This window comes from Myotis myotis, unplaced genomic scaffold (assembly GCF_014108235.1).
Source record: "Myotis myotis isolate mMyoMyo1 unplaced genomic scaffold, mMyoMyo1.p scaffold_m19_p_12, whole genome shotgun sequence".
Lineage (NCBI taxonomy): Eukaryota > Metazoa > Chordata > Mammalia > Chiroptera > Vespertilionidae > Myotis > Myotis myotis.
The window spans coordinates 27009960-27150768 of record NW_023416316.1 but is presented as its reverse complement, the minus strand read 5'-3'; the positions used below and the strand labels follow the sequence as shown (position 1 = coordinate 27150768).

At 41.1% G+C, this 140809-nt stretch overlaps 1 protein-coding gene and 2 pseudogenes across 9 annotated transcripts; all 3 read right to left on the bottom strand.

Moving 5' to 3' along the window:
• Nucleotides 1-13712: 13712 nt before the first annotated feature.
• On the bottom strand, nt 13713-16450 carry LOC118667316 (annotated as a pseudogene).
• Nucleotides 16451-21939: 5489 nt separating this feature from the next.
• On the bottom strand, nt 21940-131755 carry RNF38 (ring finger protein 38). 9 transcript variants are annotated; one of them, XM_036330373.1, is made up of 13 exons: nt 131436-131749; nt 88328-88398; nt 67061-67210; nt 53179-53372; nt 47084-47297; nt 39985-40152; nt 38334-38504; nt 36157-36318; nt 35754-35860; nt 34230-34314; nt 30495-30616; nt 27475-27574; nt 25204-25409 (listed from the first exon to the last, which is right to left on the bottom strand). In XM_036330373.1, exons 1-13 carry the CDS (start codon nt 131686-131688, stop codon nt 25347-25349), a joined length of 1860 nt encoding a protein of 619 aa, XP_036186266.1. In that variant the 5' UTR covers nt 131689-131749; the 3' UTR covers nt 25204-25346. The 9 variants fall into 9 exon arrangements, 7 of the variants coding, with proteins under 7 accessions (XP_036186267.1, XP_036186265.1, XP_036186268.1 ...); XR_004971227.1 differs by lacking the exon at nt 27475-27574 and adding an exon at nt 33169-33223 and having other exon boundaries at nt 25391-25409; nt 131436-131751; XR_004971228.1 differs by lacking the exon at nt 25204-25409 and adding an exon at nt 33169-33223 and having other exon boundaries at nt 27555-27574; nt 131436-131751.
• On the bottom strand, nt 98886-100854 carry LOC118667315 (annotated as a pseudogene).
• Nucleotides 131756-140809: the final 9054 nt, after the last annotated feature.

Sequence of the window (140809 nt, the reverse complement as noted above, 5' to 3'; positions counted from 1 at the left end):
TCATAGAAGACAACATATGGGGTAAGTTTCTTGACATTGGTCTCAGCAATGATTTTTTGGATTTGACACCAAAAGCAAAAGTAACAAAAGCAAAAATAAACAAGTGGGACTACATCAAGCCAAAAAGCTTCTGCACAGGAAAGGAAACCATCAACAAAATGGAAGGGCAACCTATGGAAAAGGAGGAAATATTTGTAAACCATACAGCTGGTAAGGAGTTAATACCCAAAATACACAAGGAAATACAACTCAGTATAAATTATACAAATAACCCAATTTTAAAAATGGGCAAAGTAGGGGGGTGAGGGAGATATAAGAGGTTAGAAGGGGATAAATGGTGATAGTAGACTTGACTTGGGGTGGTGAACACATAATGCAATATACAGATTATGTATTATACAATTGTACCCTTGAAGCCTATATAATTTTATTAACCAGTGTCACCCCAATAAATTCAATAATAAATAAATATGTATATTTTTTAATGAGCAGAGGACCTAAATAGACATTTGTCCAAAGAAGACATACAGATGGCCAACAAGTACATGAAGAGATGTTCAACATCACTAATCATCAGGGAAATGCAAATCAAATCCACAATGAGATATCGCCTCATACCTGTTATAATGGTTATTCTCAAAAAGACAAGCGATAACACATGCTGGAGAGGATGTGGAGAAAGGGAACCGTTATACACTGTTAGTGGGAATGTAAATTGGCACATCCACTATGGGAAATAGCAGGAGGTTCAAGAAAGTAAAAATAGAACTCCCCTATGATCCAGCAATCTCACTTCTGGGTAGATAACCAAAGGAAATAAAATGACTGTCTCAAAGTGATATCTGTACTCCCTTGTTTATTGCAGCATTATTCACAATAGCCAAGGTATCAGAACAGCCTAAATGTCTGTCAGTGGATGAATGGATAAAGAAAATGTGCCATATACTATTCAGCCTTAAAAGAGAAAAAAATTCTGCCATTTGTGACATCATGAATGAGCCTGGAGGGTATTATGCTAAGTAAAATAAGCCATAGAGAAAAAGTCAAATACTGAATGTTATCACTTATATGTAAAATCTAAAAAAAAAAAAAAAAGGTCAAACTCACAGAAACAGTAGTACAAACTTTCAGTGATAAAATGAATAAGGTCTGAGAATCTAATGGTGACTATATTGAAAACATTATCTATATATATAAAAGGCTAATATGCAAAGTGTTCTCTCGGGAGTTCAATTGCTCACTATGATGTGCACTGACTACCAGGGCACAGCGCAGAACAAAGGAAGGCCCTGGCTGGCATCCAGAAGGCCTTGATCGGCCCTGATCGCTGGCCAAGCCTAGGGACCCTACCTGTGCATGAATTTCATGCACCAGGCCTCTAGTATTATATAATTGAAAGTTGCTAAAAGAGTAGAACTTAAGTGGTCTCACACACAAAAAAGAGGTAGATATATGACAGTGGTTCTCAACCTTCCTAATGCCATGACCCTTTAATACAGTTCCTCATGTTGTGGTGACCTCAACCATAAAATTATTTTCATTGCTACTTCATAACTGTAATTTTGCTACTGTTATGAATTGTCATCTAAATATCTGATATGCAGGATGTATTTTCATTGTTACAAATTGAACATAATTAAAGCATAGTGATTAATCACAAAAACAATATGTAATTATATATGTGTTTTCCGATGGTCTTAGGTGACCCCTGTGAAAGGGTCATTCGACCCCTAAAGGGGTTTCGACCCACAGGTTGGCGACCCACAGGTTGAGAACCGCTGATATATGAGGTGATGAATGTGTTAACTCACTCAACGGCAGAAAGCTTTTTACAATTTGATATAGATTTCAAATCATCCCAATGTACACTTTAAATTAATCATACAATTTTATTTATCAATCATATCTCAACTAGAGGCCCAGTGCACAAAATTCATGCACGGGTAGGGTCCCTAGGCCTGGCCGGCGATCAGGGTTGATCTGTGGGGCGATTGGGGGCTCCCTGCTGGCACCCGCCTTGGCTGGCCTGGGGCCTGCGGGGGCTGGGGGCAGCTCTTGCATTGAGTGTGCGCCTCCTGGTTGTCAGTGTGTGTCATAGTGACTGGTCGTTCCATTGGTTGTTCCACCGTTTGATTTGCATATTAGGCTTTTATTATATAGGATAAAGCTAAAAAAAAGAAAGAAAGAAAGAAAGAAAAGAAAGAAAGAAAGAACAAGGCCTGGCATTAAGTAGGCACTTGACACTATGCACATGGTTCTATCCAGGGATGAAGTAGCGAGGGCTTGGGCCAACTGGAAAAAAGAGTTCAGGTGCAAGAAATATTATGAAGCAGCGTCTTCAGAACTTGGAGAGAAGACCAAGGCAATGTTCAATGTAACAGCGATGTTAAATGCAGACAAGGCGAGGATGCCAGAGATGTAATAAAACTCACATGGCCATAACCAGGTCAGAAGCATAAACAATGGTGTGCCTATAACAGGGGAGAGGGATTCACGTCACTGTGGGCAGGAAACGCACCCACTGGCCTCAAAGGTTGACAAACATTCTCAAGGCTGAAGCAGGGACACACTTCCTGCTGAGGAGTTGGTATGAGAGTAGGCAGACCAGGCTCCTGGAGCCAAGGGTTTCCCTAGGACGGTCCCACCTGCTGAGCAGAGGGCCCCGGCCACCGGGAGAGGAGGGCAGGTTTCCACCCTTCAGTTCTTCAGGCCAGAACTAAAGCTCTGGCTATTTTGTATTTATAACAACCAACCCAAACCCACATCAATAAATTTCTTTCTGATACAAGCTACCTTCTTTTGAGAAGCATTTCTAGAAAAAAACAAAAAGCATCACATGATCATGGCTTTAAGACCATTTAAAAAGAGAACCCGTTTCCTCTTCCTGCAAGCAGCCCGAGGTGAGCTCTGAAAACGGTTCGCTAGATCCAGAAAACCTCACAAAGTCATGCAAATCATGCAAACTGTTTTTTAAAATATATATTTTTTTATTGATTTTTACAGAGGGGAAGAGAGAAGGGTAGAGAGCTAGAAACATCAATGAGAGAGATGCATCAATCTTCTGCCTCCTGCAGGACCCCCACTGGGGATCGAGCCCACAACCCAGGCATACGCCCTCAGCTGGAATTGAACCTGGGACCCTTCAGTCCACAGGCCAACACTCTGCCAAACCGGTTAGGGCCATGCAAACTCTTTGTGTTCACTCTAAGAACACTAATGAAACTGCTCAGGCCATCAAGGGTATGCATGTCCGAAAAGCCATTTAGTATCTAAGGATATCGTTTTATAGACAATGTGTGCCATTCCATTGTTACAACGTGGAGCTGATAAGCGTGCCCAGGCCAAACAGTGGGGCTGGACACAGGGTCAGTGACGTTATTAGTGCTGAATTTTTGCTGCATATGCTTAAAAACGCAGAAAGTAATGCTGAACTTAACCGTTTCTTTTTCCTTTTTTTTTTTTTATATATTTTATTGATTTTTTACAGAGAGGAAGGGAGAGAGATAGAGAGCTAGAAACATCGATGATAGAGAAACATCGATCAGCTGCCTCCTGCACATCTCCCACTGGGGATATGCCCGCAACCAAGGTACATGCCCTTGACCGGAATCGAACCTGGGACCTTTCAGTCTGCAGGCCGACGCTCTATCCACTGAGCCAAACCGGTTTTGGCTCTTTTTCCTTTTTTAACTTAAGGGTTTAGATGCAGATTCTCTGGCCATTGAGCACATCCAAAGATGTGGCAAAGCTCCCAAGGTGTGGCAAAGAACTTCCTGAGCTCATGGGTGCACTAACCCATGCACGAGCTCTCCCCCATACTGAGGTGACCCTTACTGAAAAAGAGCAAATTGTTCCTAAACCAGAGAGGAGGTTACACAGAAGGAAAAAGAAATCCCAGAAGAAACAAAAAACTTACAGCATAAAATAAATACTAACAAAAGTTAAAAAAAAAAAAAAAGGAATACAGTGATTGTGAGCTGAGATTGGTTTCATCCACATACACAGTGTCAGGTCAAACACATACCTATGGATTCAACAAGCATTTGGTGAATGGGCGAAGAATGAATGAGTGAGTGAGTGAATGAATGAAATACCTGAGGCTGCCTTGATTCCTTCAGAGGTCTGGTGCAGGGTGACCAGGATGTGGGCTGGGGGCCAGATGAGCCATCCAGAAAGAGGTCTGTCTTATGGTCAGGTTTTTAAATTCGTTGCAAAAAAGCAGAAGCAGATACCTGCCTTTTGTGGGTCAGCGTTTGCTCCGCCTCGGAGTTCTGTGCACAGGAGATAGCGTGACCTTTATTTCCCCTGTATCTAATCAAAGAGGCTTTCTGGTGAATGTTCAAAGGACACAGGGACAATAAACATATGCCAGCGTCTGGCCTCAGCAGGGAGGGGTTTCGGGTTGGATCCTTTTCTCCAGTGTTAGTAGCGCCTGTGATGGGGAAGGCACCATTACACCTTTGCCAAATGACGTTTGAAGCCCCTCATGTCGGGGTGCACCAGGCAGAGCCCTTGAGCAACAGACAGGAAGGCCAGGGGCGCGCTCCGCTGCCTCCTCCCTCCCCCACACTGGCCGCTTTGGGAAGTTCCCGGGTTACAGGCCCAAGTGGCTGCGCTTTGTGTGCATGAACCCTTTCTAGAGCTGAGGGCGGCAGGGGCAGTCATTACTATTCTGTGAGAGGCCCCGGCCTGGTGGATGCCCATGGGCCTGGGTTTGGAGTCTGACACTGCTTGTCTCCCAGCTGGGTCACGTAGGGGAGAGGGGCAGGAGGGAGTTATGGACAACCCCTGCCTCTTGCCAAGTCAATCTTACTCTGAAAATGTCAGCCCTCAGTGCTGTGGCAATAGCACCTAGGAGAGGACAAAGGGCTGGGGAGAGGGAGGTCGGGAGGGGAGAACGGGGGGGGGGGGGGGGGGGGGGGGGCCTGGCTGTGGGGGCCGGGCCAGCACTACCCGGCAGAGGGCGTGTTGCAGGCAGGAGCCTTGACTTGGGGGCTCACAGATAGAACTGAGAGTGTCTGTAAACGTAGTAAGGAAAAAATTACACCCTGATTTTGACTAACCTCTACCTACCATTTAGATACTCCTTCCATTGAGAACATAGGCCACAAACCATCGTGTACTAGAGAACCTGTCACTGTGTCACAGCTAGAGTCACAGATACTTTCATATTATGTTACAGTTGTTGCAGAGGTCTTGAAATTTCACTTACATTCATCACTTTTTCAACATTACAGCCGTGATGGGCCAGTGTGACTCAGTGATTAAGCATCTACCTATGAACCAGGAGGTCACGGTCCAATTCCAGGTCAGGGCACATGCCTGGGTTCAGGCTCATTCCCCAGGAGGGGGCGTGCAGGAGGCAGCCGATCGATGATTCTCTCTCATCATTGATGTTTCTCTCTCTCCCTCTCCCTTCCTCTCTGAAATAAAAAAATATTTTAAAAAATCACAGCCATTATTAGGCCTACTGCTAGATCTTGGCATTTAATGCATGAATAAAGTAGCATTTATTTCCCATATCATAAACATGTTTATATTTTGATAACTGTATTTCCACGTGACTAGTTCCCTCTAAGGTCTGTGTGCTTGTTTTATGCATTAGAAGCATCATTCTGAGAAGCGTCCACTGTCCGTCGCTTCACCATCCTGCCTGAGGAGTGAGTTTATGGCCCACCGAAAGGCTAAGAACACAGAACCCCAGCCAAACCCAGCCAGCAAAGGGCCGGTTCTGAAAACACCAGATTTGTGGAGTTCCATTTCAACATCCTTTTCAGAAGACACAAAGCCCTTTGTTGCTGTGTGTTGCCCTGGGCCAACTTAGAACAGGATGGAGCCAGGGAGAAGGTTGGGAGGAGGGCCTTGGAGACCTAGAGAAAAGGCCAGGACTGACGCTCCCCACCCCCACCTCCAACACACTGTACACCGATCTCAGCACAGAGATCTCAGCACGTATGTCAGAGCTGAACCAGCAGTGGCCTAGAGACACCAGGCCCTTCCTTAGGTGTCTCTCACTCCGCCATCAGCTGGCTCCTTCCTGCCTGTTCCTCACCCCTAACACCTGCTGGGAGCTGCCCCGCCTATTGACAAACTCCCCCAGGAAGGTCTGTTGCTATTTGATCACTGAGTGTCTGAGCCAAAGCTCAGTTCCAAACATCCACTTGAACTTTGCGGTTTCCCTGTTTCATTAAGAAGACTGGCCATGTGTCAAGGACATGTTGACTCTGGAGCCACCCCATTTCTGTAAGTCGGTTCTGGGGGTTGGAAGGGTGTGGGCAGGAGTGAAGAGGAAGGGGTGTGGGCCAGAGGGGAGAGGCTGTGCTGGCAGCTGTCTGCCCAGGGACCGCCAAGCTGTGGGCCTAGGGCTCCAGCACCGTGTCTGCTGCACCAGGAAGACCTCCCTCGTTCCCCGGCTGACGTGTAGATAAGCAGACGTGGGCTGTGTGGGAAGGTCACTGCCATGTGGCAGAGCCTCCAGGTTCCGAGGGGAGGTTGGCACAGGGCCAGAGGAGGGAAGCGTGCTCTCATTCTTCTTAGGAACCCAGTGCTTTAAACAAAACAGAGCCTAGCCCGGCTGGCGTGGCTCAGCAGTTGAGTGTCGAACTACTAGTATGAGCCAGATCCTGGCTCAATTCCCGGTCAGGGCACATGCCCGGGTTGCAGACTCTATCCCCAGTGTGGGGTATGCAGAGGCAGTGGATCAATGATTCTCTCTCCTCATTGATGTTTCTATCTCTCTCTTCCTCTCCCCTCCTCTCTAAAATCAATAAAATATATATATATATATATATATATATATATATATATATCCCAAAACAAAAAAAAAGCCCTGTTCCTGTGCCCTGCCCCCTTCCTCCCCCCTCCCCCGCCCCCCCATTTACTTGCTGAAGTGCAAGTAGGTGCATTGCTGGTTGGGGGAGGGTGAAGGAAGAAAAGGTCCCCTTGCATGAATCACTCATGGAAAGAACATGGTACCAGCTACTAGGAATCTGGGTCCCAGCCCTGGTTTTGCCTGTAGCCCCTGGTTGACCTTGGGTAAATGCCCTTGTCCTAGTGTGCCTCAGTTTCCCCATTGGAAAGTGAACCAACCACTGAAGATCAGTGGATGGGGGATGAAGGAGGAGGCATAGGAAGCTTGAGGAAGGAAGCAAGTAGGTGAGGGTTTGGGAGCTGCGCTCAGATAGGGAGAACTAGGGAGCAGTGAGGTCTGAGCACGCCTCACCAGGGACAGACAGGACTCTCAAGGTGCCCATGTCCCACTAATGGAGGTCCTAACCACAGTCCTGCTCCCAGTCCTCCTCCCACTCCTGGGCATGGCAGCCAGAGAGAAGAAGCATCTGGTGCTGGCAGTTCTCCTGCAGCAGAGGAATGAATTGCTAGCTGCAGTCCTACCCAACCAGTCAGAGTCCTGTGTTTAAATGAAAGAGAAGAGGGAGGTAAAGCTTGTTTTTTGGTAGCTTCCATTCATTCATTCATTCATTCATTCATTCATTCATTCATTCAGTGCTGTCTTTGATAGTTTTCTGCTTCTAAAAATAAAACATGCTTATTATAAAAAATTAAAACATAATGAAAATCGAAAATACATGAAAATAATGTTTTCCTAAGATGCAAATTAAAACAATGAGGTACCTTCTCAGACCTGTCAGAATGTCTACCATCAACAAATCAATAAACAAGTGCTGGTGAGGATGTGGAGGAAAGGGAACCCTAGTACATTGTTGGTGGGAATGCAGACCGGTGCAGCCACTATGGCAAACTGTAAGGAGTTTCCTCAAAATATTAAGAATGGAACTGCCATTTGATCCAATGATTCCACTTGTAGGAATATATCCTAACACATTGCGTACCGCATAGAAATCTCTAAGACATACGCCAGGGACCGGACGTTTTTGGGCAAACTGCATGTTATTTATTTATTTGTTTATTTTTAAATATATTTTATTGATTTTTTTTACAGAGAGGAAGGGAGAGGGACAGAGAGTTAGAAACATCCATGAGAGAGAAACATCTATCAGCTGCCTCCTGCACACCCCCAAACTGCACGTTATTTAAATCATCATAACTACAGATCATAATGCACTTTAGGTGTTGTTTTTCAATAATTATAACATTTTTATTTACAAAAAAAATTAAACAATTAAAGTTCCTAGTACTTTTTTAACGTATGGTTCTGAGTAAAACATTTTCCTCTATGAAGAGGGACCAAACAAAATTTACATAAGTATCTAGATTCGCTCCTTTTTCCATGGGCGGCACAAACTCTGCAGGCTCTCGTAGGACATTTTTTCTTTCCACTCGCTGGAATACACATAGGTTCATGCTGCTTCATATCACCTGACAACCTTTTGGGTGGATCTTTACAAGGTGCTCTCCTTGCACCCCCAGGGGAAGGGCTGGACAGATTTGTCTCTGGTTCTGGAGAGCCTTCATTATTGTCATCCGTTATCCAGTCTCTCGCCACAGATAGCAGAAACTGTTTATACTTCACTTTTGCTTGTGGATTGAGGACGTTGTACACTCTAAATGAATTGAAAAGTCCACAGTTTATAAGGTACAGCACTACTTTTTTTTGTCCATTTCATCGTTTTCCTTAGAATGGAACAACACGAAAGGAATTGATCTGCACGGTCAATGCCTTTCATGTGGGGATTGTATTCCTTGATGCAGGTAGGTTTTACAATATTCTCTCCCGTTTTTCTATTTTTTTTTTCCTGTTGTCGAGACAGAAGTGTCATGGATCGTTGATATCATTCGGACAACCCGCTTGTCTTTCCATGCTAGGAGAAGAATATCGCCTTTTCTGGAAAATATTATGTCACCTTTCTTCATTCTTGATGTTTTCATTTTCAAATTTGGCGGTAAACCTCTACTCTTCCTAATAGTCCCACAGACTCTAGTTTTGTTCTGTAGCAGCAATTCAGCAGTAGATGTAGCATTGTAATAATTATCCTGGTAAATATGGTGCCATATGCCAAGATAGGGTCCAAGGACTGAAAGAACAGCTTCTTGCAATTTCCTTCCTTCAGCAGTGTATATCTCCATATTGCAGATATAGCCGGTGTCACTCTCGCACACCATCTGAACAAGTAAACCATATTTTGTTATTTTCGCTCGGTTGTACGTGCGAAATTTGAAACGTCCTCTCCATGGAATCATTCCCTCATCCAAAGACAACTGTTGCTTTGGTTTGTATATTATTCGAAATTTATGCAGGAAATAATCCAGCACAGGTTGGATCTTGAAAAGTCTCCCCGAGCAACTGTCCATTTTGGCGTTATCATTGAAATGCCAGAATGTCCATATTTGCTCAAATCTATGGCGACTCATTGTCTGTGGAAATATAGGGGTACATATCAAAGGACTTGTTGACTAATAGTCTTTCAAGCTATCTTTTCTTGTTTGACCCATCAGAATAATTACGCCAAGGAATTTCTTGATGTCCTTCTGTGTAACCGGATACCACTTTAGTGTTCTAGATGGTGTTTTGCGTTTCATTGCGGTTTGATCATGATAGTTGGACAGCTCTTTGCACAACAATTCATCACCAAAAAAAAAGATTGGTCACAGAGGGTACAGAGTCACACTGAGACGGAAATGTAGTGACCCCAGCATGACCTTCAAACATTTGTAAGCGTGGTCGTGTGTCAATTTCAGACCAACAATTATCAGTAGCTTCGTCAGTGTTGGAATCACTTGAAAGCACCGCCACCTTGCGCTTCCTTACAGGTCTAATATTTTCACTGTCAGTAGAATCAGTAGAATCGTCTCCGGAATCGTCAAAACAGCCACCCGCATCTTCAATCTCACTAGGAATATCTGATAAATTATTGTTAAATACTTCCGAAAGTGTGTCAGTTTCATTGGTTTCCTTCCTTTTTCTGAGAGAAGGCATTTCTAAAAGCGCCAGGAACTTGAAGACGAAGACTATTCGAATGACCAAAATACAATGTAACTGCAATGCTTTATGGGTTCATGCAATTATATAGTTTTTCGTAGATTGACCTGCACGGTTTCCACCAATGAGATCGCTTCATTCGATGTGGACTGTGCAGCACCAGCACGGCCACGGGTGTCTCTGAGTCGGGGGGGTGAAAGGATTAAGGAAAGACAGACAAGAGAATAATAGCTGGGTCTCGGTGGGACGCTGCTCCCTGAAGAGGAGACAACGCCAGCGCCCACAAGCCGTGTCTTTATTTTATAGTAGATGCCACGAGGCAAGGTAGGGGCGTGATCACGTTGTTTACAGCATTCTCATGAGTCTCAACCCTACTCAACTACATGCACCTAAACTCTATAACAAGGCATGTGGGGCTACGTGTTCGGACCATAGGTTCAAGCTTACAACCACAGCTGTTGGCTATGATTGTGCTGGGAGGGCCCTGCCCTCCAGCTGGGACTTGCACGTGGCAGTGAGAGGACCCTGTCCTTTCATTAGTCCGAGGCTTGAACCTGGCCAAAACACTGTAACCGCGTCCCACAGTGGACAAGACAGTGTGTTGACATCTAAGGTCCTTAACAGATGGGGCCGGAAACATGAGAAAAGTCGTGAGCGGTCCTTAACAGATGGTGCGCGAAACACGAGAAAACGCGTGAGCGGTACGCAATGTGCTAAGAAACCTGAAACACCAATCAGAAAGAATCTATGCACCCCTATGTTCATAGCAGCACAATTTACAATAGCTAAGATTTGGAAACAGCCCAAGTGCCCATCAGTAGATGAGTGGATAAAAGAACTGGTACATTTACACAATGGAATACTAGCAGCTATAAAAAAGAAGGATCTCTTAACCTTTGAAATAGCGTGGAGGGACCTAGAGACTATTATGCTAAGCAAAATAAGTCAGTCTGAGAAAGACAAGTATCACATGATCTCATTCATATGTGGAATCTAATGAACAAAACAAACTGATGAACAAAATAGATCCAGAGACATAGAAGCACCGAACAGACTGTGAAATCTCAGAGGGAAGGTGGGGTGGGGGGATAGGGAGAGATTAACCAAAGAACATGCATGCATATATGCATAACCCAGGGACACAGACAGGTAAATGCCTGGGGGCGGGGTTGATGGGGGGAAAAAGTGGACATCTGTAATACTTTCAACAATAAAGATATATTTTTTAAAAAACAACTTATCATCAGTGATGGAGAAAATACATAATCTGAGGTAGTAACATTGTTATTATGTAGAAAGTACTATATTAGAGATGGGAATGGAGGGCTTCCTGGGAGGAGAGAACTTGGAGCATGTAGCACCATGGAGTGTGTGTAAGGGAATCATAGTTTCCATTTGTAGGATGTGAAGTGCAAACTTGAGAGTAGTAAGAAATAAGGCTTGAAATGCAGGGAGTCCAAGAGGGTCCTGGGGACCATGCTAAGGACCCTGGACTCTACCGAGGTGATGGGGAGGCATGGGGAGCTCCAGCAAACGAATGACATGTCAAGGTTTGCCGTATGGAGGGGGTTCAAAGGGAAAACTAATTGGATCATCCAGGATTCTCATAGACCAGACGGAGCAATCTAAATGGTCAATAGTAGAGAAATGTTTAAGTGAATTTTGATAACCCACACAATGGATTATTATCCTGTTATTAAAAATCACGTTTGCAAAGACTATTTACCCCTCCTTTTTATCTAACATGCTGGGTATCCAGCAAGACCTCAATTTTCTATTTAAAAAAATTATCAGAAAAAGCAGTAAGTGCCCAGCTTGTGTGGCTCAGTAGTTGAGTGTCAACCTATGAACTAGGAGGTCACGGTTCAATTTCTGATCAGAGCACAAGCCCAGGTTGTGGGCTTGATCCTCAATGGGCGGTGTGCAGGAGGCAGTCGATCAATGATTCTCTCTCATCATTGATGTTTCTCTCTCTCCCGCTCCTTTCCTCTCTAAAATCAATAAAAAATATATATATATTTTAAAAAGAACAAACAATACATATGATTCAATAGATTAGTAATTAAGAGAGAAAGGAAGAGAGCCTAAACCAGGGTAATGAGAAAAAAAATAAATTAATTAAAAAAAGGATTAACAACAAAAACAACAACAGAAACTTGATTTTAAAGCTAAATGAAGTTGCATTTTATTTATTTTTAAATATTTCATTGGTTTTTAGAGAGAGGGAGCGGGAGGGAGAGAAACACTGATCAGTTGCCTCCTGTATGCACCGGGGATTGAACCTACCACCTGGGAAAGTGCCTTGACTGGGAATTGAACCACACATGGAACGATGCTCAACCAGCTGAGCCACACCAGCCAGGGCTTGAAGTTGCATTTTAGAACAGGCATGAAAGAAGGAGAAGCAGGGAGGGAGAAGGGGAGGGAGGGAGGGAGGGAGAAGGGGAGGGAGGGAGGGAGGGAGGAAGGAGAAAACAGTTTAAACATTCAAAAACCACTTAAACTGTTAGAAGTCCTACTCAGTAAGGAATAAGTACAACATTGCGCAGGGAGGAATGAGTCTCTGAGCTGTAGTGATCCTGAACTGTCTGAGAAGCAGGCTTCCTTATGTACGCTTTCTGCAAGTAAAACCATTAAAGCACATTTTGGACGTTTATAAGCCCCATCAATCCGCCTGTAGGCTTTTATTTGAAACTTGGTTTTGTATAACTGTGCCCCCTGGTGCGGATGGCATGCACAAATACTTACCTGTTAGCAGCATGAAGGCAATTTTCGAGAAAAATTATTGCTGCTCTCACTCTAACTTAAAAAACAAGTTTAAAATATTTTTTCGGATGAGGGATGTGTTAGATTTAGGGAGCTTGTTTAGGTTTTATGCAATGCAACGTTGGGGATATCGATGTACCTGGCATGGCTCACTTAAGATGACAAAGATTCGTTTGCCCGTATATTTTGAATAGCTGTAGTTCTTTCAAATGGGTCATGGAGTGTAGTATAGAGCGCAGTACACTTCTCAAACAGAACCACGTGTATAATCAAGCATACAGGTCAACAGAAAACGACTGACAACTGAGATGCCCCCTTGTCCCTCTGCTCCTTTCAGTCACTACAGTTCCTGCCACGGGTAACCACTACCATGCCATCACATAACATAGACCCATTTTACTTTTTGACCTTTCTGTAATTGGAATAATCAGTATGTACTATTTTGTGTCTTATTCAATATCTTTGTTGAGATTTGCCCATGTTGCTCTGGGAGTTTAGTTCCTTCTCTTTGCTGTATAAAATATCACTGTAAAATGTAACTGTAATTTATCAATTTAATAGTTGATAAAACTTTGGGTTGGTTCCAGTTGGGGCTATAATAGTGTGCTATGATCCTTCTTGTACATGCCTCTAGGTGCATATGCTTCCGTTGGGTATGAACTTAGGAATTACTGGGTTACAGGGATGCTTAGCTTTAGTAGATAATGTCTAGCTGGTTTTTAAGTTGGTGGCTCCAAATCATATTTCCATGAAGGGTCTGAGAACTCCAGTTGCTTCATATCTTCACCAACACATGGTATTATTAATCATTTTTTTAAATCTATTTTGTATTGATTTCAGAGAGGAAGGGAGGAGAGAAACGTCAATGAGAGAGAATCATTGATTGGCTGCCTCCTGCACGCCCCCCACTGGGGATTCAGCCCGAAACCCCGGGCATGTGCCCTGACTAGAATCAAACCATGATCTCCTGGTTCAGAGGTCAATGCTCAACTACTAAGCCATGCCCATTGGGCCATTTTTTTATTTTAAAGAAACTTTATTTTTCGACAATCTTATTTCCATTCTGTTTAAGAGTTTGTGGAAGAACAGCTTAGGACCACTCAGTGGTTGTTCCCACCCATGCAGTGGCCTGAGCAGTGGGGGCTGCAGACCAGTCTTCCATGGCAGCTGAGCACTCCAGGCTTCAGCAGGAACCTGGACAGCCAGAGGGCACCTACGCCTCCCGACCAGCCAAGACCTCGGCTGAGCAGCAGTGAGCTCGGGAGCAGTCCATTCACCGAGATGCCTCCTTGGTCACAGCCTTCTCAGCAGCGGCCTGCTCTCCCTTTTCAATCTCTTCCAGGTCCCTGTCAAAGCAGACATCAGGCATGACCTCCCATGGCTGCTCAGGGGAGATGGTGCCACACGTGCACAGAACTTCCCGAGCCCCCTTATTGCTGCAAGGGATGGCGATGTCCACAGAGTGCAGAGGAGAGTCTGTGATACACCGAGCAGGGGTAGGTGGGTTAGTCGAGCACCAGGAGTCTCGGCTCCCGGAGGGCTGCCTGGATCTGGCTGATGAAGGTCTGGGAGTGAAGTGTCCAGCAATAGCAGTGGCTCCAGTAAACTTCAGCACAGCTAGCTGGACAGTATGGCATGGGCATCAGCTGGGTTTTCAGTGGCAACAATGGCAGAAGCTGCCAGCAGAAGCTTCTCCCAGATTCTCTTCTTCCTTTTGTAGATGGACTGTTCCATTTGGAAGTCAAGGTTTGCTGCCACCTGAGTGGGTTCCTGCTGCAAGGAATTTGAGGACATCCTCATCCTTCCTTTGCAGGACGTCAGGGACTCCAGACATTGTGGAAGTTTCCCTTTAAGTCATGTGGGAACCAAGAACAAGGCTGCCTGGGTCCCGCTCAGGGTAGCATGGAAAGGTGTTAATCTTTTTAATTATGACATTCTGGTGGGTATATGCCGTGGTTATTTTTTTTTTTTAAATAGCTTTAAAAGGTAATTCACATGCCATACAACTCACCCACTATATTCAAAGCCAGTATATTCAAAGCTCTCAGTAAGCTCACAGAATTGTGCTTCTATCACCACCATCTCAGAATGTTATCATTGTCCTCCAAAGAAACCCCCCACTCCTGAGCTGTCACCCCAAACCTCCTATCTCTCAGCCCCAGTCAACCACTAATTTACTTTGTGTTTATGGATTTGCTTTTGACATTTTACATAAATAGAAGCATACAGTATGCGGCCTTTTGCCTGGTTTCTTTCACTATCCATGTTTTTCTCAAGACTCATCACATTTGATTCAACAAAGGAACCATCATGAATCAGATTGTACATCTGAAACACAGGTTGCAGGTTTGTTCCCATTTACTCATCCCCCTGTAAAAAAGAACAGTGCTAATTGCTTCCTTATCTGATGGCACATTTTCTAGTTATCTTTCACAGTTATTTTCAAAAGTGTATTAGGAAGCTGTGCTACTCTGCATCAATTTGCGAGAACACAGCTAAGGTTTGTCTTTGGCTGAAGAATGAGCCGAAGATAAAGCAATGAGTCCCTTTAACATTTTTCAGGTCAAAATTATTTTGGCCATGCTTTATGGTAAGAAATTCTGGAGTGTTAAGTTCATTTGTTGGAACAGATTCAAATGATTTGCTGATAGGACAATTCTGGTTTTTCTCTAAGGTAACCCTACAGCTGACCTCTATGTAGGTCACTCAGTTGAAGACGACAGGCACAGAGGAAATGTGAAGGCCCACGTGTAGACAGAAGAAGAGATCGGAGTTATGTGTCTACAAGCTAATCATCTTCCATGAGAGACATGGGAGAGATCCTCAGAGCCTCCAGAGAAAACCAACCCCTTGGTTTTGCACTTACTTTGTGGGGAACCGAAATGGACTTTGAACTCATTTTGGTTAATTATACTTTTACTAGAGGCCCAGCGCACTTATGTGGGTAGGGTCCCTAGGCCTAGCCTGTGATCAGGGCCGTTCGCCAGACCCAAGGCCTAACACCGCCTCTGCCGTGGGGCTGGTTAGGTTTCGGGCGCGCCCCACAGCTTCTGTCAGCGCCGCAAGCCCCCGCAGCAGTGGCAGCAGCAGCGGCGCCCCGCGTGAGCAGCCCCAAGTGGGCAGCGCGTTCCATCAGCAGCCAGACCAGCGTATGCGCATGGAGGTGAAGTCACTGGTGGCCGCTTTCCCGCCAGCCTGAGCCCAGAGCAGCTGGGGATGAGCAGGGGATCCCAACGGCCTAACGGCCTGACAGCCAGCCTGGTCCTCCCGCCACCCACTCCAGTTCCTCTTCCCCATTGCTGATCTATTGGAGCCTACAGGCGCGGGGGCAGGGGTGGGAGTGGGGGAGGGACCAAGAGGTCAGCTGTCTGCCCTGCCGCCACCGCTTCCCCGTTTGCCTGCAGGCAGGAGCAGGGGGAGGTGGGGGAGGGGAGGGACCAAGAGGTGGTCAATGCACCTCATGGTGACTGGCCTTTTATTATATAGGATGGGGCAGCATCGTCTATAAAGTTCATTAGTCTGAAGTACAAGAGATCTGAAACACTTGGTAGTGAGCTGACCACAAACATTTACAAGAATTTTATTCTCTGATGCAAATCAGATCTTGTGAGCTATTAAGAAATAATTGTAGCCAGCGATGTTGGCACATTTGGTATGTTTAAGGTTTAGTACAATCAAACCACAGTAAGGTGGAAAACTTATAAAAGGGGCCAATAAATTGGCAAAGCTAAGTCCTAAGAGCTCATCTTTCACATCTTTTTTTTTTTTTTTTTAAATCTTTTTTTTTTTTTTAAATATATTTTATTGATTTTTTACAGAGAGGAAGGGAGAGAGATAGAGTTAGAAACACCGATGAGAGAGAGACATCGATCAGCTGCCTCCTGCACATCTCCCACTGGGGATGTGCCCGCAACCCAGGTACATGCCCTTGACCGGAATCGAACCTGGGACCTTTCAGTCCGCAGGCCGACGCTCTATCCACTGAGCCAAACCGGTTTCGGCTCACCTTTCACATCTTAAATAAGGACCTCTATCAAAGAAAACCCCCTCAGAGTCCAGTGCCTTTCTAGAACAGCTCCTTTCCAGGTAAGTGACTTGGGACCCAGGGCTGCCATCACCACGGCAAGGAAAAGAGCGCGGCTTTTCCATGCTCCCACATGGTCTGTGCTTCCGGGCCTGTTGTCAGAGCCAGCTACATGGGCTCCCTGCCTTACTGTGGGTAGGGGATGTGGCAGCGTGCGTGGGTATTTAACTGAGCAGTAAATACCACTGCCATAAGACAGCACAAGTTTTGGGTTTCTTGACATTCTCGGTCCAACACAAACACTCTCAAATATGCTGGAAAAATGAGGGAAACAGTCAGGACTTTTCTGAATGCTTCTGTCAACTGAGTACTGGGACCAATCAGAGGGGGCATCCTTTCCTTTATGCCAAAGAATGACCGTTTCCTGAAAGACAAAATTATGTTGGAATCTATTATTTGGCCTCAATTTTTTTTGTATTTTGTTTCTAATTTCTTTTTTATTGTTTTATTGCTTAAAGTATTACAAAGAGTATTACATTTGTCTCCTTTTTCTCCCCGCCCTTGACAATTCCCTGGCCTCCTCTAACCCCTGTGTCTTATGTCCATTGGTTATGCTTATATGCATGCATACAAGTCCTTCGGTTGATCTTTTACCCTCCCCGCTCCTGCCCCCCAACCCTCCCCGGCCTTCCCACTGTAGTTTGACAGTCTGTTTGAGGCTGTTCTGCCTCTGTATCTATTTTTGTTCATAAGTTTATAATGGTCTTTATTATCCATAAATGAGTGAGATCATGTGGTATTTTTCCTTCATTGACTGGCTTATTTCACTTAGCATAATGCTCTCCAGTTCCATCCATGCTGTTGCAAATGGTAAGAATTCCTTCTTTTTTACAGCAGCATAGTATTCCATCATGTAGATGTACCAGAGTTTCCTAACCCATTCATCTACTGATGGGCACTTAGGCTGTTTCCAGATCTTAGCTATGGTGAATTGTGCTGCTATGAACATATGGGTGCATATATCCTTTCTGATTGGTGTTTCTGTTTTCTTGGGATATATTCCTAGAAGTGGGATCATGGGGTCAAATGGGAGTTCTACTTTTAGTTTTTTGAGGAAACTCCATACTGTCTTCCAGTGTGGCTGCACCAGTCTGCATTCCCACCAGCAGTGCACGAGTGTTCCTTTTTCTCCACATCCACTCCAGCACTTGTTGTTTGTTGATGATAGCCATTCTGACAGGTGTGAGATGGTACCTCATTGTTGTTTTGATTTGCATTTCTCGGATGATTAGTGACTTTGAGCATGTTTTCATGTCTCTTGGCTTTCTGAATGTCCTCTTTTGAAAAGTGTCTATTTAGGTCAGGGGTGGGCAAACTTTTTGACTCGAGGGCCACAATGGGTTCTTAAACTGGACTCAGAAGGAGCTGTGGCCGTGTTTCCCCACGTTGCCATGTTAACACTGCTGCTGGTGAAGGAGTGGAGGGGAGAGCAAGAGAACCCTCCGCGCTCTTTCAGCTCCGTGGGCTGGATAGAACAGCCGAATGGGCCGGATCCGGCCTGCGGGCCATAGTTTGTCCACGGCTGATTTAGGTCCTTTGCCCATTTTTTGATTGGATTATTTATCTTCCTTTTGTTAAGTTGTATGAGCTCCCTATAAATGTTGGAGATTAAACCCTTATCGGTGATAACATTGGCAAATATGTTCTCCCATGCAGTGGGCTTTCTTGTTGTCTTGTTGATGGTTTCTTTTGTTGTGCAGAAGTTTTTTATTTTGATGTAGTCCCATTTATTTTCTCTTTAGTTTCAAGTGCCCTAGGAGCTGTATCAGTGAAGAAGTTGCTTCGGCATATGTCTGAGATTTTGTTGCCTTTGGATTCTTCTAGAATTTTTATGGTTTCCCGTCGTACATTTAAGTCCTTTATCCATTTTGAGTTTATTTTTGTGTATGGTGTAAGTTGGTGGTCTTATAGTCTAGTTTCATTTTTTTGCATGTATCTGTCCAATTTTCCCAACACCATTTATTGAAGAGACTATCTTGACTCCATTGTATGTTCTTGCCTCCTTTGTCAAATATTAATTGAGCATATTGGTTCGGGCCGATTTCTGGGCTCTCTATTCTATTCCATTGATCTCTATGTCTGTTCTTGTGCCAGTACCAGGCAGTTTTGAGAACAGTGGCTTTGTAATACAGCTTGATATCTGGTATTGAGATCCCACCTACTTTGTTCTTTCTCAGGATCACTGCAGCTATTCGGGGTCTTTCTTTATTCCAGATGAATTTTTGGAGAGTTCGTTCTAGGTCTGTGAAATAAGCCATTGGTATTTTAATGGGAAGTGTGTTGAATTTATAGATTGCTTTGGGTAGTAAAGACATTTTAATGATGTTGATTCTACCAATCCAAGAACATGGTATGTTCTTCCATCTGTTTATATCTTCCTCTCTTTTTTCAATATCCTGTAGTTTTCTGAGTAGAGGTCTTTTACCTCTTTAGTTAAGTTTATTCCTAGGTATCTTAACTTTTTTGGTGTGATGGTAAATGGGATTGTTTCTTCAGTCTCTTTCTGTAAGTTCACTATTGGTGTATAGAAATGCCATATATTTCTTGGCATTAATTTTGTATCCTGCTACATTACCAAATTCATTTATTAAGTCTAATAGTTTTTTTATGGAGTCTTTAGGGTTTTTTATGTATAATATCATGTCATCTGCAAATAAGGACAGTTTTACTTCTTCTTTTCCAATTTCTTCTTCTTGTCTATTTCTTCTTCTTGTCTAATTGCAATGGCTAATACTTCCAGTACTATGTCAAACAGGAGTGGTGAGAGTGGGCATCCCTGTCTTGTTCCTGTTCTTAGGGGAAATGGTGTTAGTTTTTGTCTATTGAGTATGATGTTGGCTGTGGACCTGTCATATATGGCTTTTATTATGTTGAGGTATGATCCTTCTATTCCCATCTTGCTGAGAGTTTTTATCAAAAATGGGTGTTGGATTTTGTCAAATGCTTTTTCTGCATCAATTGATATGACTATGTGGTTTTTTTCTTTCAATTTATGTGATGTATCACGTTTATTGATTTGCAGACATTGTACCATCCTTGCATCCCTGGGATAAATCCTACTTGGTCATGGTGTATAATCTTTCTGATGTACTGCTGGATCCGATTTGCTAAAACTTTTGTTGAGGATTTTGGCATCTATGTTCACGAGGGATATTGGCCTGTAATTCTCTTTCATTGTGTTGTCTTTACCTGGTTTTGGTATTAGGGTGATGCTGGCTTCATAGAATGAGCTTAGAAGTGTTCCTTCCTCTTGAATTTTTTGTAGTAGTCTGAGGAGGACTGGTTTTAGTTCTCCCTTGAATGTTTGGTAAAACTCCCCTGTGAAACCGTCTGGTCCTGGGCTTTTGTTTGCTGGAAGCTTTTTGATGACTGCTTCAATTTCTTCCATAGTTATTGGCCTATTGAGAGTTTGAGAGTCTTCGTGATTTGAGTTTTGGAATGTTGTATTTTTCTAGGAATATGTCCATTTCCTCCAGGTTGTCTAGTTTGTTGGAGTAGAGTTGTCCATAGTATTTTTTAACAATCATTTGTATTTTTGTGGGGTCTGTTATTTCGCCTCTATCATTTCTGATTTTGTTTATTTGGGTCCTCTCTCTTTGCTTCTTGGTGAGCTTGGCTAGAGGTTCCTCAATCTTGTTTATCCTTTCAAAGAACCAGCTCTTGGTTTCATTGATTTTATGTAGTTTTTTTGGTAGTCTCTATGTCATTTATTTCTGCTCTAATCTCTATTATCTCCTTCCTTCTGCTCACTCTGGGCTTTACTTGTTGCTCTTTTTAATTCTTTGAGATGTAGAGTTAGATGACTTACTACCATTTTTTCTTGTTTTTTTTGAGATAGGCCTGTAGAGCTATAAACTTCCCTCTCAGGACTGCTTTCATTTTGTCCCATAAGTTTTGGATTGTTGTGTTTTCATTGTCATTAGTTTCCAGGATGTTTTTAATTTCTTCTTTGATCTCATTGGTAACCCAATCAATATTTAATAACATGCTATTCAGCTTCGAAGTGTTTGAGTATTTTGGGTTGTTTTTATTGTAGTTTATTTCTAATATTATGCCACTGTGGTCTGAGAAGATGCTTGGTATGATTTCAATCTTGAATTTGGGGAGACTTTGTTTGTGACCTAATATGTGGTCTATTTTTGAAAATGTCCCATGAGCACTTGAGAAGAACGCATATTCCATGGCTTTGGGGTGAAATGCTCTGAAGATGTCAATTAAGTCCATCTGATCTAGTGAGTCATTTAGGATTGCTGTTACTTTGCCGATTTTTTGTCTAGAGGATTTATCCAGTGATGTCAGTGGTGTATTAAAGTCCCCTACTATGATTGTATTGTTGTCGATCTGTCCCTAATAGCAGAACGACTGGGAATGACTGGTCCCTATGACACACACTGACCACCAGGGGGCAGACGCTCAATGCAGCAGCTGCCCCCTGGTGGTCAGTGCACTCCCACAGGGGGGCTCTGCTCAGCCACAAGCCAGGCTGATGGCTGCCAGTACAGCGGTGGTGGTGGGAGCCTCTCCCGTCTCCTCAGCAGCGCTAAGGATGTCCAACTGCAGCTTAGGCCTGCTCTCCGCTGGCAAGTGGACATCCCCCGAGGGCTCCCAGGCTGCCAGAGGGATGCCCGATTGCCAGCTTAGGCCCAATCCCCCGGGGAGCGGGACCTCCCCCCCCCCCCAAGTGCACAAATTTTTGTGCACCGGACCTCTAGTAAAGGAAGAAATCATTACCGACTTAGACTTCTCTACTGTTCAATAAGCTTATGCCACAAATGTGGCTAACTTGGCTATCTTTTAGGCCTTTTTACATAATCACTAGAGGCCCGGTGCACAAATTCATGGTGTCCGGCCAGCACACCCCAATGGGGACCAATCGGGCCCGGCCGGCCAGGAGGAGGGGCCAGCCGACCCTGCCCCTGGTCGAAATCCTGGTTGAACTTCCAGTCAAGGGGGAAATTTGCATATTAGGCTTTTATTATATAGGATGTACCACATGTTAAAATACTAGTTGCTTTGTGTTTCAAAGATGTTTACACAAATGCAGAAACAAAACTGGAATTATAGTCTAAAAATTAAATCTAGCTGCTAGTAGCTCAACAGCTCTATCTTCTTGCTAGAATCTCCAACCCTCTCCCTCAAGCACACACAACCCCTACCCTTCCCACACAGTAACATAACACAACAAAATATGTTAAGTGTACATCATACATTTATTACCAACAACCCTCTCAACTCCAAAATTGGGCACAGGGATTAAAAATAAAAATCCATTGCACTACTTAGTAAAGCATTACTAGTAACTTTCATAAAAAATGTACAAACTTTGTTAAAAATTTATCAAGCCTTCAAATGATTTGGTTACAGATATTTATAATACATACATTTAAAACTATGTTAACTGATACAATGGAATATGATTTGAGGAAATGACTCAGCAAATGATTCCAAAAAACACCCCTGTAAGCTTTCATAATCTGAAACAAACAGCAAAATGAGGTAACCCAATGTACAACAGGGGGAAAATAGGTTCCTAATGAAGGCCTAAAGACATACATGAAAAATATATCCGCACAAGTGAATTATAGATCTCATTCAAAATATTTAAGAGGCCCAAATTTAAGAATCTTAACAAATCACATTTGAGAGTGTATAAAATCTAAATATGCTTCCACATTTTTAAAATTTTGCTTAAAAAAGAAGAAGAAAAATCAGGACAGAAAATCCTAATGAGATCTCGATACCTGGAGGCCTTGACTTACTTTTTGTTTTGTTCTGTTTTGGGGGATAGGTTGGGGGTGGCTGGCGGGGAAAAAAAATAATCAAAGATGATAATTCATGTCAAAAACAAAAAACCCCAAAACAAAATCCCATAGCAGAGTTAAGATGGTAAAGCCAATATTATTTTAGGAGGAAAGAGGAAGAAGGCAACAAACCAACATCTGCCTGCTATCTGGTGCATCACCCAAGGTGACAACAGCTGGAACAAATCAACTGCTCTTTCTCTTTTGCTAGCCACAAAGTTGCTCATTTTGGTGAGTCTGAGCTGGTTCAGAGCACATGCATGTATACTCCTAATATGTACTAACCACTTAATAAGCAAGTCTGCACACATCTCTAAGAGGCCATGCAAAGAAAAGACATTCCCAAAGAGATCAGTCACAAGAGCCAACAATTCAGAATTTTACCAATAGACCCTGCTGCCTCCTAAATTGCCAACTGCCTCTCAAAAATTTACTGGGAAAGGGATATAATGACAAGAATTCATCGTCAGAGGGAAGGAAGGAAGAGCTACTTTTCCTAGTCATTAGTACAATGTGCCTTGTTAATTAGGTATCTATATAAATTAGAAAAAGTGCTTTACTTGCATGCTTCAATAAAATGAATACTGAGTGTAGTAGTGTTATGTTAGATCTGTACAGATAAAAAATTTTTTTTGCCGCTATATAAAAGAGTATGTATAAGATGGGCTTTTGCCATTTTAAACATGATTTTTTTAATTAAAAAAAATAAAGAGTAAACTCTACGTGATTTGTAATGTAGCTGATTATTATGCCAATAATTTTGGTCTTGAACAAACTTTTTATTCATCAGGAATAGGTGGGGGATATCCTAATGATTTAAAAGTAACATGTGCGTTTTATCACTGTTTAGATGTATTTATGATGCATTGACAAATTTAAGGGCAAACAGAAAGTATGCAAAATTCTATTTGTATGACTAGAGGCAACAGTGTCTGGAAAAGGGCAAAATTGTGCTTCCATGTCAATTGACTTTACTGAACTCTAAGCTGTAATGAGCTTATAGAGATTTCAAGGGAAGGCAAGTAGCATGGCAGTAATAAGTAGTTAACACTGTCTGAGTAGAAGACCAACACAGAGCCAACTGAAAACTGAGTGAGGCTGGCAGCAAATCATCACAATCCTGACTGGAACTACACAGCTTGTGCTACTGCAAAGCAATGACATCAACTGCAGGGAAGAGGCAGGCAATGCTGAGCACACAAAGAATGAGAGAGGAATCTAAACACTGCTGGAAAACTGAATTTAAACAATCTGCATTATGCTCAATAAATCTATTAAAAAACCCCACACAACTATGTATTGAAATATTTCAGATCAACTAAATGAAGGTCAATTCCTGTTTTACAGCATTATTTTTTATACAAAAATCATATCTTCATTTATACTGCAAGTATTTTGGACACCTGTTATATAATATTTTTCTCATTCAAACAAAACAAAAAGGAAAACAATAAAACATCAAAGCACATCAGGTCTAAGGAACTAGAGCTGTCATAGCACTTGATCCATCCTGGAATCGAGGGTTTTGATGAGAAGCACATTTACTGAGAGAACTAGACAACTTTCAGAATTGGAGCTTGGCAGGTGAATTAACACAAACAGAAGTACAGTTTTCTTAAAACAACTTAGTTGCCCATGGGAGCTTGAACAAAGAACATATACCAGAAATCAAGCTGAGTTAGCTAACAGATTTTGTTCTGTTGGAAGTCAAGGAAGTGAGACTTCATGGGACCAGTGGTATTCTTAGAAATATATTACTCAAATATCTTCAGAATAGACTACAAATCTAAACATTAAAAAAAAAAAAAATCACAAGTACTTCCTGTAAGAAGCTTACTGGAAATGTAAAGGAAAAAACAAGTATCAACATTCAAATCATTGATTGAAATGCTAATATTGCTAACTGACGATGTATGATATTGCACCTTCTTTTTGGAAACAGCAAGTTGGAGATTTAAAAAGTTTTCAGAACAGAATAAAAAGATCAGTTTCATGGAGTGAGATTTGTTACACCTTTTTTTCTTAAGTGACCCACTTGGACCACCAATGAAGAAAAGGTGGCAGCTGCCTGAAGCAGAGGAAGGCGGCTTTTCTCATTCCATTCATTGGGAGGGAAGGGGATGGCGTATTCAATGCTTGTAATTGATGCACCCTTAGCAATCAGTGTGCAACAGCAAACACAAGGGGGGAAAAAAACCAGTGTACAGTACTAGTGCTGTTTAAATAACACACCAGATTATACATTGCAGCATAATTAAAACTACACACACATTCTTGGTACATGCTGGTATATAGGATCTCATACACACATTAGCTACCATGCCTGCACACAAGTAGTTACACATTCTCTCTCACACACAGAGATACATTTATCACCAACAGTCATACGTTGCATTCATTTCCACTCACAGTTTCTGAAGGCTCTATATAAGGTAGATTGCTATTCATCTGGAGCTACCACTTCTTATAAAAGCACATGCTAAAAGATCACGTCCACTGTAATCTTGCAGCAACACTCGGAATGATCACACAAAAACCAGGGAATGTTAGTGCACACACAAAATTAAGCTAAAGAAAAAGTCTTTGGAGTTCCAATCACACGGTTAGTATAACAATCCCATAATTATGAAGACTAATTGTAAGCTTTTATAGTTGATTAAGTCACACAGTGCAAAGAAAGGTCCATTGACCCTTTTGGTAAAGGGAGGGCTGGAAGCCACACAGATTAAGTTCAATGGATAGTCCGTATATACATGTGATGAGGAACACCCAAACTAAATTTGTGCTCTTAGGTTGGTCATTCTGAATCCCGATGCACTTCTGAAGCATCAGCTCGACAAATTGGGCAAGTACGATTTGCCTACAACACAAAAGAGAAAACTTGTTTGAATTGTGACTTACACAATGAAACATATTAAAAGCAACGGAACTTTTTTTACTTCCCATATAGTTTCTACATTCTTAGTTCTTTGAAGAGGGTACAAAGCAATCATTTAATCTGTCTTTTTAAAAATACCCCATTAAATCTCAAAAAACTAATAACCTATGATTGACTTTTTTGGTTTTATTTTCGATTAATTTTTTTAAAGGGTCTACCTTCACCATATAGACATTATCCATAACCAGTTCAGACAAATTTAATTAACTGGTTTAAAAAACTCCATCTCAACAAATGACACCACATTTGCTGAGTTGCTAAAGCCAGCAACATAGGCATCCACCTGCTCTCTTTCTACAATCCATATTCATCAAATAATCTAATTTCTTTATTATAACAGCTTTCAAATCAGTCCTTTTCTTTTAATTGCCACTATTTGTTCTGTGTATGGCTCAGAACATCCTTATTCCATCTTCCTTTCAGAAATTATTCCCTGTAGTCCATTCTCTAAACAACGGCCAGTGATCTTTCTAACACACAATCTCACTCATCTCTCTTCCACATCACTTTCAAGATATCTCACACTTTACAGTGACTTCACAATAAGCTGGTCACTGGCTACATTTCTGAACGTCTGTCTCTTCTCTTGCCACTAGCATACACTAGTTATCAGCCACATGGAACCTGTGGTTTTCTGATTATTCTCTCTTCTCACATGTCAGGGCTGAGTGTATTTAATATTTTATTTTTCTAAAAAGTTCAGACTCTTCACCTTCAGGATTCAGTTTGGGCTAAACTGGGTACCCTTAATCTGTGCTCATCTGTCTTCCTCGACAAACTGGGAAGTTATCTAACCCAATATTATTATCTCCTAATGAGAATATTCTAAAAAATTACCACACAACATAAAGTTAACTAATTTGTGTCCTTTGGAATTAAAAAAAATTTTAATATCTACAAAAGAAAAAAGGATCAGAATTAAAAGCACTAGAGGTTTGTTCCCATGTAAATCTCTGACAAAGGAGCTCCAGTGAGGTCCCCTTCTAAACTCAGGGGAAAACTGGCATAATGAACCCAGGCCTTACTCCTATATACCATGAGAAAGTTAGGACATCCTTATATAATAAAACCTTAATATGCAAATCGACCAAACGGCAGAACGATCGGTCACTATGATGCGCACTGACCACTAGGGGGCAGGTGCTCAACACAGGAGCACCACTCAGCCAGAAGCCAGGCTCAAGGCTGGCGAGTGAGAGCAGCTGAGAGCAGCGGTGGCGAGAGCCTCTCCCGCCTCCGCTGCAGGCGGGCGGTAAGGAGTGAGGGGTCCCGGACTGTGAGAGCCCCAGACTGCAAGGGGGGATTGGGCCTGGGCTGGCAGACATCCCCCGAGGGGTCTCTTTGTAGAAAGAGAGCAAGTGGATGCCTATGTTGCTGGCTTTAGCAACTCAGCAAATGGTGTCATTTGTTGAGATGGAGTTTTTTAAAATTCCATATTCCCATTACCCAGACTCAACAATCCATGGCTAATTTTATTTCATCTATTACTGTCTACTTCTAAATACCAGATTATTTTCAAACAAAACTAAAAGCTCTAGTACTCATTATGAAAGACAGATAACCACTTTTCAGGTTTTACAAAATCACTCCCATGATGATTAGAGTTCTTTTTTTAAAAAAATATATTTTATTGGTTTTTTACAGAGGAAGGGAGAGGGATAGAGTTAGAAACATCGATGAGAGAGAAACACTGATCAGCTGCCTCCTGCACACCTGCCACTGGGGATATGCCCGCAACCAAGGTACATGCCCTTGACCGGAATCGAACCTGGGACCCCCTTCAGTCTGCAGGCCGACGCTCTATCCACTCAGCCAAACCGGTTAGGGCTTATAGTTCATTTTTACTGGCCTTTTCCCTTCATTTTTAGAAATCATATTGAAAGCTGTGTTCGTATTTTACCTCCTTTCCCACCCCCCACCAATGATGGACTTACTCTACATGAAACTATGCTCAATGTTATTCTCTTCTCAGGTGCCATCACATTACCTTAAGCCATTTGTCGACACACTTGGCATGGAACTCGTGGTTACAGGGTAAAACTCTAAGTAGCTGCCTTGACTCAAAATCACACATGCATACTACACACCTAAAAAAAGCAAAAAGGTCATTTAACCATAAAACCTATTGGTTCTCTGTTTTGTTATGACTACTGAAGCCCCCCCCAAAAAACCACTTACCATCTCACTTATCAAAATGTCATTTAAATTTTAAGACACACACAAAAATCATGATATTAAGACATGCAGTAAAAGTGCTTTTCTTTACTGAGAAATCATCAGGAAAAATCTCTGGTTTAACATCCAAGCTAGTCTTTTTTTTTTTAATTTTTATTCATTTCAGAAAGGAAAGAAGAGGGAGAGAGAGATAGAAACATCAATGATGAGAGAGCATCATTGATCAGCTGCCTCCTGCATGCCCCACACTGGGGATTGAGTCCACAACCTGGGCATGTGCCCTTTACTGGAATCGAACCAGGATCCTCCAGTATACAGGCCAATGCTCTATCCACTGAGCCAAACCGGCTAGGGCCAAAGCTAGTCTTAACACATTGCGGACCAGTGGTTTCATTGCTAGCTTTACTCAGTGGCCATCTAAGTTTCTATTGAACGAGTACAAAAAATGTTTTCCATAAATGTTAAAGGCACGCTTTAAAATTAAATACCCATTGCATTTTGAAGTTATTTATTACATGTCCTTACAAGCTAATATCTTTTTAAAGTATTCTCGTAATTGGCCACAAGCCTTAGAATAGAAAACATGGGAATTCTCATGATCCATCTGCAATGTGTAAATACTAAAAGTACTATGATAGTCAATAAAGGGGTGCTAGAACTGGATAGTTTTATGCAAGTTGGACTATTACCTCACATAATACATAAAAATTAACTAAAACATGGAGTAAAGGCCTAAATGTAAAAGCTAAAAATGATCAAATGTTAGAAGAAAACACAGGAGTAAATCTTCGTGACTTCCAAGTACGCAATGGTTTGAGATACTGAAAGCACAAGAAACAAAAATAGATAGGTAAATGGCACAGGGGTGTAGATGGTGGTGACCTGCCTCCCATGATGAAGTCAGACAACAATTACATGTTAACAGATGATCTTCTTCCTTTCCTGTACCTCCTATCTCCCCTCCCTCTGATGACTCAGACAACACACCGTCACTACCACCTCTCAGCCAGTTCCAATGTGCTCTCAGTTTTCCCAATGCTGATAAGTTAAACTACACTGTACATACATTATTTATACTTTGTATAGACCGTGTACTTATCATATCATTCTTGTTCTTACTGTATGTTAGTGTTACTTTATGTTTTATGTTTTTTGTTATAATTTGGTAGGTTAATTTTTGGAGCTATAAATGCTAAAAAAATTTTCCATATAGATCAATGGTAACTGCTTCTTCACTTCATGTCATTTGGTTTATGAAACGCTCTACTTTTGGAGCAAGGAAAATCTGTACATAAATGTTCACAGCAGTATTATTAATACTAGACAAAATGTGGAAACAACCCAAATGTTCAATTGAGGAAAGGACAAACAAGATCTGGTGTGTCCATACAATCAAATATTACTTGGCCATAAACAGGAATGAAATACTGATACAAGCTATGACATGATGAACCTTGAACACAAGCTAAGTAAAAGAAGCCAGATTATAAAGACCATCCTATCTAATAAAGAGGGAATATGCAAATTGACCATCACAAAGATGGTGGCGCCCATATCCACAAGATGGAGTGTCCAGTCCCCTCAGCTCCGCCAGAGTCCCCCAGTCCTTTCAGCACCGCCAGAGGGGTGGCAGGCGCGTGGTGTGGCTGGACCTGCCCTCAGCCCCTCAGGACCAGCCTGAGGCGCAGGTAAGCCTCGGATGTCAGCTGCCCCGCCGCCCAGGGTAGGCCTGAGGCACAGGCAAGCATTGGATGGGTGGCTGTCCAGCCACGCAGGGCCGCCCGAGGCTCAGGTAACCAGGTCCGACAAAGGTTTGCGCTGCTGGTAGTGGCAGCAGCAGAGGTGTGATGGGGGCATCGCCTCCCGCCCCTAAAGGCTCCTGGACTGAGAGAGGGCACAGGCTGGGCTGAGGAACCTTCCCCTCCAGTGCATGAATTTTCATGCACCGGGCCTCTAGTATATTATATGACCCCATTTATGTGAAATGTCCAGAATAGGTACCTCTATAGAGATTAAAAAAAAATTAGTTGGGGTTTGTGCCAGGATGAAGAGGATTGGAAAGAAATGGGGAATGGCTGCTAATGAGTAACGAGTTTATTTTTGGGGTGATGAAAATGGTATAAATTTGCTTGTGAAGATTTTTGCAAAACACTGAATATACTAAGAATCACTATAAACGTGAATTATATCTCAGTAGAGTTGCTATAAAGAAGATACTATAAAAAGCAGAATCCTTAGGTAAAAACTTTGAACTTTAATTGTATGAGACTTTAATCATATATAAAATATTGCAGTTTGAATCAGAGATCATAAAATTTACAGGCAACCTAGAAGTCCAGAACAGCACTGTCCAATAAAGTTTTCTGAAGTGACGGAAATGTTTTACATCTTTCAATACAGCATCACTAGCTGGTGTTGCTAAGAAACTTAACACATTGTATGCTGGAAACGTATTTATACGTTCTACCAGTGTAGTAGAGTGTGGGACACGTATTAATACGTTTTTTATAGACTAGAGGTAGAAAGCGGGTAACGTATAAATACCTAAACTAAAGTTATCATAATTTTACTGAACGTTGCCATTTGCGCAAAAAATTAGCAAAAATGGCCTGGGCCACCTGTTAGTGCGCAATAAAAACTACCCGCAAACAATGTGTTAACTTTCAATTTTATTTAAGCACCCCCATGTGACTAGCTGCTACCTAACTAGACAACATAGGCTAAGATTATGAAATAGAGGTTACTTTATCAAGTTATCTATGGCTTTCACGCTTTTATTTCATAAAGGCAGAAAAGAAAATTAACAGAGCGATATCAGAAAAATGTACTTACAAAGTCTGTTCTGACTGGTGGTTGTTAGGATTGAACCGGTATGAAGGAAGTTGTTCAATATCTGCTTTAGTCAGTCCTCGTGGCTTAGCTTCTCCTAGTCGCTCTGCCAGGTTTAAAAGGGCCTGTTGTGGAACAGGAAATATACTTTAACTTTCTTTAAATTTTTCCATAGCAGTAATTTTTAAAAAAACTACTTTTATTGTGCAAAAATTTAAATACATACTAAAGAAGAGATACAGTATAATGAAATTCCATATTCCCATTACCCAGGCTCAACAATCCATGGCTAATTTTATTTCACCTATTACTGTCTATTTCTAAATGCCAGATTATTTTCAAACAAAACTAAAACATGGTATTTCATTAATAAAATAGTTCCGTATGTATTTTTAAAACAGTCTGTCAACTTCAGCACTTTTGACATTTTGGGCTAGATAACTTTTATTGTGGGGGGCTCTTCTGTGCACTGTAGGATGTTTAGCAGCATCTCTGCTAAAGGCCAGTAACACCCTCCCACCCAGTTGTAACAATCAAAAATGTCTTCATATGTTGCTAAATATCCTCCTGGGGATAAAACTATCCCCAAGTTGAACACCACCACTCTAAAAAAGGAAAGATTTTTTAAAAGGGAATAAATCACATCATCATCATCATACCTTATAATTCTTTGTCAAATGTCTGTTTCTATTACTTTCAAAACACTTTTAAAAATAGTTTATTCAAATCACAATCCAAATAAATCCATCTGTTCCCATTGCTTGATACTGTCTCAAGTATCTTTTTTAAATTTTGTATTTATTAAAGAAAACAGGTCAATGGCCTGTAGAAATTCTCAGTCTGAATTTTGTTGACTGAACCACCCCACCCTGACTTGAGTTTTCTTGTCCCCTGTATTTCCTATAAATTGGTGGATTTGAGTATTTCAATCATAGCTTACCACACCTAATTGTTATGTTAGCAGCCACTGATGGAACACTGCCTAGGTTCATTTATTCAGTAAAGATGGTAAAATGGTAATATTCTAATTCTATCATTCTTTCTTCATTTATTAGATGAAATACTTCTATACTGAGCAACTGCCCCATACCAAATTGCATTCAGTAGTATTAATTATATATAAAGTGCAGGATGAATAAGACCACTGAGTGTGTTTTCTTAAGCATCACTATGAATTCATGAATATTAGCATAGTTGATGTTTCAATATATCGCAGCCATTATGCTTACTGGTTTATACAAGTACCTCCTTTCTCCCAGTTTTCAATGGCTCTAATTATTCATTTGCTTTATCCTAAAATCAGGCAGCCCTTTGTGTGCTGCTTTCCCCCTTTAAAGGCTGCCACAGGGTTAAGAGAATGGGTAACAAGGAAATGATGACAGATGAGAGAACAAATAATTTCTCAAAAAAAACTCAATAACTAATGGTATGTGTTTTAGTATCATGACACTGCTTTTGGTACAGCTTCATTTGGAGAACTGGGTCACCTAAAATTGCTTCCCGTTTGTGAACATGAATGCCCCTAAGTTCTTCTAAATGCTAGACAAGTTGTTAAATTGGTGCTGATTACAATTAGCATATAAAATTTATGATATAGCTTATCTATACTTATACCTCTACTATATAATAAGACACTTAGGTCAACTAACACAAATATGACAATTATATTCAATAAAATGTTCATTAAGCCCTTATTGAAAGGAGAATGTAATGATAACCAAGCTCTCAACAAGATAACTGAAGGCACAACATGATCATTACATATGGTTTTATAAGAACAAAAAGGAGGGAGAGAGACATTTAGATCTGATAATGGACTAGAAATGGCTTTCATAGAAGTAGTTTCAAAATGTAGAGGAAGGGGTGAAAATAATTAGGCAGAAGGATCAAGTGGAGTAAAAGCACACAGGCAAGAATGTATAGGGTAGACTAAAAAAATGGTGAAAACTCTGGATTAGGGAGTGTTGTAGGTGTGCACACTATTGAAATAAAAGAAAAGCAAGCACGATTTTCTTGGTTGAATTAAAGTGTGACTTTGCAGAAGATCAAACATATTCAATCCAAAATACAGTCTAGAAAAGATTCCAATGCTAAGTACAAAATTTTCCCATTGGTATATGTATACAATTTGATCAATGAAAAGCTGTCCTTTCAGTAGCATGAAAGAAGACTCAATTTCAGTACCTAAAAGAATACCTAAAAGAGAACCAACTCCTTTCCTTACCGCTCTGTACAAAACTAACATAGTGTTCTAGAAACAAAATCAGGAAATTACTACAGCCTCTTTCTCAAGAATCTGAGAATGGAAGCCAAAGGACACTGCAGTGTGATTATATATGTAGAAAGAAAGTGATATAATGGCATTCTGAAAACTACAGAAGAATATAGCATTTGGCCTGATCTCTTCCACATGCATTTAAAAAACAAATCAAAGATGCTTTAAGATTGTTTGTGTGTGAGATCTCTCCTCCCTCTCCCCAGGTTCAGTTCACCTAAAAAAAAAAAAAAAAAAAAAAAAGTGTTCCAGCACAGATGTCCCAATTAACGATGGTTTGGCTTACGATTTTTCCACTTCACAATGGTGCAAAAGCGACATGCATTCATTAGAAACCAGGAAGGCTAAGCTATGATGTTCAGTAGGTTAAATGCATTTCAATTCATGATATTTTCAACTTACAATGAATTTATCAGGACGTAACCCCATCATAAGCCAAGGAGCATCTGTATTCATACTGTATAAATAGAAACTACGTGAGGCTGGGGTGAGAAAAATAGCTGGCAGTATCAAAACCAAGTCATACAGTCACTCACATTCAACATGCCCAAATCTGAATTTGCCTTCCAACCCCTAAACTGCACCTCCTATTCCTATCTTCAAATACTGTAACATCAACATCATCTAAATTAGATGATGTCATCTACCTGACCTACTGTCATCTTCTGCCTTCTTTGTGGGCTACTACAGTTTTTGTAGAGCATCTTCTTTTGCAACCCTCCCACTCACACCCTTAACTCTACTCCTGTTGATTCAAATGTTAAAAATGTCTCTGAAGATGTACTTTTTTCTATTTGCAGTTCCTATAGTTCGAAGCTTGCATGGTTTTATAATTTATTGCCTGACCTATTAAATAAGTTTCCCCACCACCAACTTCTTAACCTCTCCCACCTATTCCTTAATACTACTAGCAGAGTTCTGACTCATACAAATAGAGATCCATTAGCACCAAAAAATGTAGCGGCTCCTTCATCCCATAATATTCAAAATTCTGTCATTCTCTAGCAGGACACTCAAGGACAACCAGTTAAGCTCTCCAATCAAATCTCACGTTAGCCACAGACTATATGCAATTCCTCAAGAATATCCAGCACTTTCCTGCTTCAACCTTATGCACGAAAAAGTTTCCCCATTCTTCAAGAATCAGCTCAAACACTTCTGGCTTCCACAAAATCTTTGAGAACATCAATTTATAATTCACTGTTTTCTCATTTACATTCTCTGATAGGAGTTGAGTTGTATGTAACTCTAATAGAGTATCAAAAGTCTCTCTCTTTATCAGAGCTGTGTGGTACATGACAAAATATCCTTAAGGATGCTGAACACTTCTTTCAAACATATTTGTATCTTGAAATGTACAAAGGATTCACTTAATAATGTTTAATTAGATGAATGAGTTGAGTATTACAGTGCTTTTTATGCACACAATATTCCCCAACTTAATTCAAAGTTCACCTACTCACCTCGTAATTTTCTACTTCTCCATCTTCCACATCCAATTCAAAGCTGAAAGTTGGGCCTACTGCAGGTGGCACTGGAAGCATTGATCTGCAGTGAAAATAACCAACACTAGCATTGATACATTACTACATTACTTCAGTGAACAGGAAAAACAAAGTCCAGTGGTATAGGGACAAATGGCTGGGGTCAATCAGTGGCAACCCTTTAAAAAAAACTGACTTCACTAACAATAAACAAAAACTGACACTTAAAAAAAATATCATTTACAATAGCATAAAATCACATAAAATATTTGGAATGAATTCAACAAAACATATGTAAGACCTACACAATAAAAACTGCAAAAATACTGTAAGGATAAACTTAAAAAGAATAGAGAAATATGCTGTGTAAGTTAACTGACAAGACGACTCAATATTAAGATGTCAACTTTCTCCCCAACTGATCTACAGATTTCATGCAATCCTACCAAAATCCTCAGCAAGCCCTTTATAAAGTAGAAACTAATTTGATTTAAAAATTTATATGGCTCACACAAAAGACTTTAGATCATTTTAGAACTAAGTTGGGAGACTTATCCTATCTGATTTAAGACTTACAATAGAGCTACAATGATCAAAATAGTGTAAAATAGGCACATGACCTTAAAGACAACGTTTCCTAGTTTTCCTAGCAGTTAATTATAGACATAAGACTACATTCTGGCCCATGGGATTTGGCAGGAGTAATACATTGAACTTCTAGGAAGTATTCCTGAGAGGAGGCAGGTAAGCAAAAGATCCACTTTTATTTTTACTGGCTGGAATGCTGACTTAATAGCTGGAACCTGAGGAGCCATTTTAGATCGAGGAAGCCATAGGATGGCAGAACCGTTCCTCAGAGTCATGGGACTAAACAAATCGTATCTGAATTGCCTACTTCTGGACTTCATTACATGAGAGAGAAATAAAGATATATTTAACCCATGAGTGCTTCTGCTACAAACTTAATTCTAACAGAGTATTTATTTTCCTTTTTTTTAAATTAAAAAAACATCGAATTGTTGATCCAGTCACTTATGCATTTATTGGTTGCTTCTTTCACATGCCCTGACTGGGGATCTAACCTGCAACCTTGGGGTATTGGGACAACGCTCTAACCAGCCAGGACCTCTAACAGAGTATTTATAAGACATAGAAATAACTTCTCTTTCTCTCTTCCATTGAGAGAAACAGCAGTATCAAAAGCTGGATAATCAAAGAAGATGGCAAGTGATGCCAGTTGTAAAAGTAGCAAAAATTTTAAACTTTCCTACCTTTAGATTTGGTAAACCTATTTTATGGCTCAAAATTTCTTTTCCCCCCCATTTCTCTCTTGTCATTGACTCTTCTCTTTCACCCTTAAATAGCCCCATACCCAACCACTAACATTAAATACAAACAAATATTTAACACTCTAAATTATACACCACATAGAAGATCCTCATAAAAGAAAGAGAATCTCAAGAATGCCAAATTTAGAACTCATTAAAATAAGAAAGAACTTACAACACATATGGTAGTAAGCTGGGATGATAAGGGGGAGGTGGTATTGGCTGCTGGGATCGGTATCTACTTCGTCCTGTGAGCCTCCGGGGCATAAATGGAGGATAAGGCTGTAGGAGAAAAAAATGTTTAGACAATTTAAGATCATTTTACTTTTATAAATATTTAATGTCAAAGTCTCTTTCTAGGTTGTCAACCAACAACCTAGAAAGTTCTTTACTATTCAAGTGGTATTTAATATTTCTTAAATGTTCACATGGATGCAATGACTAGTTTAAAACATCTGTATATTTCTAAATACACTTTTCCAACACCAATACATTCAAAATTCTAAACATGTAGAGTTACACTGAAATAACTCAAAGCAAGTTACCAAAGCAAATAATAACATTGAATGAAAACTTACTACTCCAAAGGACACCTCTTGATGCAGAGGATCATGTGCTAAGAACTGCAAAGGAGCAGATGGGGGTAATGTTGGGGGATGGGCTGAAGAAGGGTAAGTGAAACCTCCTACTGGAAGATGTTCTCCTAAGAGTTCCACTTCGTTTTCTATCCTTTGCAGAGGCTGAGGGGGGGAAAAAAAACTAATGTACTTCCAGTGTTTAAATACTGCGGTATAATAATAAAAATCACACACACACCCAATATTTTTAAAGTCATACATTTCTTGATGTTCACATGAACCTACATTCATACATGTGGACGGACATAGTAAAATCTTCCTGCCTTTAATTGAATTTCAATTAAGAAAGTTTTTGAAATATGTCATTAAACATTTCCATTTAATTGACTAGACATATCAATTAAAAGATACATTTATTTTACTATTTCAACTTTCTCTTAAGAGAAGGAAAGGCAAAAAGTCATGTAGTAAGCCAACTGCATGGCTAAAATTACAACACATAGGATACACTGACCTACTACTCACAGGATTTTCAGACACTTAACTCTTAACATGAAATCGAACACAGTGTATATCTATTTATAAATCAAAACCAGAGCTAAATGAGATAAGAGACAGTAGGCATTACGCTACAGTAGAAAGTTTATGGGCTTTGGCATTAGATTCTTGGCATTGTCACTATCATTGTGACTTATGTAAATTACTTAATTGGAACTTCAATATTGTCATCTATAGAACTGACACGTCCATAGCCCATTTCAAAAGTGTGTTGTAATCACTGAGACAATGCACAAGTAACACATAGAACACATAGTGTATGTAAGCAATAGCATGTGGGATTAAAAAAAAATAGCTTACTGAATATAATTCACATACTGTAAAATTCACCATAAGGAGGAGTACAAGTCATTTTTGTATATTCACCACTAATTCCAGAACATTCCTACCCACTCCCCCTTCCCCCAAAAAACAAACAAACCCCATGCCCATTAGTCAGGTCTCCTCAATCCTCTCCAAGGTTCTGGACAACCATTAATCTACCTTCATTTCTATAGATTTGCCTATTTTGGACATTTCCCATATACAGAATCATGTAATATTGTGGCCCTGGTATCTGGCTTCTTTCATTTAGCATTATGTTTTCAAGGTTTATCCATCTTATAGTTTGCGTATCATACCTCACTCCTTTTTGTGGTTGAATAATCTACTGTATAGATACACCATACTCTGCTTATTCATTATCACTTGATAGACATTTGCACTATTTCTATTTGTTGGCTATTAGGAATAATGCTGCAGTTCTTTTCACAGGACTAAAATCTTCCACTCTAATCATTTCCATATGTTCTCTTTCCTATTCTCTTAATGCATGATTCAGATGTTGAACTTGGCTGTCCAAAACACAAGTGGACCTTCTTCCTGTGCTCTTCCTTCCACTTATACAGTACTTACCTCCTCCAGACCCCTAAAATAATATGCCTCTCAGTTATATTCCAGTCCCAGGGCAGAATTAACTATGTTAACAGACTATCTCATCTACCTTTTTGTAAGAACACAATAGAAAACAAGCCTCCAATAAAACCAATTGAGGCTCAGAGGGTTACTTTACTTGCAGAAATGATTATTATCCTAACAAGTATAAACAATTTTATAATATTTTCACTTTCCATTTTAGAAATACATTAAAGGAAAAAAACAAGAAAACTGGCTTTTTCTTCACATTTACTTCATGAAAGATTACAGATACGAAGGAACAAATTTAAATCAAACAAGTGACATAAAATAACTAGAAAAATTTAAACCAAGGTAATTCTCGGCTCATTTATCTATATGAATTTGTATGTCTTTGAAGTCCTTAATTCGTTTAAGAACCAGAAGAATGTAAGGGGGAGAGATCAACCAAAGGACTTGTATGCATGCATATAAGCATAACCAATGGATACAGACACCAGGGGTTGAGGGCATGAGTGAGGAGGTGGGGAGGTAATGGGGAGGGGTAATTGGGGGGGGGGGGTAAGGACACATATGTAATACTTTAATCAATAAAGAAAAAAAGAACCAGAAGAATGCCCAAGTTATAATTTTTAAATGGTAACAATTTACATCTACTAAATCAATCTACCTTTTAGGTCTAAACATCCTGTGAATATTAAAGACATAAAAGTAGAAATACCTACCGATCGTGATTGCTGTGTTTGGAAAGGGACAAACTGGCCTGGTGGTGGCAAATGAGGATGATGATGAGGAGAAAGGTGAGGAGGATGTAAAAGAAATGGATCACTAGAAATAAGGGGTGGGAATGCAGCATATGGTACTGGTAAGTGCTGAACTGAACAGGCTTGCAGCATCTGTAAGAGAAATTATTTTCTTGTTAAAGGTATCAGAATACATAATTAAAAACAAAACAAAACTCTATACAGTGAGATAAAAAGGTTATTGCCACGTCCCCCAAAATGTTTTAATAACCTATATCAGTGGTCGGCTAACTGTGGCTCGCGAGCCACATGCGGCTGTTTGGCCCCTTGAGTGTGGCTCTTCCACAAAATACTGACTTCTGCGCATGGGCCACGAAGTTTCAATCACACTGTACATGCGCGCCTGCACGTGGTATTTTGTGGAAGAGCCACACTCAAGGGGCCAAAGAGCTGCATGTGGCTCGCAAGCCACAGTTTGCCGACCACTGACCTATAGTAATAAAATACTAGTGTATGTTTATCTCTATTAGTAAAATACTGGTAACTAGTAATTATTCTGTATTTTATACAGTGCTTAGAAATCAGTCAAAACACCCAACTTTTACTTTAGTCTTATTAACAAGTATGAAATGGGAGAAAAACAGAGGAGTCTCTCTCTACTTTAAGATGCAGCAGATACTGCTTTCCAAGAAGCTCTCTTTGGAAATTTTTTATTTCTAAGATTTTTTTTATTTATAGGAGCCAAATTCACAACTAAGAGATTTAAGGTGCCCAATTCACAACTAAGTGATTTAAGGTCTCTCAATATTTTAAGTCTGCTGACTTAGCACACTAGTTCCATAATCTTGATTGAGAAACCAAGCTTGGGTAAATTAATGTTAAAATGGGTTGGTATTTGTATATAGGTGTTCCTTTTAATCTCACATTCAAACAAAGGTTTAGGGTTGTATTAATATATTTAGTGAAGTACTTTACTTTGAAAACATAATTGACCCTTTGGGTCATTTAAATCCCTTGGATTTCAGCAATCTCATTTGTGAAATATGGAGGCTGGACTAGGGGTGGGGGTGGGGTTGGTAGATTAAAAGATAAAGTTTAAGTTTAAGAGGCAGAAAGAAGTGGGTGGAAATCTCTGTTCTTTCATACTAACTGTCTCTATTAAGCAAGTCATTTTCATTTCATCATCTAGAAAATGGGATACCATTTTTATCACAGACTTCCTATAGTGAGGAATAAAAAGACCAAGCATTCAATGTACCTGTCAAAACCCAGTAAGTGCTGAGACTATTACTGCTGATCACTAACTAGACTTTATTACTAACTAGTTTGATATCCTATGTTAATAATCCAAGGCTAACCTAAATTAAGATTTAATTATAAACTGTGCTGATATATGAAGGAACATGCTTTGACCTTCAGGATATCCAAATATGTACAATTTAATTAATGTAAAAACATACCAAGTTTTAAAGCTAATTTATTAAACTGTTACTATAACAAAGCTATTGAGATAGCCATTGCAATAAAATAGCCTTTTTCAGTTGGGAGTGAAAAGCTACAGAAGCCAGTCTCTTAAGTTTTGTTTACTTACATAACACACGTAGCCATTCTACAGAGGAGTGCACAGACTTACCGGAGGAGGCACACTACAGACAGGGAGGTGTTGTCCACTGAAAACCACAGAGCATCCTGGGACCTGTTGTGTACTGCATGCAGGGATGTGCTGGCCTGTGCAGAGCGGAATCCCATGTGGTGCCACTGTTGTTACTGTATAAGAAACAGGGACGGTGCCCTGATGGAGCTATTAGGAAAGAAAAGCAAACTGTTAGAATTTTAACTGTCTGAATAAAACATCAACTATTAAAAGTCAAAACCTGGTCATTTATTGATTCTTCTCAGGGGCACAGTTTTCATAATGTACTTATTCAACAGTTTCAACTAAACTATTATTTGTCATTGGATAGAAAAGTTGTCTGTTTCAAAAGCAGTTTATGATGCCCACAGAACTGGGACTAAACTCTTCTCCCAAGAAGCTATCCTGAAAAGTCCAGGAAAAGAAATGAAATACTGTATTAACTCTTCTACACTGCTGAAACTTTTCTAAAGAGAAAATCTGGGGAAATGACTGCTTGCACCTTCTAATACCTGGCCACAAACAACAGGAAAAAATGTTTTGTTTAATTGCAACTAGTGAAACAACAAAGAATAGTATTTTTTTAAATATATATTTTTTTTTATTGATTTTTTTACAGAGAGGAAGGGAGATAGAGAGTTAGAAACATTGATGAGAGAGAAACATCGATCAGCTGCCTCCTGCACACCCCTTACTGGGGATGTGCCTGCAACCAAGGTACATGCCCTTGACCGGAATCGAACCTGGGACCCTTCCGTCCGCAGGCTAACGTTCTATCCTCTGAGCCAAACCGGTTAGGGCTGAAGAATAGTATTTTTAAAAAGTTAAATCATTTCCTTCTCTTTTGGTCTTATTCTCATACTATCTGTCCTACAACAATGTTAATAACATATACTCTGCATCTTTCTCCATAAGCATACAAACATATACAACCACGATTACCCACAAATTATTGTCATGTTTGCTTTTGTTTTCTTAATAGAAATGAGACATTACCTTGCAACTTATTTTTCAATTAATATTCTATATATCTCTTCAGATATGCAATCATTCTATTTGATACTAGCCAGATATTTCAAGTAAACTCACTTAACACAATCCAATTTTTCCTATACTAACGGTCATTCTACTTTTCACTCTTTTGCCAATACAAATATAATCCTATCCTATATAATGAAGCATAGTATGCAAACTGTCCCCTCGACCAGAGTTCTTCTGGGAGTTCGACCAGGGGGCGGGCCGGCCAGGGGAAGGGAGGCAGGCCCCAGCCAGCGGCAGTACCTGGCCAGCAGCCAGCAGCTGCTAGGGACCCTACCAGTGCACGACTGAACCTCTTAGTTGTAAAAAATGTCATTGAATACGGTATATAAATCCTTACATATTAGTAGCTTTTATTTGTTTCAGAGGTATTACTGGGTAAAAGGATAAATGTATTGCCCTGGGTGGTAGGCACACAATGCAGTGTGCAGATGATGTTTTATTGAGTTGTACACGTGAAACCTGTATGGTTTTGCGAATCAATGTCACCCCAATAAGTTCAATAAAAAATAAAATTTAATTTTTTAAAAAAGAGAAAGAAATAAGCACCTATTGCTTGTCATGTGTAAAAAAACCCGTCTATGTTTTATCTTTTGCTAAATGCTTTAAAAAAACAAAACCAGGGAAGTTATATGCATACTAGATGCCCAATGCACAAAATTCACGCATGGGGCTAGGCCCTCGCAGCCGTGGCTTCGTCCGGAAGGTCGTTCGGCTATCTGGTCTAATTAGCATATTATGCTTTTATTATTATAGATTATTATAGATATGAACACAGACAATAGAGTGGTGAAGGCCTGGGAAGGGCGGGTACAGGATGTCAATGGGAAACTAAGAAACAAACAGGGACATCTGTAATACTTTCAACAATAAAGAAAAAAATGTTCCAACTTTTTAAAAACAAAAATTTTTCTATCATGATGTTCTATTTAATATTGAATGCCGTTTAAGTGTAGTTTTTGTAGTTTCCATAAAAAGTAAGTTTACAGTTGTAAGCAAAATAGTTTATTATTTATTAATTATTGTATTACTAGAGGCCCGGTGCACAAATTCATGCACCAGTGGGGTCCCACGGCCTGGCCTGTGGGATTGGACCCAAACCGACTGACATCCCCCAAGGGGTCCTGAATTGCAAGAGGGCACAGGCCAGGCCGAGGGACCCCACCAGTGCACAATCAGGGCCAGGGAGAGATGCGGGAGATTGGCCAGCCAGGGGGGACCATGGTAGGGCTCCAGGGCATGTCCGGCCTGTCTCAGTCCCGATCAGCAGGACCCCAGCAGCAAGCTAACCTACTGGTCGAAGCGTCTGCCCCCTGGTGGTTAGTGCATTTCATAGCCAACGGTTGAGCAGCCTTAGAACGTCATTAGCATGTTACGCTTTGATAGGCTGAACGGATGACCGGGCACTTAGCATATTAGGCTTTTATTATATAGGATGATAGCTACATTTTATATTTTTTGCATTTAACAAAATATTTTTCTGTTATATTGGAATTAATCTCTTTGAAAGACTTCCTAATGTTGAACTTATCCTGCATTTCCAGAATAAACGCTAACATTAATTCTTTCAAGAATTCTAATAGATTTTTATATCACTAGCTATGATTTATTATTTAAAACATCTGCAGCTGTATTCAAAAGGGAAACTAGTTTGATAGTTTTGTTGTATTGTCTACGAGATTTCATTATTAAGGTTATACAAGTTTCATTAAATATACTTGGAAGCCTTCTTTTACTATGATCTGGAATATTTTAAATTGGAATGTAATAAATTACAGACAGTCCTCAGGTTGACGTACATCATTTCGTGGTTACGTCACCATCTCCCATATATTTATATTAAAAAAAAGTTCCATCATTTCGACGTATGTACATATGTGCTTTATGTTTTTTATTTATTTACCACAAGTAAAGGTCAGGAATTGTTATCTTTTAAATTTTTTTTTACTGTTTCACTTCATTATTGCTGTGTATGTGCTCCATGTGAGTGACGTAGGTGCTTATGTAGGTGGGTTCCGACTTACGGCAAAAATCACATTACACTGCGTCTTAGGGAATGGATCTGTGACATATCCTGAGGACCTACTGTATTGGCTGGCTCTTTAGAGATTAGACAATTCAGATGTAATTTCTAAAGACAGGAGTTTTATTATTTCTTTAGAGACCTGGTGCATGAATTTGTGCACCGCTGGGGTCCCTCGGCCTGGCCTGCATCCTCTTGCAATCTGGGGCCCCTTGGGGGATGTCGGAGGCTTTCATGCATGGATTTAGCCCAATCCCTACAGGCCCCGATCCTCTTTCCCCCGAGATTTATGTCTGTTCCATGTTTCCATACCTGTGTGTTGAGTGTCTGGCCCCTGATGGTCTGTGTGTGTCATAGCATATTGGACTTTTATTTTTATATATATACATATACATATACATATATATATATTCCTGCCACAGCTATTGGTCTGTTTAGATTTTTGACATCTTAGGTTGTTTTAATATTTACATATATATTTCATTTCTCAATATATATACCCAACACATAATTTGTCTTAAATGAGATCTCATCTTTTCTGAAATGTGGTCTTCTCCTTTTCTTTGATTTCATACTTAACCACCTTCTCATTCCCTTCACTTTAGTACATACAACCTAAGTATATACTTCATATTTTTCTTTGTGTTCATATGTAGTCCAACATAAGCATATTTGTCATGCTTTACAAAGTGAGACATAATACTGTCCTCAATTTTGCTTCTCTTGCTCCATATCTTGCAGATATTGCTCACATTCCTGGCAGAATTCTGATTAATTCCTTGTAATATTATATTCCATTGTATGAAGAAATTATTTATTGTACTTTTCTACTAATAATAAGCAATCACTGTTTATTCCTGCTTTCCATTTCTATGAATATGCCTATTCCAGACATTTCATATAAATGGACTCTACAATCTGTGGCCTTTCACGACTGGCTTCTTTTACTTAGCTGGTTTTCAACATTAACCTATGGTGTAGCATGAATTAGTACTATATTATTTTTTGAGTAATAGTCATTGTATGGATATAACATGTTTTATCTACTCATCAGTTGATCAATATAAGTTCCTGCTTTCTGTACATTTAATTTGTATTTAGGCACTATATCAAAATCTTTTAAAGTAGAATCTGTTTTCTTCTACAATTATATGAGGGTGAGAAAGATACAATTATTTCTTTCAATTTTTCATATCCATTAATTACTACATTATCTTATTGCATTTGGTAGAACTTCTACTATAACATTAAATAAAAATGGACAAAGTAAGCATCTCTGTAGTTTCCAATTTATCTCTCACCAATAAGGATACTTGCTGTTAGTTTTACTTAATTTCCTTATTTTATTTTATTCTAGTTTTTATTAAATTTTTGTTGTTGTTTTAATCCTCACCTGAGGTTATTTTTTTCCACTGATTTTTAGAGAGTGGAGGGAGGGAGACAGAGAGAGAGAAAAACACTGATGTGAGAGACACACATCAGGGCCGAGGATTGAGCCTGCAACAGAGGTACAAGGTAAGAGGTACATGCCCTTGACCAGAATCGAACCTGTGACCTTCAGTCAATGAGCCAACTATCAGTTTTTATTACTATTTAACTGACTTTTCAACATCTTTTGATATAATCATGTATGGTTTTCCTTCTCTTATTTGTTGATGTAATATACTTTCATATTAAACGATCCTCTCTTACTTGGGAATAAATCTTATTTGGTCATAGGTTATTTTTCTTTTGATACATTGGTAGATGGTGTTTTCTAAAGGTCTGTTGAGAAAGTCATATATTTGAGAGTTTTTTGAGGGGATTCCCATTTTTATTTGCTTTTAGTATTAGAATTATACTGGCTTCATAAAATCATTACAAAAATTACCTTAAAAAAAAAAAAAAAAAAGCCTGGAATCATTTAAATATTATTAAAATAAGTGTTTCTTGAAGATTTGAGAAATAGCTGTGAAGCCATCTGGTCACTGTGCCTTTTTAATGGTAATCTCTAATTAGCCTTCACACTACTGTGGTAATTCCAATTTTCCTATTATTCTTGAGTCAATTTTCAAACTTCCTTTAAGTTTTTTTTTTGTGCCCCCCCCCCCCAGGGTTATATATAGAATTTCATTATCATAGTTAGTAATGAAGTAATATACTTGAGCACTTACACCTGAGTACAATATACTTGTACAAGTTGAAGTGCTCAAAATAAATTAACTCATAATTCTCCCAACATCCCTTATGAAATAAGTGCTATTTTCATTTTACAACTGAACAAAATTCTTTGAATGTTTCCCACGTGTGGATATATGTCTTTTAATTATTCCTACTCTTCTTTACACTTGTCCTTTGTTCCTTAACCAAGCTCACAAGAGGTGAGGCATCCTTATCAATTTTTCAAAGCATTTTGATCCTAATTTTTAAAAGTACAACTTTCTTCCAAGGGAAGCTATGTAGAATTTACATTTCAATCCTTATATAAAAAACTAGAGGCCCGGTGCACAGATTTGGGAACTGGTGGGGTCCTTTGGAGTGGCCTGTGGGGATTAGACCGTGGCTTGTGGCTGGGGAGGAGTCTGAGCCCGAGCCCGGGCCAGGCACTGCTGCTAGGTAGGCTCGCTAGCCAAGAGCCCTGCGTCTGGTGCCCGTTGGTTAGCTGATGGTCAGTGTGCATTATAGTTACTGGTTGACCTATCAAATGGTCAACTGGTTGCTTTGGCTTTTATATATATAAACTAGAGGCCTAATGCACAAATTCATGCAAGAGTAGGCTTTCCTTCCCCCTGGCTGCCGGCACTGGCTTCCCTCAGGCACCTGGAACCCAGGCTTCCCTCCAGCCACCAGCAGGTGCCTGGGACCTGGGTTTCCCTTGCAGCCCCAGCTTCATCCAGAAGGTCCTCCAGAAGGACGTCCAATCTAATTAGCATATTATACTTTTATTATCCTATCTAATAACAGAGAAACATGGTAATTAACCGTAACTTCGCTACCCTTCCCATTGGCTAATCAGCGAGATATGCAAATTAACTGCCAGCCAAAATGGCGGCCGGCAGCCAGGCAGCTGAAGCAAACATGAGGCTTGCTTGCTCCAGTGATGGAGGAAGCCAAGGTTCCCCGCCTGCCATAGCCCAGCTCTGAGCTCCAGATGCAACAATGTTGCAGTCATAGAACCTAAACAAACCCCAGGTACCTGCTTTCAGCCAGCTCGGCCTCAGAGCTTAGAGCAGCCAGTGATGGCAACAGAGTTTCAATTGTAGAATCTAAACAAACCCAGCCGGCAACGGCCTCAGAGCTGGAGCCGGCTCTCAGCTCCAGTGACAGCTATAGAAGGTAAATAAATCCCAGAATAAAAAAGAAAAAGAAAAAAGGAGAGGCTGGGAGCTTCAGTCGCCCACCAGCCTGAAAACAGCCCTCAGCCCCTCACCCAGACTGGCCAGGCACCCCAGTGGGGACCCCCACCCTGATCCGGGACACCCTTCAGGGCAAACCAGCCGGCCCCCACCCATGCACCAGGCCTCTATCCTATATAGTAAATGGGTAATATGCAAACTGACCCCAACAGCAGGAGGACTGGGAATGACTGATCACTACGATACACACTGACCACCAGGGGGCAGACGCTCAATGCAGAAGCTGCCCTCTCGTGGTCAGGGCGCTCTCACATGGGAGGAGCTCTGCTCAGCCACAAGCCAGGCTGATGGCTGCCAGTACAGCGGTGGTGGTGGGAGCCTCTCCTGCCTCCTCAGCAGCGCTAAGGATGTCCAACTGCAGTTTAGGCCTGGAGCGGGCATAAGCCAGCAGGCAGTCATCCCCTGAGGGGTCCCAGACTGCGAGAGGGCACAGGCTGGGCTGAGGGACCCCTCCCTCCCCCCGAGTGCACAAATTTTTGTGCACCGGGCCTCTAGTTATATATAATAAACTTGTCTAAAATTGCTTATTAGGTAAAACTGTTTTAGATAAAATTAAAATAAAATTACAATAAAATACAAGTAAGTTCAATAAACTGCCACCAACTTTTAGCATCTGTATTTCTTGGACATTATGTCATTATACCTGATCATGTATGTCAACCATTACTGCATTCTGCTGGGGTGGATGAGCAGCAGGGTGTAACAGACGGGGGGATACATTCGGAGGGTGGAAGGCTCGAGGTTCCTCTATTGCTTGCTGCTGTGCATAAGGGAGATGGTGATAATTTTCATCTTGACTAATGGAATTATGTCGAGACAGTCGATCCCTTCTTCCTCTCTGGCGTCTGACAGGAGGACTGTTAACAACAAATATAAAAAAGGTCATTATAATGTTGAACGATGCAATATATCAGGATTCTGTATTGCCTCTTTTAAAAATCCATCAGTAATTTATGCTAAGGTAAGCTTGAGTATTAAATAATTCCTATAGTTCCCCATCACCTATAAAAACTTACAATGTAAATAAAATGTTTTTAAATTAAAATATATTAATATACAATGTTATCTTATTTCAGGTGCACAACAGTTATTCAACATTTAAATACTTAAAGAAATTATTACTATAAGTTTATAGTAACCATTTGATAACATACAAGGTTATCACAATACTCTTGATTATATTCCCGGTTGCCATACATTACATTCCCGTGATCTGACTTTAAAACTGGAAATTTGTATTTCTTATTCTCCTTTACCTTTTTTTTGCCCTCTATTTTATTCCCTTTCCTTCTAGCATCCATCAGCTTATTACATTATATTACATATACATTGCAATGTATATATTTTTAAAATAATGAAAATAAAATTGGTATTCAACTCTGAAAGTATTTAGAAATCAATAGCTAACTACTGTCACTTTTTTAATTGCATGAAACTGCTCATTTATAGACAAAAATTATCAAATATCAGCAATTTCATATGGTTTTAACCTATTATTTTTCTCCCTTTATTTTATAAGCATTATATAATAAAATTTAATCTGCATATACCTTTGTCAGTATTCATTTCACATATGCCTAATGGGAACTTTTACATTTGTCTAAAACATACAGAATGATATATTTCCTATATGCCCAAAATTATAATTTTTAAAATAAGTAGAAAATTCATGAAATAACTAAAGAACATTTATTGACAACTACAAATATAACAAAATTGAGTAAATGCTGAGAATGGAAATGATTGGGAGATAGTGTCAGATAAATAGTCCATTAATACATAGGATTTTCAGTTAGAATCTGATTATTGAAGGAAATCACTTTTACTCTCCATGCACTAGTCATCTACATAGTTTAACACAAATTTAACAAGTATTTTGACTAGACTTTCATTTTCTATTTTCCTGTAATTCCACAATTTATTTCAACTGCTTTTTACAATGGCTCAGCACCAATGCAACTTGAAAAAGCAGCAGGTCTCATTATAATGTACTCAGCATCGGTAACAAAGGCTAAACAACCCCCTCATAGACACAGCTGCACAGCCATCTCAGCAATCTTTATTGATGTCAGGTCACCTCTCTCTCAATTGTCCCACTTTGCACCTCTAAATTTGTTTTCTCTCACTCCCAACTGCTCAGTCTTAGAGTAAACAAAGAACACTGCTTTGTGGCATTAACTCAATAGTGCTCTTGATACCATCCCCCAGGCTATTGCTACATGAATTGCTTCTTTCATTTTTATTAGCATATCTTTTTGCATTTTCCCTTCAAAACCTATATATTGTACTTCATTGAATTTAAGATGCCATCCACCTTAAACTCACTTTTAAAATGTTTTTTCTGAGATAATTTTAATATAGTTTCGCAAAACCCTCAACCAGCATTCCTTCATGCTAGTATCTTCCATTAGCTTAGAAAAATCATCAAAAGAAAGAAACCTCAGCATCACACCATCAATTAATGAACAAGATGTATTGAGATTTTATCAGTTTATCCACCAATGGCCCTGATCACTGTTTTGAAATCCAAGGCAGGATCTTATTATTGCATATAGTTTTCATGTTTCCTAACTTAATTTCTCCAATCTGTCACATTTTCTCAGTCTTTCTTTATCTTTCATGACCTTGAAACCTCTGAAGACACAGACATTTACTCTTTAGAATGTACCTCAACTTGGGTTTGTCTGATGTTTTCTCATGATCTGCTTGAGGTTATGCATTACTGGACAGGATACAGAGGTGACATGCTCTTTCAATACATCATAGTAAGGAGCATAGTACATCAGTATGTATCATTGGTATATATTTATCATTATATATTTATCATTATATATATATCATTGGTATATATTTATCATTTATATATATCATGATATATATATCATTGACCACTTGGCTAACTTGGTGTCTGCCAACACCCCCTACAAAACCATTCTTCCTTCGTAACTACTAATCTGCTTCTACTGAAAGTTTGTCAATAATTTTACATGTATGAATGAATGGTCAACAATCATTATGGTATTCTAATAGTGATTTTCTAGTCCCCTTATTTCTTCTACATGTATTAATTGGAATTCTTTAAGGAACAGCTGCCACATCTTTCCCATATATTTGTTTACTGTTATTTATAATCATGTGCTCATGGATATTTATTTTATTATCTACACTAATAAAAGAGAAAGATGCAAATTGACTGCAGCTTTTCAATGCCCACCAGCCAATCAGGAGCGAGTATGCAAATTAACCCAACAAAGATGGTAGGTTAATTTGCACACACAGGCACTGAGCAGCCAGAGGCGGGTTCCGCACTGCCCCAGCCACTCCGGGCCTCTGGGCAGCGTGGGAAGGCGGAAAGGCAGCTCTAGGCTGGAGCGAAGGCAGTGCTGGCAGCCAGGGGAAGGAAGGCCCATTCTTGCACGAATCTTCATGCATCGGGCCTCTAGTTTTGGTTATAATATACACTACTGTTTTATTTTGTTGTTCAAATTTTTTCAACTTATCCAATGGGAGCACTTTCAAGTTCAGTTCCTGTGACCTTTCACTATGTCCTTATCCTTTTGAGCACTTCCTTAATATCTGACACCACAATATGCTGTGGTTTATCTTATATTTTCCCTACACCAGTTCTGGAATTAACCAGGTCTCCAAAGAGCCTTGGAATCTTTAATTGCAGAGTGGCTGATATTTTGAAGCCAGGTGTGCTCACTGCTACATGGGAGTCATACCAACTGTTTCTAGTCTCTAAGAGAACATAACAAGAAATTTTGCCCATGCATACTAATTCATGTATTTTGCACATATCTTTATATCTGTACCAGTATTTTATTTTAATTACTTACTAGAGGCCCGGTGCACAAATTCATGCATGGGTGGGGTCTGGCTGGCCCGCCCCATCAGGGGGAGGGACTGTGGGCAGTTGGCCCCACCCCTTGGTCGAACTCCTGGTCGAGGGGACAATTTGCCTTTTATTATATAGGATTTGAAGAGCTAATTGACTTTAATTAAGTAATTATGAATACAGCAGCAAGTATCCCATATAGCAGTGATTCCCAAAGTGGGCGCTACCGCCCCTGGTGGGCACTGCAGCGATCCAGGGGGGCGGTGATGGCCACAGGTGCATTTGTTTTAACTTTTTTTGTATTACCTTTCTATTCTGAGTTCAATAAATAGTTTCATAATTTCAAACTTCAATGTTTCTAATTTACAGCTTTATTTTACGAAAAAGGTAGAAACATTAATACATATATCTTTCTGTTTAATTGCTATTAAAATTTTAAAAAAAATTAATTTCCAGGGGGTGCTGAGTAATATTTTTTCTGGAAAGGGGGTGGTAGGCCAAATAAGTTTGGGAACCACTGCCATATAGCAACTAGATGGGTGCTACCTGCAAAAATATTTTAAAGGACTGTTTTATGTATCACAAAAAAAGAAGAAAAATTTTTTCAATTAAATTATGATATAGCATCATCTTTAAGTCTTTATTTGATGTTAAGATGTGAAAGCTTTATATTCTATATATATATTCTATATGCTCACATCACTCATTTCCTGATAAAAATCTCAACCTGCCTATGCACTTTAAGAGCCCCCTTTTAGATTCATTTTGTTATCACTTGCTCTTACTCTCACTTCCCTACACTAAAATAATTTCAATAATGCTCAAACCAAACACAAATTAATATCCAAGTCCTCGCCGAAACCAGTTTGGCTCAGTGGATGGAGCGTCGGCCTGCGGACTGAGGGGTCCCGGGTTCGATTCCGGTCAGGGCATGTACCTGGGTTGCGGGCACATCCCCAGTGGGAGATGTGCAGGAGGCAGCTGATCGATGTTTCTCTCTCATCGATGTTTCTAACTCTGTATCTCTTTCCCTTCCTCTCTGTAAAAAATCAATAAAATATATTTAAAAAAAAAAAATCCAAGTCCTCATTCTGACATGTAAGTCCCTTTACGATTTTGGTTCCTATCTTTCCTGTATTCCTCTCATTAAATCTCTGTGCGTCTTTGTGATAGAACATTTAGAAAGAACTATGAGAAAAATTTAGAAATGAGAAATAGTGATAAAAGATGGACAAATATTTCTTTCAGTTGACTTTACAATGGTGATAGATACTTACTTTGTCATTTTGTTTTAGGTTTATCACTTGTAAATAGTGCAAAGCTGTTTCCTCCTGCCTTCTGTTGGACTAAATTTTCTATGTATGCTGTTATCTGTTTCATTGTGTATAAGCTATACATTCTAGTTCTATTCTTCTAGTATTTTACCCTTAATTTTTTTTCAATCCTCACCCAAGTATATGCTTACTGATTTTTAGACAGAGGGAGGAGAGAGGAAGGAGGGAGGGAGAGAAGAAAGCAGAGAGAGGAGGGGGGAGGCGGGAAGGAGATGGTGGGAGAGGGAAAGGGAGAGATTAGTTGCCTCTCGCACACATCCTGACTGGGGATCAAACCTGCCACCCAGGTATGTGCTCTGATCAGGAATCGAACCTGACACCCTTTGGTGCATGGGACGACACTCCAACCAACGGAGCCACACCAGCTAGGGCTATATAAAAACTTTCTTTCCCACATTTTCCATTTTGCCCTTTTACACTACAGTCTAGGAAGATTCCTCCACTTGATATTCCATAAAGGAAGACACTTTTTTTGTCCATTTATTGAGTTTTTAATTTTACCAATAAGAATTTTAGTTGATTTTTATAAAATCAATCTGCTCACCCTAACCGGTTTGGCTCAATGGATAGAGTGTTGGCTTGTGGACTCAAGGGTCCCAGGTTCGATTCCGGTCAAGGGCATGTACCTTGGTTGTGGGCACATCCCCAGTAGCGGGTGTGCAGGAGGCAGCTGAATCAATGTTTCTCTCTCATCAATGTTTCTAACTCTCTATCCCTCTCCCTTCCTCTCTGTAAAGAATCAATAAAATATATATAAAATTATTTTTTAAAAATGAATCTGCTCTTGCATCTCTCTCATATTCCACTTATTCTAAGTCTATTTTGTTCATTCCGTTTCTTCAAGTTATTTGTTTTATTGAGTTCAGTGCTCTTCTTTCAAGTTGGGTTTTCCTCAAATGTTTAGTAATTTCCTTTCTGTGTGTTCATCTTTGTAGTTTAAATTATGCTAGACTATTGTTGAATATTGCATCTATTTGCACAGCCTGCTTCTGGAAGAAAATCTGGCAGCTAAGCTTATAGCTAGCCTATAATGAAGTATTAAAGGGAGAATGGACTAAGGAGAGTAACACACTGCCGGGTAGAATATAGGCTTATGGGTAGCTGGTTTACCATGAATGTAGAGCATGATACTTTTCTTCAATTTGAGGACCCAGAGCTAGCTCCTACTACCATGTAGAAACAGGCACATCTGACACGCCCTTTCTAGTCCAGAGCATTTCCTATGATCTAGCAATTGCATTCCTAGGCTTTTGAAGAGATACAAACATTCCATCCATAAAGTCTTCCTAACTCAAGATTTAACAATATTTCTTAGGTTATCAACAAATGGAACATGAAAACAGTTGTCCCACCCTAAAGATGTACTATTTCACTGGAAGAAGAAACGTATGACCTTAGACAACAACAAAAGAGGAAGAAACTCAGGAAGAAATGTATCCCCCTAGAAAGGAAAGGCAAAGGCCAAACAAATCCCATGAAAGAGAGGACTGAGAGTTGAACTAAACATTCTTAGAGTCACTCTTCATAGAAAGAGTCCACACTTTTGTAAGAAAACAATCAACTAACCTTCTTCTGTTGCGGGCAGGTGTGTTGCATCGTTCCCCTGAGAAGTGATGTTGACTTGGTCGAACTGAAGGGGGCTGCCTATTTGATGTCATCTCCCATGGTCGCATTGGTGGTGAGGGAGCTGGTGATGCTGATGTATAATCAAAGACTGAATGAGAGAGGCGCTGTCTCTTGGGACTTGGACTATCTTCACTCTGCCAATGCAACAAAAATCAATCATCCAAATAAGACCTTTTAAGGATTTTAAATTACTGTGTATGCATAGATATTTAAATATATCAGTGGTTCTCAACCTTCCTAATGCCGCGACCTTTTAATACAGTTCTTCATGTTGTGGTGACCCTCAACCATAAAATTATTTTCGTTGCTACTTCATAACTGTAATTTTGCTACTGTTATGAATCATAACGTAAATATCTGATATGCTATATGTGTTTTCCGATGGTCGCGACCCACAGGTTGAGAACTGCTGAAATATATTTACACTCAAGTGTAGAGGAGGAGAAAAATACACTATTAACTAAAATTAAATACCTTTAAAGAAAAAGATTCTGGGGGACAGAGGAGGAGAGATAAAGAGTAAGTAATATCAAATGAAAAGTAAGCTCTGTTTCTTAAAAATAATCATAAAATTCATCAAATAACAACATACAAGGTACACAATAGGGTAATAAGCAATTGTATATTTAATCATCTCTTAAACCCCTTGAGTGCCGGGGAGCGCAATCGCGCTCCTCCTGTCCTTTGCCAAAAGTGCCAGGAGCACTATCGCGTTCCTCCTGCAGTGTCCAGTTCTAAGTCTGCTTTTATTAGTGATGGTGATATTGCTAAATATGTCAATTCTTGCTGTGAAGATGATGATTTTGTGGAAGATACTGAATATGAAAAAAAAAGGATATTGAATATGTAACTTCATTTACTTGCGATTCATAATTTTTTTTCTAAACTGCTGTAAAATCAGCAAAAATGCCTTGGCAATTTTAGCATAGTTCCTAGAATATTGGTTGGCACTCAAAGGGTTAAAATCTCCATTCAACTGAGAAACTCCATTATGCTCTCCCATCAGTTAACAGTTGCTCTTTTAGGAATCAATTTGTAGCTGAGAGATCAATTTAGGAGGGGGTATAATTTAAGTAGGCCCTTGATTCTAAACCACACTCCTCAGCATCCTTATTTCTGTTGTTTAAAGTCATTAATTACATTTATTTTCTTTAATAAAAGTTACTTGGATAAAATAAGGCTTATATAAAACAGATAAAAAGAAATAGTCAACAGATCTAAATCAGCAATTTTCCACCAGTGTGCCGCAATGATTTTTAAAACATGCATTACCTGGATATTTAGTCGGGGCACTGACCTTTCCTTCCTTTAGATTGTCAAATTTAAAAAATGACAACAACCAATACAACAATAGCTGTCCGGTGCAAATAAATCAAAATTATACTTTTGGACTAAATCAGCAAAATATGTATTTTTTGGTGTGCCACAGAATTTCAGTAAGTAGGTTCTGTATGTCATGAGATGAAAAACAATGAAAAATTGCTGATCTAGATTATCACTTCTTAACTAGAATGTCACAGCATTTTTGGAAAGACATGGAGTTTCAGATAGATCATGAGAATGGATGATTCAAAACTTATGTTACATGCTGGCACATAGTATCAAGTTTTCAAGAATCATAGCATTGCTTACTAGCTATAAAATTGGTATGGATCACGTCATTGAATTAACTCCCCCCACACAACTCAATTTCCCAATTGAGCCTCACCAAAACTGTCAAAATTACAAATGAACTCAGAGTCTGATTAAGGCTGTGTTCCTAAAAGAACCTCTCCTAACTTCAATCTACTCTTGGCCACTTCTAATTATTTGGGTAATACAGCACTTTTGATTGTAAAATAATTGGTACCTGTTGCTAGCAAAAAAATCAGTAAGTATATGGTGCTACTTACTACAACATTAGATTTTAAGAGATAACATAAAACAGAACTGACTAAACTATTAGGAAAGAAGCAAACTGCTAAGTGATTATTTTTGATCATTCCAAATATTTTAACAGAGGTATTTCCAAAAACCACATAATTTTCCTTCTATGTTTAAGAATATTATTTCAAATTTGTCATTGTAACTAAAACAAAATAGTTTTCAGAACCATATACTCTTTGTAACTTTTTGCCACACTAAGCCTTTCTCCCTAGATTTAATAGTGCTATTACAAGTATACTTGTTTTGACCCCTTGATTTTAGTAAGAACTTCAGTTATGTTCTGATCATCTTAAAACTTAAAAAATAAAAAATAACCATTGAAATTTAGATATTTTAATTTTTTTAAAAAATGTCAGAATGAGCAACAAGTTTTTTTTTTTAAGAATGAGCAACACTTTACCAAAAAATCCTCAGTTTCCAACAAAGGAAAGAGGGAGTAACCTACAAAGAAACAAGAATTAGATTAGCATTAGACTTCCCACAGAAAACAAAAGCTAAAAATGCTCTGAGGGAAAATGATAGAGTTTTATACTCCAATCAAACTATTAATCTAGTGTGAAGGCAAAAACAATGACCTTGCCAGATTCAAAGTCGCTCCTCACGCCATGGCCTGTGTGGCTCAATTGGTTACAGTGTCATCCTCAGGGCTCAGGTTCAATTCCCAGTTAGGGTACCTATCCAGGTTGTGGGTTCATTCCCTGGTTGGAGTGCCTATGAAAGGCAATCAATCAATGTTTCTCTCTCTCTCTCTCTCCCTTCCTCTCTCTCTAGAATCAATGAAAAACTTATCTTCGAGTGAGGATTTAAAAAATAAAGTTGTTGGAGATCTGGAGAGTATTATGCTAAGCGAAATAAGCCAGTCAGAGAAAGACAAGTATCACAAGATCTCACTCATATGTGGTATCTAATGAACAAAATAAACTGATGAACAAAATAGATCCAGAGTCAGAAGCATGAATCAGACTATGAAATCTCAAGAGGGAAGGGGAGGATAGGTGGGTGGGAAGAGATCAACCAAAGAACTTGTATGCATAGATGCAGAACCCATGGACACAGACAATAAGGTGGTGAAGGCCTTGGGGAGGGGGGTAGAAGGGGTCAATGGGGGGAGGGGGACATCTGTAATACTTTCAACAATAAAGATTTAATTAAAAGAAAAACAAGTTGCTTCTCACATATCTGTTCAGAGGAATTTACTTGATTGATTTTATGTGAGTGAGCAAGCTCTTCTCTTTCACGTGAGGAAATATATACAAACTAGAGGCCTGGTGCACAAAATTCGTGTGGGCGGGGGGGGCGAGGGGTCCCTCAGCCAGGCCTGCACCTTCTCGCAATCCAGGACCCCTCAGGGTATGTCGAACTGCTGGTTTAGGCCCGATCCCGCAGGCATCCTGCAGGGATAGGGCCTAAACCAGCAGTCAGACATCCCTCTTGCAATCTGGGATCACTGGCTCCTAACTGCTCGCCTGCCTGCCTGCCTGATGCCTCAAACTGCTTGCCTGCCTGCCTGCCTGGTCACCCCTAACCGCCTCTGCCTCGGCCCCTGCACCAGGACCTGGGCTTTCCTCCCTCTGGCCGGCCACAGGCACCAGGGACCCAGGCGGCTTCGCCTGGGCAGGCACCCGGGACCCCGGCAGCTTCGCCTGGGCCCCAGCTTTTATCAGGAAGGACGTCCGTAATACGTCCGGTCTATCTGGTCTAATTAGCATTTTACCCTTTTATTAGTATAGATAAAGGACCCAATAAACAGAAGTGAAAAGAAATTACAGGATGATGGCAGGTCCAAAATGTAATAATTCCAAATTAGAACAAGAAGTCAGAGGACTCTCAGAAAAATACCCTAAATAATGTGGATATCAAAAACAGTAAGAACTTGAAAGTTCTTAATAAAATGTAAGCACATGGATCTCTTGCCATAAGAAACATAAAAGGCAATCCGAGTGTCTAGGAAAAACAAATCCATACCATTCTGTCACCTAAAGCATTCTTTGAGTTGAATAGTTTGAAAATTCCATCTCCTCCTCCATGGGCCAAACATGCTACCTGGTTCTGCAACAACTATATAGATATTCCTAATACTATAAAGGATGTCTAATGGTTTTCAATTATTATAATTAACTGAGGACAAGGCAAGAAATATCACTATTATAGTTAGAGAACAGAACAGCCCTAACCAGCTAGCTGAGTTGGTTAGAATGTTGTCACATTACACCAAGGTTGTAGGTTCAATGCCCGGTTAGGGCACATACAAGAATCAACCAATGAATGCACAAATAAGTGAAACAATAAATCGATGTGTGTTTTTTTCTCTCTCTCTAAAAATCAATCAATATATAAATTTAAAAAAATAGCAACATTGTAAACTTTGATATGATATAAAGACTTCTGTGACAAAATCATGGACTAAATGTGAAAATCCCAATATAAATATCTAGAAATAATGGCTTAACACAACAAAAAATACTTTTTAAATGCACTGCTGAACTCAGAAAAAAAAAAAAGGAAATTACTAAGGACCAGAAAGAAAGAGGATAACTGACAACCAGGTTTGTTTTTTGATGTTCCCAGGGAGGACAGAGGATAAGGTCTTATCATTAAGACCCCTGCACAGCCAAACTTTCTAATACTTTCAACAAAAGAGAAGACTAGAAAAAGTCAGCTCACTGGTAATAGAGAGTCCATAACAACAGAGATGTTTACTCAATTTGGATTGGTAATTGGAAGAAGTATTACTCCTCTAAGAATTCAAACCACAGGTTAGCTTGTCACACCAAGTTTGGGGTTCAAATTTTTCACTGCCCATGTTATCTATGAACCTCTAAACTTAGAAATTAATATACAACTGGTCCAGAACTAGGTTACCAAAAGGATGCTTGACAGAAGTAAAAGCAAAGCAGAATTTAAAGGGATACTCCCAACTTACCTAAGCCAGCAATTTTCAACTAGTGTGGCACTAGAATTTTTAAAAGGTGCAATACCTGACCTCTTTTCCTTTAGATTGTCAAATTAAAAATGACAACAGCCAGATGTGAGGACAATCTGGCTGCGACATCTGTCACCCATTGATCACCAGGGTTGATTCACTGGTTACATGGGTTTCTCCCTACTCCTTCACCAATCCATGTGCGTCCCTCCCGGAGCTGCATGTTCCATTGAAGAGGATGACCTTTCCCCCAGAGAAGAGGACCAGTTTTCGACCAAGGGTATATAAGTAGCTCCCCTGCTAGAACTTAAAAAAAAAACAAAACCAAAACAACCAACACAATAGCTATCTGGTGTGAATGAATCAAAATTATACCTATTTTTTTGTCATATTTGGCCAATATATATATATATTTTGTGCCACAGAATTTTAGTAATTAGTTTATGTGGCATGAGATGAAAAAGACTGAAAATTGCTGACCTAAGCCAGTGGTTCTTAAACTTTTGTATGGGTCAAAAAAATGCCAGATTGTTGGGCCCACTCCCCAGTCTGATTCAGAAAATTTGAATTGGCCCAATAATTTGCATTTCTAACATGATCCCAGGTAATATTTGCTACTAATGGCCTGGGACTACACTTTGAGAATCACTAAACTAAGAGATAAGGGACTCTCTTAGGGAAAGTCCCTAAGAATAAATTCACCATGACAGAAACATTGGTTTTGAATTCTCAGAAGTTCCTGCCTCTCTTTGTTGATTCTGTGCCAGTGGCTGACTTTTGAAAGTACCAAATGTTGACAACCTAAATCCCTAAGATGTTGATTCAAACCAGGTACAAATACTATACTGGTAGAGTACTGTAGCGATATTACAGTAGAGAATTCAGGTGCAGGTTTAGGGATCAAGGGAGGGGAAGAGGGGGATGAAGGAAGAACGTGAGGAAGGACAGAAGAAAACTAGCTAACTAGTTTTTATACTTAGTATTTAGCACCTGATAAAATGAGTATAGGATTATATCTCTTCTTTTTTAAAATATATTTTTATTGATTTCAGAGAGGGAGAGGGTGAGAGAGATAGAAACATGAATGATGAGAGAGAATCATTGATTGGCTGCCTCCTACATACCCCATATTAGGGATGGAGCCCGCAACCAGGGCATGTGCCCTTGATTGGAATTGAACCCAGGACCCTTCAGTCCACAGGCCGACGCTCTATCCACTGAGCCAAACCGGCTAGGGCTATACCTCTATTAATACCAAATCATCATTAAAAGTGAAAACAGCCTTGGCCTATATGCTAAATGGTTAGAGCACCGACCCGAGCACCAGAGGGTTGTATGTTCAATTCCTAGTCAAGGGCACATACCTGGGTTGCAGGTTCAATCCCTGGCTCCAGTTGAGTGCACAGAGGCAACCAATCAATCTCTCTCTCACACTGATGTGTCTCTCTCTGTCGCTCTCACTCTACCCCTCCCTTCCCCCTTCCACTCTTTCTAAAAAAAAAAAAAAAAAAAAAATCAATGAAAAAATATCCTCAGATTAACAACAAAAAAGTGAAAACAGCCCTGGAGACATAGAATGCATTCCATGATTCCAAAAAAAGCTAATCAGAGATTATTAAATGCTAAATGCTATGGAAGAAAAAAAACATTTAAAACACACACACACATCTACACTAATAAAAGAAAAACAAGGTAATTGGCGTACAACCGCTACCCTTCCCATTGGCTAATCAGTGAGATATGCAAATTAACTGCCAGCCAAGATGGCGGCCAGCAGCCAGGCAGCTTGAAACTAACATGAGGCTTGCTTGCTTCAGTGAAGGAGGACTCCAATGTTCCCCGTCTGACTTGCCGGCCTCTCAGCTGCAACTCTAAGCAACTATGTTGCAAATGTAGAAGCTAAACAAAACCCCAGAAACCTGCTTTACTCAGCCAGGCTTCAGCCAGCCGGACCGCAACATTGTATCAAATACAGACGGTAAACAAAGGCCAGAAACCTGTTTTCAGCAGCCGAGGCCTCAGAGCTAAAGCTGGCCCAGAATAAAAAAATTAAAAAAAAGAAAAAAAGGAGCGGTTGGGAGCTTCAGGCCCTCAGCCCCTCAGCCAGACTGGCCAGGCACCCCAGTGGGGACTCACACCCTGATCCAGGACATCCTTCAGGGCAAACAAGCCAGCCCCCACCCGTGCACCAGGCCTCTATTCTATATAGTAAAAGGGTAATATGCCTCCCGGAATCGGGATCAGCGTGACAGGGGGCAGTACCCAAACCCCCTGATCGCCCTGCGGCTCTGTGTGTGACAGGGTGCAGCGTCCTAACCCCCTGATTGGCCCTGCTCTGTGTGTGACAGGGGGCAGCGCTCCAACCCCCTGATCGGCCCTGCTCTGTGGGTGATAGAGGGTGGTGCCCCAACCCTCGCCCCCTCCACGGGCCCTGCTCTGTGTGTGACAAGGTAGAGCCATAACCTCCACATCGGCCCTGCCCTGAGTGTGACAGTGGCGGCACCCCAACCCCCTGATCGGCCCTGCTCTGTGGGTGATAGAGGGTGGCGCCCCAACCCCCTGATCCGCCCTGCTCTGTGTGTGATGGGGGGCGGTGCCCCAACCCCCCTGATGGGCCCTGCTCTGTGAGTGACAGTGGGGAGCTCCTCAACCCCCTGATCGGCCCTGCTGTGTGTGTGACAGGGGGCGGTGCCCCAACTCCCCTATTGGCCCTACTCTGTGCGTGACAGGGGGGAGCTCCTCAACCCCCTGATCTGTGTGTGACAGGGTACGGAGCCCCAACCCCCTGATGGGCCCTGCTCTGTGCATGACAGGGGGCAGCGCCCCAACCCCCTGATCTGCCCTGCTCTGTGCGTGACAGGGGGTGGCGCCGCAACTTCCCTATCGACCCTGCCTTGAATGTGACAGGGGGCGGTGCCCCAACCCCCCAATCGGCCGTACCCTGAGCGTGACTGAGGGTGGCATTGCAACCTCCCAATCCGCCCTGCTCTGTGCATGACAGGGGGCGGCGCACCAACTCCCCAATCGGCCCTGCTCTGAGCCCGACTAGGGGCTGCACCTAGGGATTGGGCCTGCCCTCTGCCAACCGGGAGCAGGCCTAAGCCAGCAGGTCGTTATCTCCCGAGGGGTCCCAGACTGCGAGAGGGCACAGGCTGGGCTGAGGGCCCCCAACCCCCCCCCCCCCAGTGCACAAATTTTTGTGCACTGGGCCTCTAGTATATATATATACAGTCACATATATATGTAGCTGACCCTTGAACTCAGGGGATAGGGGTGCTGACCCACTGCGTATAACTTCATCAAGCCCCCCACACACATAGATTCCCAGCTGTGGATGAAAAAGCATTTGACCCTTGAGCAACACAGGCTTAAAACTGTGAGTACACTTATACTAGGCTTTTTTAGAACAAATACCTGTACTGCTTTTGATATATGATTGGAAGTCCACAGATGCAAAGAGCACTGATCTATGCCATTTTATACAGGAGATGTTACCACCTATGAATTTTGGTATCTGTGGCGATTTTAGAACCAATTCCTTGGAGACACTGAGGGACAACTTAAGTTTTTGAGGAATAAAAAATTACAGGAGAATTTTTGACTGTGTTGGAGTTGGTACCCCTAATCCACACGTCGTTCAAGGTTCAACTATATGTAGTTTCACTGAAGCACTATATTTTATACACCATGAATCTGTAACTATAATTTTAAGCTGTGAACACAGACCAATAAAATAAAAAATAAAGCACAAGCATAAACCAACGAAAACAAAAACAATATTAAGAACAACCTGAAATCAAGAGATTCCTCTGAGATAACAACGTGGAGTTATTCTGCCGACAGCTAAAACTCATAGACTAGAAATAAAAATTTAGGTTTTTATTATATAGACTAGAGGCCCGGTGCACAAATTTGTGCACAGGAGGGATCTCTTGGGGTGGCCTGCGGGGATTGGGCCTAACTCACACCCCCAGGCCTGCAGCCCCAACTCGTGCCCCCAGCCTCACAGCCCCGCAGCCCCTCCTGGCACCCCTCCATGGCCTGGCACCGCCCCCTCATCTGTTCCACCATCCCACCTGCAGGGCGATCATTCAGGGCTGGGCCCCCCTTCCCAGCTCCATCAGCGCCTGGGAGCCAGGCAGCAGCCCTGACCCCATCACCACAGCTGGTCATTGTCTGCGGGGTGATTGGCAGGGCGATCAGGGCCCCGCTAGCACTCGCCTTGGCCTGGCACTGCCCGCTCACCTGCTCCAGTATCCCACCACCATGGTCCCGCTCTCATCAGGGCCCATCGGGGCCTGCAGTGCCTCCACTGCCACCCACTGCCAGTGCCACAACACCAATGCCCGCCATGTTCCGCGTTGCCCCCTGGTGGTCAGCTCATGTCATAGTGAGTGGTCAAACTCCTGGTCAAATGACCAACTGAGGGGAAAACTTGCATATTAGGCTTTTATGCACGAAATTCATGCAAGAGTAGCCCTTCCTTCCCACGGCTGCCGGCACCGGCTTCCCTCTGGCACCTGGGACCTGGGCTTCCCTCACAGCCCCGGCTTCGTCCGGGAGGTCATCCAGAAGGATGTCTGATCTAATTAGCATATTACTCTTTTATTATTATAGATGGTAGGTTAATGAAGCTGCAGGCATGGACAAAGTCGCCCAAAACAGTTTATACAGTGAAAACAGAGGCCCATACTAAACCTTGAAAAACTCCAAGTAATTAGTTGGTGAGAGGAGAATGCAATATGGTGGTGGAAACCAGATGAATAGGAGTTACAAGAATTCAACTGAGGTGTCATGTAAAATCAGGGCTGAAAAATATCCACTGTATTTAACAAGTTAAAATTTCACCAATGTGAAGCTAGTTCTTTAATAATCTTCCTTATGAATTTAAGGATAACTCTGCAAAGTTCTAAAATAAAAAATTTCTAATATTTTGGCTGGATTTTTATTAAGTCTACAATTTCTTTATTTCTTCATATGTATAAACTGTCAAAATTTCAATCACCAGGTTAACTTTAGTAACTTTACAAAAAAGTTATTGCATAGCTGTCATTAAAATACACACATACACACACATCTCTGAAATTAAGGACTGTGCCAGACATAAAATTTCCACAATGTACCTTATTAAATTTCATGAAAGCATACTATCTTCAATCACAATTGTTAAATTCGATGGTAATACAGAAACTGCTAATTTGTAAAACTTTGTAAGGGATTGACAGCAAAGAAATGAAATTTTGGGGGTTGATGAAATTATTCCACATCTTGATTGTGGTGGTTCCACAATCCATAAGCATGCACATATAAACACACACACACATACACACACACACACTAGAGGCCCAATGCATGAAATTCGTGCAAGAGTAGGTCTTCCTTCCCCTGGCTGCCAGCCCCGGCTTCCCTCTGGCAACCTGGACCCGGGCTTCCCTCGCAGGCCCAGCTTCGTTCGGAAGGTCGTCCAGAAGGACATCCGTTCTAATTAGCATATTACACTTTTATTATTATATATATGCCCAGCGACCCAACGGCAGAACAACCAGAGTGCTATAATGCGCACTGACCACCAAGGGGGCAGACACCCAACGCAGGAGCTGCCCCCGATGGTCAGTGCACTCCCACAGTGGGAGCGCCACCCAGCTGACTGGGATGAGTGGTGCTCCCACAGTGGGCCAATCCCCATAGGACACGCCCCCCACCAGTGCTTGTGCACTGGGCCTCTAGTTTGTTATAATTCACAGACCTCTACACTAAAAGGGTAAGTTTGCCCTAACCGGTTTGGCTCAGTGGATAGAGCATCGGCCTGTGGACTCAAGGGTCCCAGGTTTGATTCCTGTCAAGGGCATGTACCTTGGTTGCGGGCATATACCCAGTGGGGAGTGTGCAGGAGGCAGCTGATAGATGTTTCTCCCTCATTGATGTTTCTAACTCTCTATCCCTCTCCCTTCCTCTCTGTGAAAAAATCAGTAAAATATATATTTTTTTAAAATAAAAGAGTAAGTTTTACCGTATATCAATTATACCTCAATTTAAAAAAAAATTTTTAAGGTATGAGACACTTTGATTTTTATTTTAAATACAGCTTATTTTTTATAGAGAAGGAAATGTGCCACTTCTGTAAGAAAGCCTGAGCAATAAATACAAAGCTATCCCTTTTACAGAAAAATTAATATACCGACTAAATGTACATCAGGAAACATACAAGCATATTCATGGCAGCACTGCTTGTAATGATAGTAAAAAACTGGAAACTACCCAAATGTTCATCAAAAAGAGAGGGGATAAACTATAGTATAGTCATATAATAACTGGAACACTAAAAGGAAACTAATTCATCAACACAGCCACATGCATCAATATAGGTGAATCTCAAAATGACAAAAATATACAAAGTATGATACCATTTATATTAAATTTGGAAACTAAACAGTATATAGTATTGAGGGATACTGTATGTGGTAAGGCCATATAGAAAAGCAAAGGGATACTTAACACAAAATTCAGGAGAGGTTTACCCAAGACAGCAGATGGAAGATCACATGGAGACTTCAAAAATATTGGTAACAGTTGAGCTCTAAGCTGGATGGTGTTGTGTGTGTTTTTTTAAAAAATTATACATGTGTTTACCGTATACTTTATAGCTTGCATATATGAAATATTTCAAAATTTTAAAAATTAGAAAAACATGCAAAATTGGAAAGGTATTTACTAGACATAATACAATATAAAGCAAGTAAAAAAGAAGCTAACAAGGACAGTGACAAAACTGATAAACTGTGAAGATGAATGACAGAGATCAAAACCAAGATGAGCTTTTTGTTCAAAAATTGGGGTGGGAAGCCTGGATCCAGGAGAATTATCAACTTTCCTTCTCCTCTGTTACCATTTCAATTATTAGCCACATACCCAAAACCATACTTGGAATGGGAAAAATCAGTAATTTCTTTTTCCCTAGAGAAGGCTGCAGGGAAAATGATATCCTAGAAAAGATACTAGTTTCAGCTAAGATAAGGAAGTAGAGAGGTGCTTTAAGGGGGGGGGCGGGGGGGGGGGAAGAAGAGGTAAGTGAACCTGTTTAAAATGAAGTATTCCAAAGAGAAGGAAAGGTAGAAAGAATTGGGAGGGCAGGAACTTGGGGGAAAAGCCATGAGTAAGAAAACATGAATACATTTAAACTTTCTGAGGACAGAACACAGCTGAGTAGGGTCTCTTTTTAATGTGGCAACCAAGTTTTATAAGGATGAGAAGAATAATCAGAACTAAAAAACCACACCTAATTTTGGTATAAATTAGTTGAAGGTATCTGACAGTATCTCAAAGGAGATGTGAGAAGGACATACTCCTTTGCTTCATGCAGAACAGGGGGTGGGGTGGGGGGGGTGGGCAATAAATGGGCAAAGAAAATCTCCAGTCTCCTTTGGGGACAAAGTACACTGAGGGCCTTATTCTCCAATTAGAGAAAAATAAGATGTAAGTTAAATTAGGACATAAGTAACAATATCTTTCACCTTTTTGCAACACCCAAATAGAATCAGCTCTAAGTCCTGTTTTATTTTCAAAACATGGGTGTAAATCTATTGCAGTTGGCATCTCTGAGTTTACATTAAAGTTAATGTTGAATTAAAGCCTGAAGACTCAAAGAATAAAGAACATAGAAAACATCACATAACTTTTTTTGGTGGCAGTAGCGAAGGTACTAAGTCACTTTTCCCTTACTGGTCTAAATATCAAGGTATTACAGTCTAATGCCATATCAAAAATGGCATTCAATATGCCATTCAGCTCAATACAGAAAGCTATATCTCTTAACATGTACTGCATTGTGTTTAAAGAAATACTTATTGATATGTTAAGTGGGCAAATATAGTAGATAAGAAACAGAAAAAGTTGGATTTGAGTCTCTGCTCTGCCTATAATTAGCTATGTAATTGCGCATATTGGTGTGCTTTTCCAAGCCTGTTTCTTCATCTAGAAAAACCACCCATGATTAGTTTATTATGAGGATTAAAAACAAAAGGAGATAATATATGCAAAGCAAAGAACCTGGCACAAATTCCAACAAGGAATATCAGATAGAAGAATGCTGAATCACCTACACAGCTAGCCTCAGAAATTCGACATCTTCAATTTAATGTGTCACACATTTCTCTTTCAAAACTACGTAGTCCCAAGCTGCAACCTGTCACTTCTACATAAAAAGAAAATGAGCTGGCTTTTTGTAAAACTTCTAGCCTTATTAGCAACTCTCACTACCTCAGTAGGTTTATATACACATGTACAAATACATAACATAGGCACATTGGCACAAAACCTTAGCAAACAAGAAGCAATTCTGTAACTGAGTTTCCTTTGTGGTACCTATGGATTAATGGATTAAAAGTTTAGTAGTTAATGAGCATATATATATGAGCATACATTAGTAATTTTGTTAATAACAATGATTTCAATCCATTCACATCTCATTTTCATTTAATATGTAACAAAATTTTAAATCACATTTTACCCACAGGTATCAAAACTCACTGATGGCAACTAACAATGTTTTCTCGCTAAAATATGCATTACTATATAACTCTGAGCACTAAGCAAATTAGTGACAGCTTTTAAAAAATGTTATATGCTTTCATTTTTCCTTGCTTACACAATTTCACATATTCTGTAATATTTTCTACTAGCCTACAGAATTTGGCCTATTAGGACAAGTGATTAAGACCAAAAGATAAAAAAAACAAGAATATAAACGGTCAAAAAATAAACAGCAGCTCAAGAGAAGATAAACATTCTTCAGAAAAGCAGGCTGAAATTTTTATATTAAAGAAGTCCTCTAAGAAGAATACTTATTCCCACACAGAACAGAAAATAAGAAGAGTGAAGATACTGAGAATTTTATTTCAAGTCTTCCTAGAAACAACCTAGAATGTTATCTGTGATTTTCAGCCCTATGTAGGGAAAGGGTAAATATATAAGAACCTGGAAGAAAGCTTTGAAGTGAGCATCCTCTTGAACGGTAGTATTCTGATCACTTGGGAGGAGAGGGAACAGGCTCTGAAGTCTCACCCTTTCACAAATCACCTTGTTAGGATGGCCAGGTAGAGGTGCTGAATTGGCCCCGGGAGATATCTGGGAAAAAGAGGGAGAAGAAAAGGATAGTTCATGGCTAGCTGCACCAATGTGGAGAATCATGCCTATGAAGGATAGTCTGGATTTTCTAGGAATTTGATTTAGCAGAGACTGGAAAAAAATTAAAAATTAACCTTAAACATCAAAACAAATGCTAAGGTCAGCAAAGGTTGCCTCTGGCAATGGATTTCTCTTACAAAAACTTTTAAGGCAAAACAGCACTGCTCAAGAACACAAACTCCTTCCTATTTTTCCCATATAATTTCTATTGATATCTTTTCTGTTGGTATTAATTCTGAAATCCTAAAGGATACAGACAAGACTTTATGCTAAGAAAAACTGAGGTAAAAAATTATATATCTTATGTACTGAAAGATCAGTGTCCACCTGAACTAAGATCAATATATTTTCTCATTTTATTTTTTAGTTAAACTTCCAAATGACTGTGCAAAAGAAGACAAATAATTACAGAACATTTGTGGCAAAACTTCTATAGAGATCATAGGCATAAAAAACAAGACCATGGTAATCTCACCTCTATTCAACACAAACTTAGCCACTTTCCTAAGGAATAAAAGGCCAGATCATAAGCCCCAAAGTAAATGACTGCATGTTTTAAATTCATGACTGGATTTCAGGTTAATCCTCTCAGACTCATATGTAAATATACTTCATCTGTAGCATTTTAAATCATGAACATCATGAGTATCACCTGTTCCACTGTGCTGCGGAGTGAACTTCCCCCTAAGGGGTAAGGGTTAGTGGACCTGCCTGTCCGTACACCGAAGACCATGTGTGTTTAGTTTTCTTCACTGCCTCATTCATTCCCTTACATGAGTATCTATTCTGTGAGAGGCAATAAACTAAAAAGAGGCATGGTTTACTACCTTCAAGAAGTGTATGCTATGAAAATAAAGCAAATCACTGTACAATATAAAGAGTATCATCTTTCTCTGATAATGATAGATACCAGGTGCTATGAAAGGATAACTAGCAAGCGACAGTCAGGAAACTACGAAATGTTCAGTATGGCTGGTCAATAAAGAAGTAGCTATAGAGCAAGGCAGAAACAGATCATGAAGTGGCTTGCTAGCTATTAATAATCCTGATATAATCAACTTACTTGGTTCTTTTATAAATTTTTGTTTCTGGTTTGTTATCAGCCTGGTAAATAGATAACCATGCCTGTTGGTTAGGAGGAAAATTACTTCCAAAGATCCTCCTAGGAGTAAAAGCGAAACACTTGCAGGCAGTAACTTTAGAATTCATTAGTATTTCTACACAAAATGTTTTAAACATAAATTTAAAGCTTATCTCTGCACTACAAACATGAATGTGCTAATATCCTTCACCACTACGATGAAGTACGAATTGCTGAATCAAGGAACAGTTACTGACTGCCTCCTGTAAGCAAAGAGTTATGTTAGGAAGAAAGATAAAACAAGAATCCCACCCTCAAAAAGCTTATTCTAGTTTTAAAAAAAAAAAAAAGGATGCAAGTAGTCAACTACAGGATAATGTTTAAAATGCCATAATACAGGAAAAAATTAGAATACAAGTAGGAGCTTGGTTTATTTGAAGGTAAGAGTAAGAAAAAATTTCATAGGAGAAAATGTATTTCAAATTCCTGACTCCTTAATCTAAGGCATTCTTTTTACCACTTTGGCAATTCTCCCCTCTTCTCAAAACAGTCAGTTCCTTTATGTCAATTTCACATTCTTTTGGCAATCTTCTTAAGCTTATAATCTACAAAGTAAGTATCTTTGAAGAGTTACTTTAATAAGGCCATTTGCCTTCAACTATCATACCTAAAGAAGTCTGTATGAATAGCACTCTTACAAACTGCTCGTCTAAGTAGCTGACTGCGATAACAAAATCAGACACTCAGGTTTCCTTTCCTTAATTCTTGTTCCTTTGAAAACTGGAACTGGCAAACCCTGGCCACTAGGGCCACAGTTAATAATTTTGAAGCATAGTCCTCTCCTACCCACAATATCTTTTGGTCAGAAGCTCTATTTGTCTATAAAAAGGGAGGACAAACAATACAATGGAGAAAAGCTATATTCAATTCCTATAGTTAATACAGATCTGGGACAAAAATTATAGATGCGTTTGAAAAAAAACCAGATGCCCCCACTGGATAAGATAAAATCAGGCACAATCATGTGTGTGTGTTGGGGAGCCACTAGAATTCTAAGATGGCCTCCAAGACTCCCACCTCTAGTGCACATAGTATGATCCCTCCCTCCCTGGTGTATGGGTAGGACTGTAAATACAGTGAATTTTATTCCCATGAGTAGGTTAAATCACATGACCTAAATTATACAAACTCCTTCACAGAGATGAAGGGATTTTCAGATATAATTAAAATTCCAAGTCGGTTGGTTTGATTTAATCAATCACAAAGGGTAGATTATCCTGGGAAGGCCCGACTTACTCAAAGAAAGCCCACAAAGAGGAATAAATCCCTTCCTGAAGAGATTCTGCTGTCACACCCATAGAATAAGCTGCTATGTTGTGAGAATGCACATTAAGAGGGCCACGAGGGAGAGACCTGATGGGTCAGGAGCTGAGAGGGGTCACCAGGCAGCTAGCAAGAAAAATAAGAACCGTGTTATGCCAACAGCCATTAAGCATGGAAAAGAACATCAAGTCTCTGATGAAATCACAGCTCCCCTGGGGTAAGACCTTAAACAGAGAGCCCCACAGCTAACCTATACCAAGACTCCTGATCCAGGCAAACTGTAAAATAACAGATTTGTGTTTTAAGCTACTAAATTTGTGGTAATTTATTACACAATAGAAAATTAACACTATATATGTAAATTGTTGTACCACATTCAAAGGAAAGTTTCTTATCTGGAATTTTAGCTATATTAATTTGATTATGAAAGATATAAATAAGACATCTTAAAGCAATAAGCAGTTTTAAAAATCTTAATCTTGAAATAGCTAACTTCAAATGAACTGGAATCTCTGATCTTTTACACACTGCCAGTCAGGATTAGTTGATTTGCTTAAAGCTACACATAAATACTAAGAGCTAAAATTTAAAGGCAAGCCCATCTCCTCTAAGGTTCATACTGAGCACACAAAACCACCCTATGGTTTAAGAATTTTAAAAGTAACACTCTTCTTTATAATATAGTTGGATTAGTAACTAATAATTATTCCCCAAGGCCTGTTTAAAGCTATATTGTTTTAGTTTTTTGGGGATTAATACTCACCCGATACTTTTCCCATTGATTTTTAGAGAGAGTGGAAAGGAGAGGAAGAGACAGAGAAAGAAAAACAACTATGTTGAGAGAGACATCCACTGGTTGCCTCCTGCACGTGTCCCACCTGGGCTGGGATTGAGCCTGCAACTGAGGTCCATGCCCTTGACTGAAATGGAACCCAGGACCTTTCAGGAGCCTGCAGACTGATGTTCTATCCACTGAGCCAAACCAGATAGGGCTATAATTAAGTGTTTTTAAATATATTTGTTTCCTTCTACATTGTTTCTGACATAAATTTCCATTACTGCTCTAATTCTCCCTCAGTAAAAATTACTGAGGTTATACTATATCTGAAAATTGATACAATTCTTTTTTTCTCTAAAATGCAAGTGTTGAACATTACAAAGACATGGTAACTTTAACCTTCCCCAGAATACAACTTATATTTAAAGATTCATGCCAAGAGAACATCCCTGAGATGGGATTAAACCTGCAACTCACGCACGTCTCGTATTTAATGTTTATTTAAATACTAGAGATCCAGTGCATGAAATTCATGCACGAGTAGAGTCCCTAGGCCTGGCCGCCGATCAGGGCCAATCAGGCCTTCTAGCTACTGGCTGGGGCCTCCTTTTGCTCCACGCCACCCCCTGGTGGTCAGCGCACATCATAGTGAGCAGTTAAACTCCTGGTCGAACTCCTGAGGGGACAATTTGCATATCAGGCTTTTATATATATAGATAATTGTATGGCTAATCCACCCAGCATAACTGAGAAAAGCAATGCTTCACAAAACGAAAAGTTATTTAAAATAATTTAATCTTTTGAGTACCAACACATTACTATTTTAAGACATCTTCTGTTTATCTTTTAATGTGGCCTTTCCCTGATTGGTAACCATAATATAATCAAGAATTTAACCTTTGTCTTAGAGGGTGTGGTAGTTATCATCAGTTATTGTGCTAAAAATAACATAGAAATTAGGTCCAGATATTGTGCCAGAACTTGTTTCCTCCAAAATAGCTTGTGAATACAGCTTGCTTCTTCATTCATTTACATTTTTCTGATAAAGGTGAGACACAGGATGTGCAGGTGTATTAAGTAATGTGCTTTCTACATAATAAAGTGCTCAAAGCCCTAACAGCCTTCTCCAAAATAGCCACATTAATCTCTAGAGGAAAGAAAAAATTGTTCACTGTTACTTGCTATAATACCAACTGGTCAGCAGCACTCAAATCATAGCCTAATAGAAGAAGGGAAAAACAAAACAAAAGATGAAGAGTCTTTTTTAGTGTTGACTCCAAGTCCCTTACTTACTTACTCTGTAAGGTCCAGCCAGGTCTGCGTATCTAAAAATGCAGAGGTCAAATTCAAATTATCTAAATAGTCTCACTGTTTCCAGGGTGGCAAATGTTAATCACCTGGAAAGTTATCAGGTAGGTTTTATTAACAATTCAAAAGTCTGAATCAGTAAATTTCCTCTGATAAATTCTCAGGTTATACTCCAAAACATGGGAAAAACCGTATGTAAAATATGTTCAATCACAGCACATTAATATCAATCATTTAAAAGGGAACTAGAAGTAACCTAAATGTTTAACAAATAAGTTATTTGCTAAATAAGAGTAGGGTACCCATGCTTGGTGGATTATTATGCAGTCATTAAATCATTTAAGGACTGGTACTACCTACAGGGTGGGTGGTGGGAGGGAATCATTGCTGTCAAACACTGGGGCAATCCTTTTTAAAAACAAACTATTATTTCCATTCTTGAGTTAAGGGTCCATGTCTTTCTGGAAGCAGAGCAGAGCCAGGATTGGTGAAAGTAGTGGGAAGGTTCCACTCTACCCTTTCTCCCACGCCACAGTCCCATAAATTAATGAGGGGGGAAAGCAGGCATATTACATGTATTGAGAAAGTGGACATAAAGACTAGGAAAAAATTAAGAGTTACACATTGTTTTCATAAATTGTTTCTTTCCTTCCCTCCCACAAATCCAGATTTGCCTGTACAAAGATTATTCTCCCCTCAAGGAAATGTGTCTAAAATAATTTTCTTGGACTGGTAACTTCTTAGTAGATTGCTAACTCTTCAAGATTTAGCTCTAAGAATTACATGGATTTGGAAAAAGTCCAGACCATGACTAGTTCAAATTAATACAAAAATTGTGTGTGTATTTGAAAAGATGAAGTGTGACTAAGCTCTTTATGATTCTTATTAAATAAAAATCATAATTAATTCAAATATTTATTGCATATTTACCATGTGTTACAATGGGAATGCTATGAATACAATGGGAAAAAAGAAACAGTCCTTGCCCTCAAAGATATTCAGTCTAGTGAAGCAATTCAACAGAAACTATAAATGAAGATAATTGGGCCCCCTAACAAAAGGGGTTAGAGCAGCGGTTCTCAACCTGTGGGTCGCAATCCCTTTGGGACCCTTTCACAGGGGTCGCCTAACGATATCCTGCATATCAGATATTTACATTACGATTCATAACAGTAGCAAAACTACAGTTATTAAGTAGCAACGAAAATAATTTTATGGTTGAGGGTCACCACAACATGAGGAACTGTATTAAAGGGTCGCGGCATTAGGAAGGTTGAGAACCACTGGGTTAGAGAAAAGTATTCAAAAAGAGGGAGAAGGAAAAGTGTTTAAATCCTTAAAAAAAGGAGCATGAAAAGATATCTGTGTGTGTGTGACTGTATACATGGCCCCTCTTCATCTATTTGCTAAAATTTCTCGCTAATTTATTGTATGTTTGCTTTATCTCCTCCAGATAGACAATATCAGATACAGGAACTTAACATTTGCTGAATGAACTAGACCTGTTGGGTTCAAATGTGTATTTACAATCTGTACACTCTCAAATAAAGCAAGCCATGAATTAACCGAAGTAGCACAGAAGTGAAAATGAACAGAGGCAATATGAAAACAACCAGAAAACCAGTAAGTAGACCTAGACATTACAGAACAATCATAGGACTAATCAAGAACTATCTTCCCAGCAAAATGAATTACATAATGGTGGTGGCCTAACCCAAACTGGGGCAGCACAGAGAGAAATAGATAGAATAGACTGGAATTAGAAGACAAAGATAATTTTGATCAATAATCTTTCCATGCTGATAAATCATTTTGGAGATTTTTACCTAAGGATTTTTTAGCCATGCTTCCCACCTATGGCCTTGGAAAAAAGTAAAACGTGAGCACAAATAAAATGTAACTAAAAGTCTGACCCAAAGCTGTTGGCAGAGAGACAATAGAACTACACTCTACATTATGATGCTATCAGACTTAAGTTATATCTAACATGCTCTGTCCACCTTTCATCAAAAATCAGGCTACTCTAGTAAATTCCCAATTTTTATTCAGATCAACACTTGCAAACTTAATTTAGCTTTAAAAACAAATGGGTATATAAACTTCACAAATATAGAATCACAAACTGCCTTCTAGAATCACAAAAGATATCAAAGGTAGATAAACCACAAAAATAATTTAAAATAAACTCTGATATTTTACAGATGAAGGCTCACATGGCTAGTCTGTTGGCAAAACTGATTCAACTATAGATTCTAAAAAGCCACAAATTCTCTTGGAAATAGGCATTACAGAAAATGATCAAAATCAACTTAAAATCAAAGCCCTACCATAAATAGACTGAAGGTTTAATAGGTTTTCAAAAAATGAAAGATATTATGCTAGTGAGATATTAAGCCAGCAAAAACTGGAGAAAGGGGAAAATCCAGTTATTAATTTCATTTGTTGATTGCAGTACGTCCCAGCTTCACTGCCACTGATCTGATACCTGTATTTGTTCTTGTGTTGTCACTTCTATTAGAGGTATTTCTATTAGAGGTATTCTCCAAAAACAGGAACCATTTTACCTTGATTCCAACTGTCCCTAGATCCTTATTTTCATAAAAACTGTGTGAATGGATTAAAAAAAATTTAAGCCTAGTTACCAGGGCTGCTTGCTATTTAAAGGAATTTTGTGATAAATGTGTTAACCATACTGCAATCAAGGCCAAATGGGCTCTAAAGACATATACTTACATTTTCGTACATTAAGTGCGCCTCCTTAAGAAGAAAATGCCATTCATATGATTTTAGCAATAGTTACATGTTAAGTATTCATGTTTCTATTTATGATGGAAGAATTAGCGTGCCTAACTTCTGAGTATCGACATACATCATTTTTGCAGCACAAAGAAAAAGCGAGGTCCCTTTCAAGTCTTACACACGACAACGTAAACTTTATTTTTTAGCCCTGAATCATCTGAAAACTCCCGGTTCAAAACCAACCTCTCTCATTCTTCAGCCCTGAAAGGAAGAACTTTCATCCCCTGAGAACAAAACACAGCCTGTCCAGAAACCCGCTGTGGCAGAAGGACGCGAGAAAGGTCCCTTCCGACTGGTTCCACGTTCTCCTGGGTGACATCATTTCACCTGCGCCTTGGCAAACAGGAAGGCAGCCAGAGAGCGAGGCCATCTGCCAGGGGCAGCTGGCTGGAGCTCCTGCTGGCTGGGCCCACTCCTCGCCACCGCCCGGGAGACAAAGCGCGGCCGGGCCGCGCCCCTGAGAACACCGGACAACCACACCTCCGCCTGGCCGCAGCCCGAAGCCTCCCAACGGCCTAAGGGCCGTCCCGCCCTCGCGCGGGAACCAACGGCCGCGCCACCCAGTACCTGCAAGGGAAGGCTTCGCCCTGCGGGGTTGCTCCCGTGGCCCCCAGCGGGCCTGCCGCCTCCTATTGTGACCTCTCGCCCAGCCAGTGGCCAGCTCGCCAGCTCCCTTGTCCCCGGGCCTCCTCACCCCCGGAACCCGGGCTCCGACCAAGGCGCTGTCACGGCGCTTCCTTCCTCTCGGTACCATCACACGGGTGGGGCGCGCCAGGAAACGCGACAGCTGCACACCCGGAGCTGACAGTCAGCTAACGCCTCGGGGGCTCCATGCTCCCCACCCCCGCGCCCTAACTGCCGGGATGCTGCCCCGCCCGCTGCACCCCACCACAGGGCTCCAAGACCAGCTCCCCGAGCGCCGGCGCACTCCCCTCCGCTGCGCGCGCAGGCGACGCCCCTCGCACTAGGCCGCGTGACGCCCAGCACCGGACCTCCCCCTTCTGGGTTCTTGATCACCCCAGCCCCGCCCTCTCTTGGGAACAAACCTAGCGGGCCAGGGAGCTCGCAAAACCGACCAACAGACGCTCCGCCTCTTTCCCCCTCAGCTCAGCACGAGCCCCCTTTGTTTCCACCCCGAGGGGGAGGGGGCGGGGCTGTGGGCGACTCAGACTAGTTCCGGCAACAGACAGCGCACCACGCCCCTGCGCAACCGGGCTCCTGCGCAGCCCCGCCCCCGCGGCCCCATCCCAGCCCACCTCCCTGGCTCTGTCCATTCCTACACTCCCTAAATTGTTGCTGTTGGTCCCTGCCTCCCACCTCCAAAACTCAATAGTCAAACAGTGACTGAGCTCACTCAAATTCATAATACATATTCATGTGGCCTGAGGAATTTTTATTGATGTAGAGGAAGGTGTCTCACAAAGGAGCAAGCATTTTCGAACCCAACTTACCTGACTGTAAGGCTTAATTAAAAAGTGACAGTTATTCAGACCTTGCTGAGAATGGGAAATGAGAGGTAAGAAGGCTGAAGCCGGCTTGGTGACCTGATCATGTTCAAGATCTAAAAGAGGAAGTAAGACCTTCCATAAAAAGCACAATAAATACAAGGAAAAGATAGTTAAGTGGTATCGGAGAAAAGGATGGCAGTCAAGGGACCATTATGGAAGAAGTGGGCTTTAAGCAGATAGGAATTAGATGATGTCTTCAAGGATAGTGATCACATTTTACAGTGGTCTAAAGGGAGGGGGGCAAAACAAACAAACAACTAGTTCTTAGTTCTTTTGGCATTAAACGAGTCTCCTTCCCAGTTTAGGTCTCAGGCTGCTTCTGGTAGAAGATTAGGGAATCAGACTAAAATGATGTTCCAGGACCCTCTGAACCTCTATGTATGAATATGGTATCTGTATATATCTGTCTCCCAGATCAGGCTCAGCACTGGGACTCTGTTTTGACTCTGTAACCACCCCAAGGTCCAAACCTACATACAGCCTGAAACACAACAGCAGGTGCTTAGCAACTGCTGACTCAAAACTCCAGCAATAACATCAAAGGTTTTTACAATTCTTGGACAAAGAAAAGCCAGAATGAGATAAGGGCCCCTATGAACATAACCCCTCCCCCAACCCCGACCACCATTATATAACCCAGTTACATAGTTGATTCTTCCCTCAAAGAACTCTGCCAATCTAACAAAGCAGCCAATTTGGAGATGATTACACCCAATTTTTTACATTTTTATTTTCCATTTCACGGTAAAGAGTCATAAATCCCAGCCACACGTTTACACCCAATGCAATCCATTTTTAACATCTGAATTCCTCGTAACTCCTCCTCTGATGCTGTGGATTGACCTGACATTACAGAACTTCCACCAGAATCTCAGATACACAAGCTTCCTTACACAATACCACCCTGAAACAGTTTTTCCTGTATACTGGGATATGGGCTATGTGTTGAGAGGGAAAAAGGAGGAAAAATACTGGGAAAGGGGAGGGAAATTACCATTTGAGAGTTGTCCAATCATAGGAGTCAGATTCCTCAAGTGCTGAATCTCAGCAGCAAAAATCTACTACAGTCCTCTAGGGTTCCTAACAGTTCAGTTTATCTGAATCCCCCCCTTTGTGAGGCAAATTCCTTGAGAACCCTTCTCAAATGGTTAAGATCTTAGCTACCTGGCTCTTAAGGCTTAACCCAAGGAGTCTGCCTAGATGTAAACAATGCTCCCTCCCCCTCAAGGTTGAATAGTTTGAAATTCGTACTGCAATTTCTTCTCTAATTGATTTCTTAACCAAAAAATCTGGTGCCTGCTAATAAATACCCAAAGATAAGTTTAAGGTGGGCCAATTATACCAGAGCATTTGTTCAACTCCAGTCCACCTATAACTTTATTTGGTGTCTGATTTTTTAAAAAAAGGGAAGTCTTGTTAGAGGTGACCAATAATACTTTCTGCAGTGATGGAAATGTTTGACATCTGCACCATCCAAAAGGTGGCCACAGCTACCTATGGCTACTGAGCACCTGAAATGGGGCTAGTGCAACTAACGTGATGACCAGATCAGTTAAATAGTCACATGTAGCTAGGGGACAGCACAGCACTTGTGGGGATAGTTGCTTGTGAGAAGAACTTCTTGAGAATTTTGACTCCAACACTGCCCTTTAAAATTGGTTTTCACAACAGATGTGAAAAATGTGAATGACTACTAAAAACTTCTTCCTGAGGTACCCAAGTCATTTATGTCCCCTCACATCTAAAATAAAAATACAGGTATCCCCCACAATTCAAAAGCCTGCTTTGTATCACTTTACTTTTACGGAAGAACTACATTAGTGCCTGTTTTTGCTAGCCAAAAGGAATCTGAAGAGGATTTAGCCAAAATAGGGGATGAGCATTTGTTTTGCTGTGCAGAAAGAGTGGCACCACCAAGCTCCTTTATGGGCAGCTACACTCAGCATCTCAGCAGCAAGCTGCCATTGCTCTAAACTGTATCTGAGTATCTGTGCTTTATCTTGATTTATTTTGCACATTTGTTAGCAAGATGTGCACTTTATGCCACTTCAGCTTATGAAAGGTTTCACAGGAATGCTCTACTTTAAGATAATGGAGGAAACCTGCATACTAAAACAATGCTTACCAAACAGGAAAATACTGAAGTTCTTTTAAATATGTCTGGTTACTGGGGTTGTCTACTCTGGTGTCCTACCATTCCAATACGTGTCAATAACACCTGATATTTTGATTGGGCTACACTGGATCTAGAGATGATATAGGGGCTGCTGATATCTTTACAATATTGAATCTTCTATCTATGAGCAAGATGCATCCTTATATTCTGAGTCACTAATTTTTTTCCATAATGCTTCACAATTTTTTGTAGCCGTCTTGCACATTTTTCTTAGCTTTATCTAGGTTTTATATATAACTAGAGGCCCGGTGCACGAAATTCGTGCAGGGGCAGGGGAGGGGGGGCAGGGGGTTGGACCCTCAGCCCGGCCTGCACCCTCTTGCAATCCAGGACCCCTCGGGTTATGTCCAACTGCCGGTTTAGGCCCGATCCCTGCAGGATCCCTGCAGAATCGGTCCTAAACCGGCAGTTGGACATCCCTCTTGCATCTGGGACCACTGGCTCCTAACTGCTCACCTGCCTGCCTGCCTGATCGCTCCTAACCACTCTGCCTGTCTGCCTGATCACTCCTAACTACTCACCTGCCTGCCTGATGCCCCTAACTGCTTTCCTGCCTGCCTGCCTGATTGCCCCTAACTACCTCTGCCTGCCTGCCTGATGCCCCTAACTGCTTGCCTGCCTGCCTGATTGCCCCTAACTACCTCTGCCTGCTTGCCTGATTGCCCCTAACCACTCTGCCTGCCTGCCTGATGCCCCTAACTGCTTGCATGCCTGCCTGATCGCCCTAACCACTGTCTGCCTGCCTGATTGCCCCTAACCACTGTCTGCCTGCCTGATTGCCCCTAACCACTCTGCCTGCCTGATCGCCCCTAACCACTCTGCCTGCCTGATCGCCTCTAACTGCTGGCCTGCCTGCCTGATTGCCCCTAACCATCTCTGCCTCGGCCCCCGCTGCAGCAGCTTTGTCTGGAAGGATGCCCAGAAGGTCGTTTGGCTGTCCAGTCTAATTAGCATATTATGCTTTTATTATTATAGATAATTAATTCTAATAGTTTACCTGTATTCTTTTGAATTTTTCTATACATACAATCCTGTTGGCAGAAAATAATGACTGTTCAATATCTTTCTTTCCAACACATTTTCCTTTTATTCTTTTTCTTTTTTGGTCTTGATTTACTGTACTGGCTAGGATCTCTGGTACAGTGCTAAACAGATACAGTGAGAGCAGGCATTTCTATCTTATTTCAAAACAGGAAAACTTTCAACATTTCACATTTAAGTATTTTTACAGTAGGTTTTTTTTTGTAACCACTTTAGCAAATTAAGGGAGTTCTCTTTTATTTCTATTTTGTTTAAAGTTTAACATAAATGGATGTTGAATTTTACTTTTTTTTAATCTATGAGTTAATTATATGATTTTTTCTGTTAATGTGTGAATTACAATGATTGGTTTTGGGTGTTAAACCAACTTTATATTTCTAATTTAAAAAAAAAATGTCTTGCCTGGCCAGTGTGGGTCAATGGTTGAGTGTCAACCAATGAACCAGGAAGTTCAATTTCAGGTCAGGACACAGGCCTGGGTTGCGGGCTCTATCCTCCGGGTATTGCAGGAGGCAGCCAATCAATCATTCTATCTCATCATTGATGTTTGTCCCTCTCTGATATCAAAACATGTCTTATATGTTGTTGGATTTGGTTTGCCAATATTCTGTTTAGGACTTTTATATCTGTGTCCTTAAATGAGGTGAGCTGTTATTTTATATTTTTGTAATGTCTTTGTCAAGTTTTGTTACAAAGGTTATGCTAGCCTCAGAAAATGAAATCAGAAAGTGTTCTCTTTCTACTCCCTGGAAGAGTTTCTGTAAGATTGGTGTTATGCTTTCTTTAAATGTTTGGTAGAATTTTCTGGTTAGTCAACTGAACTTGGAATTAAATTTCTTGAATAATTATGGATTTCTTGTTAGATTTTCTGTCTTTTCCTCATTCTGAAACTCACAATCTGCTTCTAGAAAACTATCTCACAATCTTGTTAATTTGAAGGGTACTACTGCTGGAAATATGTTTTCAAGTACACTTTATAAGTAATACACATAAATTTTACCTAAGTAATAGTAGTCTGCCAAACAGTAAATATAAAATTTGATTTTGTGCTCAATTTTTTTCATTTCTAGATATCAAAGAATCCTATATAATAAAAGGTTAATATGCAAATTGTCCCCTCGACTGGGAGTTCAGCCAGGGGGCAGGGCCAGCCAGCCAGCCAACTGCCCATGGCCCCTCCCCCCGGCCAGCCCCACCCCCAATTGCCCCCCGCACTCCGATCGGGTAGGCCGGCCGGACCCCACCCGTGCACTTCGGGACCAGGCCACTAGTATCTAAATAATAGTTATTTGAAGCAGCAGTTGCCAACCGGTGGGCCACGGACCACTGGTGGTCCACAAGGTCTGAAAGGTTGGCGACTGCTGATTTGAAGGACCTTTATACAAAATAAATGATCACAGGCTGTAGGTTTCTTATCCTAGTCTACACACGTGTATCATAACACCTGACAGTATTTTTTAAATGTCTATTTCCCTCTCTAAAACTCTAATAAGCTCCTCTGGGGCAGGTCTGATTTCTCCTTTGTATATTACTGACATCCATATTGGGAGAATGTTGGCTGATAGAAGAAACAAAAAAAAAAAGAAGGAGGGCATCTCCTAGTTTAACATGTTGAAAGGCATGATTGAAAAGCTGAAGATAAAGAAGCACTTGTCCAAATGCCGAAGAACCATGCACATGAAGGAAAAAGATCGGGAAAAGAAAAGCTACACACTTTTGGGCCCTGCCCTGCCTAAGAAAGTGCTGGGTAGAGAATGGTCTTCCTGCTGGAAGTCTGCGACCTCTATGATAAGGAGGCAGTTTCCCACCCTTAATACTGTCAGAAAAGGGGTTGTGCTACCATCATATCCACTGCCAAGTCTCCTGACTGCAACCTCATTCCAATCTCAACCACCACTGCTGAGTTAGTAGCCTCTACTCTGTTCTAAAATAGCATTTATCCTCTTAACTTTGCAAAGATACATTTACTTGACTCTTTTGCCCATTAGACAGTAAATTCCTTGAAGCTATAGACTAAGCCTCACTGACTCTGGCAAGGGGTCTAGCATATGGCAAGAGCTCAACAGTTTCATTAAAGATATGTAAATACTTTACCACAGTGATATTTCTAAGGTTTTTATCAATAGGTAAAATTCCCAGGGAGAAATGGGGGACAGAAACAGAGTGGGTAGTTAAACGAGAGGAACAAGGACACAAAAAAATTTCAAAATTTCCTGAAGCAAGCTCTGCTCATCCTCCTCCCCTAAAAGTTTCCCTACTTCTACCAAAACCAGTTAAAAGGAAGTAATAAGATTAATCTACTCAGAGGAAAGGTGTATTGGTTTAGCACTATTCAGGCTATGCTGAATCTACAAGCATGACCAAACTTGATCTAAGGTGAAACAAGCAGCATAGACACTTTCATCCCTGTTATCCCTCCAGAATGAAAAGGTTAATTATCAGCAGCTGCCAGTTATAATTGTAAAAGTGCACCCAAACTCACTGAAAACCTTCCATAATATAGCTATTCTAGAGGCCTGGTGCACAAAAATTCGTGCACTGGGTGGGGGGGTATGTCCCTCAGCCCAGCCTGTGCCCTCTCGCAGTCCAGGACCCCTTGGAGGATGTCCACCTGCCACCACCAACCGGTCACTATGATGCACACTGACCACCGGGGGCAGATGCTCAATGCAGAAACTGCCCTCTGGTTGTCAGTGTGCTCCCTGGGGGGATCGGGCCTAAGCTGGCAGTCAGACATCCCTCTGGCAGCCTGGGAGTCCTTGGGGGATGTCTGATGGCAGCTTAAGCCGCAGTTGGACATCCTTAGCGTTGTCGAGGAGGCGGGAGAGGCTCCCGCCACCGCTGCTGCGCTCACAGCCGACAGCTCAGCTTGTGGCTGAGCAGAGCTCCCCCTGTGGGAGTGCACTGACCACCAGAGGGCAGCTCCTGCATTGAGCGTCTGCCCCCTGGTAGTCAGTGTGCATCATAGTGACCAGTCTTTCCGCCATTAGGGTCAATTTGCATATTACCCTTTTATTATATAGGATAGGCTTTGGGATAAGAGAGTGTCAGACCCACGGTGCAGGTGAGAGATGCCAGGCACTGCTCCATAGCAGAGGGGATGATGGAGGAAGAACTCTTAAGACAGTGAAGGCAGGAAGAAGCTAAAGCAGATACAGGGTGAAAACTCATCAGCCAGGAAGGAGTTCAAGAGGGATGAGTGAATAAACCAGATGCCCAGGATAAACCGATTAGAAAGAAAAAATAAGAGACTTACACCATGCCAGAAATGGAGTGGCTAGGGTGCAAATAAAACATGCACTATACATCATATATGTTCCATGTCTGAGCACAGTAAATGGCAAAGAGCTGACTCTGAGGCCTGACCCTCCTTAACATGTACCTTTGAAGCAGAGATCTCAAAGTCCCCTTGCTCATTCTGTTCTGGTGAACAAGGCACATCGTAGGAGAAATTTTAGTTGCTAAGACTCTCACTCTAAATTGCTCCAGAAGCTTAATCTGGGTGTAAGTAACACTCTGCTAGTATAGTTTTACAAAATCCATTGAATAGTCACAGGAAAGAAGGCACTAAAGGAAAATATGATCTGAAAAGCCAGTGATGGGCTGTACTTATACAAGGGCTTCAAGAACATAATTAGCCAAAACCGGTTTGGCTCAGTGGATAGAGCGTCGGCCTGCGGACTGAAAGGTCCCAGGTTCGATTCTGGTCAAGGGCATGTACCTGGGTTGCGGGCACATCCCCAGTAGGAGATGTGCAGGAGGCAGCTGATCGGTGTTTCTCTCTCATCGATGTTTCTGACTCTCTGTCTCTCTCCCTTCCTCTCTGTAAAAAATCAATAAAATATATATTTTTTTTAAAAAAAAGAACATAATTAATGGTATAAACCCCGATTAAGAAACAGAGACGCACAAGTAGCTCCTTCACTTTGGGCAGAACAATGAAAAAGCATTGCTGAAAGGGACATGGTAATGAGAGAGAGTTTAAAATGTTTGAGATGCAAGAAACATGAGAATGTTCTCTAAGTGGATCAGACCATGTGAATATCTTGTAACCTCCCCCATGTTTGATGAGAACTGGATCTCCTCTAGGGAATCCTGGTAGATGTCATTAGTCACTAGAGAAATGCAAATTAAAACCGCAATGAGATGCCACTTCACACTCACTATAATTTAAAAGACAATCAAAAAGTGTTGGCGCATTTTCTGGAATGCAAAATGGTGCAGGTACATTGGAAAATAAACCAATATCCATTAACTAGTGAACAGATAAACAAAATGTGTTAGGTCCCTACAGTGAAATATTATTCAGCCATAAAAAGGAATGGAGTACTGATTCATGCTACAACACAGATGAGCCCTGAAATCATCATGCTAAGTGAGAGAAGCCAGACATAAACAGCCACATATTGTGTGATTCCATTTACATGAAACTAGAGGCCCGGTGCATGACATTCGTGCACTGGAGGGGGGGGAGAGAGAGAGAGAGAGAGGTCCCTCAGCCTGGCCTGTGCCCTTTTGCAGTCTGGGAGTCCTCAGGGTATGTCCGACTGCCATGGAGGCAGGAGAGGCTCCCACCACCGCCACTGTGCTCGCCAGCCGTCAGCCAACTTCTGGCTGAGCAGCACTCCCCTTGTGGGAGCACACTGACCACCAGGGGGCACCTCCTGAGTTGAATGTCTGCCCCCTGGTGGTCAGTGTGCGTCATAGTGACCAGTTGTTCCGCCGTTCAGTCGATTTGCATATTACCCTTTTATTATATAGATTATTACATAGAATGTGCAGAATAGGCAAATCTATAGTGACAGAAAGATCAGTGATTGTCAGGAGCTGGGGGAGTGACTGCTAATTAGTATCAATGTGTTGTTTTTTTCAACTCCCAGTATCATTTATTTTTCCTAGAATCCAGATATAATTAACTGTAGCAAGACAATGCTCAATACTATTTAAGCCTCACTTTAGGTTTTTTAAACTACGTCAGTATTTGTAAACAAAAATTTGACATACCAACAAATTTACTGAATATTGATGTAACTACAATATTTTATATGTATCACATAGACTTTAATGTAACAGAATCTGGCCTTTATAAACTAGCTTACACACAAAGTAACTCTTTGCTTATCTGTCCTAATCTATTTAGTGTTATATCGACAGACCTCCTCCCATTGTTTTTAATATGTAAACAGATGATTCCTCCCCTTAAGACAAAATGAAAAAGAAACAGGAGTTCCCATTCAGAAAAAAAATTAACAGAATTATCCAAATCTAAAGTATCAGCAAATATAACACCAGAAATAGATTATGGGCAACTCTTAGGTCTTTTACCTAAGCAGTATAAATGTGATTTAAACACACAGGTTTCTCATTAAACTTTGTTTTAATTCTGTAGCTGATTTTTGGTCAAGTTGTTTCTATTAAAAAGTACTGATTTTAAAAACTAATAACTTTAAAACACACACTGGTCCACAAAACATTCTCCTTTCCTTGTGAAGGTATTTCAATGCACTGTAATCATTAACCAGTCTTTTATTATTAAACTTAAATGGTCAATTGATACCAGCACTATAGGCTACAAGCCAATATACATCAGCAGAGAAACTTAAGTTGGAAAACAGGCCAAGCCATAAAATTTGGGGACTTGCCACCACTTCCAAGGCTGTAGAACAGGGGTCCTCAAACTTTTTAAACAGGGGGCCAGTTCACTGTCCCTCAGACCACTGGAGGGCCGGACTATAGTTTAAAAAAAAGATATGAACAAATTCCTATGCACACTGCACATATCTTATTTTGAAGTAAAAAAACAAAACGGGAACAAATACAATATTTGTATTTGCATGTGGCCCACGGGCCGTAGTTTGAGGACCCCTGCTATAGAAGAAAGACCCAAAAAATGGACTGGCCGTTTTTCTCCTTGCCTGACTCCTGGTTCCACCCCCAATCACACATGGATTAGTTAAAATTGAGTCAACTTTTAAGAAAAATCACTTTTATTCCCAAATCTGAGAAATGAGCCATGCCTGAAATTTAAGTGAGGACAATAAGCAAAGCATCAATATGTGTTTTGACAATGTGTTCAGAATAGCTAAGGAATTATTTTACCTGACTTGTATCGGGATAGAAGATCTGGTCTAGCCCCACTATTGGGTGACTCCTGAACAAGTCATTTCTCCCACAGAGTTGGACTAGCTGTGCTCTATAAACCCTTTAATTCTGAGAGGGAGAGAAGGAGGGAACAAGAGAGGGAAGAAGGGAGAAGGAAGGGGATAAGGGGACAAAGGGAGATAAGAGGAGAGAGAGAAAACGCACACATCCAAGCCATATATATATCAGGCAGCGGATTCATATTTGTTTTTGCAAATCCAATACCCATTTGTTATACAAAGAAATGTCATAAGCTGTTTTAACATGCTATCTACCACTCTACTCCCCAGAATGATGCCTAAGATCCTATTCAAAGCAATTGATCATCCAACTCCTGGTAGTCATTTTTTTAAAAAAATATATTCTTATTAATTTCAGAGAGGAAGGGAGAGGGAGAGAGAAAAAGAAACATCAATGATGAGAGAGAATCATTGATCTGCTGCGTCCTGCACGCCCCTACCGGGGATTGAGCCACAACTTGGGCATGTGCCCTTGACCGGAATCAAACCCAGGACCTTTGAGTCGGCAGGCCAACGCTCTATCCACTGAGCCAAATCAGCAACTCCTGGTAGTCTTCATCCCACTTATTCTGCTCTACATTTTCTTTAATCCACTGTGTTCATTGTTACATACTATATAATTTATCTATTACATTTGTTTTATTGTCTGCCTCCCCCAGTTAAGACTGTACACTCATGAAAAAAAAAACAGGAATCTTTGTTTAGTATCATGATGCGTTACGTAAGTGCCAATCAATACATATTATTTACTGACTGAATCAGTTGAAAAAATTATAAATAGTCACGAGATCCTAATCCATTGTCCCCATTTCCCAAGTACACACATGGTAGGCAAGAAAGAGAGGAGAGCATCTCTGAAAGTTCTTTGATCTACTGATTAAGTGACAAAATCCCTTAAACTTCTCTTCCCCTTCCCCAGGTATTTCAGGAAAAATCCCATTTTTAAAAGCACAAAATCAGCCTGGCTGGTACAGCCCAATGCTTGAACATTGGCCCATTAATCAAGAGGTCACTGGTTCGATTCCAGATCAGGGCACATGCCCAGATTTTGGGCCTGATACCCAGCAGGTGGCATGATGGAGGCATCAATTTCAGCGATGATTCCATCTCTCCATCCTTCTCCCTTCCTCTCTCTCTAAAAAAGCAATAAAAATACATTTAAAAGTATAAAATCAGTCATACAAAGATTCAGAAATTAGGAGGAAAATCTTTTTAAAGTAGTAAGTATCTGGCTGAGGTGGATAGAAACCTCATCTCCATACTAAACCAGAAGACAGAATTTGGCTTTCCCATTGTAAATGAACAAATGGATAGAGGCATATTATACTTAGCAGGGGAAAGAAAATTTAACCCCAAAATACTGTGATATTACTGACCTAAAGTGATTTTGCCTTTTCTCTCTATCATCACTTTTATTTTCAAATGCTTATTTCTAAAACTGTGGTATACAGAAGTTTATGGAGCCAACTATACAGTCTAGAGCAGCGGTTCTCAACCTGTGGGTCGCGACCCCTTTGGGGGTCGAACGACCCTTTCACAGGGGTTGCCTAAGACCATTGGAAAACACATATATAATTACATATTGTTTTTGTAATTAATCACTATGTTTTAATTATGTTCAATTTGTAACAATGAAAATACATCCTGCATATCAGATATTTACATTACGATTCATAGTAGTAGCAAAATTACAGTTATGAAGTAGCAACGAAAATAATTTTATGGTTGGGTTCACCACAACATGAGGAACTGAATTAAAGGGTCGTGGCATTAGGAAGGTTGAGAACCACTGATCTAGAAGGTTCTTTCAGTGGCTTGCTTGTAAAAGAAGATAAAAGTTAAACCTATGCCTCTGGATTACTGTAATAATAAAGGAGATTCTGGAATGTTAAAAACATGCCACTCTCTTTGTAAACAGAATGAAATGTCTGAGCAAAGCTCACAAAGACAGAGAGATCAACACAGAACAAAGAAAGCTATTTGGAAAATCCTGGTGATCAACTAACTTCGTCTTTGAGCTCCAACAGGATGAGGGAGGAGGATCTTGATTAAAACAGCAGAGAAAAAGATCACCTGGACTGGTATGCCTGGAGAAGCTATAGAGAGTGATACATACTGCATAAAAGACATAGGAAATTGGAGAGAAGCCATTAGAAACTGATGATGGAAAAGACTGAGTTTAGGCCCATCAAACATCAGCAGCCAGATGTTCCAAACACAAAGCCCACATTAGCATCCACTGCAAGACTTAGGCCATCAAGAGTGCTGATGAGTATTGGAAAGCCCCCAAAAGATCACGTTTCTTAGAGATAAAAAGAACAGAAGCAAAACACCAAAATGAAAAAAAAACCACCAGGTATTTTTGTTTTTTTTGCCTGAATCAGATAGGTTCCATTCTCAATCCTCAACATTTAAGGTGGGCTTGGGAAACAGAAAAAGAAAACACACAAGACAAAACAAAAACACCCACAAACAAACAAAGTAAGTATGAGAAGAAATTACAATCTAACACAACTATAAAAATGAATCTAATTGGAATGTCTAAGATATTTCAAATTGGAAACAGACACAAATTGCTGAGAGAGTTATCAGCTTTGGAGGACTTGTTCATGTATTAAAATAATCCATTCAGGCTGTGCAAGAAAAGAGGAAGCATGGTGACAGGGAGAGAGATATGGGTAAGGATATGGAGGGCTTGCCAAGAATCCAGCTGACAGTTTTATCCTCAAGTTTTCTGGAGCAGTTTAATAATCAGACACACAAACCAGCAAGGCCCTCTGCATTTCAAAACTCCACCGGCCTATGTCCAGCGTTAATCATGTGGATCCACATAAAAGGGCAGCATGCATTTTCACCACGATAAACATCAACATGGACCTCACCTTGTCACTGTCATCATGACAAATGTGGTCGTGATGGATGGACTGGCACTGAAAAGAAGCACCAACACTACCTACAAGAGAAAGGGAGGAAAAGTTAAGATGGATAATTTCTAACATTTAAATTGCTTTCCCAAGTAAAAGTGCTTTTAAATCCATTATCCCATCTAATCCTCAACAACACTAGGATAAGGATTATTAGTGTAGTTTAACTCAGCACAACAAAACTCGGAGAGGCTGATTGCACAAAGTAGCAGTCAGTGAAGTGGCAGGTCTAAGACTAAAACCCTGTTATTCAAACTCCTAACTCACCACCTGCTACTGTACTGAGGGGTTAGTTTTCAAAGTAAGTCCACCTAAGGCAAACTTCTTTTTAGGAAAAAAGTATACTCCTTTCAGACTATACATACTAAGAAGAAAACTGACCCTACAAATTCTCAGCATATAAATAATACAATACACAATCAAATGATTTTAAATAGATTTTACTACTTTAAAAATATATATTATTTATATGCCCAACCATTTCTTCATTTGGAGAACTATCTCTTAATAATAATTGCTCTATGATAACAGTTACATTTCTAACCAATAGGAAAACAAATGATTATTTGAGAAATGATGGGAACTGATTAGTCATTTGAAAAAAGTTTTGGCTCCTACCTCATAGCATACAGAAAAATGGTAGCTCAAAGATCTACTGTCCTACTGACAAGTTACAGTTTCTAATGTGTAAATATTTAGATGAACCTTAGGATATCCCACTGCCATGCCTATGGACATTACAGTGACAAATACCATATTTTATAAAATTTATGATGCCATCAATTCAGATGTCCAATTATTCCATATGCCATTGAGAAAGAATGCTGCCAACTAAACTTTGACACATTTCCTAATACCGAAAATGTTTATTTCATACTTATTGAAATTACTATTTTAGACTTGTTTAAAGGTTGATTTCTATTATATATTACTCATGTATTCATAAAAAGAAAATGAGAAAAGAATTAAATTGGCAATAGTAGAAAAAATGAGAAAATTATTTTTTAAACTTCAAAGGATAAAAACTCCTTACTATATATAGGCTTACCAGTTAATTTCTTCAAATGTACAGATACTATAATCCCAGTGACAGTGACTGTTCCTAACCTACCCAGTATAAGGTGTTGTCTCCCAACTCACTTTGCATGACATTGATTATAAAACATTAAAAGGATTAAAATAAGAAAACAAATTCATCTCCAACACAGGAATAAGAATACTATATAAAATTGTAGCATAAAGTATATATATCTAGCAAAAATGACAGCATATGTAATAAAGTGTCACTATAATCTACTCATATTTACCTAAGAAAAGCCTGATCCCTTAACCTCAATAAAAGAAAATTTATCAACAAAGTATTAGGGGAAAAAACCACACAATTTTTAAAAGTTTGTTCACATCAAAAGCAGCTGGAAAAAACATTTAACATTTATTATCAATTTCTATTTTTTAGAAATAACCTTATTAATAAGTGTTGCCACTGGATAACAATTCTGGGAAGGATGGGGTGGGGAGGAGGTACAGTTGCCAAAAACATACAATATGGATAAGAGTTCCCTCCGGTACTGGAATCAGTTAACATCATATAACGTATTCCAAAACATGATTTAGAAAAAAGGTTATGTAATAATGTCCTCAAATGTTGAAATATTTTGGGATACCAGAAGGACAAATCAAATCACAGCATAAACTATTATGTCAAAAATATGGTCGATGTGTTTCAAGGAGATAGTAAAAATTATACTTTCAGTCTCCTATCAATCTAGTATTATGTAATACTGAAGTTATACTGGTAAAAAGAACCCTAAGAATTGATGATTGTAAGTATGCATTAGATACTACCAAGAGGTATCAAAACAGACATTATTTTATTCTTACACAAAATCCTTGCATTTAACATATTATGTTACATGTACTTCTATTGGACAGAGTTTAAGAAAGATGAAATAGTGTTGGAAACAGTTTATGTAATACCATCTAATGACTGTGGGAGAGAATTACTTGGGACCATCGCCAAAAACTTAAGACTCCATGAAAGCTGTAAAAATGATAATTACATTATTTAGCAATTTAGAAACTTCTGAGACTATTAAAAATAAATGAAAAGACATCCACATTTTTTAAAAAAGAAACAACAAAAGAACCTAGACACTGACCTTACACCTTTCACAAGAATTAATTCAAAATAGATCATAGACTTGTGGCCCAGTGATTGTTAACCTATGAACCAGTAGGTCACAGTTTGATTCCTGGTCAGAGCACATATCCAGTTGCTGGCTCGACCCCCAGTGCAGGAGGCAGTGAATCAATGATTCTCTCTCATCATCGATGTTTTTCTCTCCCTTCTTCTTTCTGAAATCAATAAAAACCTATTGATCACAGGCCTAAATGTAAAACACAAAACTGCAAAACTTTTGGAAGATACCACAGAAGAAATATAAATGACCTTGGGCTTGATAGTGAGTTTTTATTTATTTATTTAATATATATTTTTTATTGCTTTCAGAGAGGAAGGGAAATAGAGAGAGAGAAACATCAATGATGAGAGAGAATCATTGACTGGCTGCCTCCTGCAAGTCCCCCACTTGGGGGGATCAAGCCCGCAACCCAGGCATGTGCCCATAGCCAGAATCGAACCTGGGACCCTTTAGTCCTCAGGCCAATGTCTATCCACTGAGCCAAACTAGCGAAGGTGACAATGAGTTTTTAAATGCAAGATAAAAAGCATAATACATAAAAGAAAAAAAAATGATAAAATGGACTCCATTAAAATTTAAAACTTCTGCTCTGTGAAAGACACTGTTAAGAGAACGAAAAGACAAACCAATTGAAAATATTTGCAAAATGCGTATCTCATAAAGACTGGTATCTGAAAGTCTTTAAAGAACTCTTAATACTCAACAGTAAACCCTGACCAGTGTGGCTCAGTTGGTTGGAGCATCATCCTGTACACCAGTAGTAGTTCAATTCCTGGTCAGGGCATATGCCTGGGTTGCAGGTTTGATCCAGATCAATGTTTCAATATCTCTCTCTCTCTCTCTCTCTCTCTCTCTCTCTCAAATCAATAAGAAAACTATAAAAAACATTTAAAAAAATCCTCAACAGTAAAAAAAATTCAACCCAATGTAAAAATGAGCAAGGTCTCTCTTTGACCCTTTGCCCTGAATATCAATCTTTTGCCACTAAGGGAAAGGCCCTTTGCTAGAAACAATGCAGAAGCATCCTAGAGTGAATGAATGCACATAAGCACCAGCCTCTCTCTCCAGCAGTCTCTGCCCCATAAGACGAAGGGTATAGACAGAGAGCTCAAACTGAACATCTGAAGAATGAAACACAGATTTTAGGCAGCTTTGGATAAGCTAATCAGAGAATGAAGTACCCAGCCACAAAAGAAGAAACTTTCTATACTAGAACAAAGGGGCCAATTTCTGAAACTTGACAGCAGCCAAACATATTACATTAAATGACAGTGTTTACAGGTGGTCAGCTTTTTTTTTTTTAAATGCATTTTATAAAGTTATTATTCCTGCTCAAAACCTAATTTGGCACTCTATTCAAGGCATAAAGTTCATGTCTGAATCCTCTCCCATGATGAATGCTGACTGGCAGGTGCCAGGGGACAAAAGTGGCAATATGCTTCCACGCAGACAAGGACTGCACTTCCACTTGGTGACCCGCTCAATGGTTTGTTCATACCAGTATTACAGTTCTCACGTTCTTAACCTGGGACCCAAGATTTACATAGGAATAAAACTGTATCTTTCTTTTCATTAACTTGAAACTAAAATGTAAAAATTCACTGTTATGAATATAGCAACAAACCACATTAGTATTGACAGTGACTGTGGCTTTGTCACTAATAAAAAAGTATACAGTAGGTCCTCGGGTTACGTCGGAGATCCATTCCTATGGTGCAACATAACACGATTTTTGCCAGAAGTCGAACCCACCTACATAAGCACCTATGTCACTCACATGGAGCACATACACAGCAGTAATGAAGTGAAACAGTAAAAAACAATTTAAAAGAAAGATAACAATTCCTGACCTTGTGGTAAATAAATAATAAAAAACATAAAGCACATATGTACATACATCGAAAAGTTGGAACTTTTTTTTTTAAATAAATGGGAGATGGCGACATAACCACGAAATAATGTACGTTGAGTCCAACGTAACCCGAGGACTGTCTGTATATTTTTATATAGTATAGTTGCTATAGGCATAATGAAATATCATTTACACTTATCACTACTATGAATTTACAGTAACTATTGGACCCACTGTTAAAATGTTTTATTTAATGCATTAATAAAGTTGCAAATACATTTTATCACAAATTAGTTTTTAATAGTTTGATAACTACATTCCAGTATAATTGGTTTCCTTTGTAATCTCATGTATTTTATTTTATGCAATTAAGTGTTCTCTTCCAAAGGGGTCTATAAACTTCATCTGTGTACTAAAGGAGTCCCCGATATACATTAAAAAATGGTTATACTTGAGGAAGCAGAAGATGCTGGGACCAAAGAAACAAACTAGATCAGCAGTACTGTAAGGACAAAGAGAGAATATCCTGGGAAGAGTCAGAAAAATGTGTGGAATTGAGGGAAGAGAATAGAAGTGAGGATTAAAGTCAGGGAATAGAGCCCAAAGTCTAAAACTAGGGAACATAAAGAGATCACGATTGAAACAGAGCAACTGCAAAGAGTATCAGTGAGTGATTTTGGTCCAGGAGGCATAGTAGTGATGTAAAGCAGAGACACTATTTGTCATGTTCCCAGAGACAATTACACTGCAAAATACAATAGTCAGTCCTGAATTTGAGATAAGGAAATGGTCTGGAAACAATTGTTTCTTTGTATTAAAATAAAAATTAAATATAAAAACTTGACTGTTTATTAAGTGTAAATACACATCAAATTAGACTAAGTTCTCGTGATTGAATCTGGCTAGAAATTTTGACTCCAGTCTCATCACTGTGACTAAACAGCATGATTTAGACACTCTTCCTCCGTGCTGAGAGAGCCCTCTGCATAGCACATCACATCACACAATGCTTTGCTTCTTCTAGACCAAGAGCTACTTCAAAGCAGAAGCCACGACTTACATGGTGAATTCTTTTTACTTAAATACATGGCAAAGTGTGATTCTTCATTGCAATACTGAAGCCTACATAAGCTCAACAGCTCTGGTTGACAGTGCTGGCAGGAACCCTTAAACTCATCAAGTCTATCTCTACCAGGTTACATTGAGCATACAACCAAGGTCCCCTGAGAGGAAGTGACTTGCCCTGGGACAGACAGAAACTTAATGGCAGAGCATGGGCAGAATAGGTCTTAAGGCCAAAGTCAGTGATCTACAACCCCCAAACCATCTTTCTGCCAACTACTAGATTTGTGTTCATTGTAATAAACCATATCAAAGTATTATGCAAGTGCAAATGCAAATTGAAATGACCAAATACAACAAAACCTTTCAAAGCAGACTTCTCAGAAGAATTGGATATTCTAGTTGATTTGAGTTTTCTGGTCTTTAATAACTGAACCTCACAATTATCAGGTAAAAGAACAAGAGGGAGGGAAAAAAGCAAAATGAATTCTATTCCTGTCCCTAGACATACGCAGAGAGCCATTTTCTTTTTTGACACATCTGTGCTACTAAGTAGCCATAGTAAAGTACAACATGCACAGCCCTACTACTGACTGACTAGCTGTGTGGCAGTGTTCAAACCAATCTCTCTGGAATTCAGTTTCCATATCTTTAAAATGAAAGACTAAATAATATAAGATCACTTCCAGCTCTGAACTCAGAGCATCTAGACCGCTACACGTTTTCTTATAATTTGCAATGTTCTCTAGAAAGTGCCTACATCTCCACTCCCCCTCAAAGAAGTTCTGAGTATATGATTATCTCAGACTGAAAAAGACCTGAACGATAAACCAGTTATATAACATCCACTGATACCTGGATCTTTTCTATAACTGATGAATAATGGCTTTTTGGTGTCTAAAGGAACTGTTCCAAGATTTGCCACAGTTAAAAACATGTAGGGGCCCTACAACTGGGTGGAAGCAGTGGAGTTTACTAAACTAGATGGAAGCTTTCTACACCCTTACAAGGAGTTCCAATTTAATATTCTATTTACCAATAGAGGCCCGGTGCACACATTTGTGCACAGGTGGGGTCCCTCTGGGTGGCCTGCAGGGATTGGGCTGAAACCCATAGTCCAACGCTGCTGGCAGCTCCTAGCTGCTGCTCCCGCTCATCCTAGCCCCACTGTGCCTGCCACGGACTCGTGCCCAGTAAGTCCCGATCGGGAGAGGCTCGTGCTGCCACAGCAGCGCTCGCCAGCCATGAGCCCTGCGTCTGTCACAATCCCAAGAGGAGTGGCCTGTGGGATTGGGCTGAAACGGGCACTACAACATCCCCAGGGGTCCCGGATTGCGAGAGGGCGCAGGCCAGGCTGAGGGATCCTACTGGTGCACAATCTGGCTGGGGAGGGACCGTGGGAGAGCTCCAGGGCGTGTCTGGCCCATCTCCCTCAGTATCCATTAGATGGACCCCAGCAGCAAGCTAACCTTTGGGTCGGAGCATCTGCCCTCTGGTGGTCAGTGCATGTCATAGCGAGCAGCTGAGCAGCCTTAGCATACCATTAGCATATTACACTTCGATTGGTTGTTCGGTTGTTCTGCCGTTCAGTCTACTTGCATATTACCCTTTTATTATACAGGAGGACTAGTGGCCCAGAACGCAATATGGTGCCCAGTAGGCTGCCCACCACTTCTGTGGGAGCTGACGGGAGAGAGCTGCGCTGCTTCCACAGGAGCCGCGCAGCTTCCGCAGGAGGTGGGAATGAGCCGCTGGCGCCCGTGGGAGCCAAGAGCGAGCCACTTCCTTCCGAGGGAGCCAGGAGGGACCCATACCAATTCAGCAGGAAACAGCAGATGCCGCAGTGCACCAGCGGGAGCTGGCGGGAGGGAACAATGCTGCTTCCACAGAAGCCATGCCACTTCTGCGGGAGGCAGGAGAGAGCTGAGCTGCCTGCGCCCGCGTGAGCCAGAAGGGAGCCGCACCACTTCCACAGGAGCCGGAAGGGAGCCGCCTGCACCCGTGGGAGCCGGGAGGGACCTGTGCTGATTCCATGGGAGGGAGCCGCGCCGCTTCCGCAGGAGGCGGGAGCGAGCTGTGCAGCTTGGGGAGGCAGGAGGGAGTGATGGGGGGGGGGGGGGGGTGGCAGGGACCTAGAGGTGCTCCATGCATGTGCAGCCTCAGTTGTTACTGTGACACTGTAATGGACAATTTGCATATTACCTCTTTTGATAGATAGATAGATAGATAGATAGATAGATAGATGGTTTTGCTGTTCAAAGTAATTTTGGAAGCTCACTGACTTAAAGACTGATCTAGGTCTTTCTCTCCCCCAAAAAGATAGTATGAAAATAAATATTAGTTCTTTTCACAAGAACCATACTACTGAATCTCCTCATGTATTTATATACTATCATATACTGTTATGAGGTTGTCTGCTGGGAGCCGGTCCATGCTTGCTGTTTCAAGGGACCTGGCATATATGGCATACTGTTCTTAATATGTTTTGCTCACCTTCTTGGCACTATGTGTTTTAACCAAGGTCTCTGAGAAAGGTTGTTTCCCCAGGTAGGGATTTTCCCCTGAAGTTAGGGAGGGAATAAAACCTCTTAACCAAGTGCCAGGTGGGTAATTAATCACTTTAACTACGAACAATCATGCTTAAGCTACATAATCTTTACTCCCTGGAATGGAGATAAGAAACGCCCTAACCTTTGTAATAGAGATTGATAGGATTGAATCAACTGGTATAAATACAGATGTAATAAGACAGCAAGACTCAGAACTTAGAATACAGAACTTAGAATACGGAACCAGGAGAGACAGAACCTAGGCACAGAACCTACACAGAACGTTCCCTACAGACAGAAGAATTTCGCTGGAGAGAACATGGCAAAAGATCCTGGACTGAACCTGACTACAGAAATTGGCAAGAGAACCTGACTAGAACCTGGTGACTGAACCTGGCTGGAGAACCTGGACAGAACCTGGCTGGAGAACCTAGCGAGGGAACTTGGCTACAGAACCTGGCTGGAGAACCTGGAGAACCTGGCTGGAGAACCTAGCAAGAGAACATGGACACAGAACCTGGCTGGAGATCCTAAGCAGAACTTCGCTGGAGATCCAGACCAGAACTTGGCTGGAGATCCTGGCTAGAGATCCTGGCTAGGCTGCTGATCAACTGAACACTGTCTCCGTGTCCTTCCTTCTTCGCCGACTCCATCCACACCTTTGGGGACCCCTGGACCTGCTGGGGTTGGACCCCGGCACTGAATCTCCTCATGTATTTATATACTATCATATACTGTTATGAGGTTGTCTTTTTTTTTTTTGGTATTTGTTTATTGTGGTAAAATATACAGCACATAAAATTTACCATTTTATCATTTTTAAGTGTATAATTCAGTGACATCAATTATATTCACAATGTTGTACAACCATTACTACTATCTATATTCTAAAACTTTATCATTACCCCAAACAGAAACCCTATAACTATGAAGCAATAACTCCCCATTTCCGTTCCTTTATTTTTTAAAAAATCTTTACTGTTCAAAGTATTACATATGTTCATCTTTTCCCCCATTGGCCTCTTCTAGCCTGCTCCACTCCCTCCCCAGGCCTTCACCACCCTATAGTTTGTGTCCCTGGGTTATGCATATATGCATACAAGTTCTTTGGTTGATTTCTTCCCACTCACCCAACCGCCCCTGCCTTCCCTCTGTGATCAGATCCATTCCTTTATTTTTAATTACAGTCTCAAAGGACTTAATAACTTTCAAACTATGACATGCTGCCACCAGGTGGCAAGACAGTGTCATGGCTGCCCAAGATTGGGAATTGTTTTTAAAAAATAATCCAAGGTAGGTATGGGGGGAATTGTTTCAAAAATAATCCAAGGTATGCCCAGCAGATGTGGCATCAACCCAGGAACCAGGAAATCGCAGTTCGATTCCCAGTTAGGGCACATGCCCAGGTTGCGGGCTCAATCCCTAGTAGGGGGTGTGAGGCAGTCAATCAATGATGTTTCTCTCTCACCAATGTTTCTATCTCTCTATCCCTCTCTCTTCCTCTCACTCTCTAAAATCAATTTTTATTTATTTTTTATTTTTATTTGTAAAATATATTTTATTGATTTTTTTTACAGAGAGGAAGGGAGAGGGACAGAGAGTTAGAAACATCGATGGGAGAGAAACATCGATCAGCTGCCTCCTGCACACCTCCCACTGGGGATGTGCCTGCAACCAAGGTACATGCCCTTGACTGGAATCGAACCTGGGACCTTTCAGTCCGCAGGCCGACACTCTATCCACTGAGCCAAACCGGTTAGGGCTAAAATCAATTTTTAAAAATCCAAGGTAGGTATGGGGAAAATAAGTGAAAATGTAGATGAAATAAAACTGTCATAATTTGGTAATTGTTGAACCTGGGTGATGGGTACATGGGAGTTCATTAGTCTAGTTTTTCTACATTTGTATATGTTTGAACTTTTCCAGAACAAGTATTAAAATTTTGCCTATAATGTTATAAACACTGTGTATAGATTTAATATTTTTAAACCACAGAAAACATTGGACACATCAGTACTGCACAAATACTGTATTTCTCAAGGTATTTTTAAAATGTGAGAAAACACTTTATGCATAATAAAAGTATCAATTATACATTAATTTTAAATCCTATAACTAGATAGCAGATTTCCAAGATTACATATTTATACTAGTTAACAAAAACTCTGTGTTGTATCCAAGTAAACCTCAGTCATTACAAATATAAAAAATCAAATTTATCAGTATTCAGCCCTCATATGTATGCTGAAATAAATTCATAGAGTAACTGCAATGCAGTATTGTACTTTATCTCAATTAAGCTTTTGTTTCTGCCAGGTGGTATGGCTCAGTGGTTGAGTATCATCCCATGCACCAAGTCACTGCTTCAATTCCAGCGTCAGGGCACATGCCCGGGTTGTGGGCTTGATTCCCAGTAGGGGGTGTGCAGGAGGCAGCCCATGAATGATTCTCTCTTATCATGAATGTTTCTATCTCTCCCTCTCCCTCTCCTTCTTCCCTTCTCTCTGAAATCAATAAAAATATATTTTATAAAGAAAAAAAAGATTTTGTTTCTTTAATAATAAGTACAACTATACAAAGGACTCAACTCTCAACTATCTCCAATACAAGGAAGCTAAGGAGCAAATAAATCAGTTTACAACTGCACTTGTTTTCCTTAATCTTTTTTTCCCTTTCATAAATTGCCATTTGACCAGATCACAGAAAACTTAGGACACTAATTTTTAATTTTTCTAGCATCAGTAGGAAAAAACTCCACCTGGATGACATTTCTCCCTCTCCTTCTCCTTCTTCCTTCCCCCCCCCCCCCACCCCTTTCTTGAAAGAAAGAACCAAGAAACAAAGTCTGGAGATGCTCTATACAAGTGGTGATGGGCTACTAAAGAGGGGTGGGGTGGAGAAGAGTCACAATCATAAATAGCAGTATTTTGAGTGAACTCCAGCTCTTAATTCTAACACTTTGAACCAAAGAGAGACAGCCACCCTTTTTCATTATGGCTGCAAAAGAATGGAAACCTCACTCAATTTATCAGTTACGATAGGGCAAGCTGAGCAAGAGGCTATTATTTTAAGCTGATGCAAGAGGCTACTCATGGTCTGTTGGGAGCACCCATCCCAAGCACAGAATGAAGATGCATATGTGAAGATAGTCCACAGTTGCAGGTGGTTCTTAGGTCTTGGGCTTTTCCTGATTCTAAAGGATAAACTTGTCAGTTAAACACAGTTGGCCAATGTGGGCCTGCCAATGAATCATTCCCAGGTCTTTTTTGGCTTTATTCATTATCCTGAATTTCTACAGGATCTTTTACATTCTTATTTTCTTCAAAGGCATCTCTTATCCCCCTGATAACAGAAGTTCTATAACTGGAGGCACCGAAATGCTTCCTCTCTCGCAGCATAGCCCAGCATATATCTTAACTGTTGTGTGCGGCTGGAGGCTGCCATTTTGAAAAGAAAAAAAAGTGGGGTCCTCTTCACGGAGGTCAATGCTTAACCCAACCACAAAATTTTCAGCCTATGTAAAACCACAAATAAATAAAAAGCAATGGGGCTTGGTCTTGCTAGTGGCTGGAGGCAGGCTGCTGCTGGATAAAATTTTCTTGATAAGAGCTAATCTAACAAATAATTTTTATTTCAATCATATTTACTGATATTATTCCAAAATATGCATTCATCTGCTGTATAACTAATCTAAAAATTTTCATGACAGATAATCATCATTAATTATCAAACTCTAAAAGCTTGCTGCTGAATGCCAGGTTCTTGGTTTTTCTCATCAATGATCTAGGCTCTGACTTTGCCAGTGAAATTGCCTCCCTTCCTGGGCTGAGGGTTTCTCTTAGCTTCTTCCTGTAATTCAGATTTTAACCTACTGGACTCACTGAGTATAATGAATGCCCACTGCTTCTCTGTTCCTGGCTAGCTCAAAATGCCCTAGAATTGCTATGTCCTACATTGCATCAGGTCTTTAGACCAATACACTGGGTTGTGTTGACCACTGTGTTGACCTATTTAATGGTGGATGTGCTTTAGAATAATCTATAATAATAAAAGGGTAATATGCTAATTAGATCAGATGTCCTTCTGGATGAAGCCGGGGCCGGAGTGAAGCCCAGGTTCTGGGCGCCTGTCAGCAGTTGGAGGGAAGCTGCCCGGGTCCTTGGGTGCCTGCTGGCAGCCGGAGGGAAGCAGCCCAGATCCTGGGTGCCTGCCCAGGCCCGGCAGCCAGAGAAGGGAAGCCTGGGTCCCGGGTGCCTGCTGGCAACTGGAGGAAAGCGTGGGTCCTAGGTGCCAGAGGGAAGCCAGTGCTGGCAACTGGGGGAAGGAAGGTCTACTCTTGCACAAATTTTCATGCATCAGGCCTCCAGTAAGATATAAGAATCTTAGTGAAAGTTCAACCTCCCTATTTTTTTTAGATAAGTAAAGCACAGAAAGATTAAATGACCTGTCCAAGATCACAGGGTTTAGTGGCAGAAAAGATACTAATAGCCAGAACTGCTAGTTTCTACTCCAAATGCTTTCTGTACTACTTACATTAACACTCACATCCTGAAAGATTATCATACAACTTGGGGCCCAGCGCACAAATTCGTGCACCTTGAAAGAAACTGTGGGCCATGAGGCTGCGGTGGGCACAGGGGCAGATCTTGGCCCATCCTCCATGCCGCTGCCCGGCCTCTCCCACCACAGTCCCTGGTCTCCTGTCTGCCAGCAGCCCTACTCCCACCGCTGCCGCTCCCACATGCTGATGGTGCCGGCCCTGCTCGCACCCGCTGACGGCACAGAGAAATTGGAGCTGATGCCAGCAGTGGGTGTGAGTGGGGCTGGCACCTTCAGCAGGTGAGAGTGGCGGCTGCTGCCTTGATCGATGCTGGGGAGGTGGAGAAGCCCTCAGGGGCGATTGGAGCCAGCAATCGCCACTTGCACCTGCTGACGGCGCCAAGCAATCAGGACTGGCGCTGGGCGCTGGCAGCTCCAGCACTGGCTGCGGGTGCGAGCGGAGCCATTGCCAGCAGCAGTTGCGAGAGGTAGCTGCCAGGCCCGATCGCCCCTCAGGAATAGGGGGAGGTGGAAAAGTCCTGAGCGGCAATTGGGGCCAGCAGCTGCTGACAGTGCTGAGCAATCGGGGCGGTGCCAGCAGCAGGTGCGAGTGCCCGGCAGGACCGCGGCACGCGGGAGCAAAGAATTTTCAGTAACCACCCGAGGCTTGCCCCAATGACAGCAACTGGTGCCCTGCCTTAGTCTGGCTCCCCTGCTCACCTGCTCCACCATCCCACCGCGGCCGATGCCCGCCATGTTCTGCACTCTGCCGCCTGCTGCTGACACCCGCCATGTTCCATGCACGCCCCCTGGTGGTCAGCACGCATCATAGCGACCGGTTGTTTAATTGTTCTGCTGTTCGGTCTATTTGCATATTAGGGTTTATATATATAGACTAGAGGCCTGGTGCACAAAATTCGTGCAGGGAGATAGGGGTGTCCCTCAGCCCAGCCTGCACCCTCTCCAATCTGGGACCCCTCGGGGGATGTCCAACTACTGGTTTAGGCCTGATCCCTGCGGCCTAAACTGGCAGTCGGACATCCCTCTCACAATCCAGGACTGCTGGCTCCTAACTGCTCGCCTTCCTGTGTGGGGAGCCGACAGAGGATTAAGCCTCGGACTGACCTGTTGGCAAAGTCACAAACAAGTCCCAGCTTAGAGGGCACAGTCCTCTTAGCATATTTAGGCTTGACTTTATGACACTCCCTAGATCTTATCTGGGAAGCTAATGGGCTGAGGGAAGTGCAGCAAGAACAAGAACAAAAACAAGTGAAACTCACAAAAACAGTGTAAACAAGTGAAACTCACAAGAACAGTGTAACTTTGGTAACCACTACCGTGTTTACCTCTGACTATAAAATAAAGGCTCAGTTTGCCTCGGGATCTTTTTCTGTGGCCTCAGCCAGGCACAGGAAGATCCACGGAGACTAAAGAGAGCTAGAGAGTTCTGAACATGCCTGCCTGTTTGCCCCTAACTGCTTCTGCCTGCCAGCCTGATCACCCCCTAACTGCTCCCCTGCTGGCCTGATTGATGCCTAACTGCTCCCCTGCTGGCCCGATCGCCCCCCAACTGCCCTCCCCTGCCTGCCTGGCCGCCCCCAACTGCCCTCTCCTGCTGGCCATCTTGTGACGGCCATCTTGTGATGAAGTGAGGGCGTTGCACAAGGGCACGAGGACCACCTAGACTTTTATTAGTATAGATAAGAGACAAGCTGATAAAACCATTAAAGAAGCCAAAATTTCCCTAAATTCTTTAAATTCACAGACACTGGTCCTTCCAGGAATAAGATCATGAAACCCTAAAATCTTATTTCTGCTAGGTGAACTTGTTTAGGTAGGACTAGCTTTATCACAGGTGCTGGCTGTTTTGCAGAACATGGAGGCCCTGAACTCACAGGTATTAAATGCATTTAAACCACACATGAGATAAAACTATCTTGCAGAAACACACATAGCATACAGGTAATGGTTTAAAGTAGTACATGCTTTAATCAGATTCTCCCTGACTGAATTTAAACTATTTAATTGCAACTGATCTACTAATTTTTAACTCTTTCCTACTGAGCTATAAGAGGACATGCATCTATCCTTTCAACAGAGCTCTCCTCATACCATGAGATTTTGAAAGTCAGCAAATGGGCAGACATTATTTACTTAAATAGTTTAAAAGTATTTGTTCAGAATAATTTTTAAGCTTTCGTGTACAAATTTTATGATCAGCCTTATTGATGTCAATCTTTAATGTACAGGTTCTCAAACTGCAGTCCACAGGCCCTAAACAAATTTATCAATGGACCTCAGGTCTGTGAACTCACTAAACTGTACACAAAATTCTGCATGCATGTGCATACATGCGTATGTTAGGAGAGAAGATCTGTGGCTTTATCAGATCAGAATCACTGCTTTTAGTAAAATAGAGTTTTCAGGCAAGGCAGATTACTGCTGGCTGCAACATGCTAAACAACAAAGGTCATGGATTTGCTCTCTTCTCACACACCAACCCTTCTGGAATGCAGAACCGCAATAGGGTGACAATCCTAAGAGAACAGAAGTTCCCTGGTTGCCAGACTGGGAAAGAAACCCACTATATATATATACTAAGTCCACATTTGAGCTCCTAACCAGAGAGATAAGAAGGCACCCTGGTTGGGTGACTTGGTTGGAGCGTAATCCCATACACCAAATAGTTTCAGGTCCCATTCCTGGTCAGGGCACATACACAGGTTGTGGGTTTGGTCCCAGTTGGGACAAATACAAGAAGCAACCAATTGATGTTTCTCTTTCACATCGATGTTTCTCTCTTTCCTTTTCTCTTCCTCTCTCTAAAATCAATAAACGTATTCTTGGGTGAGGATTTAAAAAAAAAAAAAGAAAAGAAAAAAGAAAAAAGAAAAAAGAAAGCAAGATTGTGTTCCATGGCCACACACTAAGAAGACAGGGGGAAGGGTAGAGTCAAGATGGAAAAGTCCGTAAAATCAAGGGACTTCCAGGATCCATAAACTAGCAACAACCATCCCTGAAATTACTTTATCTCAATTAGTACTACCATCTCTTAGGGTTAAATTTATTAACCTGTGTTAAGTTATTAACTCTTTTTACTTGTCCAAAAGAAAACCTCTCTGTCAAACATCAGTGATGGGGAATTGCCCTCATTTTGGTACTCTGAGTATTTAGTATTTTGAGGATAAATCCATTATCATAGCTTTATAAGCTTTGATCACAGAGCTTTTTTGTGTTTTCCAAAAAAAGAAGAATTCCTTTATATTTTACACACTGGATGCATGAGAGAGAGAGAGTGTGTGCGTTATGTGTGTACACATACTCCATCATATACAGACCACATAAAACATTAACTAAAAACACTGTGTGTTGCTTACACAGAAATCCTCCTTTCCTTTTACTACCACTAAATACTGTTCACTTTAAAGGTTTGTGGATTTTGAAAATTTTTACTTTCATATTCATCTTCTACTACCATGTGCAATGCTAAGAATGAATTTTAACGGTTTTCCAAAAAGAAAAATGGAGGAAGGAATATTTACTCAGGAAATCTGTAAACACAAGATTCTCCACAGTGATTGGTAACATCAGCACAAATGCTCTGTTTTACACCTCTGTATTTTTAGGCTATTGATATCCAACACTTTAGGGTAAAATTTTGAACTTAACGCAATTTTTTTAAAAAGCCATTTATGCCGAAGCCGGTTTGGCTCGGTGGGTGGAGCGTCGGCCTGCGGACTGAGGGGTCCCAGGTTCGATTCCGGTCGGGGGCGTGTGCCTGGGTTGCGGGCACATCCCCAGTGGGAGATGTGCAGGAGGCAGCTGATCGATGTTTCTCTCTCATCGATGTTTCTAACTCTCTGTCTCTCTCCCTTCCTCTCTGTAAAGAATCAATAAAATATATTTTAAAAAAAAAAGCCATTTATTTTATTTTTTAGATATTAAAAGGCAGAGTATTAATATCTACTAAAAACTATACTCAGGGACAAAATCAGTGCTTCCAATTAGAGATCACAAATGTAATTTAAAATAATTTTTTTTCTTTTGGTTTCTTAAAATCATGATCAACTAACTATAAGATGTTATGGAAGATTAAAAGCAGTAATGACCAATAAATATACTGGAATTCCAATTCTCCCATTTATAAGCACAGCATAATTGTTTGATATAAACACAGAGTTAATTATCCACACACTTTCTTCACAACCCAATGTCTAGCAAACAAAAAAGGTAGTAGGGTATTAAAAATTGTTTTCAATTTGCAAAACTGATGGTTTACTTCCCTAGGAGTAAGTGACCATAAGAGCGAGAAACTAATCTAATCCAAATTAGCAACTAAATAAGAAATTCAGAGGCAGGTATAAAAAGAACTTTTATCTAAATTGGTTTAGTGAAGCCATTATATACACATACATATTGGAACAAATGGAGTGACAATAGAGTATGTGTGTGTGCAAGTACCTGCAGCACACCACCCCACTCCCCACCCCAGAACTGGGTTGATCCGGAGAGTGAAGTACCAGTAAATCAAAGCACAGTGGTAGGAAACAGGCTTTTCCTAGGCCCAGGAAACTTACTGGGCTTAATCAATTACATGAGCACATATATAGAAGCAAAGAGCAACCCTGACCGGTTTGGCTCAGTGGATAGAGCATTGGCCTGCGGACTGAAAGGTCCAGGTTCGATTCCCGTCAAGGGCATGTACCTTGGTTGCGGGCACATCCCCAGTGGGAGGTGTGCAGGAGGCAGCTGATCGATGTTTCTCTCTCATCAATGTTTCTAACTCTCTGTCCCTCTCCCTTCCTCTCTGTAAAAAATCAATAAAATATATTAAAAAAGAAGAAGAAGCAAAGAGCCACCTAGAGATGGCATTTACTGCTGAGAGGAAGAGATTTTCCATCAAGCTCACCCCCTGCCATCACTTAGATCTGGGGTGGGGAATGTGCCATCACTTAGATCTGGGGTGGGGAATGTCTGGCCCACGGGCCACATAAAGTCCGTGAAATCATTTGGTCTGGCCCTGCCAAGGATTAGGGGTGAGTTAATTAAATGTTTGACCAAATATAGCAGGCTAATTTTTAAGTTGATAATTTTGTATGGCCCGCAAATGATGTTATAAATATCCAAATGACCCTTAGCAGAAAAAAAGATTCCCCACGCCTTGCTTAGATGAAATTGTCAGATGAGCTACTACTTGTGCTCAAATTCCATTCCATGCATACGTACTGGGAGCTACTAGTACCAGGCACTATATAAGCGCCAGGTAAATCATGATGATGAACACAGGAAACACATTATTGCCTAATGCTGCTTACAGTCACGAAGACAATTTGACAGGAAGACCCCAGGCCCTTTCATTTCCTCTGTTCTTACCAATGCCAATCCCTTTGTCGGAAGGAGGTATGTTGGATAACATCAACATTAGGTAACATCAACGTTATATGAGGCGAGATGGCCAAGTAAGAGAGAGGTCTTGGTGTGTCCTATACATAATGTTCAGTTTTGAAGAATATGATGACTAAAAACTATCTTACTGAATGGAACCAGAAACAAGTCAACTTCAGCTTGAACATAAGCTGTCAAAGATCTTCCCAGTTTGGGGCAAAAGGAAGGATATCAGAATAGAAAGGGATAAAAAGAAGAAGAAGAGAAAGAGAATGAGCTTCTGGGAACACACCCAAGACAAAGTGAAAAGTCATTTGCAGCCTCGTCTGAATGCACTTTCTTTGTGATCAGTTACAACCAAGACCACATTTTTCTGGCAAAGAATAGACTCATCTGTCTTTCTAGACCTAGAGGGACAAGTGTCTGGGCCACATATGTAAATCCATGAATGAGTAATTGTGACTCGTGGTAACTGCTACAAAGGAAAAAACAGGGTGAGAGAGCAATGGGAGAGCAGAGATGAAACTTCCTTTAGCCAGGGTAGCCTCAGAGAAAAGTTGAGAGCTAATGGATGAGAAGGAGCTGAGTGAGCACTCAATGGGCAATGAGTAGCCTATGCAGTGAAAACAGCTTAAGAGAGGGAAAGGAAAAACCAGGTAAGTTCAAGTGCAACAGGAAGCCAATGAATAGTTTTAAGCAGCCATGCGACTCATTCTTTTAAAAGCTCTCACTGCTGTGCAGAGAAAACTGGAGGGAAGCCAGAGAAGTGTGAGGACCAGTTGAAAGGACAGAGTAGTAGTTTAGGGGGATAGATGAGATGGCTCCAATGGAATAAAATAGAATGGAAGAATACAAGACACATTTTGGAGTTGAGTTGAAAAGAACTTGGTGAAGGATGTGGGGGAGAAGGGTATGGGAGAAAAACACAGGTGCAAAAAAAATGACTCCCAGAAACTGGATTAAGCAACAGGATGTCATTATCTGCTGGAAAAAATTAGGGGGAGAGAGTGAACGGGACACAGTTATCCCCAGTTTTGGCTGGATAAACATTTTCATTTTTGACATGTAAATATGAGCTCCCTGTAAAATATGATATTGGGAATTCTCAGCATATAAATGATATTTAAAATCTTTGGGAACAAATGATATCACGAAAGAGACAGGGTACAGGACCAAGCCCTGAGCAACTCAAACCTGTAGTGATTTGGGGTATGGGGCTAGTAAACAAAAAATTCATACTAAAGTTAGAGGAAAACCAGGATTATGAGATTACAAAAGCCAAGAGATAGGGATTCAAGAAAGAGAATTCAGGCAAGACACAGCAGTGAGATGTGGTCTGAGTATCCCTTGGTTTGGTAATTCACTGTCATTGATGATCTTGGCAAGAGCAGTCTCAGGAAGTCTAAAGATTGAAGTTGATGAGGACTGATGGGGGGTTGACTGTATATTAAGCAGCCTGTTTCTATCTTGTCTTTTGACCTGTTTCTTCTCACCTCATCTCCTCCTCTACCAGAACAACTTCGTAAACCACTTCTTCTTATTTCAATCCTTATCCTTCTACAGCCACAGTGATCCTGCTGGTTATCATCACTCCTCTACTCAGTGATCTCATCTCAAAAGTAAAAAAGGAAGTGTTTATAATGGCCTAGAAGTTCACCATCCTACTTCCTGCCACTATACTCTCTAGCTACTCCAGATTCCCTCCAGTTCCCTGAATACAGTAAGCACACTTCTGCCCAGGCTTCTGCACTTGCATAATCCTTCAAGTCTCAGCTCAATCATCACCACAGCAAAGAGGTCTTCTTTGACCAATGGTTTTATTTATTTTAAATATATTTTTATTGATTTCAGAGAGGAAGGGAGAGGGAGAGATAGAAACATCAACGATGAGAGATCGGCTGCCTCCTGCACACCCCCTACTGGGGATCGGGCCGCAACCCAGGCATGTACCCTTCAGTCCTCAGGCCGATGCTCTTATCCACTGAGCCAAACCAGCTAGGGCTGACCAATTGTTTTAAATCAGTGGTTCTCAACCTTCCTAATGCCGCGACCCTTTAATACAGTTCCTCATGTTGTAGTGACCCCCAACCATAATATTATTTTTGTAGCTACTTCATAACTGTAATTTTGCTACTGTTATGAATTGTAATGTAAATATCTGATATGCAGGATATATTTTCATTGTTACAAATTGAACATAATTAAAGCATAGTGATTAATCACAAAAACAATATGTAATTATATATGTGTTTTCCGATGGTCTTAGGCAACCCCTGTGAAAGGGTCGTTCGACCCCCAACGGGGTCGTGACCCACAGGTTGAGAACTGCTGTTTTAAATAGAACTGACTCCTTTCATTCTTTGTTTATTTTCCTTACCCTACTCTATTTATCTTAGCATTTATCATCCTTATGACATACTAGAGGCGTGCACTGGGGGGGGGGGGGGGGGGGATTCCCTCAGCCCAGCTTGCCCCCCCTGACAGTCCTGGAGCCCTCAGGGGGTGTCCTACTGATGGCTTAGGCCCGCTCCCCATGGAGGCAACCAGGCTGATCAGGGGAAGGCGCCACCCCCATCACCCCACTGCTGCTGCTGCTACTGCCAGCTGCCACAGCCGCCAAGGTGTTTTCATCAACATGGACTCCAGTCCCTTCACCACGAAAAAAATGAAAATTTTCTTTAGGCATTTTCAAGATGTCTCTTTCATAGGATATGACATTTCTTTCTTTTTTTCCCTCACATAAGGGTATTTTCCCATCGACTTTTAGAGAGCATGGTAGAGAGGGGGAAAGATAGAGAGAAACATCAATGTGAGAGGCACACTTCGATTGGTTGCCTCCTGCATGAGCCCTGACCTGGGCCCTGGCCAGGGAGGAGCCTGCAACCTAGGTACATGCCCTTGATCAGAATTGTACCTGGCCCCCCTGCGAGTTTGTGTCTCTGCTCTGGCCCCAGCAGCCCAGCGCCATGGCCACAGGGCTGGGGCTGGCCCCGCTGCTGGTTCTCTCCAGCTCCGAAGCCGGGCGCGGGCCACCCTGTCTGTTGTTCTCTCAGGCTCTGGGCCCATGCCAGGTCCCTCCTCCTGAGCTGGTCGTGACCATTACAGCACCCTGGCCTAATTTGCATACTACCTCTTTTTATATGTATAGATTATATATTTATTAATTATTGCCTATCTCACATCACCAGAATGTAAGCTTCATAAGAACAGAGGTTTTATCTGTTTTGTTACTACTGTATACCCAGTAAGCCTGTTACACAGTAGACACTCATATTTATTTGTGGCATGTAAGTCATTAAAAAGGCCATTTCACATTATAAATTATTAAGTTGGTACTTTCATTTTGGATACAAGTCTTCTGTTTTTTAGATAGTGAAAGTCTGATCCCCCATAGTTATACAAAAAGAGCCCCGTTTCTGGGCCCATGAAATTGGATTAATCACCACTAGGCCTTGGAAAACTCCCAATAATATCATCTTGTCAGTCATCCCCTATAGACTCCTCAAGGAGTATTTCTGCTCAGTTTTCAATATAAACTGTTTGACTTTTGGGTAAAGCAAAGTACACTGAACAAAAATTATTATAATAACTCAGTGAAGGAGTTGTGGAGGGAACAGTGATACATGTGAAGATCTGTACCTATTATATTTGAACAAAAGCAAGTAGGTAAATTGTTCTGGAATTAAGTGCTTCTCTCAAGTGATGGAACCATGCTCTTCAGTCTGACCATCTGGTTTTCCTATTCATCTCTCTGATCACCAAGAAACAGACTACATCGTTTTTCTCTGCAGACTCCCTACCTCAGGCTAGTCTCTCTGGAAAGGTAACTGACAGAAAATATTACCTCGAAACTCCTGATGAGTTAAAAGCAAACAAAGCTCTGGATTATGTCAATAAAATGCAAACCTTAATCATACCTTTGAAATGTTTTAGTCAGGTTTATCAGTCATATAGATCATCTACTCTTATACTCCTGTAATAGTGAAATGCTCAGTCTCTCTGATTCCATCTATTTCGAGCCTGTTTTTCCCCTCTGGCCTTCAGGCTAAAAATAACTTCTGCTTTAGATATGCTAATATTAGAGGAATTCTGCTTGGGCTAGAGCAGTGGTTCTCAACCTTCCTAATGCCACGACCCTTTAATACAGTTCCCCATGTTGTGGTGACCCCCAACCATAAAATTATTTTTTTTTTTATAAATATATTTTTATTGATTTCAGAGAGGAAGGGAGAGGGAGAGAGAGATAGAAACATCAATGATGAAGAGAGAATCACTCACTGATCGGCTGCCTCCTGCACACCCCCCACTGGGGATCGAGCCCACAACCTGGGCATATGCCCTGACCAAGAATTGAACCGGTGACCTCTCGGTTCCTGGGTCGACGCTCAACTGCTGAGCTACACCCGGCTGGGCCATAAAATTATTTTCGTTGCTACTTCATATCTGTAATTTTGCTACTGTTATGAATCGTAATGTAAATATCTGATATGCAGGATGCATTTTCATTGTTACAAATTGAGCATAATTAAAGCATAGTGATTAATCACAAAAATAATATGTAATTGTATATGTGTTTTCTGATGGTCTTAGGCAACCCCTATGAAAGGGTCGTTCGACCCCCAAAGGGGTTGCAACCCACAGGTTGAGAACCGCTGAGCTAGAGTTTTTACAAAAACAGCTCCTCCCATTTTCCCTACCTTTGACATAAAAGAAGCCTGAATTCTGAACTTTCTTAAGATGGATATGAGGAACTACTAGGGCTCCTATCTTCTGGGTTGGTGCCTTCTCAATCATAGCCTGATGTTTTGAGTTTTGGCCTTTCAAAGCCTCAGGCACACAGACTTTGGACCAGTAATACTCCTACACAGAATCTGTAAAACATGTCGTGGAAAGCGCAATGCTCACCCAATAAATTGATTTACATTTATTATACTAGTATAACTAAAAACGGAAGACAACAGCGAAACAATTAGAAATACAAATAAATCTACATAACTCTTATAAATCTGGCTACATAACTGCATGACATTAAAAAAAAATCATCCTCAAAACAAAATATGTAATCTATGAAAATAACATAAGTAGCCCCGACCAGTGTGGCTCAATGCTTGTAGTGTTGGCCTGAGGACTGCAGGGTCTTGGGTTTGATTCCTGGTCAGAGGCATGTACCTGGGTTGCAGGTTTGATCCCTCTCCCCTCTCATACATGCCATTGGGGCATGTATGAGAGGCAACTGATTGCTGTGTGTCTCACACAGGGGTCCTCAAAACTTTTTAAACAGGGGGCCAGTTCACTGTCCCTCAGACTGTTGGAGGGCCGGACTATAGTTTAAAAAAAAACTATGAACAAATTCCTATGCACACTGCACATATCTTATTTTGAAGTAAAAAAAACAAAACGGGAACAAATATAACATTTGTATTTGCATGTGGCCCGCAGCCGTAGTTTGAGGACCCCTGTTCTCACACATCAATGTTTCTCTCTCCCTCCCTCCTTTCCTCCCTTCCACTTTCTCTAAGAATCAATGGAAAAAGTATCCTTGAGTGAGGATTAACAACAACAAAAAATTAATAACATAAGTAAATAAAACTCCAGATTATATTTACAAAGAAAAAATTAATGAATAAATATAGATGTACTCAAATGTATGCCTAAAAATTATGAGGACACAAAAGATACTTTTAGTTCTGCTTCTAACAATTAGAGAAACTTTAAGTCTTTTTAAAATCTACATGGACCAATAATACAAGAAAAGATGCTCAATATCATTAGCCTTTAGGGAAATGCAAATCAAAACCACAATGAACTATCAATGCACCCCAAGTAGAATGGCTATAATAAAAAAGATAGGTAACAGCAAGTATTAATGAGAATGTGAAGAAATTAGGAGTGTCTTATATTGCTGGTGGAAATGGAAAATAAAGTAGTACAACCACCTTAGAAAACAGTTTAGCAATTCCTCAATAATGCCACGCACGCGCGCGCGCGCGCGTGTGTGTGTGTGTGTGTGTGTGTCTACGAGAAATGTAAACATAAGTCCATGCAAAATCGAATACACAAATGCTCATATTACTATTCATAATAGTCCAATAGTGGGTGCATCCATTAATTGATGGATGGATAAATAAAATGTGGTATATCCATACAATGAATATTATTTGACCATAAAAATGAATGAAATACTAATAGGTGTTATAATATAGATGAACCTGGTAACATTACGCTAAGTAAAAGAAGCCAGTCATAAAAAACTGTTTATTATACGATTCTACTTATATAAATGGTCCAGGATAGGTAAAGCTGTAGTGACAGAAGTTAAATCATTGTTGCCTAGAGTTGAGATGGGAGAAAATGAGTGACTTCCAATGGGTACAGGGTTTCTTTTCGGGTGATGAAAAGATTCTGGAATTAGAGAGTTGTGATGGTTGCACAACTGTGAATATACCAAAATACTTAAAGTCATTGAACTGCACACTTTATACGAGTGATTTGTATAAAATGTGAGTTATATCTCAATAAAGTTGTTAAATTTTTAAAAAGAATGGGGTAGGGATCACAATGAGAGGCTTCTGAGGTACTTGTAATATTATATTTCTTAATCGAACTGTTGGTTACATTATATGTTTCCATTGTGATGACTTCCTGAGCTGCAAACTTCAAGATGTGCATGATTCTATATGTGTATCATATCTCAAATAAAGATTTTTAAAAAGAATAAGTAAATCTATGAATACTGACTTGGAAAGAGATCTAAGACATAAAGTGGAAAAATGCAAGTTTGAAAACAATATAGTATAGTATGAGCCCACTTTTTATAAATTTATACACATATGTATGTAAATGTATAGTAAAAAGCACACACCCACATGAGCATACAGACCAACCTGTTCTCACTGATCTCTTAAGAATTCAAATAAAGGGACTTTTATTTTCTGTAATGTTTGAATTTTTGCAATGTATATTTTTGTAATGACTATATACAAGTTTTTAAATTTAAGGCATACAGAAAGGATTTAATAAAGATGAGAAAAGAAATTCCTTAAACAGTATACAAAAATAGAGAAATAATAAATCCAAGAATAAGAGACAATCTTTTTTTTAAATTATAGTAACAAAAAAAAATTCTACTAACCATCATTTGATTGCTTAGTATGCAGTATGCACATACATCAGCTTATTTCATTTTATCTATTTTACAGATGAATAGGCAGAAACAGAATTTAATTTAATAAAATTTAAACAAAATACACAGTCCTGCCCTGACCGGTTTGGCTCAGTGGATAGAGGTTCGATTCCAGTCAAGGGCATGTACCTTGGTTTTGAGCATATCCCCAGTGGGAGGTGTGCAGAAGGCAGCTGATCGATGTTTCTCTCTCATTGATGTTTCTAACTCTCTATCCCTCTCCCTTCCTCTCTGTAAAAAATCAATAAAATATATTATATATATATATATATATATACAGCCCTGGCCACAGCATGGCTCAGTTGGTTGAGTGTTTGTCCTGTGCACCATCCGATTCCAGGTCAGGGCACACGCCCAGGTTGTGGTTCAAATCCCTGGTCAGGGTGCATGCGGGAGGCAGCAGATCGATGTTTCTGTTCCCCTCCCTTCCCCTCCCCTCCCTTCCCCTCCCCTCTTCTCTCTCTCTCTCCCCCTCCTTCCTTCCCTCCCTCCCTCCCTCCCTTCTTATCTAAAAGACATGTTTTTTAAAACTGCATATGATTAAGAAAGATGATAAAGTTATACTTACAGATAGAATTTTAAAAAGTAAAATAATACAATGAACTCATACATTTTTTAAAGTTGGAAAAGGATTAATTTTCTAAAAAAAAGAAAATTGAATTTACCAAAATTGTCTCCTCCCTCCCACCCTGACAGGAAAGAAGAAGGAGGAGAAGAAGAAAGAAGAAAGAAGAAAGAGAGAAGAAGAAGAAGACGACGACAACTAAATGGAACTAAAAAACAAAATAATAATGGTTACTATCCCTCCTTCCAAAAAAATTATTTTTCCATGATACCAAGATCCTGTTATCAAGAATGGCAAAATAAAGTAAAATTACAGGTCTTCTCTCTTGTGAATATATAATAAAGCCCTAAATACTAACAAATCAATCCAGCTATGAGGTTTCTTCCAGAAAATTAGGGATAATTCCATACTGAAAATTAATGAATATAATTCAGCACATAAACAGGTCAAAACAAATAATCTCTAAAGGTAGGTAACTGTTTAAAGGCATTTGACAAACTTATCCTTTCTAAGGAAATGCTTAATAAAAATACTTCTTTAACTTAGGTTTCAGACCCACAGTCAACCCCACAAATAGTGAAGTGCACCTGAAGCAGCCTCCTTAGACTAAAGTTGAGAACATGACATTTTTTCTGAGTGTTATTATCTAGCCAATGAAATAAAAAATTAATAAGAGAGGAAAATACTGAAAAGGAGTCTAAATTATCAAAATTTGTAATAAAGTTGTCCAATTGGAATACCCACCAAAAAAAACTATGAAAAATTATTTAAATTACAAAGCTCATCAGGTTTGTAAATAAGTATATAAAAATCAACAGTTTTTCCTAACATGGCAAAACTCAAAAAGTATAACAAAAAAAGAATCCCGCCCTAACTGGTTTGGCTCAGTGGATAGAGCATAAGCCTGGGGACTGAAGGGTCCCAGGTTCGATTCCAGTCAAGGGCATGTACCTTGGTTGCAGGCACATCCCCAGTGGGGAGTGTGCAGGAGGCAGCCGAATGGATGTTTCTCTCTCATTGATGTTTCTAACTCTCTATCCCTCTCCCTTCCTCTCTGTAAAAAATCAATAAAATATATTAAAAAAAAAAAGAATCCCATTGTCAAAAGCAAGAATGTAAAATACTATTGAACTGACAAATGTGAATTAAACCACAAAACTTCACTAATGCAAATACTATGATACATAACAAGAGTTAAGTAGAAAGAAATCAGGTTGACACATGAAAAGACTCAGTGAGAAGAGATCAACTTAATAAATCTAATGCATTTCCAATCTGTGTATCAATGGGATTTTTTTGTAATCCTAACCAAAACTTTTTAAATATTTTAGAAAGAAAAAAGTATGTAATAAAAGCCAAGTCTTTTTCAAAATAAGCATTTATCTGTATAAAACTACAAATAAAACATGTAATACTGGTGCCAAAATACAGACAGACCAATAGAACAGAAGCGGGTATAAAAACAGACCTAAGTATTAAATTGGGAATTCAGTGTATGATTTAAAATGTCATGTTAAATATATACAGAATTGGTTAAATTGTGGGAAGTCCATATCAAATAAAATGGAATACCACACAGCTATTAAGAATGAGGCAGGCCCAGCCTGCAAGGCTCAGTGTGATTGGTTGGGGGACCCCGCCATTGCCCCATGATCACCCCCCAGAGGGAGGCTCAGGCCACCCTCTGTGGGGCGATTGATTGCGGAGCCTGGAGCCGGATGGGCAGGGCCTCCTTCCGCTGGGTGATCTATCGCCTCAAAGAGGGAGGCCCAGGCTACCCAGCTGGCGGTGCTATGGCAGGTGGGCAGGGCCTCCCTCTGTGGAGGATCAATCCGGGGGCCCTGCAATAGATCCCCCCACAGAGGGAGGCACAGGCCAGCCAAGCGACTGCACCCCACACCTGTCCCCCGCAGAGGGAGGTGACCAGTGGCGGGGGAGTGAGGGGGAAGGGGCGCAATACCGCACAGATGGCAAGCAGTGGCAGCGGCAGGGGTGGAGCCAGCTGCCGGGGAAGGAAAGCCCCCATAGGCCCTGATCGCCAGCTAGGCCTAGGGACCCTACCCAAGGGGTCCTGGATTGCGAGAGGGCGCAAGCCGGGCTGCATGTATTTCGTGCACCAGGCCCCTAGTTATAGAATACAATCTGAAGGGAGGTTATTTATAAAAGAAATAATTACAAATTTGAGAAGTGAGGTCTACAAGATACTGCAGAGCATGGAAGAGAAACTAGGATTAGCAACAGCAGAACAACTATCACTCTGGCCCCCAAAAAGACAGGAGACAGAGATTACCAGAGCCCAGGTAATAGCATCGCAGGCTCCCGAGGGGAGGGGTGATAATGATTCTGGTCTTATTCTCCTCCCCTTCAATCTCCTCTTAATGCTGAACACAAGAAGTCAGAGGACCTGGGCGCACTTTGCCTGGGGCAGAAAGCCAGGTAGAAAGGGGTGGAGGATACACCTGGAGAAGTACGTGGAAGATAACTGGCACAGATTTTATACTTTTATAAATTTAATTACATAAATACAAGTACAATCTCTGCATTAAAAATTAAAACTTTACATAGAAAACTAAAATCTCACCCTCTATAATCCTGGTTCTTTTTCCAGAAGTAATAATCTTTATTATCATTTTGGTGGGGTTTGGCGTTAATATTCTTCTAGACAGAGACACATACTCACCAAAACAAAACACATAGAATTGTTTTACCAATATGAAGTACTATTTGCTTAACAGGAATAGCATTAATTACTCTATTCCTTTCTGCAAACGTTCTTTCACCATTTGCAGCTGTTATAAAATAATGCTTAAGAAGCCAAAACGGATGGTTTGATTCTCCTCAGAATTATACTGTATCCCAGTGGCTCTCAAAATATGCCCCCTTCCCCCCCACCCCCCAGTGTATTAGCATCATCTAGGAATTTGTTTAAAATACAAAATATGAGGCCCCACCCCAGTGAAGTAAATCAAAAGCTCAGAAAGTGAGGCCCTGTAATCTTCCTTTTAACCAGTCCTGAGACCTATTATGTGTGCCACTACTCCACCAACACCAGTGCAGTGCCCCTACTAGAAATCTGCATTTTAACAAGATCCCCAGGTGATGCATATGTAAATTAAAGTGTGAGCAGCAATGGTCAACCTCAGAGCCATAAACCTAACCCCAATCCATATTACCCACACCCATCCACACACAGTATATCTATGAGTGGTTTCTGGGGCTGGGAAGAGAGGAGGCCAGCAGAAAGACCAATGGTTTTTAGTCTCTTTGAATTTGAATCTATTACTCCTGTAGGAAACATCAGCACTGCATGCCCTCGTTGGGCAGAACATGTTACTAGTGTCATCTTTTGTGCCTAACAGATAACACATAACTACCATTAAACCACCCTGGAAATTTACTGCTCTTAGATGTCAATATTATATCATAAGTTCTCATTTTTCTTTTAAAATAAGTAAATTTCAATTTTAACCCCAGGTATAATAAAATTACATACAACTAGCTAACTTTTGTTTGTATAGCTAATATTGTAGAGGGGACCCATCATTTATTTATTTATTTATTTATTTATTTATTTATTTATTTATTTAAACTTAACTTATTGGGGTGACACCCTATATAATAAAAACCCAATATGCAAATTGTTCCCTCGGGCAGTCGTTCGACCACTTGCTATGATGTGCACTGACCACCAGGAGGCGGTGTGGACCATGGCGGGTGTTGGTGATGCGGTGCTGGAGGGCAGCAGTGGAGGCGCTGCAGCCCCAATGGGCTCTGACAAGAGCGGGACTGTGGCAGGACAGTAGGCACGTGAAGGGACAGCACCAGGCCATGGCAGGGTGCCAAGCGCGAGCTGGGGCTGCAAGGCTGGGGGCGCAAGCTGGGGCCCAATCCCCGCAGGCCACCCCGAGGGACCTCACCCATGCACAAATTCGTGCACCAGGCCTCTAGTTGGTTAATAAAACCATATAGGTTTCAAGTACAACTCCATAACACATCTTCTTCACACTGCATCCTGCACTCACCACCAAAGTCAAGTCTCTTTCCACCACCACCACCGTTTATCCCCCCCTTTGCCCTCTTCCACCTCCCCACCCCCGCCCTGGCCCCTTTCCCTCTGGCAGTCACTATCATTTTAAAACAAACAGCAGGATATACCTTTTGTTCAAGAATACCTTTACCACCCTAACCGGTTTGGCTCAGTGGATAGAGCATCAGCCTGCAGACTGAAGGGTCCCAGGTTTGATTCCAGTGAAGGGCATGTACCTTGGTTGTGGGCACATCCCCAGTATGGGGTGTGCAGGAGGCAGCTGATCGATGTTTCTCTCTCATTGATGTTTCTAACTCTCTATCCCTCTCCCTTCCTCTCTGTAAAAAAATCAATAAAATATATTAAAAAAAAAAAAGAAGAATACATTTACTAACACCTATAAGTGTATCTACCCTCCACTTCCATGCTGTAGCCTCAGCCTCCACACAGCTTGTAGGGACAGAAAAATGCCACCAGAATTCCACCTTTAACTTCCTGCTCCTTCCCTCAAAGGCTCAGAAATTTTCTTTCAAAACCAGCAACCTAAGGCACCTGCCTCAGCCTCTCCCTTTTGCTCTTCTCTTATTTTCCTCCACAAAGTCTCAGGTCTGTCCTGAGTCAACTGCAAACATGTGACTTTCTCAGGAAATCTGCCATGGGAACAACATACACATTTGTGCCTGAGAACCATACAGTATCACTGCTCAATCCAGCCTGACTTAGCCTCATACAATGATCTGCTTTTCAAGGCACTTCCAGTTTCACTTCTAGTTCCTACCAGCCTTAAGCCCCGCCCCAAAGCAACACAGCCCACCCTCTCTGAGCTTTCCTGACCCAGGAAGTAGGACGGTCTAGTTCAGTGGTTGGCAAACTCATTAGTCAACAGAGCCAAATATCAACAGTACAACGATTGAAATTTCTTTTGAGAGCCAAATTCTTTAAACTTAAAAAATATGTACTACTATATAGGTAGGTACATTGTTATTAACTTAATTAGGGTACTCCTAAGGCTTAGGAAGAGCCACAATCAAGGAGCCAAAGAGCCGCATGTGGCTCGCGAGCCGCAGTTTGCCGACCACGAGACTCTAGTCTAAGGGGTCCATACCCAACTTGACTTGCCTCTGTCTTCCTAAAACAATGTTGGAATCAAAGCCCCTTTTCAATTTGGTAACTTTTCTCCATAGAAACAAAGAGTACTTTAATCAAGCCTTAAATTTGGGCCCTTGGTTTTTAATAACATAGCATCAGGAAAGCTATTCCATCAAACAATTTTATTTTGAAAGGAAACATGTTTGCATCTCAAATGTGCTATAAAAAGATTTTGGTAAGGTAAAACTCATTTGATTTCTATCCTTACTTCATAGAATTGTTTATATTAAAAGCACTTGTCAATTGAAACAGTTCATTTGTTTAAAAAGATTTTCTTCTACCAAAAAGTTAGACTCAGCTCTGGCCAGGGTGGCTCAGTTGGTTGGAGCGTTGTCTCCAGGTTGCAAGTTCGGGTTTCATCAGGCTGCGTATGAAAGACAACTGATAGATGTTTCTCTCTCACATCGATGTATCTCTTTCACTCTCTCTCCGTCCCTTCCTCTCTCTATAAAATCAATTTTTTTAAATGTTAAAAAAAAAAGACTCACAATTATGTACAATATTATCTACTAGAGGCCTGATGCACGAAAATTTGTGCAAGAGTAGGCCTTCCTTCCCCTGGCTGCCTGCACCAGCTTCCCTCTGGCACCTGGGACTCGGGCTTCCCTCCTCAGGACGCCCACAGGCACCCAGGACAGGCTGGCTTCCCTCTGGCCCCAGCTTCATCAGGAAGGATGTCCGGAAGGATGTCCGGAAGACGTCTGGTATAATTAGCATATTACCCTTTTATTATTATAGATACCTTCTAGAATCAAATTCTGACTTTAGCTTGGATTTCAACAAAGAAATTTACTTCATGAGTTGCACACAAATTAATTTTAATAAGGCAAATCTTTTGATTTGGTGCCTTTACTGGTGTTTTGGGTTAATTTTTGTTAAGTACACAATGGTAGCATTTATATAAAGTTAAAGCTAAAAAATATTATGAAATAGTAGTAACTTCTGTTTCCAACAATATATGCATACACACTTTTTAACAGAAACATTAAATCATTAGATCACAAGAGATTATGACTCATATTCTTGATATAAAGGAAAAATAGTTAACAATAATGTCTCCCATCAGAGCCCCCAAACATATTATAACTCTAGATATGTTCCAAGGCTAAGGTTCCTAAACAAACTCAAACAAATATATGGGTCGAAATTCCTCAATTATCTAAATTAACCAGTTTTTATCCCGCCTGAATAAAAAGAATATACCCTTCCTATGAATTAATTCCATATTGCTTAGTAATTCGAAAGACAGAGCATTCCTTTTTCCTTTCTAGGTATCCATAAGCAAAACAGGAGAAAAAGATTGAATTGGCAGACTTGACTCAAAGACAGGCTATGTTCCAAAAGTCTATAAATACTGTTTTGACCTTAGCATCCCATTTGCCATAGAACATTTTCTAAATGGATGGCCTACCAATGCCTATGAAGCCCATAATATAGATGAAATAATATTAGAAACACCATTTATAATTGCTTATGAGAAAATATACTCAATCTCATGATTCCAACTTTAGGTCATCTAAAGATAGAGAATTCCGATCAATTTTGAAGTAGTTCATTTGGGAACCACTATACTGTATTATTTCCTCAAATGATTCACTGTTTCAGACAGCATCAACCCAACTCCATGCTCTCCAACTGAAGCCTGAAATGTTCACATTCTATGCTACTGAATAAAGGGATATATTTATGCTTTAGCTTGTGACAAATCAGTTTAGTGTGCAAATTAAAGCCAAAAAGAAGTCTAACATCCATTCTTATGCTGATTTTGGAGTGGTGGGGAAGTACCCGTATCCACAAAAAGGTGGGATTGGGAAGTTCCTCTACGTCAGCGGTTCTCAACCTGTGGGTCGTGACCCCATCGGAAAACACATATATAATTACATATTGTTTTTGTGATTAATCACTGTGCTTTAATTATTTTCAATTTGTAACAATGAAAATACATCCTGCATATCAGATATTTACATTACGATTCATAACAGTAGCAAAATTACAGTTATGAAGTAGCAATGAAAATAATTTTATGGTTGGGGGTCACCACAACATGAGGAACTGAATTAAAGGGTCGCGGCATTAGGAAGGTTAAGAACCACTGCTCTAGGTAGGGTCAAATTTTTCCTTGAAAAGTTCTGTCTCTGTGTAAGTACCCAAACAAGCACTCAGTTAAGTTCAGAATCAGAGTACATAGATTTTCTAAGAAGGAACTTAAATATGCCCGATCTGAAGTAAACAATACAGGTACTCCTACTCCCTTTGTGAAAAATGAATGACTTTTAAAAAATCAATTAAGTAATCCTAATACAATAATTCAGAACTTAAAAAAAAGGAAAATAAATATCAGGAAGAGCAAAGGTACACTACAGACTGAAATCCTCTTCATTGGCTAAAACAGTGATTACTTTTTATATTCAATCTTTTGTTACCAAAATTAACAGCTAAGTTTGCTTAAACTATCTAAAGCAGTGGTTCTCAACCTTCCTAATGCCGCGATCCTTCAATACAGTTCCTCATGTTGTGGTGACCCCCAACCATAAAATTATTTTCGTTGCTACTTCATAACTGTAATTTTGCTACTATTATGAATCGTAACGTAAATATCTGATATGCAGGATGTATTTAGGCGACCCCTGTGAAAGGGTCGTTCGACCCCCAAAGGGTTTGCGACCCACGCTGATCTAAAGTGAGATGTAGTAAAGCATGATGGTTAAAAATACACATTCTGGAACAAGATGGCTTGGGTTCATATCCCAGATAACACTCTTAACTGCATCATCTCTAGCAAGTTATTTAACCTCTCTGTGCTCCAGTTTCTTCATCTGCACAATAAGGATAATGATGGCATCAAAGAGTATTGTGGTGAAAATTAAATGAATTAATCCAGGTAAAGCACATAGAACAGAACATTGCATACAGTAAGCAGAGAATAAATGACCACTATTATTGACATATTTGCCCTGGCTAGGTGGTTCAGTTGGTGGAGTGTCATCCCATATGCTAAAAGGTTTTGGGTTCAAATTTCAGTCAAGGCACTTATCTAGGTTTTGGGTTTGATCCCCGGTTGGGGGCACCTTCAAGAGGCAATCGGTTGATGTTTCCCTATCACAGTGATGTTTCTATTTCTCTGTTTCTTTCTTTTTCTCTCTAAAAATCAATAAAGACTTATCCTTGGGTGAGGATGAGTATGATGATGATAATAACAATAATAATAATATAATAATAATAATAATAATAATAATAATAGCTGAAACCGGTTTGGCTCAGTGGATAGAGCGTCGGCCTTCGTACTGAGGGGTCCCGGGTTCGATTCTGGTCAAGGGCATGTACCTGGGTTGCGGGCACATCCCCAGTGGGGGATGTGCAGGAGGCGGCTGATCGATGTTTCTCTCTCATCGATGTTTCTAACTCTCTATCTCTCTCTCACTTCCTCTCTGTGAAAAAATAAATGAAATATATTAAAAAAAAAAAATAAATAATAATAATAATAATAATAATAATAATGGTCCTGGCCAGGTATCTCAGTTTGGAACATCATCCTCATATGCCAAGGTTTCAGGTTCAATCCCATCAGGGCACATACAAGAATCAACATGAATGCATAAATAAGTGGAACAACAAATTGGTGTTTCTCTCTCTCTTTCTCTTCCCTCTCCTCCCTTCCTCCCCCTCACTAGAAAACAAGGTCTAAAAAATACTTAGAAGGCAGCCACTTAATTTTTTGAGCTGATTAGATCTGTGCTTTAGCGATGTTAATTATCAAAGTTAAATCATATCACAACCATTAATGCAATTGTGACATTCTCTGTCCTATGAAGGATCAGCAGACCCCAAGATGCATTTGCTCTGCTATCACACTGTCAGAATCTGTCACTGAACTGTTGCATATGTAAATCATACCTGCAATCCTCACTGTGCATGGTACATAGTAGGCACTCAGTGTTTTATCATTTAGTGGCCACCAGAGAGCACTGAAGCAAAAAGAGTCAGAGGTTAATCCCCAAAGGAAATATATATTATAGATGAAGCAAATGAAGCAGCCAAATAACAGTTTATTATTAAGCTAAAATATAAGTCACTGTTGACCAATATACTTGCCTAAAGCAGTGAGGGTGGGTGGGGATCAACTTTACTTTTTATTTAAAGTAGATAAAAATGAATCCTTGTGTATTTTTTTCATATAACAATTTATTCATGATAGGTCAACTTGCTCAAATAAATGAAAAATAATAAAAAATGGCCAGGTCAATTTTTAAAGCTGATTCTTGAATATTTTTAAACCTCATAAAATTTAGCTGTCAAATTGGTAGTCTTTTCAAAGGATTACTTGGGTGATGTCTTTATAATGGACTACCCAGGAGTATCATGTTAAGATAAATTTAAAGGTAGATTTTCTCAAGATATCTGCACTCCCATGTTCACAGCAGGATTATTCACAATAGCTAAGACAAGGAAACACCTACGTATCTGACAGACTAATGAATAAAAATGTGGTACATACATACAATGAAATATTATTCAGCCATGAGAAATAAGAAAATCTTGCCATTTGCAACAACATGGATGAAATTGGAGAACATAATGCTAAGGGAAATAGACAAATACTGTATGATCCCACTTAAATGTGGAATCTAAAAAAATAAATTTTTTTTTAATTTAAAAAGTAAAACTCATAGAAAACAGTAGAATGATGGTTACCAGGGGCTGGAGAATGGGGGAAATGAGGACATGTTAATCAAAGGGCACAAACCTTCAGTTATAAGATGAATAAGTTCTGAGGATCTAATGTGCATGCAGCATGGTGACTGCAGTTAATACTGTTTTGTCTACTTGAAATTTGTTATAAGAGAATAGGTCTTAAGCATTCTCACCAAAAAAAAAAAAGGTAACTATGTGAAGTGATGGATGTATTAACATCATTTCACAATGTGTGTGTGTATACATATATATACACATATATATATGATCATCACTTTAAGTATATACAGATTTACTTGTCAATAAAAAGAGTAGATTTCCTCAAAAATCATGCTACATGGTAAAAATAAAGGTCCAACTCCTGACCTGACTCCAACAAGTAATTAGAGGAAAGGCCAACTCACAGTAGCCGTAGGTTACCATGGAGTACACATTCTCTACCTGGCTGCTTCACTCACCACAGATGTCAGTGCTAATTACAACAAAAAGGACCCCTTTCCCTTCACCTTGAGTAAGGGGTACTGGAGTCCAATATCCTAACTGCAGTGAATTGTTTAGTCCGTTTCTTTAAAAAAAAAACAAAACACACACACAAAAGTTTGAGACACTAGTAAGAGTTAATATAGTAATAGTCAATTTTAACACAGTAAGAAAAAAAAATGTTCAAAGAATACCAACAGAACTTGGAAGCACATCATGACATAGGATGATTGATATAAGAGTTTACATGCCCAGATAGATTTTTTGCTGGTGGTAGTAGAGGGAAATCAGCTTCCCAAATATATCAGTTAGTGCTTATTTTTAGAAACTTAAAACACACATACATACACACACACAGATTAGTAAGAGCACCCTTGGATAATAAGCAAGTTATTTATGTGGTTTTCTTGAGCAATCAATCATTCTGGCAACAGAATCATAAAGCAAAGTAGATTGGAACTTCTACACACCTTCTTCTAATGTACTTTTAAAGTAACTGTATAATTTAGACTAAAAAAGAAAAGAAAAAAATAAGTTCCAGCTGTCTTGTGCTTTTTTAAACTTGCAAGTATTAGACTTTAAAAACCTGAAATGTATTCACTTAAACACATTCCCATCAGCATTACCAACAACACTCCATTATCCATTTTGGTACTGTCTCCAGATGATTTTTAATCCCCGCCTGACTTCTCCCTACCAACAAGTACTTGGATACCATCTTTACCCTGCCTGCCCCCATTACTTCGTTGTGCTTAGGGAATTATAATTACAATGATCCTGCCTTTAGAACATCCTCAGAGCACAAAGCCTCTTTGTATGATTGGGGGTGAGGGGGACGCCTTCCAGGCTCCACAGCAAAGGGTGGGGGGTGGCAACACAGGCAGCAATGAAGGAAGGGGAGCTGGAACCACAATGGTGTCCCTTGGGTCTGACTCAATATTGTTTGAGGGGTTTTATTTGCTGGGTGCCCAGCCAAGAGATCTGCAAAGCTTCTGTACCCCGCCCATGGGGGAAACGGGGAATGGGGCCTGTGCTGACAGATGGGTAGATCACCACCAAGACCAGAAGGCCAAGGAGCAGAAGGAAGCATTAAAAAAGGGAGAAGTCCAGCTGGTGTGGCTCAGTGATTGAGTGTCAACCCATGAACCAGGAGATCGTAGTTGGATTCCGGTCAGGGCACATGCCCGGGTTGTGGGCTTGATCCTCAGGAGGGGGGATGTAGGAGGCAGCTGATTAACGATTCTCTCCCTCTCCCTTCCTCTCTGTGAAATCAGTAAAAACATTTTTTAAAAAGGGAGAAAAAGCACACCTCTATACTGTTCTGAGGAACTCAGGTAGTAAAGTCTCTGAGTCTCTGACAATGAAGGCCATCACTCCAGTGAATCTCAGTAGTTAGTATTGGTAGTATTGCTATACAGTAGGTGCTCAAATATGTATTGCGGTGGCAACAAAAATCTACATGGGAAGGCAAATTTATAAAAATATTTTTTGTTAATTATGACAGTCCCAACTTCTATTTGCAAAAGTGATTATGAAATGAATACTTGTTTTACTTAGCCTATCTTACTACTTCCAATCTAATCTTTAAAACTGCTCACTTTCTAGCTTTTGACAAAACCGGTTTCGACTGAAGACCAGTGAGCACCATCTGCAGACAATGAAATCAAAGGTGTTGAAGCAGAACTGATACAGACAGGCAACTTTCAATTCAAGGAACATCCTTAAAGCACTACAAATATCATCTGCTTAATTACTTGCTACTCTCTCTTCCATGTATGTATGTCTTTGACCTCTTACCACTTCTTCCCTCTTTTTTTTTTCTTTCAAGAAGATCAAATGATTATATATATCAAAACTCACAACCTCTCCTTATCCCCCCCTCATTTTTCCCCACAAAAGCAGATGAAATTTTCCATATGACTGGAGGGAAATATGATAAACCCTAGTATAATCCCATCAAATCTCCTCCTCACCTGCCCAACATCACTCCAATTAACTATTCTAAGTAGTCGCTAGAATAGCACTAATATTCATTTAAGCAGAACAGGAAAAAAAAAAAAACTGAAACTGCTTTAGGTACAGCCTATAGGTGAGAACTGTTTATTCTCCTTGTGTGGGGATTATTTTAAGCCTTTTTTGTTTTATTTACATACATTTTCTTTAAAATTTTCCTTCAAAACAGCAGCAAAACCACAAAGGAACTCTCAATCAATCACCCTCAATCATGTTTTAAAATAATAATAAAGATAACAGAAACCACTTCAAATGTACCTCTCCCTTGAGCCTACAGAACAGCACTCTTCCATGACAACTGTTTTTGAAAAACACACTGCGATTATTTGAAAAAGCAGTAGAAAGTCCAGCCTTGTCCTTGCTTCAGCACTGCCCCCCCCCCAAGAAAAAAAATGAAGCAGCAGGAAGTACAAACAACCACTTAATGGAAAATACAAATGGGTAAATATTTTTTAAATTGGCTAAAAAGCCTAGGGTCTTAAGAAATTCAGAAATGCTATGTAAGGGGAATAGGAAGAGGAAAATAGAATTGTATTTCCCCCTCAAAGTGAGCACTGTAAGAATGCAAGTAGTTACGGTGCATAACTACTTTCCTTCACTTACCAGATGCTTTGTCTTTTTAACGATTTCTCTCTCATTCTGTCTTGCCATACCTGATAGTATTTTCTAAATAATTTATTCTGTATTATTTCTCCAGCCCCATAACAAATTTTACAATGTTAAACTGAACTCTTTGGTTCAACTGAGCATGGTGATGAAAAGTTCACATAGAGAAAACTCTTGGGAGTCCCAGGCCCAGCACCAGCCAGCCCTCTTTACAGAGCCCACGATGAGTATGGATGGCACAATTAGTTACAGTTGGACCAACAGCTCCAAAACTACGGGGCCATACTACATCATAAAGCACTTCGTGAGAATTAGAAAAGGACACTTCCTCTCTGAGGGGACACAGTTGCATACAAGGTCTTCATATTGGTAAGTGCAGCATAGAATGGATTTCCACTCAAAACAGGTGCCCTTGTGCTGGGCACAATCCATACAACCCTGCACAGCAGCCCTGCAAAAGTGTACCTGAGGCAACAATGCACCTCCAAAGTAGGTTTTCAGAAAAAAGAACCTCATCAAAGACAAATAGGCATTTTCCAAATTACATTACCAGAAATCCTCACATTTGTTAAAGAAATTAATTCCTAAACATATTAGGACTAGAGGAAAATGGGTCTAGCAGAGAAGGAAAACTAGCAAATTTGGGAGGAAGGAAACTTCCATCTCGAGGGATAATCAGTTCAAATAGCTGAAATTCAGCTGCAAGTCAGATAATAAACCACTCAAACCATCACTCTCACCTTCAGAGAAAGGCATGAGGACATCCATTTTACCTTTGGGTGTTTACTGGTACTTTCACAAAATCTACTAGTTTTCCTTCTGTTAGACCAGTGGTTCTCAACCTTCTGGCCCTTTAAATACATTCCTCGTGTTGTGACCCAACCATAAAATTATTTTCGTTGCTACTTCATAACTGTAATGTTGCTACTGTTATGAATTGTAATGTAAATATCTGATATGCAGGATGGTCTTAGGCGACCCCTGTGAAAGGGTCGTTCGACCGCCAAAGGGGTCGTGACCCACAGGTTGAGAACCGCTGTGTTAGACTCTTTTTGGCTTCTCCTATCCTAACTATAAAACCACATATTGTGACACATTGGTTAAAGTTTGTAAAACCTGCTAAATAGTGGGTAGTGGGCCCCTCAGCTACCTGCATGAAAATAAGAGGAAAAGACAAACTGGATATGAACACTCAATGGTTTCCATCCCTATCATTATTTTATGCCCTACAAAAGGGCTAAGTATCACATGGATCCAAATTAGTCCCAGTCATGCAAGAGGAGGGAGCTAGACAGGGGCAAAGTTGAGATGGAGTACAGCCTAGAATCAGAAGGAGCCCAAGGCAGTGGATCTCAATCTTTAGTGGGCATTAGATTCCTGGGTCCCCCCACCTACATCTGATAAGTCAAAATATCCTGGAGCATTTATATTTTTAAAAATATATATTTTATTGATTTTTTACAGAGAGGAAAGGAGAGAGATAGAGTTAGAAACATTGATGAGAGAAACATCGATCAGCTGCCTCCTGCACATCCCCCACTGGGGATGTGCCCGCAACCAAGGTACATGCCCTTGACCGGAATCGAACCCGGGACCTTTCAGTCCTCAGGCCGACGCTCTATCCACTGAGCCAAACCGGTCCCGGCAAGGAGCATTTATATTTTGATAAAGCTCAAACTGCTGACCTAGCTACACTAGAAAGTTTAGAACAGGGGTGGGCAAACTTTTTGACTCGAGGGCCACAATGGGTTCTTAAACTGGACTAGAGGGCCGGAACAAAAGCACGGATGGAGTGTTTGTGTGAACTAATATAAATTCAAAGTAAACATCATTACATAAAAGGTACGGGTTTTTTTTTTTTTTTTTTTTTTTAGTTTTATTCATTTCAAACGGGCCGCATCCGGCCTGCGGGCCGTAGTTTGCCCACCGCTGGTTTAGAACCACTGGGAAATCCTCCACACCTTTCAGCAGTCCCAAAATAAAAGTCCATCACAAAACTTGGCTTTACAGGTCAGAAGCGGGTGAGAAAAAAATCACCTGCCTGCATGCCTAATAGGCTGTACAGGACTAAAGCCTGTGGCTAGTTCCATTATTATGGGACAAAACCCACGTGCTCTATAAACAAAGAACACTTTTTGCATGTGAGAAATATTTCAAACACCTGAAAATATTTAAAATAATACAATGAATACCTCTGTACTCTATACTCAAGATAAGCAAATCTTAATTTGCAATTTTCTGATTTAGATTTTTTAAAATAATAGAATATTACAGTATAAAGCTCTCTGTGTACCCCCTCCAATCCCATTCCTCATCATCTCTTCTCAGAAATAATCACTACCCTGAATTTGGTGTTAGTTATTACCATGCATTTTAAAAATATATTTTATTGATTTTTAGAGCCAGATAGAAACATCAATGAGAGCGAAACATTGATGGGCCACCTCCCACACTCTCTTACCAGGGATCTAGCCCACAACCCAGGCATGCGCAATGACCAGGAATCGAACCAGAGACCTCTCGATGCATACCATGTATGTTTTTATAATTTTACTATGTAGTACACAGTGGCCACAAGCTATGATTTTGCGTATTTTCAGACTTTATGCAAGTGGAAATAGTCTGTAAATTTTGTTACTTGCTCCCCCACCTGATGATAAGTTTGTGATATTCAACCATTTTAATGTATGCGGCTATAGTTTCTTTTTCACAATGCTATAATTGTGTGGGACAATCTAACAATGTATGTGTTCCCCTGTTGATGAATAGTTAAGCTGCAATGAGTATTCTTATACTTCTTTTGTACTTATTTCCTTGGACAAGTGTGCAAGGACTTCTTCTAGTGTATACCAGAAATGAAATGGACACTTTGAGTAAATAGGTACGTTTGCCTTCCTTCAACTAAACTTCACTATATTACTCTCCAAGGTGGTTGGACCCATTTACATTCCCACTAGCAGTATGAAAAGTTGATTCCCCCACACCCTTACTAACACTTTATTATCACAGCATTTAAGTTTTGCCAATCTGATGGCTGTAAAATGGCATCTCACTGTTGTTTCTATTTGCATTTCCCTGATTGAAAGTCTTTGATAAATAAATGTTCATGCTTTTATATATATCTGCCAAATACATGTTTCTCACATTTTTTAGAAAAATCTAACTCATCTTGTCTCAATCTGGGCAGTTCTTCCCAGCAGCCCCCACAGCTGGAAAGCTGGGGTACAGGAGGGCAGCAAGAAAACAGCTGACTTAAACAAGGAATCATCGTGGACAAAGGGCCCTAATTAATGCATTTGCTAATTAGTCTTCCCTCCTCTCTTTTGTCAAGCCTTACTTCCAAGACACTACTACGGGCCCGCAGCCTTACACAGGAGAGAGAATGGAGGTGGAGTGTGTGAAAGCTAAAACATTTATGTCAAAGTACTAGAACTGTCTTTACTTAAAGAAATGAAATGACTGCAGACTGATAGCTATTCCTCGACCTTGTAGGCTACCACTCACCTCCAGCAGACACCTTTCAAACTCATCACATTTGGTTCCCTCTTTGAAACATCCCATCTTTGGACTAGACACTGCCCCCGCCCTTCACCCACCCTTTCACCTCCCCTCCCCCGCAATGACTCAGTACCCTCTCCTGTCCCCCATTCTACAGCGACTAGCTCTTCAGGACCCCTTTTCATCGCCGTTAACACGTAGCACGTTGGCTCTCTCCCCTCTTCCTCCGGAACTCCCAAGTCTTCTCCTTCCCTTTCCAAGATGCACCCAGAGTAAAAACAACCCAACTCATCACCAACCCGAAGAAAAATGGGCGTCCCATGCAAGACATGGTCCCGGGTGACCTGCCAGGCAAGCCGGTGACTTGTCCCAATCCTCCCAGCCTCCTTTCCCCTTCGGGCCTGGGAGTGACTCCTTCCCTGGGGGTTCTGCAAGTTTGACCATTCAGATCACCGGGGAGACGGTGTCGGAAATACCTTCACCGGGGCCGCCTAGGCACGTCTGCTGGGGGCCGGAGCGGGGCTCGGGCCCGGGGTCTCCCCGAGAGGAGGCAGACCTCCCCGCGACTCCTCCCGGCCGGGTGGGCAGTCCGTGCCGTGGGGGGAGGCGGCCCCGCAGAGCCCGGGCGGTCCCCGCGAGAAGTTTCCCAGCGCGGACCCACGCGCCCGGGAAGCCCGCCCCCCGCCCCAGCACCCCCAGCACCGAGCCTCTTCCTCCGCGGCTCCCCACACCCTCTCCCCAGGGCACCCCAAGCCCCCCGGCGGCCCCCTCCCACCCCGCAGGAGACTGTTCTCCCAAGCAGCCCCGACCGCGTTGGGTGGGCGGGCCAGGACCCCCTCCGCCCGGACCCGCCTCCCCCCGTTCACGGAAGCGGGGGGCCCTTCCTCTCACCCCCACCCCTCCCCCCGCTCCCGGCCCGCGCCGCCCAGGGTGGCCCCGGTCCCCGCCGGCGCGGACACCCAGCCGCGACGTGACCTTGGGCCAGTCACTTCCCGCGGCGAGCGCGCCGAGCCTCAGTTTCCTCCCCCGCCTAGCGGGGACCCGAGCGTCCTGCCCGGCCGCCAGGGGGAGGGGCTGCCGCCGGGGGACGCTTTGTGAGCCGCGCGGCGGGGACACGGCTCGCTGGGCTCGGGGGCCGGACAAAGCTGACCCGGCCCGCGCTCCGCCCACCCCGCGGGGCCGCCCGGCCGGACCGCCGCCGGTGGGCCCCCCGCCCCGGGGCCAGCCCGCCCCCCTCCCCGCCCGGCCCGCCCCTGGACCCGTACCTGCTCCCAGCGCTCGGCCGCAGGCGCCGCCACCCTGGGCGCCCGCCCGCAGAGGCCCGTGGCCCGGAGGGCTGAGGCGGCCGGCGGCGGCGGGCTCGGGCCGGGGCGGCGGCGGCGGCGGCGGGGGGCGCGGGCGGCGCGGGGGCCCGAGCTCCGCGGGGCCCGGCCTGGGAGACGACGACGGAGGCTGGAAGTGCGCGGCGGCCGCGGCTGCTGAGGTGGCGGCGACCGCGGCGGCGGCGCTTCCGCTCATGGCGGGGCCGCGGGCAGCGGCTCCGGCTGCGACTCGACTCCGGCGCGGCGGGCGCTGGCTGGGCCCGGGCCGGCGGCGGCAGCAGCGACGGCGGCGGCGACGGAGGCGGCTCCCGGAGGGGGAGGAGGCGGAGCCGGGGAGCGGCGGCGGCGGAGGGGGCGGGGACACGGAGGGGGCGGGGACGCAGCGCCGCCGCGCCAATGGGCGGCGTGCTCCGCGGCGGCGGCTCCCGGGCCGGGCCGGGCGGCGGGGCCGAGGGGGGTCCTCGGCTGCGGGCGGGGGCGGGGGAGCTGGGGTCCGCCGGCCCGGGAGCCGCCTCTCGCGGCCGCTCCTCCCCCCGGGGCGCGGCCGCGGGCCTCCCGAGCCGGGCGCCGGGCGACCCCGGCCGGGCTCCGCCTGGGGCCCCGCGGCCCTGCCGACCCGACGCCGGTGTCCGCGCCGCGAGTTGGCCGGGTTGGGGGCGGGGGGTGGGGGTGGTTGCTGGTCGCCGGCCGCCCACTCCGCGATTGCGCCTCCGCGGCCTCCCGCCTCCTCCTCCTCCCTCCACACCGTAGGCGCAGTCTCCTCTCTTGACTGTTTCCTTAAAGTTTCTCCCTTTCCCACACTTAGGAGAGAAACTCTTCCTTCGTCGGCTCCGTCTCGGTGATCAGTCCGTCCCCCGGACCCGAGGGGAGACGCCTCGCCTTCTCCGAGTCCAGAGACCGTCCTCGATTAGGGACGGCAGCCAGCGTGGCTCGGCCCCGCGCCCCATTCTCCGACTTGCTCTCCCTTTTCGTGCTTTAGACGCCCTTGTAAAGACCGACGGGAAACCGTCCAACCCCGCTGGGCCTGCCCTCCCACGGGGAGCGGCGGAGAGGCGAGGACAGCCTTCGGAGCTGTGCTGACAGTTCTCCTCCGGGTGGATTCTGCAGATTCATGGCCCCCGGGGCAGCCTCCTCTTCTTGGATGGGATGTTGGTCCCTGAACCCATTTCCTTTTCGTGTTTCTCTGACTCTCATATGGAAGCCATAGGGGAGAGAAAAAACAAAACAAAAACTCAGCCATGTGCAGGAGTGCCTGCAAGTACAGCCACGTGGGTGAGGGTGCAGCTAGACTGCTGACTACATCATTTCAATAACAGTATTATCCTCAGCCTTCCCCTACATGCAGCCACCAGCTGGGGACTGAGGAGAGAGAGCGAGCCACAAACTGACAAGGCAAAGTGCTGCAGAAGTAGGCTGACCCCATGAGAGATGAATCTTTAGCAACAAACATTTTGGCCCCAATCGGTTTGGCTCAGTGGATAGAGCATCGGCCTATGGACTGAAGGGTCCCAGGTTCGATTCTGGTCAAGGGCATGTGCCTTGGTTGCGGGCACATCCCCAGTGGCGGGGTGTGCAGGAGGCAGCTGATCCACGTTTCTCTCTATTCCTCTCCCTTCCTCTCTGTAAAAAATCAATAAAACATATTAAAAAAAAAACACACACACATTTCAAACTCCACCCTGACACTTACTAGGGGCGTGATCTTTCACTCATAGGGTCATCAGCAATGCCAGGAAGTGGGGGATACAATGATGAAGACATATAGTCCAAGCATTCTAAGACTTTACAAATCTCCTTGAAGGAGGAGGATGGTGAGATATATTCTTAGAAGATAACTTAAGAATGAGTAAGAGTTTATCAGGTAGAGCAGGTTGGGAGACAGTGGGCTGGGAAGACTTTAATATTATTATTGGTCAAGGAACTTAATATTTCCTGAATCCCATCCTTGACTTTCTGGTCACAGAAGAGGCAGGTAACATCGTATTACTACGTACTACGTGGGGCTTCGGTCCCAGTGCCCACTGTAGAATGCCCATCAACTGTGGCATGTTTATCTCCTTTGATAGGTCTCAGCAACATTGAACAAAATGTTTCCACCCCAAAGCTCAAACCCCAGTTTCAGCTCTTAACAACTCTAAGTTAGTCAGATGCCTTGCCCACCGGCCCTAGAAGAAAAGGGGCAAGCAAGCAATTGTAGTCGGTAACCAAAGGAGACACCTGAAGCTGCCTTGCAGGCCAGGAAGGAAAAAAGGAGAGAGCCAGACCAGGTCTTGGGCCACCTCATCTTTCCAATTAAGGGGTACAAAAGAAAAAATGGATCATATCCATGTGGGCTGTGACCTTCAGCTCTGAAAATTTCCATCCTCCAGCAAGGGTCAGGACGAGAGATGGGCCTGGTGTGTTCAGCCACACGTTCAATAGGGCTTAAGTATATCGCCTGGGCAATGAGGGGAGAGATCAGAGTGGAGAGTTGAGAGGAGACCAGATGACCATGGAAAGACTTGAATGCCATGTTGAGACATTTGAACTTAACACAAGTAACTAAAAGAAGCTATTAAAGGGTTTAGGGAGAGAATGATGTGATCAGATTGAATTTTGGAAAGACTCTGGCTGCTGTGTAGAAAATGGATTGGAGAGGAACAAGAAGAGAAGCAATAAAAGTGGTTAAAAAGCTATTAGGCAAGGGATGAAAGGGACCCAAACTGATGCAAAGATGGTAGGAATAGAGAAATATTAAGGTGGTAGAATCACCAAGACATGTAGCTGTTGAGGACAATGAGTGAGAATCAAGGATAACAAAGATTCTGGACGCAGGCAACTGGGTGATAGTGGTGCCATCCCTAAAGACAGGGAATACAGGATGAGGAACAGAGAACTATGATCCTAGTTCAATCAGTTCATTTCTATGACCCTCACTGCCTTCATCCATGTAAGGCAGAAGAGCTGAGGGAATTGGACTAGAGTCACTAGTATACTAGTACAGTTACTAATGCCCTTCTGAGATTGGCATCCAGAGATTTGCAAAGGAGATGCAAGATAGCAGAATTGCCCACCATTTCACATTTTGTTTCCATTCTAATTGTGGCTAAAATATACATAACATCATTTTATCATTTTAACCATTCACAAGTATGCAATTCAGTAGCATTAACTCCTCCTGTCTTTAGCTCAGGCTGCCATAACAAAATACCATAGGCTGCTGGCTGAAACAACAGAAATTTATTTTCTCACAGTTCTGAAGGCCTGAAATTCAAGATCAAGATGTTTGGTTTCTGGTGAGAGGTCTCTTCCTGGCTTATAAATGGCAGAATTCTGTGTGCTCACTTGATAGGGAGAGAAGAGAGCAAACTCTATGGTCTCTCTTCTTATAAGACTACTAATCTCATCTTGAGGCCCCCACTTTCATGACCTCAAAACCTAATTATTTTCCAAAGGCTTCATCTCCAAATGTCACATTAGTGGGTAGGACTTCAACATGAGTGGGGGAAGGGGATGGGACACAAAATTTATTTCATAGCAACCACATTTACAATGTTATTCAACCATCGCCACCATTCATTTCCAGAACTTTTTCATTATCCCAGACAAAAACTGGGTACCTATTAAATAACTCTCATTCTCCCCTCCCCCCAGTCCCCTGGTACCTCTATTCTACTTTCTATCTCGATGTATTTGCCTATTATAGGTACCTCATACAAATGGAATCATACAATATTTGTCTTTTTGTGTCTGGTTTATTTCACCTAGGGTAATGTTTTCATGGTTTAACCATATATTTGAATTTCATTCCTTTTTAAAGCTGAATAACATTCCATTTTATGTATATACCACATTTTGTTTATCCATCCATCCATCAATGGACTTTTATGTTGTTTCCACCTTTTAGTTATTGTGAATAATACTGCTATGAACGTTGGTATCTTTTTGAGTCCCTGCTTTCAATTCTTTTGAATTCCACCAACGAGTGGAATTGCTGTATCATATGGTAATTTTGTGCTTAACTTTTAGAGGAACCGCCAATTTTCCATAGTGGATGCACCATTTTCCATTCCTACCAGCAATCACAAGGGTTTCAATTTCTCCACATCCTCAACAACTTCTTTTTCTATTTTTCTATTAGTGAACCTAATGGGTGTGAAGTGGTATCACATTGTGGTTTTGATTTTCATTTCTCATTTCATTTTCAAGCTCATGTATTTGCATTCCAGCTTGGTTTGCAATTTGTTGGGGTGGGAGTAGAGAAGAGAGATTATAAGGAAATACTGAAGCCCCGGCCAGGTAAACTCAGTTGGTTAGAGTGTCCTCCTGAGTCGCCAAGGTTGCAGTTTCGATCCCTGGTCAGAAAATCAACCAGTGAATTCACAAATGGGTGGAACAACAAATTGATGATTCTCTACCCCCAACTCCCTGTGCTTCAGCTCTCTCTCTCAATTAATATTAAAAATTTAAAAAAAAGAAAATACTGAAACAGTTATTTCCTGGAAAATTGTAAAAGGATGATAGTCTTCAAATAGTTATGATGTAAAACCAAAAGAAGAGCAAGATAGTCTCCACTATGCCACAGAATAACACCCTGCAGCCTTAGCAACTGAAGAACTTCAGATAAAGTAGAACTCAATGACTGACAGCCGTAACCACGCCCAGCAAAGGCAGTGGATATCATGCCAGATGGAAGGGGCTGGAGCAGAAGATGAAGTTAACCACCAAAACCACATGACTACACTTGTTCACAAGGACATCATAAGTACCTGTGAAACACCTCTGAGATTTCCCTGAAACAACTGTCAATGTATATTGTAGGGTGTGGATGAGGGCAAAAGAACACATGCTGGCTGTTTTTCTCACTGTTATAATGCTAATAAACACGAGTTTCTATTCTAAAAATAGGATTGCTAGGCCGATGTTTTTAAAGGTTTTAATTTCCAGAATGATGGTAACAAAGTATTTAATAACTTATTTATTTTTATGTAAATATGTGGGATTGACTTGATCCTGTTCCTCACTTCCAAAGCCTCTCGCATTGGTTTTATTTATATATTTATTATTCTTTTTTATTCATATTCTCCAATCTCGTTTCCCTTTCACACCATAGGAAATCATCCAAGTGTGTTTAGTGTATATACTCTTTTAAAAATATATATATTTATTGATTGATTTCCGAGAGGAAGGGAGAAAGAGAGAGAGAGAAACATCAATGATGAAAGAGAATCATTGATTGGCTGCCTCCTGCACGCCCCACACTGGGGATCGAGCCCGCACCCCAGGCATGTGCCCTTGACTGGAATTGAACCTGGGACCCTTTAGTCCGCAGGCTGACGCCCTATCCACTGGGCCAAGCGGGCTAGGGCTAGTGTATATACTTTTATTTGTAGGTGCTTATTTAAAATTTGTGTTATTGTTTTAAATGTGTATATTTTTCCTTATAGTATTGTAAGATAAATATTTTTCTTTTTTTCTTTCTTTTAGCAACAGCTATTTAAGATTTTGTCCATTGCTTCTAACTATTGCACTGTACTCTGTCCACAACATTACTTTTTGCTGTTTTTGTTTGTTTGTTTTTTTGTTAATCCTCACTTGAGGATATTTTTCCATTGATTTTTAGAGAGAGTAGAAGAGAAAGGGAGAGACAGAGAGAAACATCGATGTGAAAGAGACACATCAATTGGTTGCCTCCTGCATGTACCCTGACCAGGGCCGGGGAACCTGCAACAGAGGTACATGCCCTTGACCGGAATCAAACCCAGGACCCTTCAGCCGATGCTCTATCCACTGAACCAAATTGGCCAAGGCCACCACAATATTTTTTATTTAAATTCCTTATTGTTGAAAGTCTCCTTTTCCCCCATTGACCTTTCCCAGCCCTCTCCCCCCTCTCAGCACTGGCCCTCACCCCCCTATTGTCTGTGTCCATTGGTTATGCTTACATGCATGCATACAAGTCCTTTGGTTGATCTCTTACACCTCCTTCCTTACTCTCCCCTGCCTTCCCTGTGAGGTTTGACAGTCTGTTTGGTATTTCTATGTCTCTGGATCTATTTTTGTTCATCAGTTTATGTTGTTCATTATATTCCACAAATGAGTGAGATCATGTGATATTTATATTTCTCTGACTGGCTTATTTCTCTTAGCATAATGCTCTCCAGGTCCATCCATGCTGTTGCAAATGGTAAGGGTTCTTTCTTTTTTACAGCAGCGTAGTATTCCATTGTGTAGATGTACCACAGTTTTTTTAATCCACTCATTTGCTGATGGGCACTTAGGCCGTTTCCAAATCTTAGCTATTGTGAATTGTGCTGCTGTGAACATATGCTGTGCATATATTCTTTCTGATTGGTGATTCTGATGTCTTGGGATATATTACTATAAGTGGGATTACTGGGTCAAATGGGAGTTCCATTTTTAATTTTTTGAGGAAATTCCATACTGTTTTCCACAGGGGCTGCACCAGACTGCATTCCTACCAGCAGTGCACGAGTGTTCCTTCTTCTCCACATCCTCTCCAGCACTTGTCGTTTGTTGATTTGTTGATGATAGCCATTCTGACAGGTACCTCCTCATTATTGTTTTGATTTGCATCTCTCCGATGATTAGTGACTTTGAACATTTTTTTTTCATATATCTCTTGGCCTTCTGTATGTCCACTTTCGAAAGTGTCTATCTAGGTTCTTTGCCCATTATTTTTTATTAGATTGTTTATCTTCCTTTTGTTAAGCTGTATGAGTTCCCTATAAATTTTGGAGATTAAACCCTTATCGAATGTAACACTGGCAAATATGTTCTCCCATTCAGTGTGCTCTCTTGTTTTGTTGATGGTTTCTTTTGCTGTGCAGAAGCTTTTTATTTTGATGTAGTCCCATGTTTATTTTCTCCTTAGTTTCCATTGTCGTATGAGATGTATCAATAAACATATTGCTATGAGATATGTCTGATATTTTGCTGTCTATGGGTTCTTCTAAGATTTTTATGGTTTCCCCTCTTGTGTCTAAGTTTTTTATCCATTTTGAGTTTATTTTTGTGTATTAGTGGTCTAGTTTCATTTTTTTTGCATGTATCTGTCCAATTTTCCCAACACCATTTATTAAAGAGACTATTTTGACCCCATTTTATGCTCTTGCCTCCTTTGTCAAATACTAGTATTAATTGAGCATAATGGCTTGGGTTGATTTCTGGGTTCTCTGTTCTGTTCCATTGGACTATATGTCTGTTCTTGTGCCAGTACCAGCCAGTTTTGAGAACAGTGGCTTTGTAATATATAGCTTGATATTTGGTATTATGATCCCTCCAATTTTGTTCTTCTTTCTCAGGATTGCTGCGGCTATTTGAGGTCTTTTTTAATTCCATATAAATTTTTGGAGACTTTGTTCTAGATCTGTGAAATATGTCATTGTTTTTGTTTGCTTATTTAATATATTTTTATTGATTTCAGAGAGGAAGGGAGAGGGAAGGAGGGGGAGAGAGAGAGAGAGAGAGAGAGAGAGAGAGAGAGAGAGAGAGAGAGAGAGAGAGAGAGAGAGAGAGAGAGAGAGAGAGAGAGAAACATCAATGATGAGAGAGAATCATTGACTGACTGCCTCCTGCACGTCCCCTACCGGGGATCAAGCCCGCAACCTGGGCACGTGCCAACCAGAATCAAACCCAGGATCCTTCAGTCCGCAGGCCACTCCATCCACTGAGCCAAACCAGCTGGGGCTATGCTGTTAGTATTTTAATGAGGATTGCATTGAGTCTATAGAGTGCTTTGGGCATCCACCACATTTTGACTTCTTCAATTATGGGTACCCAAATTATCTCCAACTCCCCATAACCAAAACAACACTGCTGTGACTATCTCCAAACACTCCTTTCATGGGATCTGTGTGAGACTTTCTTTGGGTTATATATCCAGTAGTAGAATTGGATGTTTTATAGTTTTTTTCTCTTTTATATAGTTTTGGTTTTCATTTTTTTATTACTAACAAGGATAAATGTGTGTGTGTTTCTTTAACTACTGTATTCTTCCGAGAATTTTCTGATCACGTCTTTATCCCTACCCCCCATTGTTTCTTTAAAGACTAATTTAGTCTGTAATTGATTGTAACACGTCGAATCAAGGTGATACATGGGTCCACACATGAGTCCACAATGATACTCAGAGAGAGAAAGGAGAAAAAACTCATTTGCTACCAATGGAAATACTATGATGCTGACTTTTTTATTTGGTCAGGAAATTGGTTATTACAGAGAAAGAATGAAGCAGTTAGCCTGCCATTTATGAAGAAATTAGGTTCAGCCCCAATTGACAAGGGGAAACTCTTCTTTACAGAAGACCATCAGCTAATGAATATAGAAGGACTAATAGGAAATCACCATTTTGCAATCTCCAATGAAATAAACTAATTCAAGCAAGGATCATCAGTGAATGTTAAACTATTCAAAAAAGAAAGAAAGAAAAATTACCAATCTACCATTGTATCTATTTCCTACCACCTACTTGCCCTGTGAACACTTCCAATTTGCCTTCTGTTCCCACCGTTCTATTGAAACTGCAATGTTTGAAGGACAATAGTGGCTTCTCAATTGAGAAATACAATGGCTTTTTCTCACCCTTCATGATCTCTTTATAATATCTGACATTAGAAGTCACCTCCCTTTTCTTGTAATTCTCTCCTTTCACCCAGAAAAGACTGGTTACCTATTGCAGTATAACAAACCAACCAAATATTAAGTGGCTTAAAACAATAACTTATTATTTTTGATGGTTCTGTGGGTGGAACTAGCTGGCTCTGTTGGGTGGTTCTCACACAGAATCTCTAATATGGTTACAATCAGATGGAGTCCTCTGAAAGCTCAACTGGGCTGGTAGCTAAGATGGTTTCATCACTCACTTGTCTAATACCTAAGCTGAGATGACTGGACTAGGTAGAAGTTAGCAGGGCTTCTCTCTCTCTTTCTTGTTTTCTTCTCTCTCAATGCAGCTGGCTTGGGCTTCCTAACAGCATGGTAGTTAGTCTCAGGATAGATAGACTTTTTACATAGTGCCTGGCTTCCCACAGAACAAATGCTTCAAGTATCTCAGTGGAAGCTCCGAGGCTTCTTATGAGATAACTAGAGGCCTCGTGCATGAATTCATGCACATTGAAAGAAAATTAATTAGAAGAAATATTTTAGAGGCCGGGGAGGGACCGTGGGAGGGCTCCAGGCTGTGTCCAGCCCATCTTGCCCAGTCCTGATTGGCCAGAACTCAGCAGCAAGCTAACCTACAGTCAGAGCGTCTGCCACCTTGTGGTCAGTGCATGTCATAGCGACTGGTTGAGCTGTCGACCAAACGGTTGACCAAT

What these genes read in the sequence shown, in the direction of transcription:
- RNF38 (XM_036330372.1), bottom strand. Translation starts at nt 131,688, where the DNA reads ATGAGCGGAAGCGCCGCCGCCGCGGTCGCCGCCACCTCAGCAGCCGCG. An exon ending in GTCATGATGACAGTGACAAG is followed by an intron (nt 67,211 to 88,327) that starts GTGAGGTCCATG and finishes TCTTTTTCCCAG; the next exon opens with ATATCTCCCGGGGCCAATTC. An exon ending in CCTGCCCGCAACAGAAGAAG is followed by an intron (nt 47,298 to 53,178) that starts GTTAGTTGATTG and finishes TGTTGTTAACAG; the next exon opens with TCCTCCTGTCAGACGCCAGA.